General features: G+C 43.6%; 5 protein-coding genes across 5 annotated transcripts; 3 read left to right on the top strand and 2 right to left on the bottom strand.

The window, feature by feature from the left end:
- Positions 1-219: 219 nt before the first annotated feature.
- Positions 220-4,755, top strand: cbr1l (carbonyl reductase 1-like). The gene is made up of 4 exons (XM_063011071.1): positions 220-579; positions 1,772-1,952; positions 2,958-3,081; positions 4,366-4,755. Exons 1-4 carry the CDS (start codon positions 291-293, stop codon positions 4,603-4,605), a joined length of 834 nt encoding a protein of 277 aa, XP_062867141.1. The 5' UTR covers positions 220-290; the 3' UTR covers positions 4,606-4,755.
- A 4,291-nt stretch (positions 4,756-9,046) lies between these two features.
- Positions 9,047-16,522, bottom strand: tgfb1b (transforming growth factor, beta 1b). The gene is made up of 7 exons (XM_063011180.1): positions 16,192-16,522; positions 12,540-12,806; positions 12,347-12,421; positions 11,452-11,599; positions 10,544-10,694; positions 9,212-9,322; positions 9,047-9,094 (listed from the first exon to the last, which is right to left on the bottom strand). Exons 1-7 carry the CDS (start codon positions 16,520-16,522, stop codon positions 9,047-9,049), a joined length of 1,131 nt encoding a protein of 376 aa, XP_062867250.1.
- A 6,613-nt stretch (positions 16,523-23,135) lies between these two features.
- b9d2 (B9 domain containing 2) lies at positions 23,136-28,475 on the bottom strand. The gene is made up of 4 exons (XM_063011181.1): positions 28,399-28,475; positions 25,086-25,183; positions 24,876-25,001; positions 23,136-24,788 (listed from the first exon to the last, which is right to left on the bottom strand). The coding sequence occupies exons 2-4, from the start codon at positions 25,171-25,173 to the stop codon at positions 24,475-24,477; spliced, it is 528 nt and encodes a 175-aa protein (XP_062867251.1). The 5' UTR covers positions 25,174-25,183; positions 28,399-28,475; the 3' UTR covers positions 23,136-24,474.
- A 528-nt stretch (positions 28,476-29,003) lies between these two features.
- Positions 29,004-35,366, top strand: diablob (diablo, IAP-binding mitochondrial protein b). The gene is made up of 6 exons (XM_063011182.1): positions 29,004-29,044; positions 30,364-30,493; positions 30,877-30,996; positions 31,426-31,536; positions 33,615-33,711; positions 34,972-35,366. Exons 1-6 carry the CDS (start codon positions 29,007-29,009, stop codon positions 35,172-35,174), a joined length of 699 nt encoding a protein of 232 aa, XP_062867252.1. The 5' UTR covers positions 29,004-29,006; the 3' UTR covers positions 35,175-35,366.
- Positions 35,367-49,891: 14,525 nt separating this feature from the next.
- Positions 49,892-112,322, top strand: nectin3b (nectin cell adhesion molecule 3b). Its single transcript, XM_063011768.1, has 6 exons — positions 49,892-49,974; positions 85,316-85,663; positions 91,955-92,254; positions 99,121-99,238; positions 103,192-103,343; positions 111,510-112,322. Exons 1-6 carry the CDS (start codon positions 49,896-49,898, stop codon positions 112,256-112,258), a joined length of 1,746 nt encoding a protein of 581 aa, XP_062867838.1. The 5' UTR covers positions 49,892-49,895; the 3' UTR covers positions 112,259-112,322.
- The last annotated feature ends 31,857 nt before the right edge of the window (positions 112,323-144,179 follow it).

A 144,179-nucleotide genomic window follows, 5' to 3' on the forward strand; every position in this document is an offset into this window, starting at 1 on the left:
ATGGAACAGCAGTTTCTAAAAGAGTTTAGTTGTCATGACTTGCAGATTTTCTCCTGGAGGAGGAGCTGGAGAACAAAACACTCCAGCCTACATGTTGCTGCTGATCCAGGATCAGCCAGTCTCAGTTCAGTCATTATTGAATTAAACTGTGTGTCTGATCTCAGATCGGTGAACATTTTTTGATATTCCAACCCCATATGAACTCACGCACAGTGCAGAGAAAGTCTGATTGCATTGATAGTGAAACTGTTGATCTTGTGTTGGTTCATTATACTTGTGCAGAAGGAAACATGGTAAAGAAGGTCGCGGTGGTTACTGGAGCGAACAAAGGTATCGGGTTCGCTATAGTGAAGGGTTTGTGTAAAGCTGGGTACGGTGGAGATGTTCTCCTCACCGCGAGAAATGACAAACTGGGTGCCGAGGCGGTGGAGCTGCTCAAATCTGAGGGCTTCCAAAATGTCGTGTACCATCGACTGGATATCTGCGACCAGAACAGCAGCTTGGAACTGAAGAAGTTTCTGCAGCAGAAGTATGGAGGTCTGGATGTTCTCATCAACAACGCTGGAATCGCCTTCAAAAGTAGGTTTTGTTCATCTACACTGGTCCAATATGAAGTCCACACACACACACACACACACACACACACACACACACACCTTGGCAACTATAACAGCATTCACTCCTCTGGTCCAATATGAAGTCTTTAACACACACACACACACACACACACACACACACACACACACACACACACCTTGGCAACTATAACAACATTCACTCCTCTGGTCCAATATGAAGTCTTTAACACACACACACACACACACACACACACACCTTGGCAACTATAACAGCATTCACTCCTCTGGTCCAATATGAAGTCTTTAACACACACACACACACACACACACACACACCTTGGCAACTATAACAGCATTCACTCCTCTGGTCCAATATGAAGTCTTTAACACACACACACACACCTTGGCAACTATAACAACATTCACTCCTCAGGGAATGCTTTCCACTAGATTGTGGAGCGTTTCTGTGGGAATTTGTTCCCCATACTATCAAAAGAGCATTTGTACTGATGTTTTGCACTGATGCTCCATAAGAAGGTCAGGCTTAGGACAATCTACCTCACAATGTACAGAATTTGAAGGACCTACTGGTTATGTCCCTTGTTCTGGTACTACAGAAATTTTTTTTTCCAAAGTGACTTACTCAAAGGTTGCTCAAGGGCCCATCAGTGTGACGGGCAGTGGTGGGGCTTGAACCAGCAACCAGACGTTTTTTATCCAAAGCGACTTACAGTACTGTGACAGCATACTGCCTAAGCAATTAAGGGTTAAGGGCCTTGCTCAAGGGCCCATCAGAGACATCCTGGCAGTGGTGGGCCTTGAACCAGCAACCTTTTGATTACTAGTACAGTACCACTGCTAGATATCACAGGACTCCTTTAAGTCTTGTGGACCCCATGTCTTGATGGGTCAGAGCTTTTTTGACAGCTTAATGTTTTGGCTTATCACTGCATATTATATACAAAATACACTTACATAAGCCAGATGTTAAGAAATCCAGAGCTAATGCCTCAATGTTTTAAAAAAAAAAAGATGTTTTTATCTTATGTTCATGCCCATGTGGTACACATAAGCAAACTGTACAGTATGTCTGCTTTTTTGCCACATATCACTTTTCATTTGTAATTATGTCCGTGATTATTGTTTATATGTTTGAATTAAATGTGAATCTATGTCTGTTTTGTCTCTGGTAGATAACGCCACTGAACCTTTTGGAGAACAGGCTGAAGTCACCATGCATACCAACTTCTGGGGAACACTGTGGGCGTGCCGTGCTCTCCTGCCCATTCTGAGACCCAATGCTCGTGTGGTTAATGTTTCCAGCTTTGTCAGTAAGCGGTCTCTGGATAAATGCAGCCCGGAATTACAGGCCAAGTATGAACTTAGTAATATTTTAAGGTCACTTGAGTTTACCTTTATAATATAAAAAACTGAGTATATTCATTGGTTACATGGTTGGTTATTGTTCTAAATACATACAGCAGCTAGCAACAGCAATCTAGTGCAATACCAAGTATGAGAATTACCTACCTTTCCCGCTGTGAATGTAACTAGTTCGTAAACACGACGTATAATTTTAATAAATAATGAATAATAAATAAATAATCATGGTTGGTTATAAAAAGAGAATCCAAAAAAGCTCACCACTTTGTGACAATGTCAATCATTTAAAAAAGAACATTTGTGAAAGTAAGACTGCAAATAAATTAGGTATTTCACCATCTACCGTGCAATATATTGTAAAAGGATTCAGGGAAACCAGAGAAATCTCAGGTTCAGGGCAAGTCCAGAAATCATTGTTGAATGTGCATGACCTGTGAGCCTTTAGATGGCGTTTCTTGAGACTAATGTTTGCCATAAATATCGTCACACCTTGACAATTGTGAAGCCTTCACCCTCTGGGAATGCTTTCCACTAGATTGTGGAGTGTTTCTGTGGGAATTTGTTCCTGAGCAGGCCTGGCGTAGGACACATGTCTTGTGTCCTGGTACTACTCTTAGTACAGGGAAACCTGGCAGTGGTGGGGTCTTTGGTATTTTACCGTCTACTGTGCATAATATTGTAAAAGGATTCAGGGAAAACAGAGAAATCTCAGGTTCAGGGCAAGTCCAGAGATCATTGTTGAATGTGCGTGACCTGTGAGCCTTTAGATGGCATTTCTTGAGAAACCATAATGTTTGCCATAAATATAGTCACATGGGCTGGGAGGACTTCAAACAAACGTTGTCACTTAACACAGTCCACCACTGCATTAAGAAATAAACCTGAAACTGTTCAATTTTTTTTTACTGTGAACATTGCTTATTCGGTTTTTTTTTTTAATGTGAGTACCACTTTTACATCTGATGATGTGTTTTATTGTGTGTGTTTGCACATTAGGTTCAGAAACCCAGACATTACAGAGGACGAACTGTGTTTACTGATGAAAGGATTTGTAACTGCTGCTCAGAAAGGAGACCATGAGGCTCAGGGTTGGCCAAACTCTGCATACGGCACCACCAAGGTACAGTCCACACGTTTAGAGGACAAGCTGATTCTAAACAGAACATAAGAACAAAAGGATATAGGTTTCTTTACCAAAACATTGATTTGGAAGTGTGCTGTATGAAGTTACGTATGTGCAGCGGCAGTAAGACGACTTGAATTGGTTAAATACCAAAAATATATAAAATAATCATATATTTTGAACCTTTATTTCTTAATCTCTGATGCAAACTTTTCTGCCAGGTTTTGTATCACTGCCCTCACAACATCACTGCCAGGTACCAGGTAACAGGAATCTTTGTGCACAAGGACACAGTCGTGCTAGAACAGAAAAAGAACCTTCCACAACTATTACCACAAATTTGAAAGCACATAATTTGTCATCTCATTTATTTTATTTACCTTAACTGATAACTCAAACTGTCAGTAATGAAAATAAAGACTAAAGAACTGGACCTGAAACCGTTAATGTTAAAACAGGATACTGTGGGACCAGAACTGGAACTATTGGTACTGAAACTGGAACTTTTGTCACTGAACATTAAAACCACTTTGAGAGAAATTGCTCTCAGATGTCCAGCTTAATTACCAATGGTTCCAATGTCCAAATACCAAAACCTTCCGTTGTGCTACCAACAGTCCCAGTTCCATTACCACTTATTGCAATTTTAGTAGCAACATTTTTAGTTTTAGTACCACTGGTTCCAATTTCCGTCTCCAGTTGCAGTACAAAGTTGATTTAAGTATCAATGCTTGCTAAATGTTTGTTTATTAGGATTGTAACGTCATGTTTACAGCCTGTGGTTACATCCATGACAGGAACGGTAGTTACTCATTACACAAGATTCTTCAGTTCACAAGTTTATATTGAACACAGTCATGGACAATTTAGTATCTCCAATTCACCTCACTTGCACGTCTTTGGACTGTGGGAGGAAACCGGAGTTCCCGGAGGAAACCCACGCAGCCAAGGGGAGAACACACAGAAAGGACCTGGGCCATCCCACTTGGGGATTGAACCCAGGACCTTCAAATGCTTGCTAAATGTTGTTACTAAAATTGCAAGTGGTAATGGAACTGGGACTCTTGGTAGCACAACGGAAGGTTTTGGTCACTGGAACCATTGGTAATTAAACTGGAAATTTGGGAGCAATTTCTTTGAAACTGGAGATGAAAAGAGGCTTTCAGGGTTTAGAAATCTACAGTACCCCTGTATAGGTGTGTTTTGTAACAGTCAGAAAGGTCTAAAGGAAGTTCATGTAAATAATATATAACACGTTTGTTGTCTGCTTTAAATTGTTAGATTGGCGTGACGGTGCTTTCGAGAATCCAGGCCCGGGTCCTCAAAGAAACCAGAGCCAGTGATGGTATCCTCCTGAATGCCTGTTGCCCGGGCTGGGTCAGAACAGACATGGCTGGTTCAAATGCCCCCAAGAGCCCTGAAGAAGGAGCCGAAACGCCGGTGTACCTGGCTCTCCTGCCAGAGGGAGCCAAAGAGCCTCACGGACAGCTGGTTTGGGACAAAACGGTGCAGGAATGGTGAAGGGACGATAAACGATTTGTCAGTTCTTCTTCTAAAAATACATTTTAATCAATGTAACAGATTAAACCATCTTACAGAATTAAAATGTTATGGTACTACTTACTGACATTTTCTACTAAAATGAAATAAAACTGTTCATATAATCAGCAACGTTGTCTCTACTTTCATAATAAAGAAATAACGTAAATTACTTATACTGATGAGCCATAACATTAAAACCACCTCCTTGTTTCTACACTCACTGTCCATTTTATCAGCTCCACTTACCATATAGAAGCACTTTGTAGTTCTACAATTACTGACTGTAGTCCATCTGTTTCTCTGCATACTTTGTTAGACTGCTTTCACCCTGTTCATCAATGGTCAGGACCCCCACAAATGTGTGTAAATGACACGTTTTAAATAGACTGATTGATTTTTTTTATTTTTTTTGTACACACATTTTTGGGAATGTACACGGACACCAGTGGCGGCTGCTGGTCTTTCAAAGAGGGGAAGCTCATTGTCGGCTTACATCATAACATTTGTCAATTTATTTACACATAAATTCTGCCCTCCGTTCCTTTTACAAGAAAATGGCCTGAAATGGGTTGCAGTTTGTCTTTCGACTTCACTCGCAAAATCCGCGATGGGACTGAAGCTCCCAGTGATTAAGTGACAAATGAAGTGTATTGCTTTGGCAATACGAATGTCCCTATTTGTCATGCCAATAAAGCTTCTTTTGAGTTTGAGTTTGAGAAGTGACGGTGTAGCGCTCAAACGAGCTGTCAATCAAAACGGGATTCAGCCTTTCCACTGATCCTCCAATCATCTTGCAGAAGCTCAGCGTCCAGACCCGCCCACAGCTCCATTCACCCCCAGAGACGCTCAGCGTCCGGGGGCGGGACAAAATCGAGGAATTTATCCAATGACCGGCGAGTTTCAGAGCATTAAAAAAAAAACCTCAACGCAGTCCCATAGAAGTGAAGAGACGCTCAGCTTCTGCGGGCAAATGCATTGACGCTACGGGAATGTATGAGTTAAGTTAAGAAAATCGAGTCTATTTGTGATAAGTAGCTGATTCTGATTGAACTCGTCTTCGAGATGAACGTGTTCTAACGCATTTGTAGTCAATGAAATGTTAACACAACTGTACATATTTGACCATTTAATTTTGGACATTTTAGGGGAAGCTGAGCTTCCCTTGCAGTCTTAGAGAAATCGCCACTGACGGATACATACGGATGTATACAGTGTCCCCAGTTTCATATCATGAATAAAAAGCTAAAGCTATTTTTATCAAATCCATTTTAATATTAGATCCGGGATGTAGATGATATTCCTGCAGGTGAATGATGTATCAACAGTCTCCTGCTGTCCTGTGTGTTTGCTATCACAACAAAACAATGTTGACAGGATATTTTGTTTCCTGAACACCTTGAACAGATGCAGAGCCGGTAAAACATCAATGTTATTATTGTTCATTATTAAGCAGCAATAAATCGATCTGATTCCATACAAATGTCATCATTCCAACACAAAGTACTGAATCATTTGGGGACAAATACCAAAACCTTATATTGTTTATTAATAAACAAGTGAGGGATGTGAGTGAGGGATGTTTGCACATGAAGCTAAACTGTTTATGTCTCAATAAACCTGAAGCAAAATTCTAGCTGTGCTAATTAAGGCAAATTGCATCCGTCAGTCTCTGGATTCATTGTTTATAGACAACAGTGCCATATGAAATAATTAGGTACTGAATAATCAGGTCAGTATTAACACTGACTAGCGCTCAAGTCGCACAGTGGGATATTTCCGCTAGCACACCAGTGCCGAGATTCTGAACACCTCGGTTCGAAACTCGCCGTTGCCACCCGTCGGCTGGGCAACATCTTGCAGGCATAATTGGCAGTGCCTGCAGCAGACACGTTTCTGCTAGGGCGGGTTGACCGGACTATGTGGGTGGGGTCTTCAGACGCTGTGTAAGGACCCTGATTAGCAGATAGAGAGGCGCCTGTGCAGAGTGCATGGGTGAAAAAGGGTTCCATTAAGGGCTGCACGCGGGTCGGAGGAGGCGTGAGCAGCAATATACCCACCTTGACTGCAATCTGGAATCCCTCAGCAGTGGAAGACAGATTGACTGCTAAATTGGGAAAAAATTTGAGAAAACACATATATAAAATAGAAAACAAACACTGACTGTAGTATATGCATGCTGGCTGAAGCATTTGCCAATAAAGTTTGCTTTTTTAAATCTATGGAGCTAATATGAGGGTTCTTCAAAAAGTCTCCGCACTTTATTTTAACTCTTATTTATTAAGAATTTCAGAAACAAACATCACTTTTTCACATCGTCACCTTCCGATGCATTTTTCCAGCATCGTACCAACTTTTTAATGACATCAGCAAAACATGCGTATTGTCAAACTGACAATGTTTTTAAGAAACTCATCCCAATAAACCGGTTCTGAAAAACATGTCAAAGCAAATCGCCTGCTCTGGATTTCTCTATGACCGTATAAAGTCGGTAAGCTCTGTACAGATCTCAGAAAGCAGTTCACACACTTTCAGCATGTCACTTAAAACCGTTTATAAGCAATAACACGTCCAATGTTATCTAAACAACCAGTTACATGTCAAAGCAAATCGTCTACAATGTTTTCTGCTTTGCACAAATCTAATCATCTTAGATTCACTTAACATTCAGATACAATCACAAACACCAAAAATGTACATGTGTCAAGTTTCATGCAATATTATTACAGTATTAATATTATAACTGAAACGATTCGCAGAGAGACAGGAAGGTCATCGTGCTTAGCAGTTTCTGTAAACCTGGTGAATAGGGATGTAACGATGCACCAAAAGATTCAAATCAGTTTACATGTACAATGAATCGATATTCATTTTAAACAGCAGAGGGCGCTGGCGCTATTCACCTCGCATGGTTGACGTCACTACAGGGTTGCCAGGTTCGGAGTTTTCCAGCCAAATTTATTCATGTGAGGATACTTTCTTTATTTGTATTATTCATTTATTTATTTAATGTGGGATTTGTTTTTAAATTTCATTTCAGTTTTTTTTTTACACAGAAAGGGAAATGTGCAGCATTGTTTTGCATAGTTTGTACCTCAGAAATAAAAGGGCTTTCATTATTTAGATAAATAAAAAATAAGCACAAATACAGTATCTTATTTTATCTTTTAAAGAGAAATAATAAAAGGAAACTTTGTCATAATTTGTCTTCAATTTCATTTTGTTTAAAAAATCAGGAAAAAATCGTATCGTGAACCCAGTATCGTGAATCGCATCGCATCGTGGGTAGAGTGTATCGTTACATCCCTACTGGTGAACATTTGCAATGTGTGTTTAACAATGAACCGCCGTTATGTACCGACAACACGCTCACTTCACACTAAGAACAGAGGTTAGTCCGAACTGAAATCGCAGACTAAAACAGAGCCGGCTACTGAACGATTAACGTAGGCAACTGTTTAGGGCCCTGCAGAAACCAGGGGCCCAATAACCACTACACTATTAGATTCTCTATTTCTGTTTGACCATTTTTGGCACATTTACATTCAGTTACATACATCACTATGCATCAATTAAGAATTAAGGGCCTTGCTCAAGGGTCCAACAAAGGCAACCTGGCAGTTGAGGTGCTTGCACCAGCAACTTTCAGAATACTAGTCCTGTACCTAAACCTCTGAGGTACTACTGCTCCTACCGAGATCTGAGTTTGAATTTCAGCTGTGCTAACGACCAGTCAGGCAACAACACAGACACACGATTGGCTGTGCGTTCATAAGAGGGAGGGACAATGGTGGAGCAGGGACTTCTCATCACTGCTGCAAGTACTGCCTCTGTAGGAGGTAGGAGGTGTGTGTTTTAATCACTGAGGGCAAAAAAATTCCCTCTTTGCACCCAATTTTGTCATGTTCAGACTGTCCCCACCCCCTACAGACACACAGCCAATAGTATGTCTGTGTACATTTTCATTTACATTTTCAGCATTTAGCAGATGCTTTTATTCAAAGCGACTTACACAATGAGCAATTGAGGGTTAAGGGCCTTGCTCAGGGACCCAACAGTGGCAACTTGGTGGTGGCGGGGCTTGAACCGGCAACCTTCTGTTTACTAGTCCAGTACCTTAACCACTGAGCTATCACGGTAGGTAGGCGCCCAGCCGGCTGATAGCAGAGCTGAGATTCAAACGCAGCTTGAGAAATGATTAAAATAGTAAGACCAACAATTAATTATATGTACTTTATACTTTAACCATTTGCTATGTTTGTTATGTGATCATATAGAGGAAGTCATATCATCAGTGTGTTGATTGAGGGCATGGTAGCCACAAAAAGCTACTTAGGGCCCCAAAAATGTCCGAGAACAGTTCCCAATTCATGTTCTTCTTCTCAGTCTGGCTTCACACATAACTAAAGATCAAGGTTTTAATTCAGCTACATTTGCAGGTCTTCACAATCATATTTGAGAGCTGTTCTACCTGTGAAAAAACAGCAGCAACAGTAAAAAAAGACTAAATTATCTCCTCCAGATGTGTATTTTTGTTACCAGTAGTTAAAACGTTCATTGTTGCAGAACACAGTATTATAATACATGCCTTATGTTGTCTCCCCACATAGTAGAGGATGGGTAACGGGTCGAGGACCTGTGGTACACAGCAGGGCTGTGCTGATGCTCCCGGGTTGTGATGTTTATACAGCGCCAACACCTGGAAGGAACATATAAAGACCCTCATTTTTGTGGACGTAGGCATGTTTTGTGACCATCAATGTTGTCACTAACTTAACTGCTCATGGCACATTTGTTAAAAAGGGTTTGGTTTATTTATTCTGGTCAGGATAGCAGTAGGTCCCATGTCAGCCACAGGGTGTAAAGTAGGAATACATCCAAAACAGGGCTTCAAGAGCATACTGTTGACTGATGTTTTTGGGAAGAACCCCAATTAATTAGATACAAGGAACAAACCCATGTGTTCAGGACCCATACTCACTGTGCTGCACCCATTCCATCAGCCGCACCACCATGCAGTAAGAGGTTGATCCATTATTAAAAGAGCGCACCCAAAAACACAGCTTGAAGGACAGAAATACACCCTGGACTGGGGGCTAATCAGCCACAGGGCAACACACATACACATTTAGAAATTAGTGATTTGTACCAAGGGAAAGGAACAAGGTAGGGTAAACTGGAGTACCCAAAGAAAACACAAAAACTCTTTTTTCAGACAGTGACCCAAAAGAAATTAACTGGTTGGCTTCTTTTATGGGTGCAGTGCAAAATATCATCTAAAGATTTAGGAATCTCACCTGGTTTTTAACCAACCTAAATGCTGCCACATCACCCCACTGCTGCCACATCATCACCCCACTGCTGCGTTCTCTTCACTGGCTTCCTGTAGCTGCACGCATTCAGTTTAAAACACTGATGCTCGCTTACAAAGCCAAAAATGGACCAGCCGCAAGCTACCTTTATGGTCTAATCAAACCCCGCTGTGTACCACGCAACCTCTGAGCCACTAGTCTCACTCGACTTGATCCTCCACCCAGGACTCGAGGAAGACAAGCATCAAGGCTCTTCTCTGTACCAGCACCCAAGTGGTGGAACGAGCTTCCTCTGTCTGTCTGAACATCCGAGTCTCTCGCTGTCTTCAAAAGACGATTAAAAACCTTCATCACCGCTTTACTAAACACTTAAGCTGACATGTACTTACTTACTAATGATCTGATTAAAAATAACACTTTGGTTCTAACAGAGTTTTAGCAGATTTGTGTTCTTGGACTGTTGTTTACTAGAGTAAGGTAATGTTTACTATGGAAGCACTTCTGTAAGTCGCTCTGGATAAAAACGTCTGCTAATGTAAATGTAAATGTAGTAAATTTGGGGTTAAATACTATTTCAGGGTACTTTATAGAACTAAATAGCAGTTTACCTGTGAGTACTTATTTTCTGCGTTCCAGACAAAGGAACAAGAGCCGATGCAGTAGTTGGCGTAGTAGCCAGCGGGCTCGTGTATCCATTTCCAGCCCAAGTCCTTCCGGAAGTCTATATAAAGTCTTCTGACGCAACAATTCTCCGAGTGCCTGCATAACGCAGAAAGATGCTGCATGTTAAAGTCAATCTACACACCAAAATGATTTAAATAAACATACAGTATTAAATAAATATAAATCTCGAGCGGTGCAGCAGTGAAAAACACGCTAGCACATTAGCGCTGAGATCTTGAGCTCTCAAGTTCGAATCTCAGCTCTGCTATTAGCCAATTGGGCGCCTACACAGACACCTGATTGGCTGTGTCTGTAGGGGGATGGACAATGGTTGAGCAGGGTTCATTGTCAGCCTGCATGGGGGCGACTGATCACTGATGGTAGTGTTTGGCTCCCTGGACACGATACTTCATTCTGTGAGACTCCGCCCCTGGCCGGTGAGAAGAAGCGGTCAGCTGTGTGCGTGACAGTGAATTGGGTACAAAAAGGGGAAATAAATAAATAAAGTAAATAAATATTAAGCACTAAATCAAAACAGGGCACCTCGGTGGGGAGCACTGTCGCCTCACAGCAAGAAGGACCTGGCTTTGATCCCCAGGTGGGATGGTCCGGGTCCCTTCTGTGTGGAGTTTGCATGTTCTCCCTGTGTCTGAGTGGGTTTCCTCCGAGAGCTCCGGTTTCCTCCCACAGTCCAAAAACATGCAGTCAGGTTAACTGGAGACACTGAATTGCCCTATAGGTTGAAAAGCTGGGATAGGCTCCAGCATAAGCGGTTAAGAAAGTGAGTGAGTGAATCAAAACACTGGACCCAATAAGCACCAGAAATAATCGATAATTTGATCGACAACTCAACTCAGAGCAAACTTCATCTTCTGCTGTCTGCCGCTTCCGCCGCGAACTGAGGTGACTGTAGCGATCTGCAGGAAGTGACATCACCAGAATGTATGGCTTGGTAATTTTGTTTTGGAATATCATGTTGTCTCCTCTCGGACTGAACAAACCTGTTATATTATAATAGCACCAGTTAGGACAGCGGTACAAACACTGGATCAAAAAACACATTAAGAGAAATCGTTTACAAAAAAATCAGATTTACACGTTTTTAACACTTAATGAAAATGGTGTCGATCAGCCATGACGTGTCCAGTGTCTGTAGTGGCCTCCGGGAACCGAAACAATAATATCCTGAAGATTTGTTTCATGTTTCAAGTCATGATTTGATAAAAAAAATTCTACAATAGTTTAATGTACTGGTTTAAAAAAAATTATGTGCTATTGTAAAAGCTGTCTTGAGATTTTATTTTCTGCAAATGATCTTTTTTCTGTGACTGTAATATACACTGATCAGTTATATATCCTCTGCACAGGCGCCTCTATCTGCTAATCAGTGTCATTACACAGCATTAGAAGACCTCACCCACATAGTCCGGTCATCCCGCCCTAGCAGACACGGTAGACAATTAGTGTCTGCTGCAGGCACTGCCAATTATGCCCTCTACATGGCGACCAGAATCTCGGAGCTGGTGTACTAGCGGAATATCCCGCTGCGCCACCTGGGTGCGGTAGAAGTATTATTATTAATAATACTATTATTATGACAATTTAAGAATTTTGAGAAATAAAAAAAACAAACGCTGGATGCCAAATGTCATTTGCTGATCTAAAACATTTGCATTAAGTGTAAAATTGTGTAGTTTTCTTTATTGTACGACTCGTATTAATCTCACTTTAATGACTTTATTACAGACCTGTGATTTTAAAGACCATATTGTTTGTTTCTCCACAGCCACAGTGAGGCTTCACCTGGAACGCTTGTTCTGTGTCTGATTAATCATACAGATTATAACAAGGTATAAATAATAACATACACTGTAATAATAATAATAATAATAATGCACATTGTGGTGCTTTATAATCTTTTTCAAATATATATTAACTCACCAGAACTTTGCAGCCAGTTCTTCAGAGTTTGTGTTACATCGAATGAAATCCAGGTTCCATTCTGCTTGTTGGTGATGAAATGTGAACTCAAGTATTGAGAATGATTTCCAGTACCGTGGTACAGCTCTAACCTCTGTTCTGTGGTATTCGCATTCAGGGAAACTTCTTTGATGAGGAGACGCAGCTCAGCTTGAGAGATCAGACGGTCCAAACCCAGAGCGCTTTTTATCAAAGTGATGTCAAACTTCATCACCATGTCCGGTTCACCTGAAAGCCGACAAAATCAAAAAGTTGCTGGAATAACTGTGTCTAAAAAGGCATTACTCTCAAGGCATTAGAACTCCATCGAACCACAGCGAGAGTCATTCCATTAAATGGAAAATACTGTTAAAGGTGAATTCTGAATCTACTCAGAATTTGTCGGCCTCAGTGACAACAGAAAGGCATGAAATACTTAAAAACAATTTAAGTTTACAGCATTTAGCAGACGCTGTTATACAAAGCGACTTATGCCAAGTTCACACTACACGACTAGATCTCTTGTAATCGGGAGTCTTTCAAGTCGGTGTGGCTTTCACACTACACGACTGATCGGTGATAGGTGGTCACACACTACACCATCTATCACAGACTGGAATCGCAGGCGAGCTTCTCTGGTCTCCCAAACTACGTTTTGTCACGAAAACACATGTGAGAAGTGATGAGGGGTTTAGTGATACCACGTCCAAAAATGCACGTTAACAAGACGCGAGCGATCAAAGTTTGTGCGCTGATGTGCAGCGTAAAAGCAAGTAGGACAAATAGGAACAGCATGGATTGTTCTGTAGTGAGTTGGAGGTTAATAAATATATTGTGTTAGAAATACTGTAGAAAACGTGTGTGTGTGTGTGTGTGCGTGCTGATGTATTCTGATATAAACTATATTACACCCCTGTCCCACCTTTTTTACAACTCCTCCCCCTCACACCGTATCTTGCGTTCTCATTGGCTGTTCAACACCGCACTCATTGCCAGTCATGCAACTCAGATCCAGATATTCGCCAAGCTGGATATCTTTTACTCAGATTGAGTTGTTGAGTAGTTCACACAGCGATTGAGAGCCGAGTTTCGATTGCAGAGCAAACCCCGAGTTGCTCCCGAGCCGGTAAATCTAGCGCTGACTGGTTGGCGAGTGAAAATCAGGGCAAAAATCGTGTAGTGTGAACTAGGCATTACAGTACTGTGACAGTATATTATCCAAGCAATTGAAGGTTAAGGGCCTTGCATAAGGTCCCAACAGTGGCAACCTGGCAGTGGTGGGGCTTGAACCCATGGCCTTTCGATTACTAATCCAGTTCCTTAACCACTAGGCTACAACTGCCCAAAGGACTACTAGATCCAAGAAGTTAGATTATTAAAAGTAAGCCAGGATAAAGGCAGCACCCACTATTGGAAATGTCATTGCTCACCCAGAAAGACCCAAAACTATTCGAAATGAGTTCAATTCAACTATTAAGTAATTCAAATCAATGTTCAATTAAACGGCTGCTCAGGTGGTGCAGCAGTAAAAACACACACTGGAACACGTGCCTGCCCACGTGTCGGAGGGGGTCAGCTTCGTTCTCCTCAATCAGAGCGGGAATCGGCATTGGTGGAGAGGAAGCATGACGCAATCGGGCAATTGGACGCATGTTCAATTGAACAACTAATCAGAATTGTAACTTTTTGACCCATTCATCATGTTTGGTATGAACATAGGCTTAGGAGGCGCAGTGTTTTGTTACACCAGCCTACCACCAAGGTTCGAATCTCAGCCGTGCCATCGGCTGGTCGGGCATCTGCATGGGCATGATTGCCTAATGTCTGAGGGGGGTGGGACGGCCAAAACAGCTTAGGCATTAGTAGATGCACTTGTCAGTGCGCTCTCAGTGCTGGTCCTAAGCCCACATATAAATAGGAAGGTTAAAACTGAGCCAAGTTTGGTATGAGGACCAGATCGCTGGATCCCTAAATACAAGTTGGTACAACCATGAAGATCGTGATGGTGTAGGGGTGTGTAACTGAATCAGGACCTGGGGAACTGTTTTTTACAAGGGTGATTGAGTCCCTGCAGCCCGAACTGTCTGTGCACAAGCTCACGTTCAGCTTTATGGTATTTGATGGTTCTAACGAATAAATGGATCAAGTTTTGATTCTGTATCTTTCCACCAGTCATATTTCTGATCAAGAATAAAACATAAAGAATCGAAACGGCAGCACAGTGCGGCTGCTGGTAGGTGGGTGCCGCACAACAACATGGGTCCTTAGAACCTGGGTTTTATCACCCAGTTCTCAGGGTCCTTACACAGCATATGAAGATCCCACCCCACACATAGTCAGGCCCCCACCCTGCAGATATGGTGAAGAATGGGTATCTGCTGCAGGCACTGCCAATTGTGCCCGCCAGATGGCGCCCAGCCTACCGGTGGCAACGGCAAGTTTCAAACCGAGGAGTTCAGAATCTCAGCGTTGGTGTGCTAGCAGAAACAAGAAGTTCACTGATGGTTCAGGTTCCGGTTATTTGCAGCCATAAATGATAAAGACAGATAGAGAACCGCATGGGAATAAAAAATAGCAGTCTGGTCGCGACCATGTGCTCAGACGAGAGTTCAAGGTGCCCAGACTTCTCTTGAAACAGGAACTGAGTCAGTCAGTATAGCACCCTCTCTGGGTCCTGCCTTCCTGTTTTGCTTAAAGTGTAAAACCTCAAGATCACACCACCAAACATCGTAAAGTCTGAGTGAATAGTTGCAAGGAATTTAGGAATTTCATCATTTACAGTCCACAACATCATTAAAAGACCCAGAGAAGTCTAAAGGGCGTATAGGGCACTCGCCTTTCATTCCACACACTGCACTGAATTCAAAAGTGAAGAAATACGTACAGGCTCTGGAATATTCTAGAAACCATCATCAGTAAAGACAGTCAGTGGATTTATCTACGTAGAAATGCAAAGTAAAACTGTACTATGCAAAATATAAGCCGTATATCAACAACATCCAGGAAAGCCACTGACTTTCGAGCTCAAGCTTATCTGAGATATACTGATGCAAGTGTGTGCCAATGTTAGGTAACTTCACATACACTGTATAACCAAAAGTATTTGGACACCTGACCATGAGTTTGTCGGACGTCCCATTTCAAAAACAAATAGTATTAAAACTGAGTGACCTATGTGACCTTCTCAGCTAGAACAACAGCCGGTCTACTGAGAAGCAATAGATGAGCGATCGTACCTGACTTTACATCTACAAGGTAGACCAGCTAGGTAGGAGTGTCTAATAGAGTGGACAGTGAGTGGACACGGTATTTAAAAACTCCAGCAGTGCTGCTGTGTCTTATCCACTCATACCAGCACAACACACACTAACACACCACCACCATGTCAGTGTCAATGCAGTGCTGAGAATGATCCACCACCTAAATAATACCTGCTCTGTGGTGGTCCTGTGGGGGATGGACTACAGTCAGTAATTGTAGAACTACAAAGTGCTTCTATATGGTAAGTGGAGCTGATAGAATGGACACAAGAAGGTGGTTTTAATGTTATGACTGATCAGTATATATACTGTATATATATATATTTATATATATATATATATATATATACACACACAGAGAGAGAGATACTCACTACTGCTCATGTTAAACTTGTGAACCTCCTTGGCGTAGTACGCCTCCTCTGTGTCCACTTGCTGCTCTGTGTTCACCGTCAGCTGCTCACTCAGCTCCACCGTGTTGTTGTAGACTGACAGCACCTCCGTTGGCACCTCTTCTCCTTCTTCCTCCTCGTCCTCCGGCTCCTTGGCCAGCCGCAGTTTGCTCAGAATCTGTCCCCGAATAGCCTCGATGCGCTTCCTTCTTACCAGTTCCAGGTTTAACGGCTTGCAGGTTGACAGGGAACCGCAGTAACGTGCACATCCCACGAGGCACAGCAGTGCCAGGAGCAAACCCGGTACCCTCATCGTCCCGGACGGCGGTGCAGCGGCGTGCTATTTATGTTCTGAAAGGATCTCAGGAAGTTCAAGAGTGAAAATGCGGCGCTGGGTTGTTGAATGCTCATTCCATGTTAGGATTCCAGGAAATTTTCCATTGGCTGGTTGCTTGATTTGGGGTTCAGAGTTACTACACCACTGAGAATTTTCTGCCTGTAGCTGTGAGCATTGCTGGCAAACGCACCACGACTGGATATCGTCTCTCAGAGATCCAGCTTCTGTGCTGAGGAAGTTCTGTTACCATTTTATTCACAATGAATAGTCGCTGTTAAGGTCTCTCACATCCTTCTGAGCCCATGACAAATATTCGAGGCTTTTATGAGGCTGCTTCCTTTTTTTTAAAGTCTCGCTATGTCTTGGCCTGTGGGGTGAAAGAGGAAAAGGAAACAGCACTGCTTGACAAGACAGCTAAACTCAGAACACTTCCTTTACTACAGTTACGGCATTTAGCAGCCGCTCGGGAGTCCAACAGTGGCGATTTGAGTCACTGATTACTAGTTCATTACCTTAACCCCTGAGTTACCACTCTTTACTGCTTAGCAATTTCCCCATTGTGCAAACAGTGTTTATGAATTGTGAATTAAATATATTTCACGCAACCAAACTAGAAGAATTTTCAGCACACGCTCAAAACGACTCTCAAACATTGCACCAAATGCCAATCAACTCTTCAATCAATTCTAATAATAGTAAATTCTGCTTTCCAAAGCTCAGACACCATAGTCTGGATCTAAATGCCAACTTTAAAATAGCAAAGCAAACTACTGGACACCCAAACACTTCGACAGCTTACAGTCTAAAGTACAAACCCCGTTCATAGAAAAGTTGAAACTTTTTGTAAAATTCAATAAAAAACACAGAGATGTATTTTTATTCTCTTGAACCTTGAACGTAACTGTCACAAGTACAAAGAAAGTTTACAGTGGAATGTTTAAAAGTGGTGTAACTTCAATATTCTATAAATCTAAAACTCTATCCCAACTTTTTTGAGTGTGTTACAAAAAATAAAGTAAAAAATGTTTCATATATTTACATAATACAATTGTGGTTGGCCAGTCAAAACAATAAAAGTAATTTTTTCTTCTTTTGTCAGTTAAAGATTCGAGACAATAAACACATTACAGGGTTTTATTGCATTTGTCCCAACTTCTCTTGAAACTGAGTTTGTACAATACAAAAACAACAGCTTAAAGACCTAAAAGGTAACTGTAACCCCCTAGGAGACCCAAACACTACACCAGTTTGACTTGACCAGCTCAGATCAACAACCATTGACTTTTAATCACTGAGATGTAAAGAAAAACACTTTATCCCTCAAAACAGTCGTGCACATTTTGCAAAAAAAGTATTGAATGTAAACATTACTACAGTAAACAATGCACTACAAATAAATACACCTGCATCACCTTGTTTTTTAATTTGTCGTCCAAAATATACAGCAGCTTCTTACCCCATAAAGAGCATCAGAAAGTGTGTAAAACCATCCAAACACCCCCCTGACTGCACAGTCACCAACTCGGCCTTTCTCCCCTCCACCCTCCTTTTTCTGACTATTTAATGCCTGTCAGTGATTGGTTCAGAACAGACAGGAACTGAAATGGAAACAGGATGCTACAAAACACAACTAAGCACACAGAACATCTAAAAATATTCAGCCACAGATCACCATATAATATATATATATATATACCATATAATCATTAAAAACAGCATTAATACAAAGACGTACCTGTTAATGTGGATCTGCAAGCTTCATAAAGGGGGTAAAACTTCCAAAAAACAAAAAGCACAGCAAACTGGAACACAGTGAACACCACATTGGCTCACATTTGACAATACAGCTCAACCCTCCCTCCTTCTTACACTGTTTGATATTCATCAGCTATTGGTTCAGAGCTGTCAGGTAGCCAAGACCTAAAGGCCAAACCACAAACCCTAACCAAGCACCATCTAAAATAGTTCTACTATTGTGTACAGCACAACAGGACACACTACACATTTACATGCATGAGAAGCAGTGTAACTGTCTTTTACAGCTTTTCATTAAAAGCATCATAAAGATTCAAGAAATTGAACTTTTTTCTTGATTAACTTTATTGATGTTTGTAAAAAAAAAAAAAAAAAAAAAAAAAAACACTAGTTTAATGCCTGCAGTACATTTCAAAATCCAATTTGGAGAAAAAGCACGGAAGGTCACAGACTGCACTAATACATGCATATCATCACCAAACATACACTATATGGCCAAAAATATGTGGACACCTGACCATGAGTTTGATTGACATCCTGTTCCAAAACCATTGGCATTAGTCGCTACATCTCTGGGAAGACCTTTGATAAGATTTTGAAGTGTGTCTGTGGGATTATGTACCATTCAGTACATAATGGGTAAAAAAGCATTTGTGAGGTAGCACACTGACAGTAAACAAGAAGGTCCGGCTCACAATCCTCATTCCGGTTCATCCCAAAAGTGTTCAGTAGGGTGGTGTTCAGGGCTCGGGGCTCCTCACAACTAACTTGTCTGAGAAGAACTGACATCCTTTCCGTATGTATGATGTCCCAACATCCGGCCACAAAGCACGTCGGCCTTGTATTAGAGAGTTAAGAGATGAATTGTGGAGCCAAACTGTTTCCGATATATTGTCCACCACCTATATATAGTTATTCAATACACACAGCACATTTATTTGCATGTGATTGCCAGTCTGGGGCGAGTTAATGCATTAAGCCCAGTGATTCCAAGTCCAGTCAAGCCAGACACACCACGACCCTGGCCAGGATAAAGCGGTGGTAAAACACAACAATAAAAATCGGCATCATATTAACTTTATGGAATCTGTATTGAGCATCCAAATACCAGAATGATCAGGGTTAAAAAATGCAAATAAATAGACCAAAAAGATCAGTGCTGATACCGATGCAGCCGAAACTGCAGTTCCTGTGTAAAACACAGCTCAGTGTCAAACCCAGACATGCCCCACATCCATCATCAGTCTGACTTTGTTCCATCCCGTTGTCACGGCTCGCTCACGATGATTTGTGAGAGCATAACGTTCCACGCAGGATGGCTCGGTAAACCACGACTGCTCTTCAGCTTTTATTTATTAGAGCGAGAATGTTTCCATGAAGGAAATGAGTGTGTTAGAGCATCAGCGACAGATCGAAGGGCTGACCTTCATTTCTAGCTCAAATGATCTATCATCAAGCGGAACAGAGTTTGACGAGAACTAAAAGTGCTTACGGAATATACAGTCACTCATGATTAGAATAATGATGAAACAAAAATCATTTCCTAATACTTGAGGACGTTTTCAGGGGTCAGGCCCATTTCAAACCATGAATTTATAAATGAGCCTGTAGAACAGTTTTCTAAACATGAAGGGGCCTTCCCTAATATAATTTACTTTACATCTGTAAGCAGTAGTTGTCTGAGACACATTAATTAAATAATCAGAAAGGATCTGCCAATACTTTAGTGTACATGGCAAAGTACTTATTTACCTGAATTCACCCCCCTGTGTATTTGGGTAAAAATGTTAATTAAACACTGCCTGGCCAAAAAAAAAGGTCACACACTCTAATATTTGGTTGGACCGCCTTTAGCTTTGATTATGGCACACTGTGACATCGTTTCCACAAGCTTCTGCAATGTCACAACATTTATTTTTGTCCAGAGTTGCATTCATTTCTCCCCAAGATCTTGTATTGATGATGGGAGATTTGGACCACTGCGCAAAGTCTTCTCTAGCACATCCCAAAGATTCTCAATGGGGTTCAGGTCTGGACTCTGTGGTGGCCAATCCATGTGTGAAAATGATGTCACAATTTGAGCCCAATGAATCCTGGCGTTGTCATCTTGGAATATGCCCGTGCCATCAGGGAAGAAAAAATTCATTGATGGAATAACCTGGTGGTTCAGTATAATCAGGTAGTCAGCTGACCTCATTCTTTGGGCACATAACGTTGCTGAACCTAGACCCTGACCGACTGCAGCGACCCCAGATCATAGCACCGCCCCCACAGGCTTGTACGGTAGGCACTAGGCATGATGGGTGCATCACTTCAGCTGTCTCTCTTCTTACCCTGATGCACCCATCACTCTGGAACAGGGTAAATCTGGACACATCAGACCACATGACCTTCTTCCATTGCTCCAGAGTCCAATCTTTATGCTCCCTAGCCAATTGAAGCCGTTTTTGCCGGTTAGCCTTACTGACAAGTGGTTTTCTTAAGGCTGCACAGCTGTTTAGTCCCAATCCCTTGAGTTCCCTTCGCATTGTGCGTGTGGAAATGCTCTTACTGTCACTATTAAACATCCCTGAGTTCTACTGGAGTTTTTCTACCATTTGATTTCACCAAATGTTTAAGTGATCGCCGATCACCATCATTCAAGATTTTTTTCCGACCACATTCCTTCCTCGAAGATGATGTTTCCCCACTGTCCTTCCACTTTTTAATAATGCGTTGGACAGTTCTTAACCCGATTTGAGTAGTTTCAGCTTCTCCTTATGCTTAGTTCACACTACACAATTTTTGCCCTGATTTTCGCTCGGCGACTGGTCGGCGATTGGTTTTCCGGGTCGGGAGCAACTCAGCGTTTGCTCGGCGATCAAAACTCGGCTCTCAGTCGCTAAGTGTGAACTATCCAACAACTCGACCCGACCGGCTCCCCGAGCGCACGGCGAGTCGGCGACTGGATTAAGTTTTCTAGCACGTCAGATATCTGATCTCAGACGGGCAACTGGGAATGAGTGACATGTCGAACAGCCAATGAGAACACAGGATACGGCGTGAGGGGAAATGCAGGAGAGGACAGGGGACAGGGGCTTAATTAATATAGTTTATATCAGGATACACCGACACACACACGTTTTACAGTATTTCTGATTTGATCGTCCTCTACAAAACATAATACCCACGCTGCATTGCAAAACTTACTACAGAACAAGCCATATACTGTTCGTGTTGCCAAATCCACTCAGATTCATTTATTTTTCCTCCTTGATATTACGCTGCACATCAGCGCACAAACCCTTTGATTTTTTGCTACTTGCTGACGTTTTTTTTGGACGTGGTATCATTAAACTTCTCGTCACTTCTCACGTGTGTTTTTGTAAAAAAAAAAAAAGGAGAAAGAAAGAAAAAAAGGGAGACCAGAGAAGCTCGTCTGCGATTCCAGTTGGTGATGGATGGTGTAGTGTGAAACCCCCTATCGCCGATCAGTCGTGTAGTGTGAAATATACAACGACTGAAAGACTCCCGAGTGCAGGAGATTCAGTCGTATAGTGTGAACTGTACAGCGACCTGACCACTTGGAAAGTCGTGTAGTGTGAACTTGGCATTAGATGTTTTCTCTGCTTGATGCATGCCAATAATTTGACCCTTCTGAAACAGATTAACATTTTTTCCACGACCACAGGATGTCTTTCTACATGGTTGTTTAACAAATGAGAAGCTACTCACTGCATCAGTTAGGGTTAAATAACTTGTTGCCAGCTGAAGCATAATCACCCATGCAGTAATTATCCAATGGGAGGCTCTTACCTATTTGCTTTTTTTTGGCCAGGCAGTGTATAATGTACAAATCTGCACAAGTAACTTAATACACTTTTATTTATAATCCTTTTATTGCAAAAGATCAAAAATGGTATTTCTGCTTGTTTATTGACCATCAGAGGAACATGGTGCGGTACTACAGGTGAAACAAATGGGCTATATGACATAAATCATACCATGATATTTACATTTTCACCATTTAACAGACGATTTTATTCAAAGCGACTTACAGCAGTGTGACAGTTTATTATCTAAGCATATGAGGGTTAAGGACCTTGCATAAGGGCCCAACATTGGCAATCTGGCAGTGGTGGGGCTTAAACCAGCAACCTTTCCATTACTAGTCCAGTGATTTTACCACTAGGCAATATTTGTACACATGTAAACAAACCCCTTCCACATGAACCCCAGCTCCATCCCTAACCAGTCCCTGCATCCCCAAACCGGTCCCTCAGCATGCAATCCAACCTGTCCTGTATATCTCAGTCACATCCGTGTCCCTGGCCTCGCCAGCCCAACCCAACTACGAGGGTTCTTCAAAAAGTTTCTGCACTTATTTCTTTCTCTTCTATTTATTAAGAATTTCAAAACAAACGACATCACTTTTCTACGCAGTCACCAACTTCTTAATGCCGTCAGCAAAAAATGATTTTGGTTGAGCTCAAAGCCACTGATGCGCCGCTGCTTTCACATCATTACATGAAAATCTTCTTCCCCTTAAAGCTTCTTTGAACGTCCAAAAAGGTGGAAACCAGATGGAGCTAAATCCGGACTATAAGCATCTCTCAGACATGACCGATTACTCCTCCTCCCACCCTCCTCCTCCTGTCTCAGCCTATCCGTGCAAACACCAACCCTTCCCATAATCCTGTTCCCAAACACTCCATCCCTGTATCCACCCCGACCCCATGTCTATCCCTGCCACACACCTCACAATGCACAGATAACTGTGGTATTAGTGTATTAGTGTTGCCGTTATTATTCTGGCAGCTCTTTAGTTGCTATAAAGGACAAATCCAAAAATAGATAAGCAGTAAGAACCTTTAATCAATTCTAAACAACTCAAAACATTATAAAATGTGTATAAAACGATATAAAAATGATAAAAACACTCAGGTCATTATAAAAGTTCGTTTCTGATGTGAATATCATCACTGCATTTCTTGTTATGTGATCCAACTGACCAGAATTACATATTTAATATGGACAAAAGTATTGGGACACCTCTTCTTATTATTATTGAATTCATGTGTTTTCTCAATTGCTAACCGGTGTAATGAATCAATTACATAAAAGAAAATGACATGCTTCCAACTTTGCAGCAACAGTTTAGGGAAGGCCTTTCCTGTTCCAGCATGGATGTGCCCCTGTGCACAAAGCAAAGCTCGGTTTAAAGAGACTCCAGTCTTTGGAATAACTTTGAATATTCACCGAGGCTTTCTTGACCGACATCAGTGCCCAGACATACAAACGCTGTTTTGACTGAATGGGCACAAATTCCCACAGATGTGATACTTCAAAAACAGTGGCTTTTAGTTATTTATTTAAATTTTTTTTTTAATTTTCTAATCTTCACCCTTTTTCCCCCCAATTTTCTCCCCTAATCTAGTCGTGTCCAGTTACCCTGATTGCGTCCTCTATACTGATTCGACCCTTCACCGCTGACTGAGGACGCCTCTCCGGCACGTACAGTCAGTACAGACTGCATTTTTCACCTGCACAAGTCGAGTTCATACACTTGACGGGCACTGTGTACGGAGGGCCACACCCCCATCAGCATTATTCCTCAGCCCTGTGCAGGCGCCATCAGTCAGCCAGCAGGGGCCGCAGTCGCACCAGTTATGATGGTCCGACTTTTTACCCCTAAACCTGGACAACAGCCAATCGTTGTTCATGCAGCCGTCCAGCCCAGTCGGAAGGCAGAGCTGAGATTCGATACGATGTATTCGAAACCCCAACTCTGGTGTGCTAGCGTACTTTTTACCGCTGCGCCACCTGAGCGGCCCTAGTGGCTGTCATTTTAGCTGATAAGATCACACAGAGGTCACTTTATTTTTGATTTGGATGTTCAACAAGCTCATGGTCTGGTGTCCGAATACTTTTGTTCATATAGTGCATGTGCTCTAATCATAAGAAGAGATCCTAATATTGCCATGACGTTCCTCAGAATGAATTTCTGCATACAAACTTTTTAGGTCTATTGTAAACGACCTAAATGATCTCATGATGTCAAGGTTTAGCTTTTTATATACCAGTACAAACACTGGCCGATTTCCAGGTTCCACCGGATCCCTGAAAGAGCTTCAGCACCGTGATGAAAGTGTAGAGGCGTAATAAAAATACTATTTTATATAAAACAGCCTTCATCAGCTCTCTACGCCGTATCGGTCGAAATGGCGCAGGATAACACAGAGCTCCAGCTCCACCGTACCCATGGTCTCAGTGTGCAGTCTGTACCGGTCCGCTCCGCTGTAGATCAGATCAGGGGAGCGAAGCTGAGGACCTCCGCCCACAAACATCTGGGCCAGCTGGTCCTGCCAGCTACCCACCGGCCTCCAGGTCACGCACTGCAGGCGATGCTGCCCGGGGCTGGAGGGCACGTGGCAGTACCCGTAACCGTACAGCTCACACCTGCCGAAAGAGTCCTGATGCCAGACCTGAAGGTGCAGCTTGGGCCAACCTGGAACACAAACCACAGTAAAATGCTGCTAGTGTTTTTATCTAACGCACCACATGACTGGATTCTGATCAGGCTGTGAATACAAACCTTGCAGACCCTTGGTGGTGTAATGCAGGTCGATAGGGTGACTCCAGTAGGCCGTTTCTCCTATCTGAGGCGTGTCCACTTGGGTCTGCCCCTCCTTTAGACCGGACAGGAGCCTCCATGCTCCACCTGTAATGAACAGTGTGAGATTTGAGCACAGAGGAAAGTTTGCAAGCTTGAAAGCGTGAATGGATGTGCTGTGAAATGAGGCACCTGTGTGGACGCCCCACTTGCAGAACAGGCTGCTCTGAGGGAAACCGCTGGCCCCGATGATCTGGCCGATGATGTGCAGCTCTGCCATAGGACGTGCTCTGTAAAATCAACAAATCATGACTGAACAGGATCATATACTGAGACATACTTGTTTCTACACTCACTGTCCATTTTATCAGCTCCACTCACCATATAGAAACACTTTGTAGTTGTACAATTACTGACTGTAGTCCATCTGTTTCCCTGCATGCTTTCTTCAATGGTCAGGACCCCCACAGAGCAGGTATTATTTAGGTGGTGGATGATTCTCAGCACTGCAGTGACGCTGACATGGTGGTGGTGTGTTAGTGTGTGTTGTGCTGTTATGAGTGGATCAGACACAGCAGCGCTGCTGGAGTTTTTAGATACCGTGTCCACTCACTGTCCACTCTATTAGACACTCCTACCTAGTCGGTCCACCTTGTAGATGTAAAGTCAGAGACGATCGCTCATCTATTGCTGCTGTTTGAGTCGGTCATCTTCTAGACCTTCATCGGTGGTCACAGGACGCTGCCCACGGGGCGCTGTTGGCTGGATATTTTTGGTTGGTGGACTATTCTCAGTCCAGCAGTGACAGTGAGGTGTTTAAAAACTCCAGCAGCGCTGCTGTGTCTGATCCACTCATACCAGCACAACACACACTAACACACCACCACCATGTCAGTGTCACTGCAGTGCTGAGAATGATCCACCACCTAAATAATACCTGCTCTGTGCTGGTCCTGTGGGGGTCCTGACCATTAAAGAACAGGGTGAAAGGGGGCTAACAAGGCATGCAGAGAAACAGATGGACTACGGTCAGTAAGCTGTATGAGCTGCACTGGTAGCCACCTCAGTGCCACCACCTCCGAACCATAAAACAGACACCCTTCACAAATCATTCCCGACTCTCTACACCACCCACTCCAAAATCTGCCGGGTTAAAAATATACACAGAGCAACTTGGTTCCTCTTTGTGATTATGAGGAACTAGATTTACTGCATCCACCAGACCGAGTCACAAACATTACAACAGAAACGTCTTAAAAGCTTTGTACAGAGCTCGGAAAGCATACAGATGAGAGTTTAGAGCAAATAGCAATTTTTAGTCCAAAATCATCTGTATAAACAATTGTCCATAAGTACAGAGGACAGGGAACAGACTGTCACCCAAACTGGTCAGATAAGCAGGTCTGTCATGAATCTGAAGCCACAGGTAATACAGCACAGTACATTTTACATGGTTCTGTGCTTAGAGCCACTTTGTAATTCATTGTAGAGCGACACTGTTAAAAAGTTTCTGATCCTTCAGTCACAAAATACACAGTTGCAGAAGCCACACTGAATCTGAATCCACCTCAATATCAGAAGAACACTGTCCACATATCAAGTATAACTGTTTATCTATCTAATGCTCTGATCTGATACTGGTCTGATACTGGTCTAATAGTTCTGATTCTCACCTGATACTGGTCTAATACTGCTATAATAGTTCTGATTCTCACCTGATACTGTTCTGACACTTTTCTGATTCTAACACTGATCTGATGCAGTTCTGATACTGATACCAATCTGATACAGATCTGATGCAGTTCTGATACTGATACCAATCTGATACAGATCTGATGCAGTTCTGATACTGATACCAATCTGATACAGTTCTGATACTGATTCCAATCTGATACCAATCTGATGCAGTTCTGATACTGATACAGATCTGATGCAGTTCTGATACTGATACCCATCTGATAAAGTTCTGATTCTGATTCCAATCTGATACCGATCTGATACCAATCTGATGCAGTTCTAACACTGATCTGATACAGATACCAATCTGATACCGATCTAATACCAATCTGATACTGATCTGATGCAATTCTGCTACTGATTCCAATCTGATAAAGTTCTGATTCTAATTCCAATCTGATACCAATCTGATGCAGTTCTGATACTGATACCAATCTGATAAAGTTATGTTTCTGAATCCAATCTGATACCGATCTGATACTAATCTGATGCAGTTCTGATACTGATACCAATCTGATACTGATCTGATGCAGTTCTGAGATCTGATGCAGTTCTGATACTGATACCAATCTGATAAGTTCTGATACCGATCTGATACCAATCTGATGCAGTTCTAACGCTGATGATCTGATACAGATACCAATTTGATACCAATCTAATACCAATCTGATGCAGATCTAACACTTATCTGATACCGATCTGATACAGTTCTGATAAGATCTGTTGCAAATCTGATACTGATAAAGTTCTGATTCTGATACAGATCTGATACTGATCAGATGCAGTTCTTATACCGATCTGATATGGATCTAATGCAGTTCTAACACTGATCTGATACAGATACCAATTTGATACCAATCTAATACCAATCTAATGCAGTTCTAACACTGATCTGATGCAGTTTTGATAATCTGATACCGATCTGATGCAGTTCAGATAATCTGATAATGATCTGATACCAATCTGATGCAGTTCTAACACTGATCTGATACAGATACCAATCTGATACCGATCTAATACCAATCTGATGCAGATCTAACACTTATCTGATACTGATCTGATACAGTTCTGATAAGATCTGTTGCAAATCTGATACTGATAAAGTTCTGATACTGATTCTGATACAGATCTGATACCAATGTGATGCAGTTCTGATACCGATCTGATAAAATTCTGATACTGATAAAGTTCTGATACTGATTCTGATACAGATCTGATACCGATCTGATGCAGGTCTGATAATCCGATACCAATCTGATGCAGGTCTGATAATCTGATACCGATCTGATACAGTTCTGATAAGATCTGTTGCAAATCTGATACTAATACCGATCTGATAAAATTCTGATACTGATAAAGTTCTGATACTGATTTTGATACCAATCTGATGCAGTTTTGATAATCTGATACCGATCTGATGCAGGTCTGATGCTGAGATCAACGCAATTTCTCAAACTCTCAGTGTTCCGTACAATTGACCCTAATTATGACATTTTATATATATATTTTTTGGTCCATATAATAAATAAATTAATTAATTAATAACAGTGCAAATTGCAGTTGCTTCTGTTGTTTTCTAAAACAGGATGTAAACCAGGTTCAGCTGTAATTAGTAAAAGAAAGTGAGCTACTATAAAGCTCGTCTGTGTGGAACACCGTTAATTAGTTAGCTAACGTTAGCTCGTGTACAGTTTGTAACTCATTCTGTCTCGTTTCAGTATCTATCACACATTCACACGGTTAGAACAATATTATTAATCTCGCCTACCAGATTCTGATCATTAATCACTGACTGGACTTCTGTTAATAAAATATCTTTATTAAAAAGGAACCGATGTTTTATCCTGTAGCTTATAGCGGCTCAGTGTTTACACTGGTGTCGTCAGGGTTCTCACTTCCTTAGCAACCGCTCTCTCTCTGTGTAAGAACCCAGGAGTGAATGATGAGTCTGCAGCTCAGTGGAGCCGCCTGCTGTTAAAGCGGCTCCAGCACTGAAGTGTGTTGCTCCACTGGCGATGTAAAGCTTGTATGGTTGTGGACAGTGTCACCCACGTTCCATTTCTCTCTAATTTAGAATTATTAGACGGTCTGTGAACTATGAGGATCTACTATCAGCTCAACATTTCATATATCTCTGACACTCATACACAAACGTTATGAAATATGTTCTATTTATCTAACACAGTCTATATGTATATCTATCTATCTATCTGTCTGTCTGTCTGTCTGTCTGTCTGTCTGTCTGTCTGTCTGTCTGTCTGTCTGTCTGTCTGTCTGTCTGTCTGTCTGATAGCGGTTTAATGTAAATAGCGCTTGCAGTTCTGTGTGTGACCGCTGGGTGGCGCATCACTGCTCTTTCGTCACTCTATATCTAACATGGCGCTGTACAGAAGGAAGTTGTTTGCTATAGGAAGGTGTGTATCTGTTATTCTGCTTTATTTATTAAATAAATTTACTGTTTTCCGTCGTAAAATATTTTTTAAGATGATTTTTGAAGTCAGAAATAGATCCACATTGATTGTAAGTTTGGACCAGGCGGTCAGGTGAATGTAAACATGCTGAGTGTTGTACAAGCTGTGAGCTGCCAGCTTAACCTTTATTATTTAATATTATAATAATATAAATACATCATTTACTTATTATTACTGTATGTTTGTGTGTATGTTTAACTATTTTGGTTGGTCTGTTTATACCGTCCATACGTTCCTGGTATCTGTGTGTTTCCAGGATCAAAATGTCCACATATTTCTATTATTATTTTAATATATATTTTTACTGACCATTCACTATATTTTGAATCTGAACTAATAAGAAACATCATGTATGAATCATTTAGTTACAGTCAATAAATCTATCATAAAGTGTTCATATACTTGTTGGTCATGACAGTCTTGTGATTTGAATGACATTCACTTGGGTTTCACTATTGTTGTGTTTAAGGCTCAGTATATTAAATTCTTATATAAGCACATCATTCACCAACTGTAATCATGAGGAACTATTAATGATAAATCTAGACCATGGGACGAAGGTACATGACATTCTAGAACTTTGTACTTAACCGTATGTGTTACTGTGTATATTTTTGACTCAGATTGTCTCATATTGTCGGAAAACCTATGATACAGTGCACCTAACAAAAATGTGAACCCCTGGGTTAACCAGTTCATAAATTGGCATTGATAAAGAAGCTGTTGATGTGGTGGACAGCTTTTACCTTCTTGGATCAATTATTAACAACAAAGGTTGCAGTGGTCAGGTAATATGATACAGACCGGCCCTCAGTAGACCAAGAATGAAGGAACTGGAGGTTTGTCTCTCCAGACAAAGATCAGAATTCGGCTCTGGTGAAGATTTTTGAGCAAACTCGGACGGCACAGAAGGCAAACAAGTCAATGAAAACTGAAGCTCTTTTATTTCTGACAGAACCAGTTCATTGGAAAAGACAGTTATGCTTGGAGGAGTTGAAGGTTAAAAAAACGAAGAGGATGGCCAGCAACAAGATGGATGGATGCAATTAGAGAAACACTGTATGGTCACCGGAAATCAGAATCGACTTAATGGTGTTAATAATAATAATAATAATAATAATAATAATAATAATAAGACTGTCTGTATTATATTTGACCCAGAAGATATGCTCATGTTTTCAGAATTAAGTTCAGCTTACAAAAAAAGTTGGGAACCCCTGGTCTAATAGTTCAGGCATTTACAAAAACGTTTTGTTTTGCAGTTGTGCAGCTAGCTTGCTCAGCACCACCAACAGAACACGTCAGGTTCTTACACGGCTGCCATCGCTGATAAAGAGGAACTGGATTTCCCTCGGGATTTCCGGGGGGTTGTGTGCGGTTCCTTTTGTGCAGGTTTGATGGATTATTATCATCACTGTTTTCAAATTCGCATATTCTGTTTTCAGGGTGGCACGGTGGTCGCCTCACAGCAAGAGGGGCCTGGGTTTGATTCCACAGGGTTTTTTTATTTGTGTGGAGTTTGTATGTAGACGTGCAGTCAGGACAATTGGAGCTACTAAGTTGCTCTAGGTATGTGTGTGTGTGTGTGTGCCCTGTGATACACTGGTGACCTCTCTGGGGTGCTTCCTACCCTTCGCCCAATGAATCAGACCCATCATGACCCTGACCCGAATAAAGCGATCATAAAACAGACAATGAATAAATGAATTCTGCTTGTAGGGAGGTTTCACCATCACCACCCTAAAACCTTTCATCTTTTTTGTGTGTGTGAGCAGGATCAGTTAACCCATGAAGATCTGATTCGTAGAGCTTCATCTCTGGTGACAGACAGTGCCAACACCTATCTGTCTCAAACCACACTGGCACTAGTGGACTCCTTCACGTTATACACTAAGGTAAGTACGTCCATGCCACCTTAAACTGTCTCTACTAAATGTAGCCGCACACACTTTTCTCCCCTGATTTAGTCATATCCAGTCTCTCTGAGTGCAACCTTCTCAACCGCGCGTCAAGTGGGTGTGTTGACCAGCAGCCGAGCCTAGTAGTCTGGCTCAACTATCAAAATCATCAGATTTCAACGAACATCGTCCAAGATTTATAGGAGAATTATACCTTCAACTGTTGTTACATACCTTTTTTGGACAAAACTATTGGGACACCCCTTCTACTGGCTTTTGATCAGTTTCTGTTTTTTTGTCCACCTGCTGTGTATTAAGGTTTTAGATTCAAGTTGCATCATTTATAATGCAAAACATAAATAGTTTTAAGTTTTTGGCAGAATTACAGTTAAATAAACATGTTTTGTTCATGTTGGTTTATTCCAGGCAGTACAGAATCTCATAACTCTACACAAAAGCTACGTGGAAAATATCAACAGGCTGAACCCGGCGGACGAGGACGCGGTGTGGCAGGCCATCCTTCGCCAGCGCCAGGAGGTAACACTTCCCAAAATATCCTGGCGAAGGTCAGCGGCTGTGTGACTTGTGTAAACTGTGCAGCGTCTGTTCAGGGGGATGAAAGTCTGATACCAGACAGACGATCTGTATTAGAACTTTATTTTATCAGTGTTAGATTATGTATGAGGTCCAGAGTGAGGAAGAGTGAAGCTTAAATAATTGCTGAGATGATTTAACATAAATCTGTGGGACGGTTGGTTTAATTTCTGACATTTTGATTGACTTCCTTGCCGCATGAGGCATCACATAAATTAATTTCTGAATGTCATTTATCAAAATTGAATTGCTTTTTCAGAACTAAATGCATGTCAGGCCAATCGGAGCGGCTAAAGTTGCACCGTGTGTGCGTGCTTGTGTGCTCTGTTATGGACTGGTGACCTGTTTAGGGTGTTTCCTACCTACCGTTCACCCGATGAACCAGACCCACCACGACCCTGACCAGTATAAAGAGGTGGTAAAGCAAATGAGTTAATGAACGAATTAATTAATGAATTAATTAACTAACTAATTAGGCTTGTTTGATTAAGCCCATTAGACCGAGCCACAAGCATTACAATAAAAAGTCTCCAAACTGATCTCGGAAAGCTGATCAGATATGTTTACGAAGGAGGCATTTTGAATAACCTTAACGTCCCCAAAACATGTAAACAAAGCACATGGAACAGTAGTTTCTTTGTCAAGGTCATAAAGAAAATCAAACATTTACTGTATTTAGTGGACGCTTATATCCAAAGCGACTTACAATTATGACTGAACACAGTCCGAGCACTTGAGGGTTAAGGGCTTTGCTCAGGGTCCCAACAGTGGCTACTTGGTTTGAACCGGCAACCTTTCGATTGCTAGTCCAGTACCTTAACCACTGAGCTACCACTGCCCTAACAGTCTGCTTATGCTGAGAAGGATTTGCTGGTTCAAGCCCCACCCGCCACTGTTGGGCCCTTGAGCAAAACGCTTAACCCTCACTTACTTTGGATAAACGTGTTTACAGGCTGGTGTGTTTTGCATTAACATTTACATTTCTGGCTCATTTCTAGAATTAGAAGCTGCTAGAACGGGGTGACACGCAGTCTTCCTTACGATTGTTATTTTACTGTGGCCTGTGGAAGCCTAAAAGCCAAAGGTCCAAACTTAGTCAGGTCAGAAGTTTGGTGATGGCTGGGTGCTCAGGTGGGTGGTGCTGGATGGGATTCCTCTACTACAACTAGTACCATTGGGCAGCACGGTGGCTTGGTGGGTAGCACTGTCGCCTCACAGCAAAAAGGTCCTGGGTTCGATCCCCTGGTGGAGCGGTTTGGGTCTTTTCTGTGTGGAGTTTGCATGTTCTCCCCATGTCTGCGTGCCTAAAGATCTGCAGTCAGGTGATACAAAATTCAGGGTGTTTCTGCCCTGCAGTCGTGTGGCACGGTGGCTTGGTGGGTAGCACTGTCGCCTCACAGCAACAGGGTCCTGGGTTTGATTTCCAGGTGGGGCGGCACGGTGGCTCAGTGGGAAGCATTGTCGCCTCACAGCGAGAAGGTCCTGGGATCGATTCCCAGGTGTCCAAAAGGTCTCCCACAGTCCAAAGACGTGCAAGTGAGGTGAATTAGAGATACAAAATTGTCCATGACTGTGTTTGATTTTAAAACTTGAACTGATGAATCTTGTGTAAGCAGTAACTACCGTTCCTGTCATGAATGCAACCTATGTGTGTAAAACAAGATGTTAAAATCCTAATAAATAAATAAATAACTGCTGCAATTACGACCTCTGCTGGCTGATCGATAGCGGGGAATAATGGAGATCAATGAGTGACTCTTCTTGCAGGATATGGATCAGCAGTTAAACAGCATGTAATAGTCACAGGACTTAGGTCAGGAGTGAAGATCTGCAGCAGTAGAGGAAGCGAAATGCAATCGTGGGATTGGATACGACTCGATTGGGAGGAAAATTGGGGAAAATGAATTAAAATGAAAGCAAGATGAAAAAAATAGAATTCTGAGAGTTACCGCAAGCTTCTGTGTCTGTAAGTGCGTCTGATATTTTCATTTCAGCAGAATTGATGTTTTTTATTTCATCAGGTCGTTAAACGAAGAGAGAACTGTGATCTGTTCGAATCCTGCTGGAAAGCCGCCATCAATCTGTCAAAACTGGCAGCTGACGCAGCTTTTAGTGCAGGTACGAGGTTTCTCCTGCATCACGTTAACTCCTACACTAACTAAAAATGCTTTGATTTGAAGTACGACTGAATGATAATGGTTCCGGTGATTGTCTTTTTGTTTAAAAATTACATTTTAAAATCAGAACCACATTGATTTTGCTCTGTGATAGATTGGCACCCTGTCCGGCACATTCATGCCCTGTGCCCAGTGTTTCCTAGTGCAACCTGGGCCTTCCGCGACCCTGACCAGGAAGGCAAATGAAAAATACCTCTGTGTAAAAAGTTTTTGGCCATATTAATAATATTACATTTACATTTTCGGCATTTAGCAGACGCTTTTATCCAAAGCGATTTACAGTATACAGTTTTTAAGCAATTGAGGGCTAAGGGCCTTGCTCAATGCCCAACAGTGGCAACCTGGTAGTGGTGGGGTTTGAACCGGCGACCTTCTGATTACTAGTCCAGTACCTTAACCACTAGGCTACAACTGCCCTAATATAAATTATTTTAAGATATCAGCATCACAAGGCATCATACATTTACACAGGAACAATTTAGGGTTGCCAATCCACCTCCTACATATGTTGGGAGGTGAGAGGACGACCTAGTAACCACAAAACAAAAGAAAGCCATGGGATGATCAAGCCAAACACATCATAGGTGTGGCACCGTGGCTTGGTGGGTAGCACTGCCGCCTCACAGCAAGAAGGTCCTGGGTTTGATTCCCAGGTGGAGCGGTCCAGATTCTTTTCTGTGTGGAGTTTGCATGTTCTCCCCGTGCCTGTGTGGAGTTTTCTCCTAAAAAAAAAAGAATTCAATAAGAAATCAGAACTGTACTGATTTTGGCCTGCGGTGGGTTGGCGCTTTGTCCAGGGTGTTCCTGCCCTGCTCCCAGTGTTTCCAGTGGAACAGAATCAACAGAATGGTTTCTTTCTCTGTTATTAGCATCACAAGGCATCACTCATTTACTAACACAGATGAACAATTTAGGGTTGCCAACCCACCTTCTGCATATGTTGGGAGGTGAGAGGACGACCTAGTAAACACAAAACTAAAGAAAGCCATGGGATGATCATGGTGGCTCGGTGGGTAGCACTGTTGCCTTACAGCAAGAAGGTCCTGGGTTTGATCCCCAGGTGGAGCGATCCGGGTCCTTTCTGTGTGGAGTTTGCATGTTCTCCCCGTGTCTGTGGGGTTTCCTCTGGGAGCTCCGGTCTCCTCCCACAGTCCAAAGATGCTGATTGCTGATAATTGAATGTTTATTTTGTTGATATCAGGTGCAGACCAGGCCTCGGCCACAGCGCAGACCAACCTGCAGATAGCTCAGGCTCATGTGGAGCAGGTCCGACAGCGCTCCCTGCAGGCAGAGCAGGAACTGAAGGACAGTAAAGCGGAGAACAGCCAGAGATTACACAGCTCTCAGCCTGCAGCAGAGGAGGAGGAAGTGGAAATACCTGAAGCTTATCTCCGAGAGGACTAGGAACTACATTTCAGGGTGACACAGGTGGCTTCTTCAATCCGGCTGCTTTAGTGTCTGTAATGAGCATTTTTTGCACAATAGTTTTTACTAACAGGCAAAATTAAATAAAGTTTTGCCAAATCCTTAGAAGGATAAACAAAAAATGTGCAAAAAAACTACTAAGGACTAATAAACATTTTCTTACGACTTTAATGCAGTGGCTTCATTTCTGTAGCAAGTCACAGCTTCAGGTTCAGAATCTCAGGTCTTGTTTGAATGCAGAAATAAACACACCAGTGATTTCAGTTATACCACAGTCGATCATTTCCTTGTATTAAAAAGTATTTAAAATAAAACCCCAAATCAGAAAAAGTTGGTACAGTATGTAAAATGCAAATAAAATATTCCTTACATTTACTTTGACTTTTATTTGATGGCAGACAGGATGAACCTGATTGTGAAATGCAGGAATGGATGTTTATTAATAAATAAAATGAAAACAAACAAAGAAATATCTCAGGTTCATCCTGTCTGCCATCACATAAAAAATCAAAGTATGTATTTGCATTTTCCATACTGTCCCAACTTTTTCTGATTTAGGATTGTAGATGTGAGTGCATTCAACAAATCGCTTTTTTGGGAGCTCTTCTCTACACCAGGTACACTCACTAACATTTGAAACACTTATTATTAAATGTTGTGCTTTCCTAAATCTGAATGATTTGAAAATAAAACTTGTTCGTTGTACCTTCTACTCTCTCACCTTCATCTTTTTTAGGGCTTGCTATGATTTTTTATGAGGCTGCATTCAGGTGCATTCAGTTTGGTTAAAAAGGTTCTATTTCAGATTTTTTGGACAATAAAGTGTGTCAGTGTTTCAATGATTGTCACTTTTCTGAACTTAATAATTGATGCTTTTCATACTAAAGTGCACATATTGTTTATTAATGAACGTACACTTTTGACTTTTTGAATTGTGCAGTAAGTCAGTATCAGAAAACACTATAAAATTCTATCCTCAGTATAATGTAGATTAGAAAAGTACTCAAAAGTACTACTTAATTATTTTGCACATTTTGTGTTTGTGTTGAGGATTTGATTATAAATTAATATAATAACAATTTTACCATCAAAGTACACTCAATCACCCAGAATTAAGTAAAAAAAAAAAGTTAGAAAGAAGTGAAAATGTTTTTTGGGGCAGCACTGTCGCCTCACAGCAAGAAGGTCCTGGGTTCGATCTCCAGGTGGTGCGGTCCGGGTCCTTTTCTGTGGAGTTTGCATGTTCTCTCTGTGTCCGCGTGGGTTTCCTCCGGGAGCTCCGGTTTCCTCCCACAGTCCAAAGACCTGCAAGTGAGGTGAACTGGTATGAGTGGATCAGACACAGCAGCGCTGATGGAGTTGTTAAATACCGTGTCCACTCACTGTCCACTCTATTAGACACTCCTACCTAGTTGGTCCACCTTGTAGATGTAAAGTCAGAGATGATCGCTCATCTATTGCTGCTGTTTGAGTCGGTCATCTTCTAGACCTTCATCAGTGGTCACAGGATGCTGCCCACGGGGCGCTGTTGGTTGGATATTTTTTTTGGTTGGTGGACTGTTCTCAGTCTAGCAGTGACAGTGAGGTGTTTAAAAACTCCAGCAGCGCTGCTGTGTCTGATCCACTCATACCAGCACAACACACACTAACACACCACCACCATGTCAGTGTCACTGCAGTGCTGAGAATCATCCACCACCTAAATAATACCTGCTCTGTGGTGGTCCTGTGGGGGTCCTGACCATTGAAGAACAGGGTGAACGCAGGCTAAAACAGTATGTAGAGAAACAGATGGACTACAGTCAGTAATTGTAGAACTACAAAGTGCTTCTATATGGTAAGTGGAGCTGATAAAATGGACAGTGAGTGTAGAAACGAGGTGGTAAATAAATGAGCGAATGAATGAATGAGTACGTTAACAATATATATGTACATATCCCAACCGCTAGAGGGAGCCAGAACTCCAACAATAACTAATGGCCGCCATGTACTTCACAAACTTCGGCTTCAGTTTGATTAGCATCCTAGTTTGATTAAATAAAGTTTCCTCAACCATAAATCAGACGAGTTTAAATCTTCAACATTAATGTATAGTTTGCACCCTTATTAAACATTAGAAACGTCTGAAATTGCCTTAGTGGATAATTAGTTGAATAATTTAATAAACATTACATATCTGCTAACTGCTCACATCTGATTAGGTTTGATTAGCTGAATTCCACAAAGAAATCTAACCTTTAAATAAAGTGTATGATTAATTTATCATTTCATTTGATGTTTTACTACTGCTTTAGCTGGTCAGGGTCACAGTGGGTCCGACTTTCCCTGGATTCACTGGTGGACAGACGCCAATCCATCGTGGGCCCTTGATCCCCACCACAACCTCATATCATATCATTTCAATCATAGCTGCTTGAAATCCACACTAGGCGTTAATAAGTGACTTTCCAGGGTGTTTTCCTTTCTTGCTTCCTTGTGGTTCCAGGTGCCTCTGGACTCAGACCGCAAGCCTGGCTAACATAAAGTGGTTAGAAGAGAAAAATATAAAAGAATGAATGAATGAATGTTTTATGACTGTTTTGTAAAAGCCATGACGTTGATGTGCTACTCCTACCCTTGTTCATTACTCTAACACTTAGAGAGTTACACTGTATGCAGACCATTACATTTACATTTTCAGCATTTAGCAGACGCTTTTATCCAAAGCGACTTACACAATGAGCTGAACACGATGAGCAATTGAGGGTTAAGGGCCTTGCTCAGGGACCCAACAGTGGCAACTTGGTGGTGGTGGGGCTTGAACCGGCAACCTTCTGTCTACTAGTCCAGTACCTTAACCACTGAGCTATCACTGGCCCATTACACAAATACAATGATGTTTTCATGACTGGTTTAATGCACAGGTTCCGAAAGCCTCGTGCATTTCATCAGCTCTATAAATCATTCCATCTTCTGTTAGAAGGAAACAGACTATAGAACCAGCATTTCAGGACACGATTTCTGTCAGTGCTGCACATTTGCTACTTCTTTTGTTCACACTCATCTGTCCACACGTAATTCCTCTTCTTTTCTCTGTCAGGTTTTTGTCGGTGTTTCCGAAAGCTGGACGTCACATTATCAGCTCGTTTATCATGTGAGCAGACGTGTGCATGTCTGTGTAGGTTTGTGTGGTCCTCGGTTATCACATTCCCTAAAGTTTTCCACCCACACTAAAGAAACACACTCACCCCTTCATCCTGTAACTAAATATGCAATACGGGTTTTGTGTGAAATTATATTCATGCATCATTCAGGCATCATCTATGTGTGCAGGCTAAAATGGAAACGTTACAATTAAATATTAATGTGTGCATATCTTGGGTACAGATTTAGAAAGGGGTGGCACGGTGGCTCGATGGGTAGCACTGTCGCCTCACAGCAAGAGGGTCCTTGGTTCGATCCCCAGCCGGGGTAGTCCGGGTCCTTTCTGTGTGGAGTTTGCATGCTCTCCCTGTGTCTGCGTGGGTTTCCTCCTGGAGCTTCGGTTTCCTCCCACAGTCCAAAGACGTGCAAGTGAGGTGAATTGGAGACACTGAATTGCCCTATAGGTGAATGGGTGTGTGTATGTGTGTGTCTGCCCTGCGATGGACTGGCGCCCCGTCCAGGGTGTTACTGTATGCCTTGCGCCCACTGAAAAGCTGGGATAGGCTGCAACACCCCCCACAACCCTAATTGGATAAGTGGTTAAGAAAGTGAGTGAGTGAGTGAGATTTGGAAAGAACAAATACCCATCAGGCCACTGCTGGATCAGATGAGGCGCAGCATGGTGGCACAGCTGGTACAGTGGCCGTCACATTACAGCACTAGGGCATTGGTAGCTTTGGGGTTAAGATACTCAACTGGTAATCTGAGGGTTACCAGTTCAAGCTCCACCAAGCTGCAACTGTTGGGCTCCTGAGCAAGGCCCTTAACCTTCAATTGCTTAAATTATATTCATATTATATTATATTCTTTAACAGGCTGAGAGCCCCAAATATGAACCTAAATGTACTTCAATCACCCCCACAAACATGCAGGGGTGACCTATGGTCCTCTGGTGCCACCGGCTTGCCCACCTCATAAACAGCATCATTTTCTTTATTTACAATTATTTTGCCTCAAATACAAAAAAAAGAATGATTTATATATAAAAAAAAAATAAAAAAAATAATGTGACACAATTTCCTGGTGCCAAAAGATCACACTGTATGTTTGAGCATCTAACTAGATCATCTAACAAATCTCTCCTTTATGATCCTTATTGTAGGATTAGACCGTAGCACTGATGCACCTCTGGATCAAACGTAAACCTTTGCTGGTCCAGAGCCTGATCTCTCAGACGCAGATCTTTAACTGCGATGTTTAAAAGGCAGGTAAACTTACACTGATCCTGATGCTAAAAGACATTCATGCACCATTGGCGTCCTTTTGTTCTCACTGTTGACGGGTCTTCATGAAGGACGTATGGGCTGGTAACAGAGCCTCAACCAAAACACACCATACATCAGCGGAGAAAGTGATCCGAGTACATGTGAGCACTATTTCTTATAAGTAAACGTTTCCTTTTCATTTAATTATTATCTTTTACTGTTATCTTTCTGCTGTTCTGGTCAGGGTTGCAGTGGGTCCAGTTTCCCCGAATCACTGGACCCCCACATAACCCCCTTTTGAGCAATTAGAACAATTCAACACGTATTATATATACTATATTTAATATATACTCTATATAAACACTCTCTGTATGTACTAAATTTCATTATTCATATTTTACATATTTTACATTATTTATATTTTAAATTTTTGCACCTTTCTCTCTGCAGAATGATTTAACAGACACACTGCTGGGTTCTTGCTCATTGTAGGTCCTACCACAGCATCTCTATTGGGTTTGATTAAGTTTAGCTTTTTTATGCATGAAGTGAATGAAAAATAAAAAACTTCCAGTGTATTCAGATGTGATCCTGCTTTTGTATTTTGGACTATTGTCCTCCTGCGTAACCCAGTTAACACATCACGTTCAGCTCACTAACAGATGACCTTATATGCCTCCAAAGCAGGGGTGCCCAATACGTGGATCACGATCTACCAGTCGACCAAACAGGTTGACGTGTTTGACACAAAATGTGGCCACTGTTTCTTCCACTGTTTCATAGCTACTTCTCAGCCCGCCTGATGCACTGCAAATCTACAGTAGAAAGTTTTTGTTCATCAGTAGCCAGTTGGCGCAATTTTTGCATTTTTCCTTTTGTAACCTACAGTGTTTGGGAAGATGAGTGCAAAACCAAGCACAAATGAATCAAAAACTGTTCGATTCGGACAAGAACGCTGCAAAGACGCTGTTTCATTCATACATGGAAGAAGCTGATGGAGAATATTCAGATATTTTAACCTACAATCTGACATTCATAAGAAGTCCAGGTCATCTGCTGGACAATTTTGGAACTTGCTGGCTGAGGAAAAATATCCGAATATAAGAAAATGTGCCACATATTTAACAGCATTTTTGGATTAACCTACTTGTGTGAATCAGCCTTTTACATTATGAAAATAATTAAGTCTATATATCGGTCGACCCCTACTGATAAACACTTGGAAGCTGCTTGAGAATCAGTATCAGCAGCTACAGTCCAGACTACATAAACCTGGCTGACATCACTCAGTGTAAATCATCAGAATAATGTTAGTGTTAATTTTGGCGGCACGGTGGCTTAGTGAGTAGCACTGTCGCCTCACAGCAAGAAGGTCCTGGGTTCGATTCCCAGGTGCGGCGGTCCGGGTCCTTTCTGTGCGGAGTTTGCATGTTCTCCCCGTGTCCGCGTGAGTTTCATCTGGGTGCTCCGGTTTCCTCCCACAGTCCAAAAACTTGCCACCAGGCTGATTGGAAACACTGAATTGTCCTCTAGCTACCTAGCCGCTAGATGCACAAACCAGTGCATTGTAGTGCCGGTCCAAAGCCTGGATAAAATAGGGAGGGTTGTGTCAGGAAGGGCATCCGGCATAAAAAATTGTGCCAAATCAATGAGGATCATGATCCGCCGAGAGCCGACCCCGCAACCGAACGGGACAAAGGCAGAGGAAGAAGAAGAATGTTAGTGTGATTTTTCAATCGCTTGCCCTGTGAAGCTGAATATCAATATAGGAACTGAAGCGAGAAATGATGAGGGGAACCTATTTAAAAAGTAGATTGTGATGACCTGTCGACTGAAATAGTAGATCTTAAGCATTTACATTTTCGGCATTTAGCAGACTCTCTTATCCAAAGTGACTTACAGAAGTGCTTCCATAGTAAACATTTCACTCTAGTTTAAGTAGACCATGAAAGCCATGAAAGTATGGGTACCCCTGCTCTAAAGAAGGATCTGATACATAGTTGAATTCATTATTCTCTCAATAAAGGCAAGCCAAGCAGTTCCTGATCCAGCACCATCATGTTTCCACAACCAACATTTAAGCATATTTGTTTTTTCTCACAGACACAGAGAGAGTCACGTTGTTTCAAACAGTATCACATTTCCATGGTCCGTCCCTACAACGTTATCCCAAAATGTTTGGGGATCTTCCAAGAGTGAATTGCAAATGTCAGACCAGCGCTGATGTTTCTCTTGGTTAGCAGCGGTTTCCTTTTTGCTCTCCGGCCAGGGTGGAGATCTGTGGAGGAAGTTACAACAGGAAAAATAGAATACGACCAAAAGTGAAAAAAATGGCTAAAATAGAAATAAAACATACAGGAGGATGATTGGCAAACATTAACTACCTATAGATGCACCAGGCTTTGACCAGAATCAATGATTATGAATTATTATAAAGCAATAATTTAAAATGTGGATCCTGAACAATATAAACACATTTTATTGTGTCATGTGTTGCTGTCTCAGCTGTAGATCTCATGTCACGTCATGCACTCTGGTTTTTTTTGGGGGTTTTGGGGTTCATGCATGTGAAATGGATTGCGCAATAAATCACTGTGGTTTTACAGTCCTTGCACGCTCATCACTTGAATCATCACATGATTATATAACAATAAATCAGCAATAAATCAGTTTTTTTGACTGTCTTGTCATGTGTTCCTGGACATACTGCATTAAAACAGGATCAAAACGAAACCACCGGCACATCGTCAGTGATTGTATCACCAGTGCTTCACAAGTGGCTTTTCATCACTAACTGCTGTATCACTGTCCTGAAGATGCAGCACAAATACCCGTAGTTACTGTTATTGACTCTTTAATGTCTATTTCACCAGATCACAGCTATCACGGCCCAATACCAGTAATTATAGGTCGTGATAGCTCAGTGGTTATGGTACTGGCTTAGTGATCAGGAGGTTGCTGGTTCAAGCCCTACACAGTTGCCACTGTTGGGTTCCTGTGGGATGCCCTGAACTCTTTTGGTTTTAACTGAATTTAACTGCATATCTTGGCTGATCAGCTACTTTGTGTATAAGAGGAGAGTCTGTGATCAGATTTGTGAGGTTTGATTCTCAGGACTTGCAGATGGAAGAGATCAAGGCTCTAAACCACAAAGGTTCCAGAAGAACCCAAAGGCCGACTCTGTACTCCACGTGTGAGACGAGGTGTCAGGATATATAGTGTAAAAACACAGTCTTGTACAATAACTCAGTAGCCAGTAAAAAAATTCTATTCCAATAATAAAATACGGCCCGGTCACAGATTATAGTGCAGCAGTTAATTATTCCAACATTTTAACAGGTCGTGTCCTGCACTGATGAGGTTAAGTCTCTGACACAAAATGAGTCTGTGTCTCCGATTTTAAGGGTCCTCGAGGACTCATGCAGCATTCCTGGAGCAGACGACACCCTCAATGAGCTTCACCATGGAAAAAGATTGAAAAGAAAAAGCGTTTGGGAGAGAAGAAGCCTCACGGAAAACATTTAGTCAACAGAAAAGAATGCTGCGTTTTATAGTGAGTCGAATTCACTTGAGGAAGGTCAGGAAAGCGATATAGACCTAGTCAAGATTCACAACTATGAACAGAAGCAGCAACTTCAACACTTTTAAAAATAATAAACTATTCTTTTATTTTTAAAATAAACATTTAATTTATTGTTGGAGGTAAAGAAGCTGGATCAGTGACACCACTGTGTTAGCTAAGGTGCATGATTTGTTAATAAAAAAGGCACATGGGGAATAAAAAATTTAATAATTTTCTTTTTATGCATTATTACTCCAGTTTTCCTCCCAATCTAGTCGTATCCAATACACTTGAAGTTCCGATTCATTCCAGAACTGTTTAGTTTGGCTGAGGTCAGGACTCTGAAGCAGGTAAAGGCTGGTTATTATGTCCCAATGGTTTAGGTCCACTGACTAGCAGTATACTGATCAGCCATAACATTAAAACCGCCTCCTAGTTTCTACACTCACTGTCCATTGTATCAGCTCCACTTACCATATAGATGCACTTTGGAGTTCTACAATTACTGACTGTGACCATCTGTTTCTCTACATACTGTTTTAGCCTGCGTTCACCCTGTTCTTCAATGGTCAGGACCACCACAGAGCAGGTATTATTTAGGTGGTGGATGATTCTCAGCACTGCAGTGACACTGACATGGTGGTGGTGTGTTAGTGTGTGTTGTGCTGGTATGAGTGGATCAGACACAGCAGCGCTGCTGGAGTTTTTAAATACCGTGTCCACTCACTGTCCACTCTGTTAGACACTCCTACCTAGTTGGGTCACCCTGTAAATATAAAGTCAGAGACAATCGCGCATCTTTTGCTGCTGTTTGAGTCGGTCATCTTATAGACCTTCATCAGTGGTCACAGGACGCTGCCCACGGGGCGCTGTTGGCTGGATATTTTTGGTTGGTAGACGATTCTCAGTCCAGCAGTGACAGTGAGGTGTTTAAAAACTCCAGCAGCGCTGCTGTGTCTGATCCACTCATACCAGCACAACACACAATAACACACCACCACCATGTCAGTGTCACTGCAGTGCTGAGAATGATCCACCACCCAAATAATACCTGCTCTGTGGGGGTCCTGACCATTAAAGAACAGCATGAAAAAGGGCTAACAAAGCATGCAGAGAAACAGATGGACTACAGTCAGTAATTGTAGAACTACAAAGTGCTTCTATATGGTAAGTGGAGCTAATGTGTGTAGTAACAAGGAGGTGGTTTTAATGTTATGACTGATCTGTGTATGTAGGAGTTGAATAATTGTGACATGACAGTTTTAACAAATCTCCTGTATCTGCTGCATCATTTAATTGCTAATGATTTAATTTAAAGCAAAATCTAGCTCAGCAGAAATTTTTTAAGTTGGAGGGGTTGAATATTTCTGATTGCAAATGTGTCTATATAAGAAAGAAAGAAAGAAAGAAAGAAAGAAAGAAAGAAAGAAAGAAAGAAAGAAAGAAAGAAAGAAAGAAAGAAAGAAAGAAAGAAAGAAAGAAAGAAAGAAAGAAACAAGGAAAGGAAACATACTCTTAAACAGCAACATAGATCAGAGATGTAAAAGAACACAAAACTTACACTGACTGGACTATAGGGTTTCGGCAGGTGTATTACTGTGGGTAAGAGCTGGTCTAAGTGGCTCTGTGTTGACGAGGATATCTTTGCTCCATTTAGGCTGCTGAAAGAAACAGATCATTGAAAGGGGATCAGAGCTCCACCCTGGGGGATTGTGGGAACACCGGGAGGATCTTTGTTATTTCGTATAGAAGAGGCTTGAGCGTTAATGATACAGACAAGTCAAACCCATGTTTCTAAAACCCTGGTGCTGCACATCACCCCCTTTACAGGCTGTTCCACCTTGCTGTCAGGCACAAACATTATTACAAACAATATTTGTAGTATAGGAGGATGATTGCTGTCCAGCAGCAACAGTCCCAGTGACCTGGGTTTGGTCCTTTTGCGGCACGGTGGCACTGTCGCCTCAACGCAAGAAGGTCCAGGGTTCGATCCTCAGGTGGGGCAGTTCGGGTCCTTTCTGTGTGGAGTTTGCATGTTCTCCTCATGTTCACGTGGGCTTCCTCCGGGAGCTCCGGTTTCCTCCGACAGTCAGGTTAATTGGAGACACTAAATTGTCCACGTCTGTGTTCAATATGACCTTATGAACTGATGAATCTTGTGTAATGAGTAACTACTGGTTCTGTTATGAATGTAACCAAAGTGTAAAACATGACATTAAAATCCTAATAAATAAATAAATATTTGCTCTCCGCATGTTCTCCCAAAGTCTGTATGACGTATCTCTAGGCACTCTGGTGTCCTCCTCCCTCCCAAAAACATGCAGAAGATGCTCTGACCTGCCACTAGATGCTAGAAAGCGAGAGAATGCGTGAGTGTGTAATTCCCTGTGATGGATTAGTGCCCTCTCCAAGGAGTATTCCTGCCAGATACCATGTGAGCCGCCATGATTAAGTGGAGACTTTTTGTTGTGGGATTCTACAAAGATGCTCTACGTGGGACAGACTGAAGAAGCCTTTATGGCAGGGGCTTTTTCAACCACGGGGCCGCAAGAGATCTGAAGAAAACGTTTTCCCCTTGTCCGGACCTGGGAGGCCATGCAGATTTCCAAACAAGAGGAAACAACCACGCTCGCGCTGACCTTAATTATTTAAGAACGGGCTTTCCTTCACCTCCTGCCTTAGTGCCTGCCAGGATAAGACAGGTGAAATGGGTGCACGCCAATTAGAAGTCTGCTGTGGGGTGTAATCGGGGTTAATTTAAACTTCTATTGAGGGCTAGAAAGGGAGCAAAGGGTCTTTTGAGTAGAAAAAGCAGAATAAAGGGTGAATGGACTCCTGAGAACTGAATTTTAAAAGGATTAACAAAGAAGTACAAGATACTATGAAGATAAAATATTATTATGTCTTGAATTGGCTGACCGTAAACTAATGGTCTAGTTCCATTATGCAACCATGGATAGCAGGTTTCTCACATGCAGAATCTAAAAGGAAATGCTGAAACTGTCCCCCAATAAATCTTATGGCACCTTTTTAGCATTCCTGCACCCTTTAAAGTTCAAGGCCCACCACAAGCTAGCCTAAACCTCTGCAGGAAAACATCAAGGTTTAATATGCAAGGTTTGCATGTCAAAACTAAGAGGTACAAGGCAACCCATTGTTCCTGGTCCTTTTCCATGAGAACGCAGCTAATTGCATTCTCAAGGACACTTATCCATGGATGCCTACAAACACCGCCGATGGGAAACGCTATCACACTGCTGATTAAATGTGAGGTGAAGAGAAACCATCATGGAATAATTTAGAATAATAATTTAAATCCGATTCTAACGGTTTTAACTATTTTATATTATCATTTGTGGACCTAATTTAGCTTTTAAAAGTCTGTTAATTGGCTTGGTATCATTACAAAGTAGGACCTGTGTTGATACTTGTAGGGCTGTTAATTTGGAAATGGTGGGGGTCGTAACAAGGGTGAACAAAGTACCTTTTGAGTAGGAAAGGCAGAATAGAGAGTGAATGAACTCCTAAAAACTGAGTTTTCAAAGGATAAGCAAAGGGGTAAAAGATACTATAAAGATATTATATTATTATGTCTTGAACTGGCTATGAAATAACACAGAACTGACTCTAAACTGGTGGCCTAATTCTATTACGAGGGCTGAATAGACATATAGTCGCCCAAGGGGACAAGAAAATAAAAAAATTTAGGTATGTATTAAGCTTACAGTACATTAATCCTGTACAGTATGTCAAGGGGCCCAATATTTGTATTTGTGCCCCTAAATATAATATAGATATTGTAATATGCGGGGCAGGGTTTGGGTTCTGCTAAAAGCCAGGTAACGTAGCATGTTTTAAATCAGCAGAACCATCCCTGTATTGTCAGTAATTGTTTTTTCACTGAAATCCTTGGTCATGTGGTGCCATCAGCTTTAAGTGTTTGAGCCATGTGACATATACAAACAGGAAATACGTGTCTATGATCCAGAAAGTCAACAAGGCAACAGCATCTAGGGCAGTGTAGCTTAGTGGTGGAGGTACTGGGCTAGTAATCAGAAAGTTGCCGGTTCAAGCCCCACCACTGCCAGGTTGCCACTGTTGGGTCCTTGAGCAAGACCCTTAACCCTCAATTGCTTAGATTGTATACTGTCACAATTGTAAGTCGCATTGGATAAAAGCGTCTGCTAAATGCTGAAAATATAATATAAATATATCTCAACATCAACAAATCTGGTGTTTCCCTGAGACATTGATCAACCTCTTTTAAAACAGACAGATGCTAATGCTAACAACTCATTCTACTTCTAATCATACCACTATAGGGTCAGTAATCAGATGACCCTTGCCTCTCTGTTTTGCAAAAATATCTGTATGGGTTTCATCTAAGGATCCTGTTTCCAGTCACCTCCCAAAACATACAAAAGTGAATTAGCTGTTTTATACTGGCCCATGGAATGAATGAGTAAGTGAATGAGTGTGCATTGTTGTACGATGGAGACTGGAGTTGCACAATTCCTGCCTTGTGCCCAGTGTTTCCAGGTGGCACTGGACCACTGTGAGCGTGACTAGGATCAAGCACTTAATAAAAAAAATAAGAAATAGAGTTTAGGGTGGCACATCCTAAAATTTCGTAAATCTAGTGAGTGAAATTGTTTATAAATTTGGCATCATATTGGGGGGGGGGGGGCATCTTGAGTATATCTGAATACTGAGGACCACCAATATTTGATCCTTAGTTTTATCCTCATGCTTCGGTTTTTTACCACCTGCCTATAAAGGTGGACTGGCTGCTTTAAATTTACCCGGGTATTAATGAATGAATGAATGAATGAATGAATGTTGAAGTGTGATTCACTGTAATGACTGGTACTGGACCCACTGTGACCCAGACCAGGGTAAATTTAAATAAACAATGAAAACAACCGAATGGCTAAATAAATTGACAGATAAATGAATGAGGAGTAGTGGGTGGCTCTGTCGTCTTACAGCAAGAAGGGCCTGGGTTCCTTTCTATGTGGAGTTTGCATGTTCTCCCAATATCTGCATGGGTTTCCTCCGGATGCTCCGGTTTTCTTTCACAGTCCAAAGACTTTACTAATCTGTTGGTAGAGTTTTGCTAACTTGTGGGTACTGTTTACAAATCTGTGGGTACAGTTTACAAATCCGTGGGTACAGTTTTGCGAAATCTTTGGGTACAGTTTACAAATCTTTGGGTACAGTTTACACATCCGTGGGTACAGTTTACAAATCCGTGGGTACAGTTTTGCGAAATCTTTGGGTACAGTTTACAAATCCGTGGGTACAGTTTACAAATCCGTGGGTACAGTTTATAAATCCGTGGGTACAGTTTACAAATCCGTGGGTACAGTTTACAAATCCGTGGGTACAGTTTACAAATCTGTGGGTACAGTTTACAAATCCGTGGGTACAGTTTACAAATCTGAGGGTGCAGTTTACAAATCCGTGAGTACAGTTTACACATCTGAGGGTGCAGTTTACAAATCCGTGGGTACAGTTTACAAATCCGTGGGTACAGTTTACACATCTGAGGGTGCAGTTTACAAATCCGTGAGTACAGTTTACACATCTGAGGGTGCAGTTTACAAATCCGTGGGTACAGTTTACAAATCTGTGGGTACAGTTTACACATCTGTGGGTACAGTTTACACATCTGTGGGTACAGTTTTGCGAAATCTTTGGGTACAGTTTACAAATCCGTGGGTACAGTTTACACATCCGTGGGTACAGTTTACAAATCCGTGGGTACAGTTTTGCGAAATCTTTGGGTACAGTTTACAAATCCGTGGGTACAGTTTACACATCTGTGGGTACAGTTTACAAATCCGTGGGTACAGTTTACAAATCCGTGGGTACAGTTTATAAATCTGTGGGTACAGTTTACAAATCCGTGGGTACAGTTTACAAATCTGTGGGTACAGTTTACAAATCCGTGAGTACAGTTTACACATCTGAGGGTGCAGTTTACAAATCCGTGGGTACAGTTTACAAATCCGTGGGTACAGTTTACACATCTGAGGGTGCAGTTTACAAATCCGTGGGTACAGTTTACAAATCTGTGGGTACAGTTTACAAATCTGTGGGTACAGTTTACAAATCCGTGGGTACAGTTTACAAATCCGTGGGTACAGTTTACAAATCCGTGGGTACAGTTTACACATCTGAGGGTGCAGTTTACAAATCCGTGGGTACAGTTTACAAATCTGTGGGTACAGTTTACAAATCCGTGGGTACAGTTTACAAATCCGTGGGTACAGTTTACAAATCCGTGGGTACAGTTTACACATCTGAGGGTGCAGTTTACAAATCCGTGAGTACAGTTTACACATCTGAGGGTGCAGTTTACAAATCCGTGGGTACAGTTTATAAATCTGTGGGTACAGTTTAGAAGTCAGTGGGTACAGTTTAGAAGTCAGTGGGTACAGTTTATAAACTGAGAGTACGGATTACTGAACCGTGGGTAGAGATTTTGCTCCTCACATATCCTTTACTCGTTTGTTAGATCTCCTGGACGGGATTTTGTGCTCCACCGTGTTGGTGTGAGGATTTAATCCTCCATACGCAGCGCTGTTGTTCGCTGATCCAGCCACAGGACCGCTGTACGCATGATGGTTGATCCCGGTCCACCCCTATGTTTTGAGAGTGAGTGGTTTAGTCCGGTCTCAGTCTGGTCTCTATGGAGTTGTTGCTGAGGAGCAGATCAGAGTAGAAGAGACCGCTGTGTAGGTAATAATGGAGAACTATCTCAGGAATAACCTGCTCCAACCTGGCGTCCATCTCCCACTCCTCATCCTGCTGACCACCGCACTTGGTAGGGCATTGTCTTCTCTTTCTAATGCATGTCACCTTCAGTGAGATTTGGAGTTGCTTTAGACGCAGAGTCAGAACGCATCACATTGGCGTGCACATCGAGCTTCCAGAAGCGAGTGCATTGAAGAGTTGGTTTGCTATGCGGAGCTATTTTTAAGCCCTTAATGCATCTCGATGCATCAGTTTCTAGTTGCATGGTGAGTAAGTGGATATGTGTGTGCGGATGCATTCCAGCCCTGCGTCCGAAACTACTCCAAAAACTGCGCAACGTCGGGAAAAAGTTTGCAAAACAGATTTGCGCGGCGTGTTTCCCCTGGATAAGTTGTGCACATGGTCAGGATCAGCAGGACAACCCGAGGTTTTGCATTTCTGTACAATTTAAACACGTGTTTTTGTGCTCAGTCATCATATAAAGGAGTTTTTGTGCTGAGTAATCTTGTGCTTGGATTGTGCGGGGGTCACCGTTACTATAGAAACGGGCCATAACATTTACATTCATGGTATATATTTATATATATTTATTTATTTATTATTAGGATTCTAACGTCATGTTTTACAGGCTTTGGTTACATTCATGACCACACAGGTAGTTACTGGTTACACAAGGTTAATCAGTTCACACGTATCTCCTCCAGTTCACCTCACTTGCATGTCTTTGGACTGTGGGAGGAAACCCATGCAGACACGTGAAGAACATGCAAACTCAACACGGAAAGGACCCAAACATTTACATTAAATTTTCAGCATTTAGCAGACGCTTTTATCCAAGTATACTGTCCGAACAATTGAGGGTTAAGGGCCTTGCTCAAGGGCCCAACAGTGGCAGCCTGGCAGTGGTGAGGTTTGAACCTGCGACGCTCTGATTACTTGCGATTACTAGTCCAGTACCTTAACCACTAGGCTACAACTGCCCTACATGGGAATCGAACCCAGGACCTTCTCGCTGTGAGGGGACAGTGCTACCCACCGAGCCACCATGCCGCCCCATTTATGTCATTTAACAGACTCTTGTATCCGAATGCCCGAATGCCATGCAAGCAATCGAGGGTTAAGGGTCTTGCCTAGGGTGGCAACTTAGCTCTAGTGTTGATCAAACCAACAACCTTTTGATTACTAGTCCAGTATCTTGACCACTGAGCTACCACTGCACACTGGGTGTCACTTAACGCCTGATTGGTGGACAAAACAAAAGGACATCAGTTTGTCAAGTCAAGTCAAATTTATTTGTATAGCGATTTTCACAATAAACATCGTCTCAAAGCAAATTTACAGAATCCAGGACCAACAGACCAAAAACCCCTACTGAGCAAGCCGAGGGCGACTGTGGCAAGGAAAAACTCCCTTAAAATTACAGGAAGAAACCTTGAGAGGAACCAGACTCAGCAGGGACCTTCGTCCTTCTTGGGTGGCCTGGAGGATACTTCAAATAAATAGGATTTACACAAATCATACAAACACAGAATTAAATTGAACTGAAAGTTATAAATAGCTAATGATGATAATAATTATAATAATAATAAAGGGAAGTTTGTGATTGATTAGCAATGGCTGCAGTGTTTTTTCTGAGTTGTGTTGCACCTGATTAGACATAGTTTGGCTTGTTGTGCCTAAATGAGCAGAATCAGACATGATTGTTGGTTATTTGGTAGTAGGGCTACCAAAAAGGACACCTTAAAGCTAGACTAGAGAGGTTTCTTTCTTGCACAGCAGGGTAAAGCTTGCTTGACTTGTGGACAGTTCCATCTTTGATACAGATTGTATTTTCTTTTTCTCCCCCTTTAGCTTGTCCAATTGCCCCCAATTGCGTCATGACAGAGGAGATCGAAGCTCCGACACCTCCGACACTTGGGCAGCATGCCGTATGCATCTCATCACCCACACATTGACGAGTGTTGTGCCACCTAGCGTTGTGTACGGAGAGACACACCCTAAGAGCACTCCTTCCTCATCTCTGTGCAGGCGCCTCTAATCAGCCAGCGGAGGTCGTAATTGCACCATTCTGACAGAGAGAGACCCCATCCGGTTTAATCCCGCTCATATGAACAACAGGCCAATCGTTGTTCATGTGACCGCTCAGCCTCAGCCGGCAAGGCAGAGCTGAGATTCGATACGATACGATGTATTCGAGATCCCAGCTCTGGTTGCAGCGTGTGTTTGTACCGCTGCGCCACCTGAGCGGCCCTCAGATTGTATGTTCATGACCGGATCTGTTGTTTGTTGGTCTGTCAGGAATTAAAAGCTGCTGGGATATGTGTGGCACAGTTCAGGTACTTTAAACTAGATCATCTTGGATATTGTCTTGGTGTTACTGTTTATAATGGAAAAGCTGTTTGTACTGATTCCTTGATTATTTTTCCCAACAAAACTGTATATTGTGTAAATAAAAATGCCATCATGCGTCTTAACTGATTAGTAACAGTTTTTATTGTAGCCTCACTTAAAGGGGAACATCAGTGATTTTATTGATGCGAAGTGTTTTTAGCTACAGCTGATGATTCTGACATTGCACCTCTAGAAATTCCATTTAGAAAAACGCCCCAAACTTGGAGACTGAGTTTCTTTTGTATCTTAAGTTATTTTATTGTAATCTTCGTAATTTTCTGGATCAATTTACTGCCGCCCCGACCTTTAGTGTCATATTTGATGCCATAGCTGGCTGTGAATTCCTATGATGAAATCTGCAGACTTTAAAGACTAAAGCTAATTGTGAAACAGATTAACCTTGTAATAAATTCCTAATAAACGATTTTGGAAGGGAGTTTGGCTTGCTTAAGTAAACCGGCTTGCAAAAGTCATCGTTCCATAATCGTCTTCCATTTATAGCAGACCGACCGCCACAGAGCGTGTCAATACGTAACCCAAACGGTCGCTCATTAACTTCTCATTCTGCGGTCTGAAGTGACTCTTTCTTTCTTTCCACCGTAATAACCGGCGACGCGGCGTTTACTCCAGTGTGGCCTTGTGGTTCTTACTCGAAACACGATCTGTAAAGTAATTCTCGTCTAAAAATAAGAGCCGAAAAGTGAAGTCACCCCGTGTGATTTTTCTACCCACATGCACACGATGCCCACCTGTCAGCACCAGAATTCAGCTGCTGGAAAAACTAACCCGCTCCGGGTTTGTGCCCGGCTGCAGGCAGGGTCAGTGTAAATAAGAAAAACATCACCTTGTGTCGATCCTTTTGTCGCGTTTAGAGAGAGTGGACGGTTTGCTCGAGGTGTCCTTGTGTCTCGATCGATATCTCCTCAGCAGGACTGAATTCCACCGTTGTTAAATTTGTGTGCCGTGCTTTATTAGATGGAAACAGTGCCGCCTCTGTGTGAGAGTGCCACGCTGTTTAAGTAAACATTCAGTCTGCAGTAGTGGGACACTTGCAAATCATGCCTGTTTGTTCAATTTATCAGTGCAAAAGTGACTTAAATCCAACACAGATTGATTTGTTTAGGTGTGTTTTCACATTTGCAATAATCTGATAACCACCATGTCAGTGTCACTGCAGTGCTGAGAATGATCCACCACCTAAATAATACCTGCTCTGTAGTGGTCCTGATCATTGACGAACAGGGTAGGAGGTAAAAAAGCATGCAGAGAAACAGATGGACTACAGTCAGTAATTGTAGAACTACAAAGTGCTTCTATATGGTAAGTGGAGCTGATAAAATGGACAGTGAGTGTAGAAACAAGGAGGTGGTTTTAATGTTATGGCTGATCAATGTATGGCTACTGGAATAATTAAGGAACTGTTAAAACCCGGTGTGATTTTTCTACCCACATGCACATGATGCCCACCTGTCAGCACCAGAATTCAGCTGCTGGAAAAACTAACCGACTCCGGGTTTGTGCCCGGCTGCAGGCGGGGTCAGTGTAAATAAGAAAAACATCACCTTGTGTCGATCCTTTTGTCGTGTTTAGAGAGAGTGTATAGAATAATCTGATAACTGTGTACAAGCACCTTGGTCAAATCTGGGTCTACATGAGCCAGGCAGTGATTAGATTTCTTTTTTCAATGTTTCTACAGGTAGTGATTGTGTTGGTTTAAATCATTGATGTTTTATAAGAACTGGAGTGAGTGGATAGATTAATTAACATTAATTCATAATAATAGAGTTACTTAGTGGCTCAGTGAAGCTGGATGTTTAATTTCAATCTTGATTCTTGCCACGTATCCTGATTAAACAAGCCAATAAGCCAATGTCCACTGTAAGATAGCCTGTCTTCTGTCCACTGTAAGAAAGCCTGCACCTATTGTTCAAATGTATTTTCCAGTGAGGATGATTTAGGATTTGGTTGTATGATGTTATACACCGATCAGCCATAACATTAAAACCACCTCCTTGTTATCAGTTCCACTTACCATATAGAAGCACTTTGTAGTTCTACAATTACTGACTGTAGTCCGTCTGTTTCTCTGCATGCTTTGTTACCACCTTTCACCCTGTTCTTCAATGGTCAGGACCACCACAGAGCAGGTATTATTTAGGTGGTGGATCATTCTCAGCACTGCAGTGACACTGACATGGTGGTGGTGTGTTAGTGTGTGTTGTGCTGGTATGAGTAGATCAGACACAGCAGCGCTGCTGGAGTTTTTAAACACCTCACTGTCACTGCTGGACTGAGAATAGTCCACCAACCAAATATATCCAGCCAACAGCGCCCCGTGGGCAGCGTCCTGTGACCACTGATGAAGGTCTAGAAGATGACCGACTCAAACAGCAGCAATAGATGAGCGATCGTCTCTGACTTTACATCTACAAGGTGGACCGACTAGGTAGGAGTGTCTAATAGAGTGGACAGTGAGTGGACACGGGATTTAAAAACTCCAGCAGTGCTGCTGTGTCTGATCCACTCATACCAGCACAACACACACTAACACACCATCACCATGTCAGTGTCACTGCAGTGCTGAGAATGATCCACCACCTAAATAATACCTGCTCTGTGGTGGATGTGGAGTATGTAGAGAAACAGATGGACTACAGTCAGTACTTGTAGAACTACAAAGTGCTTCTATATGGTAAGTGGAGCTGTATATGTTGAAGCAGACCAAGGTGAGGAATCATAGATTCACAGAATTTCCACTGAGCAAGAACACAAAACCTTCCATCCTTGCTATAAGTGTAATAATAATATCATAACTCGTATCAAGGGGGTCTCAAAACCTTTTTGAACATGGAAGAGAAAAAAGGTTGAGAACCGATGCTGTAGGGATTCTGTAGGGATGCTAGATGGAAGGATGTTACTGTAGTCTAATCACAATGTCACCAATGCATGCAAGTTTTTCTACATCTGTTATGCTGATGGATGACCGGAGACGAGCAATATTGCTTAAAAAAAATACGTCGTAACTACAGAATTGATCTGAAAGGAGAGTGTTGACCACCCAGACGCCATTGTGAGCGCTTATTTACACTTTAATTACCCTTTTCAAGTCTTCCACGGCTTTCGTCCTGCTCTAGTGCACGGTGAAAAGTGTTAAATGAAGAGACCAGGAGACCAGAGGTCAGGACAGTCCTCGTATGCATTCCTCCGCTGGGGTGACCCTGTGTCCGGCAGGGTCGGCTGCGGTGGCTCCCTCCTGCGCTCCTCCTGTTGGTATCTTTAGGCTGAATTACGGCAGCGGGAGAAGAAAAACAGCAGGGTGGGGGGAAGAAGAAACCACAAGTTCCAGAGTCTGCCAGGCATCAGACTGTTTCCTTCCAATACCTCTTCTCGTCAGTGTCTTAAGTACTATAGAGACAGGATAAGTTTTCCGGATATATCTCTGCTAAGTAATGTTACCGGAAGACGTCTATAATGATTAAGCCCCGTGTATACAGTCACAGTGTTCAGCAGGCGCCTTTATTCAGAGCCGTGTACAGGGACTGAATAGCATTCGAGCATTTAAGGTGTTAAGAGTAAGAACATGTTGTACTGGTTGTACTGGTCAATCCATTCTTTTTATCCACCGATCATCCAAAAGATCTTCTCAATAGATGTTCTGATGAATGTTTAGGAGATATTTGTCCACCATGTCAGAACCGTGACTGCAAAAGTCACATCATGTGCACACTATATGCGGATAAAGAAATTGTCATCCAGGTAAGAACCACTCCCATCAGCATAGAAACGATTTATTATATTAATCAGCCAATAAGTCAGAATGATTATTGATTCGCAGTCAGCATTGGATCTGTACAATGCCGGCGAAAGAATAACACCAACCCCTTTACTGTCAGAGTCGAGCATTAAGCCTGCACTGTTCTCTTAGTGTATGCCGGTTAGAATTCCTGCAAAATGTCCCCAAGTACCCGAAAACAGAGTCGAGCATTAAGCCTGCACTGTTCTCTTAGTGTATGCCGGTTAGAATTCCTGCAAAATGTCCCCAAGTACCCGAAAACAGAGTCGAGCATTAAGCCTGCACTGTTCTCTTAGTGTATGCCGGTTAGAATTCCTGCAAAATGTCCCCAAGTACCCAAAAACAGAGTCGAGCATTAAGCCTGCACTGTTCTCTTAGTGTATGCCGGTTAGAATTCCTGCAAAATGCCCCCAAGTACCCAAAAACTGAGTCGAGCATTAAGCCTGCACTGTTCTCTTAGTGTATGCCGGTTAAAATTCCTGCAAAATGTCCCCAAGTACCCAAAAACAGAGTCGAGCATTAAGCCTGCACTGTTCTCTTAGTGTATGCCGGTTAGAATTCCTGCAAAATGTCCCCAAGTACCCAAAAACTGAGTCGAGCATTAAGCCTGCACTGTTCTCTTAGTGTATGCCGGTTAGAATTCCTGCAAAATGTCCCCAAGTACCCAAAAACTGAGTCGAGCATTAAGCCTGCACTGTTCTCTTAGTGTATGCCAGTTAGAATTCCTGCAAAATGCCCCCAAGTACCCAAAAACTGAGTCGAGCATTAAGCCTGCACTGTTCTCTTAGTGTATGCCGGTTAGAATTCCTGCAAAATGTCCCCAAGTACCCAAAAACTGAGTCGAGCATTAAGCCTGCACTGTTCTCTTAGTGTATGCCGGTTAGAATTCCTGCAAAATGTCCCCAAGTACCCAAAAATAGAGTCGAGCATTAAGCCTGCACTGTTCTCTTAGTGTATGCCGGTTAGAATTCCTGCAAAATGTCCCCAAGTACCCAAAAACTGAGTCGAGCATTAAGCCTGCACTGTTCTCTTAGTGTATGCCAGTTAGAATTCCTGCAAAATGCCCCCAAGTACCCAAAAACTGAGTCGAGCATTAAGCCTGCACTGTTCTCTTAGTGTATGCCGGTTAGAATTCCTGCAAAATGTCCCCAAGTACCCAAAAACTGAGTCGAGCATTAAGCCTGCACTGTTCTCTTAGTGTATGCCAGTTAGAATTTCTGCAAAATGCCCCCAAGTACCCAAAAACAAAGTCGAGCATTAAGCTTGCACTGTTCTCTTAGTGTATGCCGGTTAGAATTCCTGCAAAATGTCCCCAAGTACCCAAAAACTGAGTCGAGCATTAAGCCTGCACTGTTCTCTTAGTGTATGCCAGTTAGAATTTCTGCAAAATGCCCCCAAGTACCCAAAAACAAAGTCGAGCATTAAGCTTGCACTGTTCTCTTAGTGTATGCCGGTTAGAATTTCTGCAAAATGTCCCCAAGTACCCAAAAACAGAGTCGAGCATTAAGCTTGCACTGTTCTCTTAGTGTATGCCGGTTAGAATTTCTGCAAAATGTCCCCAAGTACCCAAAAACAGAGTCGAGCATTAAGCCTGCACTGTTCTCTTAGTGTATGCCGGTTAGAATTCCTGCAAAATGTCCCCAATTACCCAAAAACTATGAGTCCTAGCAATCCTACGGCAATTCAGTTAGCAATCGGTCAGTCAAAATGTCTAAAGTAAGTGTAAAACCGTTAAAAACACAACTCGGGTAACCAAGTTTGGAAAACAACCAATTCTGTGGACGCAGGGAGGAGGGGAATTATTGTATTTGAGACAGAACATGAAGCCCTGCACAGTTGGTGGATGTTCTAGGTTTACATTCAACTATTAAGGAAGCTGTACTGTTGTTCTATCATTTAATTTATGAGTGTCATTTAATGACCGCTGTGAAATGTGGCTCTTTTCTTTAAAAATCTGTGAAATCTGTGATTTTTGAAAAACAAGGGCCTGACTTATAATAGTCTAATTCATTTCGGTGCCTCTCTGATAAGATTTTAAGCAAAAGTCCTTTAATTTTTTCCCAGACATTGTTATCTAGTCCTGCCTCACGAGCACAGTTTGTTTATTAGTGCTTATTAGCGTGTCCAGAATCGCTCCAAGTGAAATGTAGAACATGCCGTATGTGACCGTTAAAAAGGTCACGCCTGAATCCTCACAGAGCTGCTAATGGAGAACCGGGGCGACAAAAGGAAACCGAGAACGGCAGCGCGGCGAACGGTCCTCACTTCCTCCTCAGATTCACTCTCTTCCTTCTCATCTTCATCTCCTTCTCCTCCTCTTCGATCGATAAAAGCACTAAAAGGTTACATGGGATTGAGACATTAGCGTCGTTTGCTAACTCAATCCCTCAGCACTTTGCTTCCTCCTGAGTTCGAGTTCGAGTAAGTTCGGCTCGGCCTGATGAACCTGTTCCCATTAAGAGCACTTAGGTGAACTTTTCACGTTATTAGCGCTGCGTTCATTAGTGTGTTAGATTCTGGTACAAAACCGTTATTAGTCGATGGATTTTACTGCAGTACCAGAGAAACACAAACTCGACTGTTTGATGCGCTGTTTGTAAACACGCGAAAATAAAACCAGTTATATAACAGCCATTATTTAATAATTAATGTAATGTTTGTTTAAATAATTAATATAATGCTTTAATATTATAGCTTTCAGTCTTCTGAAAATTATTTTGTAGTTGAGTACTCCAAAACTTACAGTGGTACAGCGCTACTTACAGCGGTACCTTGTAACTCAACGTCCCCTAAACTCAACTTCATTGAGAAATTTGTACACTTAAACTCGACCAATTGACGCTGAGTTTCAAGGTACAGTCGACCCTTGACTTACGAATTTAATTGGTTCTAAAGTTCTGTTCTTAAGTCAAAATGTTCGTTAGTTAAACCTATTTTTCCCATAAGAAATAATGTAAATAGAATTAATCTGTGCCAGACCTCCCAAACCCCCCCTTACCTAACCTTTCTAATGTCCTAAATTGTCTTTTTTGTTATAAATACAAGTATATTTCCTTTAAATCTTAAATTATAGAATAGATAATACTGTAATAAACAATAATAAACAACAATACACAGTAGTACTGTACATAAACACACACCACATTTCAGTACAGTACGTGTGCTGTACCATACACCATAATACATTTCCTTCTTTTTATATAAAATGTATCTACCAGAAACAACAGTAACTCTCATATTTCTCTATTATTTCCTTCTTTATTTTAGTAGTGTTGTATTTTGTAGGTGTAATTTCACGAAAGAAAGAATACTTTACTCAGCCGAATTCCTTCTTCTCTCTCACTCACTGTCCCCTCTGTCTGATACACAGTGACGGCTACTGGCAGGAGTAATTATACAACAACAAATGTAATAGATCTGTTCATTTTCTCAGCACTACGCTTTCTCTGCACCTTGTTTGGGGCCATTTTAATATTGAATTTTACAAATTATAAAGAAAACACTGAAAAAAACACAGTCCGCTGTCTGAATGTTCGCTCATTGTAAATATCTCCATATCTCTCTCTCTCTCTCTCTCTCTCTCTCTCTCTCTCAGAGAGAGAGAGAGAGAGAGAGTCAACTTGTTCGTGACGTCACGTATTTCACGAATTTCAGTTCGTAATCCGAAATTTGTTCATACGTTAAGTTGAAAAAGATCGCTCGTAACCCGAAATGTTCGTATGGTAAATTATTCGTAACTTAAGGGTCTACTGTACTACTGTATACTGATTTAAACTTGACTTGTCTCGGGTCACTGTCTTGCTTCATAAGCCAGTAAAGCCAATCCAGCCCCAGAAATGCTTTATTTACCAGTCACAACATCCCTCGCTGTTCAGATTTATTTCTTCAGGCTGTAGAATTTGATCGCAGAAGGTTTGAGGATCTCAGCCAGGCGCTGATGTCACTCTTGGTTTGCGGTGGTTTCTTTCTTGCTTCAGTTCCGTTCCTTCGCTGCTTCTAGGATCTGCTGCGACTTCCTGAATAAGCGGCCACGAAGCCCTTGGAGGAATCTTTGCAGGCCAGGCACTACTGGATGTACTGGTTATTGGATATATTCACTACCCACTACTGTTAAAGGCTCTTAATGTGGTTGGTGTTGTGGTCGGTGCAGCTTTAGAAATGGCTCTTGTGTTTCTCTTCTCTTGGATTTTCCTTAGATCAGGGTATAGTGTTCCTGCAGAAGCTTTAAGGCATCAGAAGTAGGGCTGCCACTAATGACTATTTTTCTATCGATTAATCTATAGACTGTTTTATCGATTAGTCGATTAATCTAAACGCTTAATTTTCCTTCAAAAATGTGATTCAGAATCTCATTTAAGCTTCTTTTATTTTTACAACGAACTGTATGCCATAATAATATAACACAAAACTAAATGTAAACAGGGTTTATGTCCATATTATCAAATTCTCATATAAATGCTCCATATTAAACAGAGTGCAGCACGTGTTTATAGCGTCCGTACACAAAGCAAAGTGCTTAAACTTATAGCAGAAATAAAATAGTTAGATGTAGCCACGTCTCATTAAGTCCAACGTACAGTAATGACAGAATGAGCCCAGATTCCAACCTCCACGTTCACTCAACACTTACTTCACATTATAAGCCATGTAAACAAAGTGGTGAGTGTTTGCGCGCATTTACATGAAAAGCTTTTTATGCTTTGAGCACGGCGGCAACCGCAGAAATCGTGAACCCAACGCGGCAAAGTGCGCGGGGGTCTAACTGAACTCGCTAAGGAATACGGTATTCCAAGATCTCCGCAGTTAAGAAGCTTAATGAAACAATATAGACGTACAACATGGCGCTAGTGTGGTACCTAATTTATTCTCTCGGCTGTCGCTGTCGAAAGCTGAAACTGGTCATTCGTTCACTTATCTGCCAATTATACAACAACAATGAAGAGAGAGATTCCGCCCAAAATGTAAATTCGGAAGCTCTGATTGGTTTATACATCTGAATCTCTTGAACCAGAGTTGTTTTGTCCACTGCGTATAACCAAAATATAAAAGTGAGGAAACTTTTTGAAGATCTCTCGTATATGTACACATTGTGCAGCTCTAATTCAAACCAAATACAGCACATAGATGCTCGAGGAAACATTATTACGTTATTTGTGAGCAAGCCAAAAGAGTCATTATTAAATTGTTTTTGATTAAAGTCAGATGAAAAGCAGAGTTGTGTTTTTGTGGTCACTTTAAAAGAATGAATTACAGCGTTTTATTTGGTTTTGTGACCGATCGTCCCACCATCACCAAATTCTTACAGAGTTCAGATTCAACTATATTTTATATGAACTTTGACTCCATTAACATCTCACAGCTTGATTATGCTGCTAAATGTGGATCAGGTTCAGATTCATGCCTGGTAAAAAATAAATAGTACCTTCATTTAAAGTTGCTCTGTGGTTGTGAGGAAGTCACTGTACCGTAGTCGGGCTATAATTAAAACCATCTGGGCAGCGTCCAATAATTTTAGCCCTAGTGCAGATCCTGAGTACAGGGACTTGTTTGGTTAATAATATATTTCTGTAACTTCGGACCTGTATTAATAATGTAGATATGATTAATCATCAACTACTTCTGTAGTTCACACATGAAAGAAAATATGATGGTTTCTTTATAATTTGGTTGTTGTGTTTCTTGTCCAGTCTGTCACCGAGGTTTTTCCCTGGCGCGTCCCCGTCCCCGTCCCCTCGCACTCCACTCAAAGCAAAACAACCTTCAGAGTCGTCACGCTGTAAACAGGCCGCGAACACAATGGCTCTCAGTCTGCTCTCGTCTCTGAGGTTTGCCATAGGTGTTTAGGGAAGGAACGCGTCCGTCTCCAGTCCAGACACTTAACCGTTTCAACTCTGTCCCTCACCACAGAGGGAACTTGTGCTCTAATGAGTTTCTGTCCACAATCTGGGGGATTTGACTGAGTGTTTAGCTCAGCACACAAAAGCCTCTGTGATGAACAAAAGCGGCCGAGTTTCTCCAAAACAATCTCTGCAGATCAAGGGATTTTAGAGTTGTGACATTTCAGCTCGGTCCAAAATGAGAATTTAGTGTTTGGCACATCTGTAGGGTCACAGTAACCTGGGTTCTAATCTCCCTGAATATTTCGGAAATCCATTTCTGTAGGACTGGGCGGTATTAAGATTCTGACAATTTCACAGTATGACTGGGACGTTTTATATGTCTGTGGCTGATTGTACTGTCATAAGTACATAGAATATAAAAAGTTATAATTTCACCATACACTATATTGTCAAAAGTATTCACACACCCGTCTAAATCATCTTCCATGGCCACAGGTGTATAAAACCAAGCACCTCGGCATGCAGACTGCTTCTACACACATTAGTGAAAGAATGGGTCGCTCTCAGGAGCTCAGTGAATTCCAGCGTGGTACCGTGATAAGATGCCACCTGTGCAACAAGTCCAGTCGTGAAATTTCCTCTCTACTAAATATTCCACAGTCGACTGTCAGTGCTGTTATAACAAAGTGGAAGCGATTGGGAATGACAGCAACTCAGCCACGAACTGGTAGCCATGTAAAATGACAGAGCGGGTCAGCGGATGCTGAGGAACATAGTGCGCAGAGGTCACCAACTTTCGATGGTCACCAAGAGTCGATCACTACAGACCTCCAAACTTCATGTGGCCTTCAGATGAGCTCAGGAACAGTGTGTAGAGCTTCATGGAATGGGTTTCCATGGCCGAGCAGCTGCATCCAAGCCTCACATCACCGGATGCAGTGGTGTAAAGCACGCCGCCACTGGACTCTAGAGCGGTGGAGACGTGTTCTCTGGATCGACGAATCACGCTTCTCCGTCTGGCGATCCGATGGACGAGTCTGGGTTTAGCGGTCGCCAGGAGAACGGTACCTGTCTGACTGTATTGTGCCGAGTGTAAAGTGTGGTGGAGGGGGGATTATGGTGTGGGGGAGTTTTTCAGGAGTCGGGCTCGGCCCCTTAGTTCCAGTGAAAGGAACTCTTAATGCTTCAGCATACCAAGAGATTTTGGACAATTTCATGCTCCCAACTTTGTGGGAACAGTTTGGGGATGGCCCCTTCCTGTTCCAACATGACGCACCAGTGCACAAAGCACAAGGTCCATAAAGACGTGGATGAGCCAGTTTGGTGTGGAAGAACTTGACTGGCCTGCACAGAGTCCTGACCTCGACCCGATAGATAAAACACCTTTGGGATGAATTAGAGTGGAGACTGTGAGCCAGGCCTTCTCGTCCAACATCAGTGTCTGACCTCACAAATGCGCTTCTGGAAGAATGGTCAAAAATTCCCATAAACACACTCCTAAACCTTGTGGAAAGCCTTCCCAGGAGAGTTGAAGCTGTTATAGCTACAAAGGGTGGCGACATCATATTAAACTCTATGGATTATTATTCATGTGCGTGTGAAGGCAGACGAGCGAATACTTTAGGCAATATAATGTATGTAAAATTAATTGTTTACGAAATAATTTTGGTGCATTTTAGTAAAGAATTTAGTAAAATTTGCATCTCCGGGACCTCCGACAACCTCAAGTCCCAGAGTCCACATACTTTTGACCCTACAGTGTATACTGCAATAAATCCGCTAATCTGACGCTGATTATGTATCGTCAGCAGCTCGATCTCGATGAAAGGCTCCGTATTCAGATTGATTATCCTCGAGTCGTGACATGACGTAAGTCCCGTATGGATGTAATACTCGGCGTAATCCAATTTTTGGCCCAGTTGCCATGGTGTCTCATTTAGGCCTCGTTTTGTTCAGCTTTTTGTCCCAATTACGTCCCTGTCACTAGTGTCACACTGTCCAGATCAGTACAGTTTAGCCCTATTTATTATTATTATTATTATTTTCAGTATTATTCCAGTTAGAGGGTTGTTGGGAGCTTTGTTTGGAGGTTCAGACGGTTCCTCAGCGCGCTCTGGTTAGGACCAGGCTGCTGATTATCTGTGACATGTTCTCTGTTCAGAGTTTCGATGAGACGTTTATGTTTCTGACATAATGAAAAAGTGGAAACGTTATTCTTAGTCAGTGAATAAAATTAAAAGTCATTTAAATTGACTGAATCTCAGCCGGAAGTGTGTGGCGATAGTGATATAAAATCAATATACACCGATCAGCCATAACATTAAAACCACCTCCTTTTGATCAGCTCCACTTACCATATAGAAGCACTTTGTGGTTCTACAATTACTGACTGTAGTCCATCTGTTTCTCTGCATGCTTTGTTACCCCCCTTTCACCCTGTTCTTCAATGCTCAGGACCACCACAGGACCATCATAGATGAGCGATCGTTTCTGACTTTACATCTACAAGATGGACCAACTAGGTAGGAGTGTCTAATAGAGTGAACAGTGACTGAGAATGATCCACCACCTAAATAATACCTGCTCTGTGGTGGTCCTGTGGGGGTCCTGACCATTGAAGAACAGGGTGAAGCAGGTTAAAAAGGCATGCAGAGAAACAGATGGACTACAGTCAGTAATTGTAGATCTACAAAGTGCTCCTATATGGTAAGTGGAGCTGATAAAATGGACAGTGAGTGTATAAAAAAAGGAGGTGGTTTTAATGTTATGGCTTCTAGAAAACAGGATACTTCAGGCCAGTCTTTCAAAGTCCAGTTCCAATGTCTTTATAGGTGTTCTGGACAGTGGACAGGAGTCTGAACGTTAAATGATGTGGATATTTTGACTCTGAGCTTCTGTCAGCTCAGAACTGATACCTGAGGCCACAGTGGGCACAGGTTCACCCAAACTGCAGTGATGTAAAGCACATGACCTAGGTTTGGTATGCTTTAATGGCCTTGCTTTAAAATGTTTCCAACACCTTTTACAACCCATACAAATAATCAGAATAAAGAAGATCCCACCCAGTATCAGCATGGTGTTCCTAATAAAGTGGCCTGCGAGTCAGTCAGAAACGTAGCTAGATGCTGCAGAGTAATCTCTCAGTGCAGGACCGAGCCCTAAATATAACGCTAGCTACGTTTTAATATTAGTTTTACCCTCTCAGTGTGGGAACCGTCGATCTATTCAGCTTTTTTCTTTCCATCTTTCCTCTCGGAGGAAAAGTGAAGTCTCTCAGACGTAAAGCCCACACAGCGTGCAGCCATCTTTCACTCTTTAATTAGTCAGTCCCCTCGGAGCTGCTAATTTGGGACTCCTAAAAGCAGGTCCTTCTGGCAGCGCTACAGCGGCGTGTTTACACGGCGTCTGAGCCGTCTCTCTCCTCCCTGACCGCTTGCTTATTTTCTGTTTGTGCTTGTAAACTGTGTCGTCTACGCTCTCCTCGCCCGCGTGCCTCCCGACGGCTCTGCTGCGTGTAAGTCATTTAGATTCTGACCGCGGCTGTTTGATAATCGTCCGTCGGAGTCGTCGCCCGTCCTCGTCGGCTCGGCTCGTGCCGGACTTTATTTTTTGGTTCCCGAGATCAAACCCTGGAGGACGTTCCTGTGTGGCCCGTCTCCTGACTGCACGGATCATGGAAATGTGGTGGAACAAAGCGCGGAGGCTTCGGAGTTGTGCAACACATTACAACAGCGCCGTGTCTTGTTGTACCAACCCTTCAGTTCCTTTTTGATTTGTGGACTTTGAAGGGAAGTTTGGACGAAGGAAAAAAGCCCGGGCACATTTCCTAGACGCTACAAAGCTGTCCAAACTTCTGTAGGTTGAAGCCTGTGTTTTTACAGGACTGTGTTTTGGAGTCGTGCTGCACCTACCGCAGTGAGAGACGTGTACCGATCCCCTTCAGAGTCCTCGCTTTAAAATGTAGATTTCTCACTTTCTTCCAGACAGGGTTTTTATCGATGGTCAGATCTGAGGGACTGGGGGGCTAAAACGGTGCCAATTTGTAGGAAATGGATTAAAGATGTGGAGCTCTGTATGGGGTACGAGATTTACATTTCTTGAGGTCCAGTTTGGTCATTGGGTTGTTTTTTGGACCCCCTGTACATGTCACAGAATGGACAAAACAAGCATCCAATGTTCTTGTCTCAGGCAAAAAGAGATGTTTATATATTTTAATATCATTCAAATTCCTGTAAGATTGTTTAAAATGACAGTTTAAATACAGATCCAGGGTTCAAATCTCAGCCGTGCTAGCAACCAGTTGGGCGTCTGCACACCAACGGTGTGTCTGCTCAAGGCACTGCCAATTATTCCCACTAGATGGCGCCCCGAGAGATTCGAACCAGAGAGTTCAGAATCTCAGCACTGGTGTGCTAGTGGAATATCCTGCTGTGCCACCTGGGTGCCAACGCCTAACCATTGGAAAGAGCATCCAGCGTTGGCGCCCAGGTGGCACAGCAGGATATTCCACAAGCGCACCAGTGCTGAGATTCTGAACTCTCTGGTTCGAATCTCTCTGGGCTCCATCTAGAGGGCACAATTGGCAGTGCCTTGAGCAGACACACTGAGTCTGATGGGTGGGAAAAGACCAGACTAAGTGAGTGGGGTCTTCAAACGCTGTGCAAGGACCCTGATTAACAGACTGAGGCGTTCGAGAAAAGTATATTTGCCTGCTTCATGCCCCTTTCAATGCGGGCAAATATACCCCCTCGAATGCAATTGGGATCCCCAGGAGCGGAGGACTAATTGGCTTTGCTAAATCAGGAAAAAATGGGACGAAATGCATAAATAAATAAATGGAAAAAATATATACTGTGCCGTGTCTGGTACACAGACCAGATCCACTGTGGCGACGCCGAAATACTGAAGCAGCTTAAACGACAAAAAAAAAATCATGAAAAATCATTAAATCTATAGCAGACGCAGACACAGTTTGATATCTCAATGAATTTGCGCTTTATCACGATCGCGCTCGGCTGAAGACGCCGTGTTTAAACAGCTCCGGCGCCCCGCTGGTGTCAGCGTGCGGTGTAGTTTTAAAGAAATGAGCTGAGCTTAGCAAGCCATGAATTCATCCATCTATTTAATCATCTTCTTCTGATTATCTGAGCCGAGTGTTCCGATATTTCCAGGCTGAATCGGGGTTTATTGCAGGGGAGGTTCAGTTCCGTGGTGCTTGGTAGATTTCTAAAATACGCCGCGCCGTCCAATAAACACTGAGCGGCTTGAGCGGAAGATCTATCCAATTATTAGTGGATTTCTAAACCCTACGACGGATTCTCCCAGCACCACGCCCTCGCTCTGTATTCTTTCTCCAACAAACAGTAAGAAAGCGATCTGTCCTTTTCTACCTCAGGCGTGGCCTGGTATATCTGTTAAGTGCCCGACTACACCAATGGCATTGCCAGTACTCAAACTCGAACCTCAAAAGACTCTGGACTCGCTGGCTGGTGGTCGGTCAAACCTTACAAGCTTAACATATTTAACATAATTGACAACTGATCTGGGGAAGAATATTGAAGCTGTAGCATCCGGTCAGCCTGTCATCCACCACTGAATACATTTGTTATGGTAACTGAGCCTTTCCCCTCCCAATTTTCCTCCCAATCTAGTCATATGCATTTACCTAACAGCATTTCTCCACCTCTGTCCTGCTGCTGACCTCCACTCCTGACCGAGGAGAGCCGTGACTAACACACGCCCCCTCCGACACGTCTGCAGTAGCCGACTGCATCTTTTCACCTGCACGAGGCGAGTTCATACGCGGATCAGCTTTGCACACAGAGAGTCACACCCAGATCACATTACCCCTCGTCTCTGTGCAGCGCCATCGATTATAGATCATCCAGCAGGCGTCCAACCCCACGGACGAGCCAATCATTGTTCGGGTAGGCGCACAGCCTGCTGGTAGCAGAGCTGAGATTTTAACCGATGAGTTTGAGATGTCAGCTGTGGTGTATTTGACCCTAAGCACCTGCTCACTGCTTTTAATATAAAACAGGGGAGAGTCTATGAATAGAAATAATTACAGGCTTTGATAATTAACTGTAAAGCTTTTCCAGCGGACTGACTGATGCCTTCCGGCTGCTCCTGCTAGGTGTCACGACAGTGGATCCATCCTACGTGTATTCCATTTGGCCCTCAAATATTCAGATCCTTCTGGCACTAATAACAACAAGCGACAGAAAATATTCACACTTGCTTATCAGTTAATATAGTATATGTATTAAAGCAGACTAATGCACAACCAGCATGGCAAAGCACTCGGCAAACGCACACAAAAAGCTGTGTCTGAAGGAGAGAGGGTCAGATGGGTTGCGGTCTGATCAAGGCACTTGAAGTGGAAGAACACGTAGAGTATAGTGTGTCTCTGTAAAAACTTGTCGCTGACTGGTGTAAAGACATGACCTGTTTCTCACAGGGGGGGTTAGAAACGTCTAACTAGTCCACATCACACTGCTTAGATTTGATCAGCCAGTTCTGGTGTTTTTGGCTCGTATCACATTTCTCCTGTCCAGCTTATTTCATTCCACTGCTGTGAGTTTGGTGTTTTCCGAACCGTTTCCATCTCCGCTCCTCCTCTGGGACTCTTCCTCTGCCTATTTTATATCCAACTGCACTTCCAGAGAAGGTTTGTGAGGTGCAGGAAGTTAAGAGTTGTAGAAGGAGTCGTCCGGAACACAGCCGGGACTTTCCCACAAGAAAATCTTGTTTTTTCTTCCCTAAAATGCAGCACATTATAGCGCCGTTACATTAATCAGAGCCGAGCTGCTGCTGCTGGTGCTGCTGTACAGGAAGCAGTTTCAATCAGAGCTGGGTGATGGGGGTGTTAAACAGGAAGAGACTCATTCGATCATTAGATCGCTATCATGGAGGAGTAAGTGGTGTTTACTGGGAGTGGTGGGAGAATGCCTGTGGGTCTCCTGACTCTTGCTATTAATGTCAATTATATACAGTAATAATGGTAATAAAAAAAGGACCTCTGTACCTTTGCTTATAATTTTGGCAAATTTTAATTTCAATCCATTTTCTGACATCTGGGTCCAGTTTCCCTAGAAATTGAACATGTTGACCGTTGGGTCTGAGGTTTGTCCTCTTGGCTAAGCACCAGTTCTTGAATTTGCACTGTGCTGTCATAGGTACTGTGGTGGAAAAAACCCTTAATAAAATACCTCACAGACTGGGTTATGAGTAGAAAAGAGTTTTATTCTTGTCTGTAGAGAAGGATCACTGACAAAGTCACACATGGAGACTCGGGGAATGTGATGAGAAGGAAAGAAAATAACCATCCTTTATACTCACATCAGTGAGCTGGTAGGACTGTAGAAGATTAGCTAGAACAAGAACTGATCTAAATCAGCTAGAACTGGGTTTTGGACGTCATAAAATTTAATTGATGCACTTTGCAATCACATTCGCCACTTTCCAGTAACATTCCATTTTAGCAGTATTCTAGGAATATTAGAATATGACTACTGGTAATCAAACCCTAAGTATATCTACACGTTCTAAGTAGTAATTGATTATGTATTAATACTTTTAGTGTAAGTTGACATTTGTCTCTCACAGTACACACCCATTTCAGTCCTCAAACCTCTTTGCTTTTGTCTTTTGTAGCTCCCAGTGTTATGAATCTTGTTTAACTGGAAATTCAGCAAGTAAATTCATCTCATACAGTTAATAACCTTCAATCAGATACAACTTCTTCATTAACATTCTGAACTCTGTGGTAAAAGTTTAATTTTGTGGTATAAAATTGTCAACTGATGCTGTTGAGCAGAAACCTGAATGGCCGTCATAGTAACCAATATTTTAAACATAGTAAAAAAGTAAAATGACCTGGTCATTGTGTCCATCAATACACAAGATGCCGTGTTGCACAATATGAAGCAGCTTCACCTTTTATCAGTCCAACATGCCAAACTCGGCTCACAATAAAACACTTGATACTAGAATGCGACACCAGGGAAAGACAGCAAGTACACATGTTTGAAACCTTAAAAGGTACAGTTTTAACCCACCTCCCACCCATAAAAATAAAATATAAAATGGCCCAAAATATAAAGACAAGATAAAATAAGCAGACTGAAACGTAATACCTGTTTTGCCAATAATAATATTAATAATAATACACAGCACTTTTCAGAATACTCAGACACTTTACAAAAGATACAGTGTCAGAAGCACAACACTAACTAAACTAGCAAAAAAATACACTTAAATAAATAAATCAAACAATTACAAATCACAGACTAAAAGCAGTTTTAAACAAGTGAGTCTTAATCAATGATTTAGATTCACAATATCAGAACAATCTCTGGTATTTTTGGGAGAATTCCAAAGGGCAGGAGCAGCAATAGAGAAACCGCCGTCACCCCAGGTCCGATATCTCGTCCTTAAAGGTGGGCACAAATGGTTGGCATCATTGGAACGAACGGCAGACCTGAACATTAAGTGACACATATGTGATATACATGGCATTAAATCCCAAATAAATAAATACTGGAATGTGTCATTTATGACCGCGAGAGACGACAGACCTGAACAGCACAGACCATGAAGGAAGTATTTAATAACATAAAAGCAGAGACATTCCTAACATTCCTGTCAATAACAAACCTCAGTAAGGGACTCATATAATGGACATACACCGAGAACAGAATAACGACTCCATTTCCTGTCAACTTGGCATTAAAATCTAAACACTAACTAAATAACTGTGTCCAGCAGTGAAAGAATTATGGCCAAAGTTATAATGGTCTCCTTTTTGGCTCACAGTGTCGCTTTCATTCTTGGCCAGTCGTCTGGATAAAACATCGGAAACGTTTCTTACGTCGACTCGAGCCCGCAGACGTCAAGTAACAACACAGATACTAATCAAATAAACATAAACCATGACATTGTGTTGTTCAGCAAAAGAGTGGATATATAATTTTGCCATCAAAAATTGCCCGGTCACCTGACAACCAGCAATTCTGTTCTTTAGAAGTAATTTAACATGCTTGTATTCTGACTTTGCTTTGACATCTGCATGCTGCTCTTCATTCAGTATATTTGGGACAGTGTCTAAAGTTTAACCATTAGCTGTAACGCTAAAGGACCTAGTATTGATGGGACTAAACTGTATAAGCCAGATGTTGGACATACAAAGCTGACGCAGTTCAGCCTCACGTTCAGTCCGGCATATATGAGACGTCACAAAGCGACCGGCTGTTATTCATTTACAGTGAAGGTTGGCGACGTGAAGTGGGTGGACATGAAAAACTTAAAGTTTAACTTATGCAAATTAGGAGCAAAGCGATGTGACGATTGCCAGTTATACACGCTTTAAATACTAAGCTTTGTTTTTGGTTCCTAGATGAAAGCACCTACTGGAGATGGTAGAGGAACACATGTCACACGTAAAACGAATGCAAATAGACACAGAGATCACAAAGAACTCAGTTTCTTGTCATGTCGACTGCACAGACAGTGATGGACTACACAGGGATGAAGATTATAGACAAGTGTTCTTTATTTTTAGTGGAAACACGTCTGATCTGTAAGACACAGAACTGCCATGGGATTAGTTCTTGTTTTGGCATCAGTTAAACCATGGCAACCATACAGTGATGATGCCGCTTCCGGTATAAACACAGGGCGATGAGCGATCGACGATTTGGGCGACAAAGAATGAAAAATCACTGCCGAACAAGAATGAAAAACAGTGCCAAACACCCTGCCAAACTCCCCCTACAGTCAAACACTTGTACAGTAGTACCTTGTAACGCAACGTCCCCTAAACTCAAAATCTTTAAAACTCAGCATGCTTCGTCAAGAAATTCGTACCCTTAAACTCAAAGTTTCCCTTAAACTCGACGTGTTTGCGACAGCCGCTTTGTACAGCGCTCGGCTTGAGCGGCACAGCAAAACGTCGTCAAAGTGTGAATATGAGCTGAATCTGCATTAGTGTGGAATAAGCGTCAGATCCAGGGTTACAGCTCCACATGTATCTGTGTTTATCTGAATTTTCCTCCCTGTTTCACTTTTAAACTTGTGTTACAGCTCCAGCTTCTGAGAAATTGTGAGAATCAGAATCAGCTTCTCTCAGAGTCTAAAACGCTTCTGGTTCAAAATAAAGCTTAACGTGGTTTAATGTACTGCAAGGACGACATTGAAACACTAAACCTCTCTTAATTATTACTGCTAATAAGTTCCTCCACTAATTAAGAAGCATAAGGAAACAATAAAGAAGTAAAGCTAAAGTTCAGCTTTTATTATATTTATTTCAGTGTTTTTATATTATATTTGTGTAATTTTCAGTGTATAAGTGCCAATAAAATATATGCGGTGTCACGGAACCATGGACGCATTAACAGGTTTCCCAAACATCCTTGGGAAAAAATACTTTTAAACTCAACGTCTTTTAAACTCAACGCCACTCCCAGAACCAACTGACGTCGAGTACTCACTTAACAGAGTATACGATATATCAACATAAAAAGGCGCCGACTTCTCATAGCACCAACTATAAATGACGTTTTTGCTCAAACCAAAGCGTTACTCAACTTCTTATCAGTAAAAGGATTAAACCCTTGACCCTTCATGCAAGTATTTATTAAAACCGGACAATCTGGAGTCATACCAACATTAAAAATGTACACCGGCGCCCAGGTGGCGCAGCGGGATATTCCGCTTGCACACCAGTGCTGAGATTCTGAACTCCTCGGTTCGGCCACCGGTCGGCTGGGCGCCTTCTAGCGGGCATAATTGGCAGTGCTTGCAGGAAGGGATGACCGGACTATGTGAGCGGGGTCTTCAAACGCTGATTGGCGGATAGAGACGCGCCTGTGCAGAGTGCATGGATGGAAAAGGGTTCCATTAAAGGCTGTGGAGGAGGCGCGAGCAGCAAAACCCACCTCGACTGCAAAAAACTGGGATCCCCCAGCAGCGGAAGACAAACTGACTACGATAAATTGAGAGAAAAACGCATAATATATATATTTATATAAAAAGAATCTACACTAGCTAAAGTAGAAGAAACTTTTCTTCTGCCAATCGTTTCTTCACCGGAGGTTTTACGATAAATTTGGTTTCGCTTCTGGAAGACATTTCGTGGACAAAATCCTGGCACGTTAAATCCGGGATTATTTATTTCATCCGCGATCTGCCTCGACTTTTACGTGAAGCGTCCATTATTCCTCTTTTCCTCATCCAGACGGAACCCTTCCTCTCACTCCCGACTGATTTACAGACGCCGAGGAACGACCGAATATAAAACGACCGGGTTTGTTTCGTAACGGTGGTGCGGGAGGGAGCTGGTTACGTTTCAGACGCCGGGAGATTTCAAACCGACTGCAGTTTCGCTTTCGGATCTGTTCTGATCATTAACGTGTTGTGGGTTGTAAGTTCTGACGCTGTGAGGTTGAGCGGGTGGTTATTACAGTTTGGACGGGATTTCTCTGTAGGTTTTTTTGAGTCGTGGCGTCGTGTGCGCGGTTCTGAATTCGCCACGTGAGTCGGGCTCGGTCTGATCCTGGTTATCTGGAAATACCGCGTGACTCATTATTCGCCCGGCTTCAGTCCGGCTGAGGTTCCAGTAGCCGTGTTTAATCTGTTATTATCTGCGCAGTGTGACGCTTTGCTGTTCTGGCTTTCACATTATACAGCGCTCGTTAAAGCACGATCCTGACACCGACTTCTCTGCGTACGCGAGTGCCAGTGGCGGGTGAAACCTGGCAGACTGCAGTCTCCGCTGCGGTCGGGACCGACGGAGCTCCATGAGTCAGTCTATCCGACCACCACCTCCGTCTGAAGGAAGCTCGGCTCGGGGCGGCCGCCACACACGAGCAGATACTCGCCCTCTCGCCCGGCTGACCTCTGAGCTCTGCGCCGTTATTTTTGGCCTGTTTTTCGTCGTCGGATGTTTGTCGGTCCCAGAGAAACTAACAAGCTGACAGCTGGAGGGCGGCCTGACCTTTAAATCTGCTCGTGATTCGATCCGGTCGCAGTTCCGCCATCTTTAACTCGCCCCCGGTTTAAGTAGCTCAGAATATAAAAGGGGGGGGGTTGGTGGCCAATTAGTATCTGCTGCAGGCACCGCCAATTATGCCTGCTAGATGGCGCCCAGCCGACCGGAGGCAACACCGAGTTTTGAACCGAGGAGTTCAGAATCTCGGTGCTGGTGTGCAAGCGGAATATCCCGCTGCGCCACCTGGGCACTTTATTTATTTTTATTTTTTTAAAGTGAAATAATAAAAGGAACTTTGTTATTATTTGTCTTCAACTTTATTTTGTTTAAAAAATCAGGAAAAAAAATCGTATTGTGAACCCAGTATCAGTGTTTCGTTACATCCCTTGTCATAAACGTAACAGGTTTTGGGACAGTGGAAGCCTAGTGGATACAGCAAGGCCTTTAACCCTCTCGGCTCCAGGGACGGCGTACAGTGTCTGACCCTGAGCTCTGACCCCGAATTCCAAACAAACAGAAGAACTGTACGTGTGTGGATGTATATATGACACATAAAGACGTCCCATCTGTCCTGGATTATCTCTGTTATCTACCAGGCCTTTGTGACTTGGGGATGGGGATTAGTTGGATTTCTGGGGAAGTATTATTAGGCTGGCCATATCTGGGACTGTTTACTAGAGATGTAACGATACACTTTTCCCACGATGCGATACGATTCACGATACTGGGTTCACGATACGATATTTTCCCAAAGTTTTCTTGTATTATTTCTCTTATAAAATAAAGTAGTGTATTTGTTCTTTTATTCATCTAAATAATGAATGCCCTTTTATTTCTGAGGTAGGTACAAACTATGCAGAACAATGCTGCACATTTCCCTTATTGTGTAAAAAAAAAACCTGAAATGAAATAAATCCCACATTAAATAAATAAGTATAAGTATCCTCACGTAAATAAATTTGGCTGGAAAACTCCGAACCTGGCAACCCTGCAGTGACGTCAACCAGGCGAGGTGAATAGCGCCAGCGCCCTCTGCTGTTTAAAGTGAATATCGATTCATTATACTGTACATGTAAACCGATTTGAATCGTTACACGTGTGAATCGATGTGTAACTGTCTTGTGGTGCATCGTTACATCCCTACTATTTACCACTGTGTCAAGTTTCTACATTGAATGATAGCTTTCGCTGTGGTTCACTGGAGTCTGAAAGCCTTATATAGCTCTGTAACCCTTTTTAAGCTATTTTTAGTAAATTAATTTGATTGCAGCTCAGCATCTAGCTAATCATTTAATTGACTTCACATCACTGGAAAGGTTTTATTTATTTAAGTGCTGATTAAGATTCAAACATTTTCATGTCTGGTTTAGTTAAACCCAATTATTTATTACATTTGATTAAATGGTTTAAGTAAGCACAGCTTGTTGGTATAAAATCTATGACAAATAAAGGCTGTAGCACTGTCGTCTCACAGCAAGAAGGTCCTGGGTTTGATTCCCAGGTGGATCTTTCTGGGTCCTTTCTGTGTGGAGTTTGCATGTAGCCTAGTGGTTAAGGTACTGGACTTTGTAAGTAGAAGGTCGCTGGTTCAAACCCCACCACTGCCAGGTTGCCACTGTTGGGCTCTTGAGCAAGGCCCCTGACCCTCAGTTGCTTAGACTGTATACTGTCACAGTACTGTAAGTCGCTTTGGATAAAAGCGTCCGCTAAATGCAGAAAATGTAAATGTGTCCATGTGGATTTCCTCTGGATGCTTTGTTTTCCTCCTACAGTCCAAAGACGTGCAGTCAAGTTAACTGGAAATACACAGTTATCCTGGGTGTGTATGTGTGTGTGTGTGTGTGTGCACCTTATGATGGACTGTTGACCTGCCCTGGGTGTTTTCACCTTTCGCTTGCTGAATTGTACCTATCACGACCCCGTATATAATATAGCGGTGGTAAACCAGACAGTGATGAATGAGTGAATTTGGATATAGTGAATTTCCTTGGGTCCTGGGTTCGATTCCCAGGCAAGGTGGTCCGGATCCTTTCTGTGTGGAGTTTGCATGTTCTCCCCGTGTCTATGTGGGTTTCCTCCGGGTGCTCCGGTTTCCTCTTACAGTCCAAAGACATGCAGTCAGGTTAACTGTAGAAACTGAATTACCCTATAGGTGAATGGGTGTGTGTATGTGTGTGTGTGTGTGTGTCTGCCCTGCGATGGACTGGCGTTTCGCCCACGGTGTTACTGTGTGCCTTGCGCCCACTGAAAAGTTGGGATAGGCTCCAGCACCCCCCTCGACCCTGATTGGATAAGCGGTTAAGAAAGTGAGTGAGTGTATTTCCTTGTGTGCTCTAGTGACCTGGGCGATTTTCACGATTAATTTGGTTAATTCAAATGAACGTTTTCACCCGATGTTAGAATGTGACAATCGCGATTGTTTACATACTTTATATTTTAATTAAAATACCAACATGTCACGAGGCAGAAACTGACCAGACGCTCGCGGAATATAAATCAGGGAAAGTTTAATATTAAAAAGGCAAAATCAGTGTACAAAATCAGGTAGAGTCCAAAACCAGGGGATAAACTAAAACAGTAACCGGAAGACAACAAGGATCATACACGGTAACGGCTAGATTCAGACATTAGCGCAAACCCGATCGGCAAAACTTCACAACGAAGTTGTACTACTTTTTGTAGTTTTGCACTTTTCTTAATGTAAGGAGGTTCTGCTGCACATTATTTAAAGTGAGTTGTTTGTGAGTTATTCTTATAAAGGACGTAGCTGATTCAGATTTCTATTTTGTTTTCATTATTGTTATATAGTTATTGTTTTAAAGTTTGAGTTCCTTGAAAGGATCATTATCGGTGGTGCTGTTACTATTTTTCATTTCTGCAGTCTTTTAAATTAAAATGCAAAAAAGAAAAAAAAAAAGGAATGTGAGTCTTTTTTCAATTGCATTATACAAGAACAAAAAAAATCGAAATCGTAATCGACAATCGGTGAAAATTGTAAAATAATCGAGATTTTTTTTTTTTGGGCAAAATCGCCCAGCCCTACTGCTGGTTGCACACGACACCCTTGCTGGTCAAGAAGGCTGAGCGCACACAGTTTAGTTAACTAAAGGCTCTGTTAATGCACACACAGGCTGTCTTTAGGTTTCCCAGACAGAATGAAAGAACAAAAACCTTCCACCCGTCTGATAAATGATAAAATTCGGGGGATTTCCAACATTCGTCTCCTGATGAACCTCATCACAGACGTACTAGTGGCCAGAAGTGAGTCCTGTAGTCTGGGAAATGCGGTAGCTTCTCGCTGGAGCACAAACACCGGCTCACTGAATAAACACTGGAGTTTTATCCGGCAGTAATGTGGTCTCAGCCGTTTCTGGTGTGGAGCCAGGCACGACCATTTGTCTCCACGGGGGGTGGAGGGAGGACTTTTTATAACGGGCACCGAGCATTCCTGCACCGAGACTCCAGCAGCTGAAGGTCTGTGAGCTCAGTGGCAGCGCCGTCGCCCTCTCAGGTTACACTAATGATCCCACCTCTCACCTCTGTGCCCGTATATCAGGACCTGTATATTTCGGTACGTGAGCCATCAATTAGCTATAAGTTCCCCCCCTCGAAGGCCAGACAGCTTTTAGATCTTACGCAGCTGTACTCATGACCTTGTTTCCCTCGCCCGCCGTGGCACCAGTCGTCCTCCCTCAGGCTCCCGCAGGTCTGTGACGGGCGTGAACGGAGCCGGGTTCCGTCTGCTCTTTCTCCTACGTTCCTGTCCGCTTCACAGATCACGCTATACAGACGCGATTCTTCTGGACGTCCAGTTTGCCCAGCGAAATAGCAGCGGGCAGACCGGCGCGGGCAGTGCCGTATTTTGATTAGACCATGTGACCGGATGGTAGAATCAGACTCCATTGTATTCTTGCGGCCGAAGGAAGGGTCGACCTCGGGTCATGTAGAGCAAGGGTTCGTGTAGCTATGGATTATTTTGGAGAAGTGAACAACAGGGCGCACAGTGGTGCCAACAGTTATTGTTGTTCCCAGTGTTTTCCTTCCTGTCTGGCCAGCTTACAATGGGAGCGTGTGATTGGACGTTGATATGGCTTGGGAAATGATTACAAAGGCTAACTCTTGTTTATGGTTGCAGGTCCATAGTGTGTGGGTATGTGTAGGGGTGGAGTGGTGGGCAGCGGGTATCCTTTATAAAAGGAGGGTATCAGACCCCAAAAAGGAAAACGTCAGACCCCAAACAGGAGGGTATCAGACCCCAAAAAGGAAAACGTCAGACCCCAAACAGGAGGGTATCAGACCCCAAAAAGGAAAACGTCAGACCCCAAACAGGAGGACGTCAGACCCCATAAAGAAGGACATCAGACCCCCAAAAAAGGAGGACGTCAGACCTCCAAAAGGAGAACATCAGACTCCCAAACAGGAGGGCATCAGACCCCAAAAAGGAAAACGTCAGACCCCAAACAGGAGGACGTCAGACCCTCAAAAAGGAAAACATCAGACTCCCAAACAGGAGGGCATCAGACCCCAAAAAGGAAAACGTCAGACGCCAAACAGGAGGGCATCAGACCCCATAAAGAAGGACATCAGACCCCCAAAAAAGGAGGACGTCAGACCTCCAAAAGGAGAACATCAGACTCCCAAACAGGAGGGCATCAGACCCCAAAAAGGAGGGCATCAGACCCCAAAATGAAGGACATCAGACCCCAAAAAGGAGGGCATCAGACCCCCCAAAAGGAAAAAATCAGACCCCAAGAAGGAAGATGTCAGACCCCCAAAAGGAGGACATCAGACCCCCAAAAGGAGGACATCAGACCCCAAAAAGGAGGTTGTCAGACCCCAAAAGGAGGACGTCAGACCCCCAAAAAGAAAAAATCAGACCCCAAGAAAGAGGGCGTCAGACACCCAAAAAAAGAAGGGCATCAGACCCCCTAAAGGAGAACACCAGACCCCAAAAAAGTAGGACATCAGACCCCCCAAAAAGTAGGACATCAGACCCCAAAAAAGGAGGGCATCAGAACCCAAAAGGAGGGCATCAACCCAAGAAGATATCAGACCCCCCAAAAGAAGATATCAGACTCCCAAAAAGAGGGATGTCAGACCCCCAAAAAGTAAAACATCAGACTTCAAGAAGGAGAACATCAGACCCCATAAAGGAGGACGTCAGACCCCCAAAAAAGGAGGACGTCAGACCTCCAAAAGGAGAACATCAGACCCCCAAAAAGGAAAACATCAGACCCCAAACAGGAGGGCATCAGACCCCAAAAAGGAGGACATCAGGACATCAGTTCCTATACAGTATTTGTGCTCTTGCTTTTTTGTGGCAGCAACACTAGAACCAGGGTGGCAGGAGATGGCAGAAGAACGTGGGGTGTGTTTGATTGGGTGAGGTAGCTGCTCCGTACACAGGGACTGGAAGGTGACCGAGTACGCTGTGTGAATCTAAAGTGTGTTTAACCCCGCGGCCCCCTGCACGCGGTGGCGCGCTCCCTCCACCCTCACACCTCGCAGGTGGGTAATGTGAGTGAAAGGACCGCTGACTGAAGCAGAATGGAGAATAGATGCTCTCCACTGGGACTCGCTGTCCTTGCTGTCAGCATCAGCGACGCCCTGAATCGTCCTCACCTTCATACCGGTAGTTATTTATGCGTCACGCATGTGTGCACGCGTGTCCTTTATCCCACATAGGGTGGCCATCGCCATAACCTCATAAAGGACGATGTCAGACACCCAACAGGAGATCAGACCCGAAAGGAGAACATCAGACCCCAAAAAGGAGGATGTCAAATCACTAAAGAAGAACATCAGACCCCCAAAAATCAAGGACGTCAGACCCCAAAATCAAGGATGTCAGACCCCCAAAAATGAAGGACATCGGACCTCCAAAAAGGAAAACATCAGACCTCAAAAAATGGGAAGTCAGACCCCCAAAAAGGAGGACACAGACTCCCCAAAAGGAGGATGTCAGACACCAATAAAGAGGGCATCAGACCCCCCAAAAAAGGACATCAGACCTCCAAAAAGAGGGCGTCGAACCCCAAAAAGGAGAACATCAGACATCAAGAAGGAGAGCATCAGACTCCTCCATCAGACACCCAAAAGGAGGACGTCAGACACCCAAAAATCAAGGACATCAGACCTTCAAAAATCAAAGATGTCAGACCCCAAAAAAGGAGGGTCAGACCCCTAAACAAGAGAACACCAGACCACAAAAAAGTAAACATCAGACCCCCCAAAAAGTGGGACATCAGACCCCCAAACAGGAGGATGTCAGAACCCAAGAAGGAGAAAATCAGACTGTAAAAAGGAGGGCATATCAGACCCCCAAATAGGTAAACATCAGACCTCAAAAAGGAGGGCATCAGACCCCAAAAAATAGGACATCAGACCCCCAAACAGGAGAACGCCAGACCCCCAAAAAGGACTCTAGTTTGATACTCTTTCGTAATACTTTATTAAACCGAGTGTTTTGGATGAGATATAAAAGTTCATGTGGTATTTTGGTATTTAGATATTTGATATCTGGGTGTCCACATACTTTCGGCCACACTTTAGGATTCTGAATCTCACCCCGTGAGGCGAGGACAGGGACCCGGTGTGCAGTGGATTAAAGGGATGCTCTGTGAGGGTGGGGTCTGAGGGGACTCCGTTTGGGGCCCTCGGTGTGGAACCCTGTATGAGATTGTAGCTGTAGGGGGTCGAGGTGGATCACAGACCAGCGGCAGGTTTTCCTCTCTTACAGCTACATTAGCATGTTTAGCGATGTAGAAAAGCAGAGCGTGTGTGTGTGTGTGTGTGTGTGTGTGTGTGTGTGTGTGTGTGTGTGTGTGTGTGTGTGTGTGTGTGTGTGTGTGTGTGTGTGACCATGTTTTACCGTTTTCTTCTTTTGTTTACTCGTCTCTCCAACAACGCTGTTCTGCAGTAACGTCTGAGATACACACTGCTGAAGCGTGGACGCCCCATCATTCCTTCCATCATGTTTTTTTTCCTTCTGTTGCTTTGCTGACTCATTCTTTCATCATTTAAGATGCTGGCTAATGCTGTATGCTGGCTGTGGCTAAAACACTTTTAAAAACCTGTTTTATTTTCCTCATTTTTAAATGTTGTGTTGTGGAAAAATAAGGTCAAACAAAGATTACAGTTGACTGGATTGGAGAATTTTTTGGCATGATCGTGGGTTCCTACAGCAGTGTATCTGAAGAAGAACATGGAACAGAACTGTGGGCCTCCCTTTATACTGCTTTAGCCACATCACATTGGGTGTTGGACTCTGGAACCTCCATTCTGTGCTAACTGTTGTTTCTTATCTGCTTACAACAGACAGGTTGCTTTTCTCTGTATTTTAGACACCCAGCCTGAAAGCTATCGCTGTAAACGTTCATTTATTATATTACATTTACGGCATTTAAGCGACTTACAGTACTGTTACAGTATACAGTCTAAGCAATTGGACTTTAAGGGCCTTGCTCAGGGGCCTAACGGCAGCAACCTGACATTGGTGGGGCTTGAACCAGTGGCTTTCTAAAATTACTAGTCCAGTACCTTAACCACTAGGCTACAACTGCCTACACCAAAGCGATTTACATTACGGTTACAGTATACAGTCTGAGCAAGTGAGGGTTAAGGGCCTTGCTCAGGGGCCCAACAGTGGCAGTCTTGCAGTGGTGGGGCTTAAACCAGTGGCTTTCTAAAATTACTAGTCCAGTACCTTAACCACTAGGCCAAAGCACCAAACACCAAAGTGACTTACATTACAGTTACAGTATACAGTCTGTGTAACTGAGGGTTAAGGGCCTTGCTCAGGGGCCCAACAGTGGCAGTCTCGCACTTTTTGTTTACTGGACCAGTACCTTAACCAGTAGTCTACAGCTTCCTTATTTTAGTTCTAGTTAATTTGATGTTACAACCTCCGGCCCTTGTTGAGGTCGAGATTGGACACCCCTGACGTCAGAATGCAGAATGATGTTCCCGAGCAACACGACGGGATCCGATCCGATCCCCCCCTCGCGTCCTCCAGCCCGGCAGCTTGTTGCGATTAGTGCTGTAGCGCAGCTCCTGATCCTGCATCCGATTATTTATCCTGCTTCATTCCAGGCGTCCTTCAGTTGCTTCCCGATTTCTCTCATAAATCCGATCCCTCTCTCACTGCCCCCCCGTTCTGCTCGGAGGGCGTGCTGATCGGAACACGACACGGATAATCCCGCCGCGGACTGGAAAGTACACATCCAGTCCAGATACTTTGAAGTGTTGCACCGAGTGAACCGCGGCGCACCGAGGACTGCTTCCAATTCTCAGCTCGAGGTCAGCCGCCGGCTATCCTGTTGGACGCGAGTATCCTGACGTAAAGTAAACACACGCGGGTGAGGATGGGTACTTCGGGGATGTGGGTTTAGACGCAGATCAAAGTCGTCTCCGTGGTGAAGAACAACACGCCTTTATACGACCTACGCTAATAAATATGGAAGCGATGAGTTTGGAAGAACGGCTCTGTGGGAAAATCAGGTTTACGCACTTTCAGCGTGAGTGGATTCGACGCAGCGGGGCGTGTTGCTCTTGTTGTTTTGTAGTGATGCTTCGGGCTTCTGTAATCTCGCCCCGTATCACCCAAAAAATCACAATTAGTGGTGCTTGGGTGGCGCAGTGGTAAAGTACGCTAGCCCTCTATTACTGAGACCTGGAAATCCAGGGTTCGAAACCTAGCTGTGCTATCAACTGGTCAGGGTAGCACCGTGGCTCGGTGGGTAGCACTGTCGCCTCACAGCAAGACAGTCCAGGGTTCGATTCCCAAGTGGGGCGGTCCGGGTCCTTTCTGTGCGGAGTTTGCATGTTCTCCCCGTGTCTGTGTGGGTTTCCTCCGGGCGCTCCGGTTTCCTCTCCCAGTCCAAAGACTTGCAAGTAAGGTGAATTGGAGATACGAAATTGTCCATGACTTATTAATTCTACTAAATAAATAAATCAGTCGGTCGGGCATCCGCACAGACATGATTGGCTAACATCTGAGGGGGGTGGTGGGGGGTGGCTAAAACAGCCAAGCCCCTGGTAGGAACACTTGTTGGTGCGCTCCGAGTGCAGGTCCCCTGCCCGGAGAGAAAGAGGAGTGTTGTGTTAAGAAGGGTCTGGTATGCAGACCCAAATCCAAGACCCAAATAAGAGAATACTATACAAGAAGTCGAGGGTCAAGAACTTTGCTCAGGGGTCCAACAGTGGTAGGACTTAAACCCGCAGGACTGGTTCCAATTCTCAGCTCGAGGTCAGCCGTCGGCTATCCTGTTGGACGCGGGTATCCTGACGTAAAGTAAACACACGGGGGGTGAGGATGGGTACTTTGGGGATGTGGGTTTAGTAGTGGTGAAGTACGTTAGCCCACTGCTGCTACCTGGGGATCCAGGGTTCGAATCTTAGTGGCGCTATCTGTTGGTTGGGCATATGCATGGACATGATGTTCGAGGGGGGTGGTGGGGGGTGGCTGGAACAGCCAAGCCATTGGGAGGGACACTAGTCAGTGCGCTCCGAGTGCAGGTCCCATGCCCGGATAGATATAGGAGTGTTATGTTTGATGGACCCAACTAGCAGAATACTATACAAACCATCAAGAGTCAAGGACTTTGCTCTGGGGTCCAACAGTGGTAGGACTTAAACCCGCAACCTTGGCTTTTAGGATCAGAAATTCATCTGTAAAAGTACCTTAAAAGGCAAAACAATTGTCTCTTATTGGTTTTCAGTAGCTGCTCCATCCTGATCACAGTTGCAGTGGGTCAGGGGTCTTTTCAGAAACACTAGGTGCTGGGCAGGATGGCAGTAGATTAGACGGCATCACACACTCACCCATTCTCTCACATCGAGGGACGATATACAGCAGCCAATCTGCAGCCTGAGTGAGGAAACCCCCCCCCCAGACACACAGGAGAACATGCAAAACACCTCACAGATGGTGACAAATGCCTAGGATTACAAGCAGGTCCCCCTGATCTACCCGCTGCACTTCAGTGTCAGCACCAGATAAACTTGTGTTGCTTTTTTGATGCCTCCAAACCAAACCCGGCGACTTCAGACTCGTAGTTCAGCTGCAGAACAAACTTCAGACCCCGAACCCGGCCCGTCTGGTCGAGGACATTTGGGGTGAGGGGGGGGGACGGGGGACGGTCTAAATGTGATTTCTGCTGAAGCGCTTGTTTAATAACAATAGCCTGGAGCGGCTGGTTCCTCGGAGAGCTCGGCGATTGTGCGTGCACGTTCGTGTCTGAGCGGAACCTCCTGCGAACGACTGATCCAAAAAAGATGTGGGAATGAAATTCAGACCGAAAACACACATTTGAACTGCGTCCATTTTCCTGCAGAGCTGATTCCTGCCCCCCCCCCCCCCCCCCCCCCCCCCCCGCTACCACATGAAGAGAATGCCTGCGTGAGTGCGTCTGTGTGTGTGTGAGTGTGTCTGTGTGTGTGTGTCTGTATGTGAGTGTGCATCTGTTTGTGTGAGTGTGTCTGTATGTGAGTGCGTCTATGTGAGTGTGTGTGTAGGTGTTAAAGGGCGTCTGCGTTTGAAGGCGTCTGCACATCCGTGTACAGGGGTCTCTGCATTAGAAGCTGTTTGCGTGCAAAGGCGTCTGCATACGAGTAGCGTGTCCACGTACACGTGTGTCTGCGTCTGCGTGTGAGAGCGTCTGTGTATGAGGACTTCCGCATACAAGGGCGTCTGCGTCTGGATGCAAAGGCATCTGTGTGGGAGACGCCACTCTCTTGTGATGCAGTTTTTGATTCTGTAATGAAAACCCGTGGAATCCTAAAGTGTGTGTGTGTGTGTGTGTGTGTGTGTGTGTGTGTGTGTGTGTGTGTGTGTGTGTGTTGATGCGTAAGTGAAGTATCATGGTGTGATAAAACAGCTTCACGTTGCTGCGTCTCTCTCTCTCTGACCTCTCTGTAGTTTCTCGTTCTCTCCTCCCGTCCTCTCACACAGACAGTTAGACTTTTGTTTGGTGAAGGAGAGGAGACTGTGGTGGAGGGGAGCCTGTAGTTGATGGTAGCAGATGGAGAGGAAGCTGGTGGTTGAAGGGGGAGGAAGTGAGGGACGGTGTGAATAGGGAGCGCTGTGTGCTAATATTCCCATGCTAGTATTTATCTATCATTAGCATGTGCACGCTACTGTAAATACAGGAGGAGAACACCGTACACGTCACATGACTTATTCATGTTTTTGCCTTCTGGTTCTTTGTTTATCTTCACACTGCGGTTTAAAAAGCGCTGATATTAGTGTTTGTCAGGATGTTTTAGGTGACCACTTATTTTAGGCTCTCAAACGTCTTACTTGACCAGATTGCTGTTGGTTCTGGATTCAGAACATTGAGCGCCTCCACACCGACCCATTAAAACTGCCCTAAAACCTCTTTATTTCTCTGTATTTCAGGTGTGTGTGGTGGTCAGGTGGTGGTCCCTCCCAAGGTGAGCGGTGTTTTGGGGAAGAACGTGACTCTGGGCTGCAGCTTCCAGATGGACTCTAATCTCAGTCTGACTCAGATCTCCTGGGAGAAACGATCCGGTTCCAGCTGGAGCACGATAGCCGTCTTCAACCCCGTGTTCGGCAAAGTCATCACGCCCGAGTACAGGGAGCGCCTGTCGTTCCACTCGTCCTCCGCCCACGACGCCACCGTGGTGCTGAGGGACGTGGGATTCGCGGATGCTGCCGTCTACACCTGCAAGGTCGCCACCTTTCCTCTGGGTAACGCGCAGGCCTCCACCACGCTCAGTGTGCTCGGTGAGTGTTCACGACAACAGGTGAATAACATGATAATATCCAAAGCGACTTACAGTACTGTGACAGTATACTGTCTAAGCAATTTGGGGTTAAGGGCCTTGCTCAAGGGCCCAACAGTACAAACCGACAGTGGTGGGACTTAAACCAGCGATCTTCTGATTACTAGTCCAGTATCTTAACCTCTAGTCTACAACTGCCTTGATACCGGTCTAGTGGCGGACTGAGAGATCACTATACACCTTTCTTTAGAATTCATCAACCAGACAGCAAGAAACAAGGGCAAACACAAAGAGCGGTGGTAGCCTAGTATTAATCAGAAGGTTGCTGGTTTAATCACCAACCCCTGCCAAGTTGCTGCTGTTGAACCACGTTGTATTCACTCACAGTTGTAAGTCATTTTGGATAAAATCGTTCACTAATCTTGGGGGGCGCGGAGCTGAATCCTGATCTGATACAGCAAATTCTGTTGAGTTGCGAACCAGGCCAGTGAGCCAGAACCCATAAAACAATATATATATAAAATATACTTAAAATATACCTTATACCTGAAATATACATAACAATAAACATATACATAGAACAAACAGATACATGAGAAGTAACTATACATAACAATATACATAACAATATACACCGATCAGCCATAACATTAAAACTACCTCCTTGTTTCTACACTCACTGTCCATTTTATCAGCTCCACTTACCATATAGGAGCACTTTGTAGTTCTACAATTACTGACTGTAGTCCATCTGTTTCTCTACATACTTTGTTAACCCCCTTTCATGGTGTTCTTCAATGGTCAGGACCACCACAGAGCAGGTATTATTTAGGTGGTGGATGATTCTCAGCACTGCAGTGACACTGACATGGTGGTGGTGTGTTAGTGTGTGTCGTGCTGGTATGAGTGGATCAGACACAGCAGCGCTGCTGGAGTTTTAAAATACCGTGTCCACTCACTGTGCACTCTATTAGACACTCCTACCTAGTCGGTCCACCTTGTAGATGTAAAGTCAGAGACGATCGCTCATCTATTGCTGCTGTTTGAGTCGCTCATCTTCTAGACCTTCATCAGTGGTCACAGGACGCTGCCCACGGGGCGCTGTTGGCTGGATATTTTTGGTTGGTGGATGATTCTCAGTCCAGCAGTGACAGTGAGGTGTTTAAAAAGTCCAGCAGCGCTGCTGTGTCTGATCCACTCATACCAGCACAACACACACTAACACACCACCACCATGTCAGTGTCACTGCAGTGCCGAGAATCATCCACCACCTAAATAATACCTGCTCTGTGGTGGTCCTGTGGGGGTCCTGACCATTAAAGAACAGGGTGAAAGGGGGCTAACAAAGCATGTAGAGAAACAGATGGACTACAGTCAGTAATTGTAGAACTACAAAGTGCTTCTATATGGTAAGTGGAGCTGATAAAATGGACAGTGTGTAGAAACAAGGAGGTGGTTTTAATGTTATCGCTGATTGGTGTATATATATATATATATATATATATATATATATATATATATACAATATATATAACAATATACATATAATATACATAAAATGTACTGTACATTATAAATGGAATATACATAACAGTAAACATATACATAGAACAAACAGATACATGAAATGTAACTATACATAACAATATCCATATATTTAACAATATACATAAATGAAATGTATATATACAGTACATAACAATATAAATAAAATATACATAACAATATACATATACTTAATACTTAATATGTAAAAATATACAAACACAACACGTAACAGTATACGTGTACATAATACTATACATATACATTTAATATATGTATCCATAACAGTAAACATATACATGTAACTATACTTAACAATAAATAAGTAAAATACACATATACATAACAGTATACATAACAATGTACATATACATACAAATGTACATACACAACTATACGTAAAAATATACAAACACAACACGTAACAGTATACGTGTACATAATACTATACATAACACTACATAAAATCATGTCATGCATGTGCTTTACAAGCGTATGTAAACTTTTGACTCTGACTATAAACACGTGTTCATGTCCTGGCCTCAGTGCAGCAGGTGCTGATCATAAATCATAAATCAGGCACGCGTTGACTCTCAGGGCCGCCGCGCTGCCATCCGCACGCGTCCCTCATTCATCCCTCATCCGTCCGTCTGGACCCACGTCTGGACCCACGTCTACCTCGTTCAGCCCCTGCTCTGTTAGTCTGGATGAGAAACGATCACATGCTCCGGCTCTCTGAGCGTGACTCGCTACTATTAGAGCTCGAGTGTCGTGACGAGTTCCACGTGTGTTCACACTGAACGCAGAAGGATGCTGGTGTGTGTGTGTGTGTGTGTGCGCCTGTGTGTGTGTGTGTGTGTGTGTGTGTGTGTGTGTGTGTGCGCGTGTGTTTGTGCGTGTGTGTGTGTGCGTGATGAGCGAGCACTTCCCTGGAATAACATGACGTCATTTTTTTCTTCTGCGTCCCATCTGCTCGGCTGCACCTCGGCGCACAGAGCTAAACTGAGCCCCGAGCGTGTGGGCACAGAGACGGCACAGCACAGAGGGTTCAGTTTATTAATAATGCATCATAACGTGCAGGAATTTGGCACGGAAAAACAGAAACGGGGGCTACAAAAAGAGACGCGGGGATGCGTCACTGACCGATGACAGTTTAATAAAAGTGATCCTTGAATACAGCAGCTGATGGAAAGATGATAAAGATCAGACGATAAAAGAAACGGGAGTGCGTAGCCCTGGTGAACAGGGACCAGGGGAGGGGGAGCTATTATTAGAGCCCGAGGAATGTCTGTGCCCGTGTGTGTGTGTGTGTGTGTGTGTTGTGCATAAAGATGCTTTTCTATTTTTACAGCACCATTATGATCCAGGGTCAAGGGAGTTGGTGTAACACCAGCCGTGCCTGGTACATGCTTGTGTATGTACGCCAGGCACGTGTGTATGTCATTACACACACACACACACACACACACACACACACACGTATACATTCAGTCCTGCAAGGTTAACACATGGACTGAAGGTCAGGCAGGAATGCGAGGGGTGCATCAGGGAGGCGGAGGTGGTGAGTGGGGCAAGGCGGTGAAGAACGAGAAACAAAGCTGACTCAATGAGGCAAGGTAAAGTCTGCAGCAAAGGAGTGTGTGTGTGTGTGTGTGTGTGTGTGTGTGTGTGTGTGTGTGTGTGTGTGTGTGTGTGTGTGTGTGTGTGTGTGTGTATATCCCAGCCCCCTGATATTTAGGTAAGACAGAATACTGCAGGATGCGCTCCACACCCCATTCTTCACCAGTACGAGTCCAGGGCTGAAGTCTGGGCAGTTCGGTGATTTTCCCTTCCTAACGAGACCCAGATTAATGATCTGTGTGTGTAGGTGTGTGCGTGTGTAGGTGTGTGTTACTGTCCAGTACAATCCCAATAAGGACGTTTATAATGAGCAGGTTAGAGGTCCCTACCGGGTTCTAAACATCCCACACAGTTCTGATATATGTAATAAGCAACAAGTCACAGAAGCGATTGAGGTTGTCGCAGATCTGAAATGAAATGAGCTTGGATGCTCTTATGATGCTCTTATGAATAGGAGACAAAAGGAAACCAGTGTATATACACAGACGAGGCATAACATTATGACCACTGACAGGTAATAACACTGATTATCTCTTCATCACGGCACCTGTTAGTGGGGGGGATATATTAGGCAGCAAGTGAACATTTTATCCTCAGAGTTGATGTTAGAAGCAGAAAAATGGGCGAGCGTGAGGATCTGAGTGAGTTTGACGAGGGCCAGATTGTGATGGCTAGACGACTGGGTCACAGCATCTCCAAAACCCGGTCTGCAGTGGTCAGTATCTATCAAAAGTGGTCCAAGGAAGGAACAGCGGTAAACCGGCGACAGGATCATGGGCGGCCAAGGCTCAGTGAGGCCCGTGTGGTCTGATCCAACAGACGAGCAGATGGCACATCTTGGTGCCAGATACCACAGCACACCTTCAGTCAGGGCTGTTTTTGCAGCAAAAGGGGGGCCAACACAACATTAGAAAGGTGGTCATAATGTGTATTGGTGTATTATTCTGCTGGCAACTGGAAGTATTGGTGTCAAAAGTTTTGGTAAGTCCCAATTGTGATCAAAATGTGCACCAAAGGCCCAAATGTACATGAATTGACTTCTGTAGTTGACTTTGTTTTAAGTTTCTGTGCATGAAGCCTTAGGTTAGAGCAGTGGTAGCTCAGTGGTTAGGGCACTGGACTAGTATTCAGAAGGTTGCCAGTAGGGCTGCAACTATCGATTATTTTTGTAATCGCGTATTCTACCGATTATTCCAGCGATTAATCGAGTAATCGGATAAGAAATACTTTAATAAAGAGCAAAAATAAATACGTATAAGATTAAATAAGAAGCATCTCGGAACAAACTGCACATTTTTATTCCTTGAATACAGGACAGTTTAAAGAGAACATTTTTAAAATGCAAAAACAAAAATAAATCAGATTACTTTTAAAATGTATACAGGCAACCTAAAACTAAGGCATAAATAACAATAAACAATAATACATAAACATAAGCTTCAGCTACAGCTCACGCAGAACATAAAGCTTTAATATTTAGTTGGGAGGCTGTGGCGTTTGTAGGAGGTTCTGTCAGGATTGTATCTCCTAGATGAGGTAGATTTGGTGTGTGTGTGTGCGTGTACGTGTGTGTTTGCCTAAGTTTTCAAAAATGCATGTGGATGTTCTGAGTTTTTGTTTTTTTCCAGCTTAAAATGATCGCAACCTTTCTGTGGTTTCCTCTGTTCGCCCTTCGCTATTTTCTCTCTTTCTCTATCTTGCAGTCTGCGCTGTCATATCTTGGCTGTGTTTCAAATCACACTTCTATACTGAACAGTACGCAGGAGCGGCGAGCGTGTAGAAATACGTAGTATTCATTGAACTGTACGTGAAAAGTACCCGGATTAAGTCCTGTTTAAGTATGAGATTTGGGATGCAGCCCTCAGCTTCTTCATGTCACCTGCACACAGCGTAAACGCGTTGTGCAAAAGTGCGAAACACTGAGCTGTACATAGTCGTATGGATTAAACGATGCCTCAATGCGTGATTTTTAGTAATCGAATTACTCGAGTTTCTCGAGGAATCGTTTTAGTCCTAGTTGCCAGTTAAGTCTCCTCTAATCCCTATCAAGTTGCCACTGTTGGGCCCTTGGGCAAGGCCCTTAACCCTCAATTACTTGCACTGTATCAGTCACAATTGTAATTGCTTTGGATAAAAGTGCAGACTAAATGCCATGAATGTAATAATGTTTATGTTAATTAACAAACTGGCTACGTCTGGGGTCCGGGATGTGTTCCTGCATTGCACCAGGGACACCGGGCCCACTGCGACCCTGACAAGAGTAATGCAGCAGTAGAAATAAAAGGAAATAAAATTCAGAATAACCTGTTGTTTAAAGAAGTGCAGTAAAATCAGAGGTGGAAAGTAACGTTACATTTACTCGCGTTACTGTAATTGAGTAGTTTTTTTGTGTACTTGTATTTTTTAAAGTACATTTTACAGCCTGTAATTTTACTTTTACTTAAGTATGTTTTGTATTAAGGATTGTAATTCACTACATTTTAAATAACATCCGTTACTAAGTAAAAAAAAACGCTAAAAGAAATTGCGTCTGTGAAACTGCTGCAGTGAATTCTGCGATGGGGAGTCGGATCTTTTTGCTCGGTTCCTTTTAAAGAGCCGTATATATATAAAACGACTCCCAGAAGCGCGACTCGGTTTCTTTGTTTCATTTTAAAGGGCCGTTCAATAGAATCGAATCATTCTACGACACATCACTAGTGGTTATACAGTTTGAAAAAGTTTTATGGGACTACAATTACACATTACACATCCCTAAATGTTTTAAATGTTGTATCAACATGTTTTTTTTTCTATTATATTTTAATAAAAAACAACTATTGTGAGATTTATATCCAATTGTCCTGTTTGCATTACACAGGAGAGACACGCCCACCTGCTAAAAAAGTAACTAAGTAATGTTTACTCTGAGTACATTTTAAACGAGTTACTTTTTACTGGAGTAGATTTTTAGACTAGTAACTTTACTCGTACTTAAGTAAAAATTCATTAAAGTAATAGTACTTTTACTTGAGTACAATATTTTAGTACTCTTTCCACCTCTGAGTAAAATTAATATCAGTCTTTAATTTCTCTCTCTCTCTCTCTCTCTCTCTCTCTCTCTCTCTCTCTCTCTCTCTCTCTCAGTGGAACCGAAGGTGTACGTATCGGCCGGCTCCACGCCCCTGTTAGACGGAGGAAACCTCACCACAGTGGCCACCTGCATCGCCGAACGTGCCCGTCCTCCGGCCGAGGTCTCCTGGCAGACGGATCTCTACGGCAAGCCGGAGACGCACATGCAGGAGGAGGCCAACGGCACCACCACCACGCAGGTGCATTACACCTGGCAACCCGTACGCCACGCCCAGGGCCACATCCTCACCTGTGTGGTGAAGCACCCCGCCCTGCAGAGCGAATTCAGGATCCCGTACACCATCAACGTACAATGTGAGTGTTACTGTGAAATACGATGGAGGTCGGGCTTTTCCTCCTCTTTCTGGAGGTAGTATATAAGGGGAATATGTTGAATAGCAACAGTTTGGGGAAGTCCCCTCTTTCTTTTAGCATGATTACGCCCCTGAGCACAGCCATGGTGAACCCAATGCTTTTGGGATGAATTGAACATCAGTACCTGACCTCACTGATTCTATTGACTAAATGGGCACAAATTCCCACAGACACACTCCTAACTATTATAGAAAGGTTTCCCAGTGGAGTGCACGCTATTAAAGCTACAAAGTTTATTTGTAAACCTAGCTGGCACATGCCCACTGAGGGTCTCAAATCAGCAGTCTGAACTCTTACATTAGCTCCGCTTACAGTACTCGGGTGTGTTTGAAAAGCTAGTGAGCTGCCTTGCTGTCTTACTGTCTACATAGGCAGCCGCCTTAGTAGAGAGGATTCTAATAAGTTAGTGACTTAAAAGGCAGGTTATTCGAACGCACTACTTAGATAGCGATTCCATCGGGTTTAGCATTTCGCGCTTAGCATTTAGCATCTTGCAATTAAAACCAATAAACTGAGGTAGCACAGCACGCTAACGTCAATATAACACCTTCCTTCATGTACCGATAACGGTTACATTTCCTGACAAGCCCGAACTTGCAAATAAAAACACTCGGTACAAGTTTATACAAGTTAAAAATCAGTAATGTTTTATTTACGTTTGATAATAACTCCATTCGTTTCTCCGCCCCGTCAGCCATGTTTATTTTTCTGTGAGAGAAGAGCACCCGACCCGCAATGAATTCTGGGATTGCCTTGATCACTAAGGCAGCGTCGGATGCTCACTCGTTCTTGAGCCAAAATAACATAAAATAATAAGATGCCTCAGAAGTGAGGATTTTAAGGCATCTAGGATTTGGAACAGCCTCCTTCTCGGGAGCGCAGCACAGGACGACGTAAAATGCGTCTATGTAGAGAGAGCTAGCTTTCCGAACACACCCCCAGTTCTGTGCCTGTTCTGTGCCTTATCTGTGCCCATTCTATGCCCAGTCTGTGCCCTTCCTTTGCCCATTCTATGCTTTTTCTTTGCCCGTTCTATGCCCATTCTGTGCTCTTTCTTTGCCCGGTCTGTGCCCATTCTTTGCCCGGTCTGTGCCCATTCTTTGCCCGGTCTGTGCCCTTTCTTTGCCCGGTCTGTGCCCATTCTTTGCCCGGTCTGTGCCCTTTCTTTGCCCGGTCTGTGCCCATTCTTTGCCTGGTCTGTGCCCATTCTTTGCCCGGTCTGTGCCCATTCTTTGCCCGGTCTGTGCCCTTTCTTTGCCCGGTCTGTGCCCTTTCTGTGCCTGTTCTGTGCCCTTTCTTTGCCCGTTCTATGCCCAGTCTATGCCCTTTCTTTGCCCATTCTGTGCTCTTTCTTTGCCCGGTCTGTGCCCTTTCTTTGCCCGGTCTGTGCCCTTTCTTTGCCCGGTCTGTGCCCTTTCTTTGCCCGGTCTGTGCCCTTTCTGTGCCTGTTCTATGCCCAGTCTATGCCCTTTCTTTGCCCATTCTGTGCTCTTTCTATGCTCGGTCTGTGCCCTTTTTTTGCCCGGTCTGTGCCCATTCTTTGCCCGGTCTGTGCTCTTTCTATGCCCAGTCTATGCCCTTTCTTTGCCCATTCTGTACCCTTTCTTTGCCCGGTCTGTGCTCTTTTTTTGCCCGTTCTATGCCCATTCTGTGCTCTTTCTGTGCCTGTTCTGTCTTTTTCTGTGGCTGTTCTGTGTCTGTTCTGTGTCTGTTCTATCCCTTTCTGCCCCCCCAGTGCTCATTAAATTCATGGCTATGGTCTTGCCACAGTCGAGTAAGCTTTATGTGGGATTCAGATAATTAACATGAGTGTTCCTATTCCTGGTCTATCACATGCAGTCCTGTGCTTAAGAGAGAGAGAGAGAGAGAGAACGCTTATAAAATATACATATAATAAGAGGAAGCAGAGACAGAGGGGAGGTTGGGAGTGATGTAAGGTTCAGTCATTCACTCCCTCTCCCCGAGCACACTTCAGCAATCAAGAGGCTCTTACTGTCGCCCCACCCTTCCCTCTCTCCGGGGTTCTGAGAGGAGCCCAAATCTAACTTCTGAGAGTCTGGAGAGGAGCTCTGCATTACTGCAGGACCCAAGTCCCGACGCAGCGGCGGGAACGTTCCAACAGCCAGAGGTCAAACACCAGGTACTGCTGGGAACGAGCAGCAAAATAACCTGTCCATAACGATTCATTATGTTCCTGAAATCAGCACGTTTTGCATCTTTCCCACAATTTTCCTTCCAGTTTAGTCATATCCAATTACCTGATCACAATTCGCTTCCTCTGCTGCGGCTGACCTGTACTCCTGATCGAGGAGAGCCGTGACTAACACGCCCCCTCCGACACGTGTGCATTACCGAGCGCTTCTTTTCACCTGCATAAGCTGGGTTCATTTGGAGATCCGTATCGTGCACGGAGATTCACGCATCGATCTCCGTTATTCCCCGTCTATGTGCAGGCAATCGATCAGCCAGCAAAGGTGGTAATTACAGCAGTTATGAGGAATCCCCTCTGGCATTCTGGAAGCTACAACACACAGCACAGCTACCTTAATAGTTGAATGTAAACCTAGAACATCCAGCGACGGTTTTAAATACGAAAATTGGACTCAGTTACTCGAGTGTTTTTAGCTGCTTTACATGTGGACATTTTGACTAAGCAATTGCTAACTGAATTGCTGTAGGATTGCTGGGATGCCTCGAATAAAAGCACTCGAGTAAAAGTCAAAATATTCTGAACTTGAGCTTCTCTTACACTGATCAGCCATAACATTAAAACCACCTCCTTGTTTCTACACTCACTGTCCATTTTATCAGCTCCACTTACCATATAGAAGCACTTTGTAGTTCTACAATTACTGACTGTAGTCCATCTGTTTCTCTACATGCTTTGTTAGCCCCCTTTCTTGCTGTTCTTCAATGGTCAGGACCCCCACAGGACCACCACAGAGCAGGTATTATTTAGGTGGTGGATCATTCTCAGCACTGCAGTGACACTGACACGGTGCTGGTGTGTTAGTGTGTGTTGTGCTGGTATGAGTGGATCAGACACAGCAGCGCTGCTGGAGTATTTAAACACCGTGTCCACTCACTGTCCACTCTATTAGACACTCCTACCTAGTCGATCCACCTTGTAGATGTAAAGTCAGAGACGATCGCTCATCTATTGCTGCTGGTTGAGTCGGTCATCTTCTAGACCTTCATCAGTGGTCACAGGACGCTGCCCACGGGGCGCTGTTGGCTGGATATATTTGGTTGGTGGACGATTCTCAGTCCAGTTTAAAAACTCCAGCAGCGCTGCTGTGTCTGATCCACTCATACCAGCACAACACACACTAACACACCACCAACATGTCAGTGTCACTGCAGTGCTGAGAATCATCCACCACCTAAATAATACCTGCTCTGTGGTGGTCCTGTGGGGGTCCTGACCATTGAAGAACAGCATGAAAGGGGGCTAACTAAGCACGTAACAGAAGGACTACAGTCAGTAATTGTAGAACTACAAAGTGCTCCTATATGGTAAGTGGAGCTGATAAAATGGACAGTGAGTGTAGAAACAAGGAGGTGGTTTTAATGTTATGGCTGATCAGTGTACAGTATATTCGATGTTTTAGGAAACAGCTTCACCTCCTTATAAGTGTTTCCCCACACAGAGGCTGATATTTAGAACGTAGCCTTTAATACCGCTGCAGCAGTCGCGCTGCTATTTCTGGGAACGTCATTTTGAACCGCCGCTGCAGAATTTGTCCTGGCTAAGTTCCTGTAGCGCCTCTCGCTCTAGCACGACACGGCGACTTTAATTATAGCCTAAAGTTTTAAGAGAGGCTCTGTGTTACTCAAGCGCATTACACGTTTTAACATGTTTAACTAATCTACACTGTGTGGACAAAAGTATTGGGACACCTTCTAATTTTTAAATTCAATTCATGTGTTTCAGCCACAACAGTTGCAAACAGGTATAATACACCAACTAGGCATAACATTATGACCACTGACCGGTAATAACACTGATTATCTCTTCATCACAGCACCTGTTAGTGGGGGGGATATATTAGACAGCAAGTGAACATTTTATCCTCAGAGTTGATGTTAGAAGCAGGAAAAATGGGCGAGCGTGAGGATCTGAGCGAGTTTGACGAGGGCCAGATTGTGATGGCTAGACGACTGGGTCAGAGCATCTCCAAAACTGCAGCTCTTGTGGGGTGTGTCCCGGTCTGCAGTGGTCAGTATCTATCAAAAGTGGTCCAGGGAAGGAACAGTGGTAAACTGGCGACAGGGTCATGGACGGCCAAGTCTCACTGAGGCTTGTGTGGTCTGCATGATGCCAAAATATTGGTGCCAGATACCACAGCACACCTTCAGGGGTCTAGTGGAGTCTATGCCTTGATGGGTCAGGGATGTTTTGGCAGCAAAAGGGGGACCAACACAACATTATTATAACATTATGACCACTTTCCTAATGTATAAATACCCCATCTCCCCCCCCCCACACACACAACAACAATATCATTTGGCAGTTGTAGCCTAGCGGTTAAGGTACTGGACTAGTAAGCAAGAAGGTTGCTGGTTCAAACCCCACCACTGCCAGGTTGCCACTTTTGGGCCCTTAAGCAAGGTCCTCAACACTGAATTGCTTAGACTGTATAACGTAAGTCGCTTTGGACAAAAGCGTCCACTAAATGCCGAAAATGTAAATGTAAAGGAAATTACATGCTTCCAACTTTGCAGCAACAGTTTAGGGAAGGTCCTTCCCTGTTCCAGTATGACTGTACCCCCGTGCACAAAGCGAGCTCAAAAAAAGACATGAAGAAAAGCTCGATTTAAAGGAATTCGAAATGAACTGGGCCATCCAAATCAGTGCCCGGCAATACAAAGGTCAGGTCAAGTCAAATTTATTTATATAGCGTTTTTTACAATAGACATTGTCTCAAAGCAACTTTACAAAATCCAGGACCGACAGATACAAAAGCCCCTGTTGAGCAAGCCGAGGGCGACTGTGGCAAGGAAAAACTCCCTTAAAATTACAGGAAGAAACCTTGAGAGGAACCAGACTCAGCAGGGACCTTCGTCCTTCTTGGGTGGCCTGAAGGATACTTCAAATAAATAGGATTTACACAAATCATACAAACACAGAATTAAAATGAACTAAAAGTTATAACTAGCAATAATAAATAAATAAATAAATAAATAAATAATAATAGAGTTATTATTCAGCCCATTCTGTAATAAAGTCTGTAGTGAGTTCTTGACATTCTTGGTGCAAACACGCCAGGGATCCGTCACATCCGGCAGGAGCAGCATCGTTGGCACGGCAGTCTCGACTTCAGTCCTTAACCTCGGGTGGGTAAACAGGTTTCCATCAGAAGGACCTCGGGGTAAAACAACAGAAACTGTAGTTACAAATGTACAATGCGAGTTGAGTAAAATAGTTTCAGTTTTACAGAAAGTTTTAGACTCCGGCAGCCCTAATTATTACAGCAGGGCTGTTATTTTTTAAATAAATAGGCACAAATTCCAAAGCCTTGTGAGTAGGCTTCTCAGAAGACCGGCTGTTGTTCTAACTAGAAAGATCACACCGATGGTCACTCTGTTTTAATACCATCTGTTTTTTTAATAGGACGACCGAAAAGCTCTTGATCAGGTGTCCAAATACTTTTGGTCCTGTCCTATATTAAGTTCTAAACTTGTTTTTAAATCATTTTATAGTTGGCGCAAAGCAGTCAAACTGACATTTTTGTCTAAGAGGAAACTGTACATTTCTCTCCTGCTCATTAAAAGCGAGAAGCTCCTGGAACTTCCCGACAGGCGGATCAAAAGTTTTGGACAGCAAGTAAAAAAAATCAGCTTCTTAAAACGCAGGCAGTTGATTTTGTCAGCACCAAACAACAGGATACAGAACCGAACTTCTTCACATGCTGAAACACAGATTATTATTTTGGCACAGCTTGATGGGACAGCACTAGCTTAGCGGTTCAAGCCCCATCACTGCCAGTTTGCCACTGTTGGACCCCTGAGCAAGGCCCTTAACCCCTGATTTCTCAAACTGGGATATTCCGCTAGCACACCAACACCGAGATTCTGAACTCCTCGATTCGAAACTCAGCCTTGCCACCGGTCTGCTAATTGGCAGTGCCTGCAGCAGACACGGTTCTGCTAGGGCGGGATGACCGGACTATGTGGGTGGGGTCTTCAAACGCTGTGTAAGGACCCTGATTGGCAGATAGAGAGGCGCCTGTGCAGAATGCATGGGTGAAAAAGAGTTCCGCTAAGGGCTGCACGCGGGTCGGAGGAGGCGTGAGCAGCAATACACCCACCTCGACTGCAACCAGGGATCCACCAGCAGTGGAAGATAAATTGACTACACTAAAATTGGGAGAAAATGCATAATTAAATAGAAAAAAATTATTTTAACAGTGTAAACATGACGATGTGTGAAGGTTCTGCACAGAGCTGCTGGATCTCACAGTTTTGTGTCCAATTTCCAACACTTATGTATCATTTGACTCCTGAATTTCTCTAAATGTTGAAGTTCTGCAGCATCATTTACCATCCTGCTCTCTGGTGTCAGTAATAAATGACGTTAAACCGCTTGTAGCACTTTGGAAAATGTAACTCACGTGTGAGATTTTTCACTCCCGCTTTCTTAAAAATAACCATCATCGCTTCATTTATGTGTGGCCGTCCTGCCTTCCTGTACCTGTACTGAATGGACTCTTTGTGTGTGTCTGTGTGTCTGTGTGTGTGTCTGTGTGTGTGTGTGTGTGTGTGTGTGTGTGTGTGTGTGTGTGTGTGTGTGCGCGCCCGCGCAGTCGCTCCAGACATCCAGCTGCTGGGCTACGATGGAGACTGGTATGTAGGGAGAGAGAACGTCCAGCTAAAATGCCAAGCCAGATCGAACCCGCCCGCTCACCACTTCAGATGGATAAGGTGAACACACACACAAACACACACACACACGCACACACACAATCACCATGGTGCTTTCAAAAATGTTCAATAATAAAATCCCATGGTTCATCAGTGTAGCTTTATTAGTAATCAGCAAAACAAAGTAAGAAAGACCGACAGAGAGACCGACAGAAAGAAAGAAAGAAAGAAAGAAAGAAAGACAGACAGACAGGGAGACAGAGAGACAAAAAGATCGAAAGAAAGAAAGAAAGAAAGAAAGAAAGAAAGAAAGAAAGAAAGAAAGAAAGAAAGAAAGAAAGAAAGAAAGAAAGAAAGAAAGAAAGAAAGACAGGCAGAGGGACAGACAGAATGAAAGTAAGACAGGCAGACAGAAAGCAAGACAGACAAAGCGACAGACCGAAAGAAAGAAAGACAGACAGGGAGACAGAGAGACAAAAAGAACGAAAGAAAGACAGAGAGACAGAAATACAGACATAGAGACAGACAGAAAGACAGACAGGCAGAATGAATGTAAAACAGACAGAAAGAAAGACAGAGGGACAGACAGAATGAAAGAAAGAGACAAAAAGAACGAAAGAGAGACAGAAAGACAGACATATAGACAGACAGAAAGCAAGACAGGCAGAGGGATAGACAGAATAAATGTAAGACAGGCAGACAGAAAGCAAGACAGACAAAGCAACAGACCAAAAGAAAGACAGACGGAGACGGAGAGACAAAAAGAACGAAAGAAAGACAGAGAGACAGAAATACAGACAGAGACAGACAGGCAGACAGACAGACAGAATGAAAGTAAAACAGACAGAAAGAAAGACAGAGGGACAGACAGAAAGCAAGACAGACAGAATGAAAGAAAGACAGAGAGACAGAATGAAAGACAGAAAGCAAGAGGAGACAGACAGACAGAGAGAGACAAACAAAAAAGGAAAGACAGACAGACAGACAGACGGACAGAAAGAACGAAAGAAAGCAAGACAGACAGAGAGATAGACAAAAAGAAAGACGGACAGACAAAAAGGAAGTAAGACAGACAGAGATAGACAGAAAGAAAGAAAGACAGACAGACAGAGAGACAGAGAAACGGACAGAAAGAAAAACAGAATGAAAGAAAGACAGACAGACAGACAGACAGAATGAAGGAAAGGAAGAAAGACAGACAGAGAGACAGACAAATATCAGTACTCAGCAGGGAGGTGAAGCACCGTTTCTCTGCTCTGGTGTCTCCACACTGAGATCTGAACCTCGGATGCCTGGATGTTTAAAATCCTGGCACGTCTAAATCATCTCAGTCGGCCTGCGCGGTCCTGAACCTCCTGCATCACGTTAACCAATTTAAATAAAGACTCACAAGTACTGAATGTTGGAGTTAAATTGTTTGTTATGAAGCAGATTTCTGTCTCTCGCTTTGAAGATTTTCTCCTGATTCTCCGAATGAACACTGACAAACTCTAACATGGTTTTAAACACGCTTTATTACATTTATTAGTGCTGCGCCGGCTCTGTCCATCCTCATGTGCCGTGGATGTTTATTTAATGCTGATTAAAGGCATTATGGTCAGCCGTGAGATAAACCAGCCTGTTGATTTAATGCCAGGTACTGATTCCTCTCACATGAGGAATTGTTTTTTTGCCCGGCCATAAACCATCGTGATTTAAAATGACAAAAACATCTCGCAGTGAGTCGTGCTGGAAATGAAAAATGGTTTTAATGGAAATAAAAAATGATGCATTCATAGGAAGGCAGTGTATTCGAATTATCACTCTGGGCCCTTTTAGGGAAGTTTCAGGTTCCAAGATAGTCTGTACAAACAGTTGTCTATTAGTACAGTCCACATGGAACTTTCTTTGTCAAGGTTGAGAGAAGGAGTCTGCAAGAAGAATGAGATAAACTGCCTAAATACAGCTTATAGAGACGTATCCAAGTGGTTTTACTTCCTCGAATAACTCTAAAACATGGTTTCACTTCATTATTTTGGGTGCTTAAGTGTAGATTAAAAGTAGAAATGGTAATTCTGTCCATTCCCAATCAGATCCACAACACAAAACAGGGTCTGTCTGAAAACCTAGTGAGCTGCCTTGCTGCCTACTACCTACCTGATGAGCTGCCTCAGTAGAGAGGAATCTAATAAGACATCGAACTCATGAGGCAGATTATTTAGACGCTCTAGTTATACAGAGATTACGCCGATTACATCACCGCAGTTTTAGTTTACTAAGCTAACACAGTTAGCCTCAGGACGTTCAAGTCGACAGGATGTGTCTCCCTCCGTGTACCGAAAACGGTTAACCTGTCCCTGACGAGCCTGAATTTACAAATAAACGACACTGTATAATTACACCTTATACAGATTAAACATCAGTTAGAATTTATGCAGATTTGAAGAGAACTCTGTTGGTTGCTCCGCATTATATTCGTCCGCCATGTTTGTAGTTTTTTGTGAGAGAAGTCGTGCCGCACTGAATGCTGGGATTGCCTTCAGCACTGAGGAGGAGTCGGACGCTCCCTCGTCATTCAGTCAGATCATCACTCAGAATTAAGGCGCCTCAGTAGGAGCATTTTAAGGGATGTAAGAATTTAGACACGCCCTCTTCTCAGGAGTGTAGGATGACCTAAAATGTTTCTATGTATTTTCAGACAGATCCATAATGTGCAAGAAAGTAAGAAAGGCAGACAGAGAGATAGACAGAAAAGGAAAGACAGACCGACAAAAAGGAAGGAAGAAAAACAGAATGAAAGAAAGACAGACAGAATGAAGGAAAGGAAGAAAGACAGACAGAGAGATAGACAGAAAAGAAAGACAGACTGACAAAAAGGAAGGAAGAAAGACAGACAGACACAGACAGACAGACAAAAAGAAAGGAAGAAGGACAGACAGGGAGACAGAGAGACAGACAGAAAGAAAGACAGACAGACAAAAAGAAAGGAAGAAAGACAGACAGACAGACAGACAGAAAAAGAAAGGAAGAAGGACAGACAGGGAGACAGACAGAAAGAAAGACAGAGGGACAGACAAACGGACAGAAAGAAAAACAGAATGAAAGAAAGACAGACCGACACAGACAGAATGAAGGAAAGGAAGGAAGACAGACAGAGAGACAGACAGACAGAAAAAAAGACAGACAGAAATATCAGTACTCAGCAGGGAGGTGAAGCACCGTTACTCTGCCCTGTTATTTAGGCGTCTCCACACTGGATCCGGTCCTTGTACCAGACTTGGGATCGGCACTGTGAGCGCACTGACCAGTGCACCCCCGATGGCTGGGTTGTTTGGTCACTCCCCTTCTTCAGATATCGGCCAATCAGGTTCGTGCAGGTGCCCAAAGGGTCGATAGCACCTCTGAGATTTGAACCCTGGATCCCAAGCACTATGTTTAAAATCCTGATCGCCTAATATATCCCCCCCCACTAACAGGTGCCGTGATGAAGAGATGATCAGTGTTATTCACTTCACCTGTCAGTGGTCATAATGTTATGCATGGTCGGTGTATATAAGTGTTGTTAAAATGAATAAAATCAATTTATAGGAACAAAACAGTTTATAGGTGCAATACGTCTATTGAAAAAATCTATCAGTCCCAGTACAGGAGGTGTGGCCTCTCAGGGCCTTGCTCAGGGGCCCAGCAGTAACAACGTGGGGCTTGAACTGGCAACCCTTTGATTAATAGTCCAGTACCTTAGCTGCTTAGTTACCATGTAAACACAGCCTTGATCATTTTTTAAATTAAGGATGTTGAACCCCACGTGAGTTCTGCACGAATGGCATTTTGGCAGAACCTTGAGAGTCCGTGAGAACATAATCTTACACTCAAGGATGATTTGATTTTTAAAGAACACGATATGGAAAATTTCCTGCGACGGCATTAGACAAACAGCCACCTGCGCAGCCGTGCAGCCAAGTCTCCTGTCATCTCCTCACGCGTCATCTTCAGGTCTGTGAGAACGAACCGTCTGCTGTGTGTTTGTGTGTCAGGTTGGACGGAGAAATGCCGAGCGGAGTGCAGGCGCTGAACAACACCCTGACCTTCCTGAGGCCTCTGCAGAGGAACGACTCGGGCGTCTACAGGTGCGAAGTGGGGAACGACATGGGCGTGCGCACTCGAGACCTTCAGATCCGCATCCAAGGTGAGAGTGAGCTGATGAAACGCGCATCTGTGGCGTCCGTCTCGGCGTCCTGCGATCACACACATTTGGTTACAATCAGAAGGCTATCGCGAGCGCACATGAGGTATCGATTAGCATCAGGACGCGGACCGTACATACTTTTGCATGGATGCAATCGCGCTCGCTCTCGCACACGCACTCGCGCTGCACGCACTGACCTGATGCATGATGGGGGGAGGGGGGGGGAGTCCGAGCAGAATGTGGCTCCACTGGGGCAGGAGTGTGTGTGATTGGCTTGCTGATTAATCACTATTAACCCAGATGTTCATCAGGGGAGAATCGTTTCCTTTTTACTAATGCGAGTCTCTCTCACAGCATCTTGCACGCATGCCACGCCGTTCTGAAGGTCACTGCTGGGTTAGTGTGGGGTGGCACTAGCTGGGCATCGTGCATAACTACGCTGGCTGCAGTTCTATGTTAAGTCATAACAGCAATTACTACAGATAAAGTGTCTCTGTATCTATTAGTCCCAGTTAAAGTAGGTGTGGCATCTGTATCTATTAGTCCCAGTTAAAGTAGGTGTGGCCTCTGTATCTATTAGTCCCAGTTAAAGTAGGTGTGGCATCTGTATCTATTAGTCCCAGTTAAAGTAGGTGTGGCCTCTGTATCTATTAGTCCCAGTTAAAGTAGGTGTGGCCTCTGTATCTATTAGTCCCAGTTAAAGTAGGTGTGGCCTCTGTATCTATTAGTCCCAGTTAAAGTAGGTGTGGCATCTGTATCTATTAGTCCCAGTTAAAGTAGGTGTGGCCTCTGTATCTATTAGTCCCAGTTAAAGTAGGTGTGGCATCTGTATCTATTAGTCCCAGTTAAAGTAGGTGTGGCATCTGTATCTATTAGTCCCAGTTAAAGTAGGTGTGGCATCTGTATCTATTAGTCCCAGTTAAAGTAGGTGTGGCCTCTGTATCTATTAGTCCCAGTTAAAGTAGGTGTGGCCTCTGTATCTATTAGTCCCAGTTAAAGTAGGTGTGGCCTCTGTATCTATTAGTCCCAGTTAAAGTAGGTGTGGCATCTGTATCTATTAGTCCCAGTTAAAGTAGGTGTGGCCTCTGTATCTGTTAGTCCCAGTTAAAGTAGGTGTGGCATCTGTATCTATTAGTCCCAGTTAAAGTAGGTGTGGCATCTGTATCTATTAGTCCCAGTTAAAGTAGGTGTGGCATCTGTATCTATTAGTCCCAGTTAAAGTAGGTGTGGCCTCTGTATCTATTAGTCCCAGTTAAAGTAGGTGTGGCCTCTGTATCTATTAGTCCCAGTTAAAGTAGGTGTGGCATCTGTATCTATTAGTCCCAGTTAAAGTAGGTGTGGCATCTGTATCTATTAGTCCCAGTTAAAGTAGGTGTGGCATCTGTATCTATTAGTCCCAGTTAAAGTAGGTGTGGCATCTTTACCTTTTAGTCCCAGTAAAGGAGGTGTGGCTTCTATACTCATTAGTCCCAGTAAAGTAGGTGTGGCTTCTATACCCATTAGTCCCAGTAAATGAGGTGTGACCTCTGTACCCATTTTTTACCAGAACTCAGAATATGATTGGTGGATAGAGAACCAGAACCAGAACTCAGAATATGATTGGTGGATGAAGAACCAGAACTCAGAATATGATTGGTGGATAGAGAACCAGAACCAGAACTCAGAATATGATTGGTGGATGAAGAACCAGAACTCAGAATATGATTGGTGGATACAGAACCAGAACTCAGAATATGATTGGTGGATACAGAACCAGAACTCAGAATATGATTGGTGGATACAGAACCAGAACTCAGAATATGATTGGTGGATAAAGAACCAGAACTCAGAATATGATTGGTGGATAAAGAACCAGAACTCAGAATATGATTGGTGGATAAAGAAGCAGAACACGGCAGAACTCGTCCCTCGTCCCCAGCTCGTCCCGGCCGCTCTGCTCCTCGATCCTCGATCTTATTGTGTGAGGGTGAGAGAGATCTGGCACGGGCGTCGGTGTGCATGAGCTTCTTCCTGTGCGTGGTGGGTGTGGCATGCTCTCATCAGCTCGTGTTTGATGTGGTTCTGTACTGGATCACATCGCGCTCTGGCTGGTATGAATCAGTTTTCCTCCGCAGCCGTTTGTGTGTTAGCGATCTGGCACGGCGGCCAAATTCCTGTACGAGATGCACGTGATGCAGTAATTAATCAGGGCTTCTGAGGGATTAATAATACACAGATATAGTGTTTCAAACAAAATAATTCAACCCCGGATCTTTTTTGTCACGTTTACAGCATTTAGCAGGTGACCTTATAACTCAGCATCTCACCAGTGACCTTATAATTGCTAGTGCAGGACCTTAACTGGTGAGCTAGTGCTGCGCATAAATGATTCAGTCACAAACAAGGATTCATATCAATCTGGCTGGAGATTGTAATATTTCAAAAAGACGCTCAATATCTTGAAAAAAAAAAAACAACCTTTAAAATCCTTGGGGGGTCACTCGATCCTGTTTTTTGGAACCCAGTTGAGCCAGTGTTGGCGTTCCTTGTATAGGCTCAATACCTGGTATAACATGACCCCTCTCTTGATGAGATTTGATGTCTGGGGAACAACCCACTGTGCCACCTCATTATTTTACATTAAACCTGAAATATATGCAGGTCCACGGGACCATGGAACACATTGACAGGTTTCCCAAACATCCCTATGGGCAAAAATACCTTGCAACTCAACGTCTTTTAAACTCAATGCCACTCCCAGAACCAACTGACGTTGAGTTTCAAGGTACCGCTGTATTATATTTATATAAATGGAGGATAAAAAAGTTGAATAAAAGATGGTAGAATTAAAATCTATGTGACCTGTAACTCTCCAAATATGCTGTTATCTAAAAATTATCTTTCGTGGCGCCCAGGTGGCGCAGCGGGATATTCCGCTAGCACACCAGCGCAGAGATTCTGAACTCCTATGCGTTGCGACCGGTCGGCTGGGCGCCATGTAGCGGGCATAATCGGCAGTGTCTGCAGCAGACACGTTTCTGCTACAACGGGATGGCCGGACTATGTGGGTGGGGTCTTCAAACGCTGTGTAAGGACCCTGATTATCAGATAGAGAGGCGCCTGTGCCGAATGCATGGGTGAAAAAGGGTTCCATTAAGGGCTGCACGTGGTTCGGAGGAGGCGTGAGCAGCGATTATACCCACCTCGACTGCAATCAGGGACCCCCAGCAGTGGAAGACAAATTGGCTATGCTAAATTGGGAGAAAATGTGAGGACATGCATAAATAAATAGGAAAAAAATCGCTTTCGTTTTGGGTCTGTGTGAATTTTAAGACGTTAAACACGCTTCAGTACGTAAGACGAGCCGAATTTCTGATGTGGTTTGGTAAATTGCTTGTGAATAAAGACGAAAGGAACTGCTTATCTAGCTGTGTTACCTCATCCAAAAATATTTAGAACAGAGTAAGAAGCATCAGATGGAATTAATCACAGGAATCACATGCTCTCTCTCTTTTTCTTCATTTGGACTTTCATAGCTGGAACGCTGTCGGACCTTTGATAACCAACGTTGCCGCCCGAGACCGAGTGAATAAATAAGTCTCTGTAAGAATAGAGATTGTGTTCTGACCTTCAGCGGCTTGTCCCTTCTACATTCTCTCTCTCTCTCTCTCTCTCGTGTCGTGGCTGTAGGGCTCTACCGTCTATCGATCGGGACGAATCGTTCACAGGGCTGAACGGAATGCATGAAAATAAATTGGCGTTTTTCTGCCCTCGTGCTGAGCGCCGCTCATCTTTTGACCAGGTTATCTGAGCGGCTGTTTAATCGCACCGCGTTGAGCTTTCAGAGCCGAGTAGAAGAAGTAAGGAATGTTAATGGAAGGGTATCGTTTTCATTAAGTTCCGGACGCCGGGCCTCGACTCGCATGCATGAGCGCTGTTGCATTCTGTCTGATTGTCCTTGCTGTTCGGATTCGGCTGTATGGGAGGCAGTGCATGCTGGGTGCTACATTATACCTCATGTCTGATAAAAACACGGACGCGCTGATCAACGAGCAGCTTTAAACTCTGACTGTAACCATTGTTTCACTCTTACAGTGGAAAACATCCTCACACACACACACACACACACACACACACCCACACACTCACACACACACACACACACACACACACACACACACACACACACAGAGAGAGACAGAAAGCCAGTGACTCAGTACTGTAGGAACAGGATATTCCGTAATGTGACTGATAGACTCCCACTTCCAGCTTTCTGTTGGCGAAGCTCGCTGCTCACATACTGCACAAGCATGACCCACAATGCACCACAGCACAGCACACCACACCAGGGCTGCAACAAATGTTCTATACATTAAAAAATGACATTACAAAAAGAATGAAGCGAAAACTATTTTAATAATAGATAGTTTTAATTTTCACTTTGGAAAAGTACAAACTGTTGCACATAAACACGGACCTGCCAGGATTTGTAAATATTTGCCCACTGAAATCGGCAGCAGGGGCTTTTTGCGGGGCAGTCTCTGCATCGGATGCTCAGAGGATTGCAGGAGAGGAAAGCCACCAAAAACATCACTGATGCAGCTGAAATGGCATCAAGGTGTCTGGATGAAAAGGGGTGATCCATGGTGTAGCTCACTACTCGGACACAAGTCGGGGACTGATCAAGCCTAACTGGGTCGTCCAGGTTAGGGGGTCTGATGATCTAAGACCCGAAACACCCTATGACCCTGGGTTCATTACTGAACATGTGTTCAAGTTGCACCATACGGTGTTTTCAGAACACGGACCTGCCAGGAATTGTAAATATGTGAGACTTTATAAATTCTATAACAGCAGTTTGTCCGTAATAGTTCGGACATGCATGATTAAAATAATAAATACATCAAGTCATTCTGCTGTAATTGCAATCTGACGCATGCACACTGAGGATGAGCCCAAACTCGGTGGTCTGAGCTCTCTCGTGTGCCTGGGTTTGATCCCCTGGATGGGCTAGAGTTTGCATGTTCTCCTTGTGTCCATGTGGGTTTCCTTCAGGTGCTCTGGTTTCCTTACTAGTCCCGTCCCTAACCACTGAGCTACCACTGCCCCCATACTGAGAGGAATAAGCAGGTTATTATTAAAGTTTACATTGGTATTTAGTGGGTTTCCTCCTGGAGCTCCAGTTTCCTCCCACAAGTCCAAACACCTACAGTCAGGTTAATTGGAGATACTCGAGTCTGCCCCGTGATGGACTGGTGACCTGTTCGGGGTGTTTCCTGCCGCTCGTCCAATGAATCAGACCCACCGTGACCCTGACCAGGATAAAGCGGTGGCAAAACCTTTTTGAACCCACTCTCTTTAAAACTGATTAATCTAACAATGAAGAAAACTGGAGCATTTTAAAAATGCAAGAAGGTCCTGGGTTCGATTTCCAGGTGGGCCGGTCCATTCTGTGTGGAGTTTGCATGTTCTCCCCGTGTCTGTGTGGGTTTCCTCCGGGAGCTCCGGTTTCCTCCCACAGTCCAAAGACGTGCAAGTGAGGTGAACTGGAGATACAAAATTGTCCATGACTGTGTTTGACCTTAAAAACTTAAACTGATGAACCTTGTGTAACCAGTTACTATCGTTCCTGTCATTAATGTAACCACAGTGTAAAACATGATGTTAAATCCTAATAAATAAATACAAATAAAACATTAGCTCCCAAATCCATGACAACAACATATTACATTAAATTAAAACCTCTTGAGCTTATTTTAATAACAGTTTGAAGGTTGCAGCCCTGCTACACACCAACACACTAACCCACCAACACGTTCTCACACACACATCTGTACCCACGTCGTGTTCGGTACCCGAGTTTGTTGCACTTGTGTTCACTGTGATGAAATGTTGTGTTCTGTAACCTGTCCCCCCCCTCCCCTCAATCTCCCTACCCCCGTTCCCATCACCAAACCCCACACGGTTCTCCCTCATCCACCATCACCTCTCTCTCTCTCTCAGCTAACGCTGCTCTGCACTGTTTCATCGTAGCACCAAACTCCTCACGGTGCCGCCGTGGTTAGCAGCGAGAGACGCTAGGACGTACAACCACATGATATTCTCTCATAACGCCGCTCCTGACAGCACACGTCCACTCGCACCACTGATTTCACCAGCGGTGCTTCCGCTCAGACAGACAGGGGGACGGTGACCTGCAAGTGGACGTGTACTGTCAGAGGCACTCGTCTATGGAAGTCCAAAGAGGCCATGAATGATTATTAAAATCTGGACACTATTTTCTCTCATAATTGGAAAGTTAGAGTTGAGAAAAGAACCAGCAGCGCCAGTTGTACTCGGGATTCAGTTGGATTCACAGTGAAAAGTTCACATCCAGCTATTTTTAAAAGCAAAAAACCTCAAAATCTGCTTTATTTAGTCTTAGACCACTTATAAAGAAAAGCTCAGAGAAACCTGGAGCAGGTACATCGCTGTATCTGTATCGTGCAGGGCGAGAACTCCCTGGTTCAATATGGCTGCATAGACTAGAAGTAACCATTAGCTTTAATGTAGTGGATTGATTCCCTTCGGCTCCTCCTTTTTAGGGGTCACCACAGTGGTTTATTCAACCATGCATTGGAACTGGCACAGTTTGTACACCAGAAGCTCCTCCTGACCCAAACCTCCTATTATTCCGGGCTTGGGACTGGCACTAAAGGTGCACTGATGAGATAAATTGCATACACTGGTTGCCCCTTTTAGACGTAACCCTCATGTCTTTATCTGGGCTTGGGACTGGCACCAAATGTGCACTGATATGATAATGCCCCCCCCCCCCCCCTTATCATTGGCAATCCTTATAAATTTGAACCCCCGGAGCTCAGGCAGCTCACGTCAGCTTTAATGTAGTTACATCGTCAGGTCATTAGATGCCCTGTTGTTACTAATATGGTGAATCGTGGTTGAGGGTCACATGGGGGTCATTTCACCACAGGTACTATAATCCTCCTCATAACAGCATCACACTGGGGCTTCTAACTACCTAAATGTTCTAATTATGGTCTTATATAATTAGAGCAGCAGTGTGGGGACACTGGGAGAACGTCTATAGTACTGATGGTAGTAATCAAGACATTTATGTGGGTACCCGAGGTAAAAATACCTACATCTAATGTAAGGAATAAATATCTGCCCACTACTGCAGAAACTCAGCGGTCAGGTCTCATTGGTGCTCATGGCCGATTGGCTGTGTCTTAGTGGGCCAGTGTCTTAGTCTCCTCATCCTTATCAATAGCCTGGTTCTGTATTGGTAACCCCAGATTGGGATTCGAACCCCTGGAACTCGGGCAGCGTGGCTCTTACCATTAAGCCACACCAGCTCACATCAGCTTTGATGTAGTTACATTGTGAACAGCCCAGCCTTTAGGAGGTGCACTTGTCAGTAATCTCTCAGTGCAGGTCCCAAGCCCGGATGAAGATAGGAGGGTTATGTCAGGAAGGGGCAACCAGTGTATGCAATTTATCATATCAGTGCACCTTTAGCGCCAGTCCCATGCCCGGATGAAGATAGGAGGGTTATGTCAGGAAGGGGCAACCAGTGTATGCAATTTATCATATCAGTGCACCTTTAGCGCCAGTCCCAAGCCCGGATGAAGATAGGAGGGTTATGTCAGGAAAGGGCATTAAGTGTTTACAAATTATCTATCTGATTTCAGCCCAGCTAGTCTGGGACCATCCGAATACAGGTGTAAAAGCATGTTGTATCAGGACACAGCCCAGATAAAAGACACAGAAGTGTCTAAAAGAAGCTGGAAAATAATGAGACGATAAATTATGTACAAAAAAGGTACAAAAAAAACAATTATGACCCCTCTGGACTTCCATACTTTTCCCACCTCCCATGTTTTATGTTGTTTTATTGTCTACACAGCAGTTTCAGGTTTTGCCTCTTTGTCTTAGTAAAATAAATAAAAATAAAGAAATAAAAATGACTTCATTAGTGATCTCTATAGCGGTTGAACCTGTGACTGCTGTATTCATGCTGTAGTAACAGCGTAGACGCTCTTCCTGCCAGCTTGGACGTAGTCTCATATGCTAAATGTTAATATCCGAATAAATAGTTGGCATTGACATTTTCTCCTTTTTCTTTCTTTCCATGCCCCCCCCCCCCCTCCTTTTATTTTCCTCCCTCCTTGCTTCCTCCATTAGATCCTCCTTCCACCACCATGCCTCCCACCACCCCTGTGCTCCTTCTAAACGCTGGCATCTCTGTCACAGCGGCCGGTAATAAACACCGGGCCTTGTTCACCTCCCCGACCCTGGCGCCGCTGCACGACAGCCACCTGGGCACCATTGTCGGTGGCGCGGTGGGCGGAGTCCTCTTCCTTTTGCTCCTACTGGTGCTGGTCGGGATTTTCTACCAGCGGAGGAAGCGCACCTTCCGCGGCGACTACTACACCAAGCAGTACGTCGGCCCCTCGGACATGCAGAAAGCGCCGCCGCCGCCGCACGAGCTGCAGCAGGTGTACGCCAACGAGGCAGACCGGGACAGTCTGGAGACCAAGCCGAAGACGCCCCACGAGCTCAACGGGAGCATCTTCGCCGATAAAGACCGGGAGGAATGGGGCGGATTCGAGCGCGAGAGATCCCAGAACGGTCGCAGCAGAGCCCTGCGAGAGGCCAACGCCCTGAATAACCAGCACCACCACCCCAGCTACTACGCAAACCACCACGCCAATCACCACCCTGACAACCAGCCCAACCAGCCGCACCACCCCCAGAACTCCAGCGGCACCCAGAACAAGCAGAGGAGCTCGCTAAAGCCGGAGACCCGCCGGTACCCTGGTCCTCAGGTCATGGGAAACGGCTCCCCCTGTCTGCCGGAGGACTGCTACGACAGTGACTATGTCTCACACACGGATGGTTCCATGATCTCCCGGCGGGAGTGGTACGTCTGAGTGGTGCGAGACAGCAGAACTGGACTGTTGATGCTCCACACAATACGTCAAACTCACAAGAGAACAGGATGATAAATAGAATAAGTAATGAAAGTATCCAGCACCTCTTGCACCTTCTCACTCTCACTGGTTTTGCTGTGACCGGATCGTTTTGTTCTTGTTCATTTAAAAGACTTTTGGGTGCTGAGATCAGTTACAAATACGTTTGCTACTCGCAGTGATTCAAATCAGAAATCTTTTACTGATAAAGACTAATACATGTGGAAATAGAAATTGCTTATATTTATAATCAGACCCTGATCCGATACTGATACGATGCTTACCCGATACCATTCGATTCTGATTCGATTCTGATCTGATTCTGATTTGATTCTGATTCAACACGGATTAGATACTGATTCGATTCTAATTCGATTTTGATCCGATACTGATTTGATTCTGATTCGCTAATGATTCGATTCTGATTCGGTTCTGATCCGATACTGATTTGATTCTGATCCGATTGTGATTCGATACTGATTCAACTCTGATCCAATACTGATTGAATACTGATTCGATTCTGATTTGATACTGATCCGATTCTGATTCTATATTGATTCGATACTGATCCGATTCTGATCCAATACTGATTCGATTCTGATTCTATACTGATCCGATACTGATTCGATTTGTGATCTGATACTGATCCTATACTGATTCAATTCTGATCTGATACTGATTCCATTTTGATACAATTCTGATTGAATACTGATTCGATTCTGATCCGATTCCGATTCGATACTGATCCAATTCTGATCCGATACTGATTCGATTCTGATCTGATTTTGATCAGATTCTGGTCCTATTCTGATTCAGTCCTGATTAGATACTGATCCGATTCTGATCTGATACTAATTTGATTCTGAACCGGTTCTGATCCGATTCTGATTTAATACTGATCTGATTGTGATCCGATTGTGATTCGATTCTGATCTGATACTGATTTGATTCTGATTCGATACTGATTTGATTCTGACCCGATTCTGATTCGATACTGATTTGATTCTGATCTAATACTGATATATTTAATAAGATACTATGAGACTGTTCATTGCGAGCAGCTTATGCCAAACATTAATGGTGTGATGGTGGACATGTTGACACTTTCTGGCTATTATTGGTATTATTTTGAAACGCCACCCACACACACACTGCTTAATATAACCTGCTGTGTTTGTGCTTCAGTTAGTGGAGGATAAAAACCTGAATATAGGTGCTTGCTATATTTTTAGATAAAGAAATACAAGTAATATATTTAGTTGTATAGTTTTCTAGTCCTTTTGTCAGTGTAATGCTCTGTTCAGCCAGACAGAGTCCAAACTGATTTTCCTTCAGATTTTTATAGACGCAAGCTTAGACCTAGTGCCATAAAAATAATATTAATATTAATAATAATGATCAGATATGTTGCTGAGGTTTCTTGTAGGGAATCTCCACATTTTTACATGTTGCGTTGCTGGTTACTGACCAGTATACTAGCCATGCGTGTCCATACTATATGAAAAGTGAAAAAAAAACTATATATTTGTTTACACTTAAGCCAAAAAATAGAGAAATCTGTGGTCATGCACATAATTTCCTCTGTCAATCACCATCACGCACATTCACGACCTGACTTGCTCTTTTTTATGTCCAAATTCGCTCTTCCTGCACAGCCATGAGATGGCAAACCATCAGGTCAAGCAAAAATACTCTAATATCACCCCCAACTCAGCAAGCTCAACATCAAATTTAATGCCATGATGCAACTGCTCTTATATTATTAATATACACCGATCAGCCATAACATTAAAACCACCTCCTTGTTTCTACACTCACTGTCCATTTTATCAGCTCCACTTACCATATAGAAGCACTTTGTAGTTCTACAATTACTGACTGTAGTCCTTCTGTTTCTCTGCATGCTTTGTTAGCTCCTTTCATGATGTTCTTCAATGGTCAGGACCCCCACAGGACCACCACAGAGCAGGTATTATTTAGGTGGTGGATCATTCTCAGCACTGCAGTGACACTGACATGGTGGTGGTGTGTTAGTGTGTGTTGTGCTGGTATTAGTGGATCAGACACAGCAGCGCTGCTGCAGTTTTTAAACACCGTGTCCACTCACTGTCCACTCTATTAGACACTCCTACCTAGTCGGTCCACCTTGTAGATGTAAAGTCAGAGACGATCGCTCATCTATTGCTGCTGTTTGAGTCGGTCATCTTCTAGACCTTCATCAGTGGACACAGGAAGCTGCCCATGGGGTGCTGTTGGCTGGATATATTTTTGGTTGGTGGACTGTTCTCAGTCCAGCAGTGACAGTGAGATGTTTATAAACTCCAGTAGCGCTGCTGTGTCTGATCCACTCATACCAGCACAACACACACTAACACACCACCACCATGTCAGCGTCACTGCAGTGCTGAGAATGATCCACCACCTAAATAATACCTGCTCTGTGGTGGTCCTGTGGGGGTCCTGACCATTAAAGAACAGCATAAAAGGGGGCTAAAAAAGTATGCAGAGAAACAGACGGACTACAGTCAGTAATTGTATAACTACAAAGTGCTCCTATATGGTAAGTGGAGCTCATAAAATGGACAGTCAATCAATAACCTACCGTAGATCGGTGGATCAGCCCTGATATTAAAGTTAAGTATCGGATCAGATATCAGAATCGTTCGGTCTGTAGCTTTTGGTAAGTAGGTGGATTGTACACACGCGGATGGATCGAGCGTTTAAAACAGAACCGACCTTTCTCCTTAGCTGTGAACTTTTCGCTAATCTCGTCGCTGTATCCGAGACGCAAATTAGCTCCCGCCAGCAGCCCGGCGGTTACCGTGGCAACCTCCCGCCGTCGTCTTTCTCTCCAAACACTCGGAGGAGGGAGCTGCAGGAACGCCGGCGCTAGACGCTAAAGCACACGAGCGGGGCCCGGCGAGAGAGAGGAACAGCCGCCGTTCGTTCGAGTGCGCCCACTTCTGTTCCGTCGGCCGACTGTATAAATACAGTATTCATACACGAGCGTTGATCAGGCTGCGCTGACGGGTGATAGATGTACACGGTGTAACCTGCAGCCCAAACAGAGTCCATCAGACGAGACCTATTCAGAGTGTGAAGTTTGTGTTTTTGGGTTTGCACGGCTCTCAGCTCGGCACTGAAGCTGATGTCTGTGTCATATACAATTATTCAGCAAATTTAGGGACGCAGGAGACGTCAAATTATACACACCTTTAGAAACACGTCATGGCTCTTTCATAATAATATTGTATGTTTCCAAAAATTTACCCACATTATCCATTCAGCGGTGTGTAAAGTTGCTGGCCTGGACCAAAATGTTGTTGGAACCTTTTCTGGCCTGTGCGGTGGTTACCCATAGGCCATTGCTGCTGGCCCATACGAATCAATAACGCAAATGACGTGTACAGAATTATGTCCTCCCTGTAGCTGTCTATAGACCGCCATTCGATAATTTATTGGGATGTCTGTAGGTAGGCGTAGAATTCCTATTGGCACTGGACGGCTGGGCACCATCTAGCAGGCATAATTGGCAGGGCCTGCAGCAGACTCTAACTGGCTACCGTGTCTGCTAGTCTGCTAGGGCGGGAGGACCGGACTATGTGGGCAAGGTCTTCAAACGCTGTGCAAAGACCTTATGTAGCAGATAGAGGCGCCTGTGGAGAATGCGTGGGTTCCGCTAACGACTGCACATGGGTCGGAGGAGGCGTGAGCAGGAAGTATACCCTCCTTAAATGCAATCGGGGATCGCCCAGCAGCGGGAGACAGATTGACTACACTAAACCGGGAGAAAAATTGGGAGAAAATGCATAAATAAATTAAAAAAAAATTTCTTATTGAATGGATGAAGGTTAACATCATTTAACAACCAAATTTCCTCTTAGTATAAGGTGATAGTTTGGGGATTCCTCCTGACCTTGGCAAGAGACCACTGTTTCATGAATATTTTGATGAGCGCAGTCAAACCAGCCCTATTTATATCAGCACAAATAATTGACTGACATTCGGTAATTTACTGGGATTTCTGTATGGGCATCAAACACTTATTCACTCACTCACTTTCTTAACTGCTTATCCAGTAAGGGTAGCGTGGGGGTCCTGGAGCCTATCCCAGCTTTTCAATGGACGCAAGGCACACAGTAACACCCTGGATGGGGTGCCAGTCCATTGCAGGGCAGACACACACATACATATACATACACACACACACATTCACCTCCAATTAACCTGACTGCATGTTTTCTGGACTGTGGGAGGAGAAAGGGGAGAACATGCAAACTCCACACAGAAAGGACCCGGAGAAAGGGGAAAGGGGAGAACATGCAAACTCCACACAGAAAGGACCCGGACCGCCCCGCCTGGGGATCGAACCCAGGACCTTCTTGCTGTGAGGCAACAGTGCTACCCACCCCAGTTTGGGGTTTCCTCCTGACCTTGGCAAGAAACCACTGGTTCATGAACGTGTTGATGAGCGCAGTCAAACCAGCCCTATTTATATCAGCGCAAATAATTCACTGGCGAATATTTATTAAGTCACTAACAAGAAATTAGTCAAAATTGGCTTTGAAATGGCAATTAAACCCTGAATTGGCCATCATGTGACCTGAAGTGGCATGAATTTATTTTTTCTGTATAATAGTTTTATTTAAAATATTTCCACATCACGATTACTCACTATCAGTGGAACTAAATGACTACTAACAAGACTAAAATGTGTTTGCACTAATTAAATACTTAAATATCTCTTTAAACACCAAAAAACCTTCTGATTCAATCTAAGTTAGAAATGAAATTTGGGACTTCCAGGTTTTACCAAAGAGAAGCATGATGCTAGGAGATTACATGTTGTCTAGATTGTCCATCATTGGATCTACTCTTAAAATAAATTGACTAGACCAGTAGAAATGAGCAACTAGAAAACCACTGGTAGAAGGATAGGATTTAAGATCAAGTAATGATATTAAACTTAAGTTCATCCTGTCTTTGTAGGACTTAAAATCCTAAAGCCTCTTCAGACGCTGAATCCGAAAATTCGGGATCATTTCAGTACGTGTCATGCACCTTTAAGTGCTATTTCTCCTGTGACTTAGAGGGCTTGGTGGGTAGCACTGTCTCCTCACAGCAAGAAGGTCCTGGGTTCGATCTCCAGGTGGAGTGGTCCAGATCCTTTCTCTGTGGAGTTTGCTTGTTCTCCCTGTGTCTGTGTGGGTTTCCTCCGGATGCTCCGGTTTCCTCCCACAGTCCAAAAACATGCAGTCAGGCCAACTGGAGATACAACATTGTTCGTGACTGTGTTTGATATTAAACTTGAACTGATGAATCTTGTGTAAGCAGTAACTACCTGGCACGTCCTACTGTGTCCAAAACTACGTCCTACCTTACGGCACGTCCTACTCTGTCCAGAACCACACTACAAGAAATGTGGACGTGCCAGCCCGTCACCGCTGGTATATCGACCTAGCCGTTACAATCAGGAAATTGGAAACGACTAGATTGGGAGGGTAAATAAAGTTTCTACATTACAGCACGTGTCTACAAAATAATTCAGTCATTTAGACCTTCGTAACTTGGTCAGCTGCAAAACCAAAGACACAAACCTCAAGATCTGAACACGTCCTGGTGACTTTAATTGTGGTTGTTTGGTAAATAAGATGGAAACGATTTAAATTTAGGCTTTCTTGAAGTTTACACAAAATCCTGGTAGTTTATTCAATCAATTTTAGTGCCTTTCTCACTGGGTGTGTGTGTGTGTGTATATATATTACAGTGTGTATATTAGCGTCCAGTCTGTCTGTGTCTGTGTGTGTGTGTGTGTGTGTGTGTGTGTGTGTGTGTGTGTGTGTGTGTGTGTGTGTGTGTAAATACAGTCATATTGTGGTGTTAAACCTCTACAGTATATCTGACGGGTCAGTTCTCGGTCTCACAGCGCAATAGTGTTTTATTACTGTTCATAACACAGTCACACGGTCACGTCTTCATCAGTTCATCTGAAATCAGGTTTACTGACGGGATTAAAGAAGAGTAATAATTATATTATTATATATTATTATATTATTATATGTGTTTTGGTCAGGGAGAAGACAGCAGTGCCTTATTGCTAAGACGTGCTATAAAAGTGGCATTTAAAGGCATCAGTGATGATGATAATCTATTTGAATGTATGTATGAATTATGAATATTAATGTGTTGAACTGATCGGTACAGGACAGATGATGGACGAGCGTCCTGTACCGTATTCGAATCCTCTGGCTCTTCCATACGCCTTCGCCACTCTGAAAGGTCGACGTCTTTGTGCCATGGCTCGTTTGATTTTTTTTTTTGATGGACGATATTTTCCCTGAGCATGTTTCGCTCACCATATCACGACATTTGTGACACTTGAGTTGCAATGCAAGAAAGTTGTACATTGAAGTTGCCGGGAGAATCTATTCTAATAAATAAAGTATGTATGTAGTTCTATAGGGTGAAAGTTGTGCAGATAACTGCGCCGATTATCGTGTATATATGTTTCTCCTTTGTATAAAGACATGAGCACTGCTACCACAGCACTGTTTGGAATAAAAAAAAAAAAAAGGTGTTCAGGAAGTTTCGGGTTCACACTCCTCTCGTTTCTCGTTCGCTGTGTTTTTCGTACAGGAGGAGCTACTGTATAAATCTAAACAAAAACAACATGTACTGTACAGATATTACTGAGGGTTATTTTGTAATTTGGGATAGGTTTCGTTTTGAAATAAAGCACCTTTTTTCTGTGACCGGTTGCATTCATTCATTTGTTGAATTGTAACGAGGAATATACACTGATCAGCCATAACATTAAAACCACCTCCTCGTTTCTACACTCACTGTCCATTTTATCAGCTCCACTTACCATGTAGAAGCACTTTGTAGTTCTACAATTACTGACTGACTGACTGTAGTCCATCTGTTCCTCTGCATGCTTTGTTACCCCCTTTAGACACAGCAGCTCTGCTGGAGTTTTTAAATACCGTGTCCACTCTATTAGACACTCCTACCTAGTTGGTCCACCTTGTAGATGTTAAGTAAAAGACGATCGCTCATCTATTGCTGCTGTTTGAGTTGCTCAACTTCTAGACCTTCATCGGTGGTCACAGGACGCTGCCCACGGGGCGCTGTTGGCTGGATATTTTTGGTTGGTGGATGATTCTCAGTCCAGCAGTGACAGTGAGGTGTTTAAAAACTCCAGCAGCGCTGCTGTGTCTGATCCACTCATACCAGCACAACACACACTAACACACCACCACCATGTCAGTGTCACTGCAGTGCTGAGTGATCCACCACCTAAATAATACCTGCTCTGTGGGGGTCCTGACCATTGAAGAACAGGGTGAAAGCAGGCTAAAAAAGCATGTAGAGAAATAGATGGACTACAGTCAGTAATTGTAGAACTACAAAGTGCTTCTATATGGTAAGTGGAGCTGATCAAATGGACAGTGAGTGTAGAAACAGGAGGTGGTTTTAATGTTATGGCTGATCAGTGTATAGTGTAGAACACATGAAGTATATTACACTATATTAATACAAGAGAGAACGATTTCAGCCGTTGTTCCTGTTCTCTGAATAATTGGACCTTACTGCTTCATCCAAACATCTTTCCTAAATACATACGTCAATTCTGGAGATGAATTTGGCAGTGCCAGGTTCTGTAATGTCATTTCACCAGGTGGTATGCCCTCCTAATTCCTCGTTAGTGATCATTATTGACTACAGAGCAATTATTCTTTGTCGTGTTAGTCAGAGCCACAAGCATTGCAGTGGGGAAGTACACCAATCAGGCATAACATTCTGACCACCTTCCTAATATTGTGTTGGTCCCCCTTATGCTGCCAAAACAGCCCTGGAACTGTGATGCTCTGTGTATTCTGACACCTTTCTATCAGAACCAGCATGAACTTCTTCATCAGTTTGAGCTACGGACCACACGGGCCAGCCTTCGCTCCCCACGTGCATCAATGAGCCTTGGCCGCCCATGACCCTGTGGACCACTTTTGGACCACTTTTGATAGATACTGACCACTGCAGATCGGGAACACCCCACAAGAGCCTTGTAAACTCACGCTCGCCCATTTTTCCTGCTTCAAGCATCAACTTTGAGGATAAAATGTTCACTTGCTGCCGAATATACCACCCCACTAACAGGTGCCGTGATGAAGAGATGATCAGTGTTATTCACTTCACCTGTCAGTGGTCATAATGTTATGCCTGGTCGGTGTATATGAAGCTCTGTACAGATCTCAATACTGACAAAAGTCCATAGATTTCAAATACCTGGAACAGTGGTTATTCTGAGCAGGGTTGAAGTGTCCCCTGCTCCAAGATCCGCACATCATCAACTAAAAACCCTGTGATGGAAAGTTCTCTGGTCAGATAAAACAACGGTCAACGTTTTTAGCTACGAGCAGTAAGCCTGTGTTTAGAATAGAAGCTTTCAGGCATTTAAACACTCTGCAAACACGGTGGTGGTTGTATTATTTATCACTCCGACTGTTTTGTTGTCGTCGCCTGCCGGTCGCTCTCTCTCCCAAACCCAAGGTCTCGAGACGGAGAAATGATTCCACTCAGACAACACTGGAACCACTCCATCTGGTCTTGGACCCTGGCTCACCAACATCCTCTTTGTAATGGGGTCTGACTGAGTTATAGGTTCATATAGGGACGATCTACTTTTGGAGGGGAAACGTTTGAAAATTCAGCACTTTGCTGTACCTACTGGAGGCAACGTTCTTCTTTCTCTGATACGTGCAGCCACAGCACCTGTGCGGATAGTGGAAGTGATTGAGCTGGCTGAAATTGGGGTCTAAGGGCTCTGCCCAGGGGCCCAGCCCTGGCAACTTGGTGGTAATTGTTGGAACCAGTGACCTTCCAATAGCCTGACCAGTACCTTAACCAGTGAGCTAACACTGCCCTGACTTATTAATGGTAAGGTTCAAGATGAGACTGCCAGGTGACTGGTACTGTACCTACACCGACAGGTGAAGTGAATAACAACTTATCTCTTCATCACCGCAGCTGGGGAACACATGGCACCAGGATGCACTATGGGAAGAAGGCAAGCCGGCGGAGAGAGTGCGATGCTTTGGGCGATGTTCTGCTGGGAAACCTTGGGTCCTGCCATCCATGTGGATGTTACTTTGACACGTACCACCTACCTAAGCATTGTTCAGACCATGTTCACCTCTTCATGGAATCGATATTCTCTGGATAATGCACCCTGCCACAAAGCTAAAATGCTTCAGGTGCACAACATGGTTTGAGGAGCACAACAACGAGTTTGAGGTGTTGACTTGGCCTCCAAATTCCCCAGATCTCAATCCAATCGAGCATCTGTGAGGCCCCACCTCACAACTCAAAGTCAAAGGGTCTGCTGCTAACATCTTGGTGCCAGATACCACAGCACACCTTCATGGGTCCAGTGGAGTCCATGCCTCAATGGGTCAGGGCACAATACAGTATTAGGAAGGTGGTTATAATGTTATACCTGATCTTTGTATGTACTCATGATAAATACTGTTCTCGACCACGGAGTGATAGTATCAAAGGGGGTCTTATGATTGGGCGAGACACCATTGATTGGTCAAGCAGAATCACCACTGGAGTGAGACGATATTCCAAAAGTGCTGTTTTGGAAGACTTTAGTTTAAACAAGGCTACAGATAATTTAACACCTCAACAATGGCAGTGGGGCAAACATAAAATTGTCCTGTTGTCGTTAATGCAAGTGCTCAGAGTATTTGGTCTCAGCGTCTGGTGGAGAACGCCATCACAGCCTCACAAATTCTTCCTATTTTCATGGGTAGCCTCATGCAATTGGAACCAGCATGGATAGTACTGAATTTGGATGTGCACTGGAGGCTACCATTCATTTAAAAAAACTGGCTTACCAGTTAAATTTAGTAAAACGAGGCAAATTACCACTTAAAAAAAGTGATATTCATGCTGGATAATGATGTTTAATTTATACATTTGATGTTTCTGTAGAAAAACCTCCAGTGATGGACATCTGTTTAGGTAATGAATGGAAACCAGTAGATCCAGATCAGCTGAAACAGTGGGTGATCCCTGCTCAGCTCTGAATCCTGTTAATCCTCCCCTGAGGCGAGGATGCTCCTCTCAATCTCTCGAATTCATCCAGGAATCATCCTGGCTTTTCTCTCACATTCTGTGGTGTTTATTTTACTGGATCTCCACTCCGTCGCTCAGCATCACTTTTACCACCTCTCGTAGGATTCGAGCCAGAGTCTACTGCAGCCTTTTGGGACGGGGGCTAAACGTCCTCTCTGAGCTGAGCACTCAGAAAGCTCATAAGCTCCGGGGATAAGGTGGACCTTCTCTCAGCTGTATTTGCACTACTGTTTCAGATTTTTTGGGGAAGGAAGGGAGGGGGGCAAAGTGTTTGAGCAGCTGTGACGAATCACTGAGTCCATCTTTGTGTTTGTGAGAAGGCAGCGTTATCAGGTTTCACTTCATACTAACTGTGGATCACAGAGTAGCATAGCTTTAGGGTCCTGATTACTTTCATTTGATCCTTACCTGGTTACCGTAGGTGTCAGGAGGTTGTTCTAAAAAATGCAGGTCTTCTATGAAATAGAAACTGCTAGAACAAGGTGTCACTGTTCAAAGTCAAGCAAGCTTCACACCCAAAGGGCAGGAGGACGACTCCCATGCAAAAAGAAGCTCCTGCTATAAAATCCAGGAGTTTTGCAGTCATAATGACTAGAAGTTTGTTTGGTGGAAATTGTGAAGCATTAAAAACCCAACAACAATGTACCTACTGTCAAACCTGGTAGTATTAAACTCTGGGACTGTTTTTCTCCCAGTGAAACTGCCGCAGTGCAGAAAGTGGACAGCGTAATGAAAAAGGAAGATGAAGATGAAGTTAGGAGGTAGATTAAGTCTTGGGTGTTTTAACAGGACAATCATCCAAAACACATCAGTACAAGTTAGGGAATGACTAAAGCTGCTAAAATCGAGCTCTTCAATGGTCTTTTCGAGTCCTAATCTCAAACATATTAAGAAAAAGTGGAGTGAACTGGAAAATCAAGTCTGTTACCTTAAAAAATCCAAAAAATTTAGTTGAAATTGACCAATTCTGAACGTTGCCAAGTCAGATTTTTGCTGATGCCACCAGAAGTGCCAACAATAAACTTAAGGAACTGATATTATAAAAAACTGTGTTCCAGTCATTCAGTCAATGAAAATGAACTGAAATGACACACACTATATGGGCAAACGAATGTGAAAACCACCTCATTATGGAATTCATATATTCCAGCCACACCAGTTGCCAACAGGTGTGAAAAATAATTCATTCATTCATTCATTGTCTGTTTTACCATGGCTCTATCCTGCTCAGTGTGGATACGGTGGGTACAAAAGTCAGGAAACACCCCGAACAGGTCGCCAGTCCATCACAGGCCAATCACACACACATTCACACTTAAGGGCAATTTCAGTATCTCCAAGTAACCTGAGTGCACGTCTTTGTACTGTGGGAGGAAACCAGAACATAAGGAGGAAACCCACACAGACACAGGGAGAACATACAAACTCCACGCACAGTGCTACCCACCGAGGCACCGTGCTGCCCTGTGAAAAGTCAGCTTTATAAAATGTGATAAGCCTCCAACTCTGTGGCGGCAGTTTCTGTTCCAGCATGAATGACTGTGCCCCTGTTCACCAAGCCATGATTATACAACATGAGTTCATGAGTTTGGTGTAGAGGAACTCTACATGTTCAGGTGGCCTGAACAGAGCCCAGTGCCTGACCTCACAAAATTCTTTATTGACAAAGTAGGTGTATAGTCCAACAGACACTCCAAAATCTTGTGCAAAGCCTTTACGCAAGACTTAAAGCTGGTAAAAAGGGCCAACACTATATAAATGTGAATGGGATGTTCGTCAAGCTTAGGGTCAGGTGTTTCTTAGTAAAGATTAAATGATGGAATCAAATAAAATGATTTTTCTTCTATGAGTATAAGTAATGAGTATAACCTGTATCAATATGTTTTTAAAGAAATTATGATCTGTAAGAAAACAATGGTAAATGCAGTAATGTGAATCATATATACTATCAGTATGTTAAAGGGTGTGGTCATTTTAAATACTGTTTAATGGTGTGATGATGAAAAACTGTAAGGGTAACTGAGGACTGTAAGGAACGATGGACGGTTGGCTGAGGAGAGAACAGTGTGATCTACATGTAACAAAACCAAGGACACTTAAAGAAACTTAGAATTTAATAAGAAACAAAAGTGTCTTTTGGAAATAATAAACTAGAAGACTTTCAGTTCACAGGAAAAATATACGTGATTAATAAACACTGGTGGTACTTTGCGATATTGTAACAGAAAAAGTTTACTGACTCTGTGGATTTTAAGGTTCTTCATGCCGCCGCTCGCTGGGACGTGACTCGGTTTGTTTGATTATTTTCTCTACAGCAGGTCCGAGTGTTACAGTAGTAAAGGAGTCCAGAAACGCCATGTGTTATTTATTTTTCTTATCTCGTGATCTCAGGATAACAAAAGTTGTTTTCTTGTGATCACACCTCTTCTGGTGATCAAATGTCCAGGCTGATTCTGTTCTGCACATCACATCATGGATCCACACGTTTGGTTTTACTTTAGGGACTAAAGGGACTGGCACAAAAGGAAATACTGGTATGTTTATCAGTGCTTGTGTTCCTCAATTAATCTGATTTCCAGATCTGGTGGAGTTATTGTGAGAACACAGGAGAAATAGTTCGTGATCTCAGGAAAACAACTTTTGGACTTCCATACTTATTTTCTCCTGTTCCAGCTTGAACATTGGCTGGTCAGCAAGCTTTCTGTATTTACCCTGTCTGAGGCCACTGACCGTTCCTCTTTCCACATAATTCTTGTCTTTAAAGTCACTCTGAAAAGGCCTCCCTTTGCCCCTTCAGCATATCAAATCTATATTGCCACATGCGCCGATCGCTGTCGATGCTTTTGGTACACGTGACCATCCCAGCACCACAAAGATTCTCAGCGTTGGCTCTGTTCAGCAGATCCTCACTGGATATGTGGGGTCTGTCCGAAAACCTCGTAATCTCTCTACATAGACGCATTTTACGTCATCCTACACTCCTGAGAAGAGGGCGTGTCTAAATTCTTAGATCCCTTAAAATGCTCTTACTGAGGCGCCTTAATTCTGAGTGATAATCTGACTGAATAACGAGGGAGCGTCTGACGCTTCCTCAGTGCTGAAGGCAATCCCAGCATTCAGTGTGGCACGACTTTTCTCACAAATAACTACAAACGTGGCGGACGAATATAATGTGGAGCAACCAATGGAGTTCTTTTCAAATGTGCATAAATTCTCATTGATGTTTTTTTTTTATTTTGTTTATGCATTTTCTCCTTTTTAGAGCGTGCGATTGCCTGATTGCATCATGCTTCCTCTCCACCAATGCCGATCCCGGCTCTGATTGAGGAGAGCGAAGCTAACCCACACCCCCTCTGACACGTGGGCAGCAGCCGTATGCATCTTATCACCTACACTTTGACGAGTTCAGTGCAGCTCAGCGTTGTGTACGGGGAGACACACCCTGAGAGCACTCTTTTCTCATCTCTGTGCAGGCGCCATCAATCAGCCAGCAGAGGTCGTAACTGCATAAGTTATGAGAGAGAGACCCCATCCGGCTTAGTCCCACCCATATCCGAACAACAGGCCAATCGTTGTTCATGTGGCTGTTCAGCCTTAGCCGGCAGGTAGAGCTGAGACTCGATACGATGTATTTGAGATCCCAGCTCTGGTTCCAGTGTGTGTTTTTACCGCTGCGCCACCTGAGCGGCCATTCTTATTGATGTTTAATGTGTATAAAGGTGCACGAGTGTCGTTAATTTGTAAATTCTGGCTCATCAGGGACAGTTTAACAGTTTTCGGGACACGGAGGGCGACGTTAGCTGGTGTGCTAGAGGGTTATGTTGCCTCAGCCTGTCGGTTTGTACCTGTGTTAGCTTAGTAAGCTAAAACTGCGGTGACGTAATCAGTGTAATCTCTGTATAAATAGTGCGTCTAAATAATCTGCATTATGAGCTCCATGTCTGATTAGAATTCTCTCTACTGAGGCAGCTGATCAGGTAGGCAGTAGGCAGCAAGGCAGCTCACTAGGTTTTCGAACAGATCCCCAGGTGGGGCGGTCCGGCTCCTTTCTGTGTGGAGTTTGCATGTTCTCCCCGTGTCTGTGTTGGTTTCCTCCTGGTGCTCCGGTTTCCTCCTACAGTACAAAGACGTGCAAGTGAGGTGAATTGGAGATAAAAAATTGTCCATGACTGTGTTTGATATAAACTTGTGTAACCTGCAACTATCTTTAGACAGTGTCCACAAACTTTTAGCATGCCCCTATTTAATGTGCATGATTTTAAGTGTACTAAGTATATTAAGTAACACTACTTTCACCTGAGTGAGGTGGTTTTGGGCTCATCCACCCACCTCTGTTTGCACCTCTCTTCTTAAATTGATCTTCATTCCAGTACAGTTCCTCTATTTGCTCTCCTTTTGACCCCTATTTGCACGGTTGTCGACCACGATGGGGGGAAATTAGCTCGGTACCAACACCGCCGACCCCCTGTGCCCCCGTCAGAACACGTTTACCCCGTCCCCATGGCAACTCGGTGGGTATAGATACCTGCACTCTCGGTCCTTCGCTCTCCATCAGAGAAGAACAAGAGGTGCGGTGAAAGGGCCGGGTCGATCAGAGCGACCGAATTCAGGGGGGAACAAAGAGACCAGAGGGAACGAGGCGGCATGTGAGCAGGAGATGGAGGCAGCGGGGCGAGAAGGTTAAAAGGATATTTGGAGAGGAAGAGATGAAAGCGGGATGTAAATTCCTGGATTCATTAATAAACTTGTTTACAGAGCTGTAATCATGGCTGCGATCATTTGAAAGGTCGCGATGTGCTTTTATAGCGACTGTTTATTCTCCCAGTGCGAGCTGCTGAGTTTATTCGTCTGTAAAGGAACATGTACTTTACTCAGTTACTGTACTGAACACCACACTACACCGTTAATACCACCAACACACTGGACCTGTTATTTATTATTTATCATTTAACATTAAAACCGCCTTCTTGTTTCTACACTCACTGTCCATTTTATCAGCTCCACTTACCATATAGAAGCACTTTGTAGTTCTACAATTACTGACTGTAGTCCATCTGTTTCTCTGCATGCTTTGTTAGCCCCCTTTCACCCTGTTCCTCAATGGTCAGGACCCCCACAGGACCACCACAGAGCAGGTATTATTTAGGTGGTGGATCATTCTCAGCACTGCAGTGACACTGACATGGTGGTGGTGTGTTAGTGTGTGTTGTGCTGGTATGAGTGGATCAGACACAGCAGTGCTGCTGGAGTTTTTAAACACCTCACTGTCACTGCTGAACTGAGAATCGTCCACCAACCAAAAATATCCAGCCAACAGCGCCCCGTGGGCAGCGTCCTGTGACCACCGATGAAGGTCTAGAACAGGGATGTCAAACTCACGGCCCGCGGGCCAGATCCGGCCCGCCACGTCATTTTATGTGGCCCGCGAGAGCTTAAACGACTATATGATTGTTGTGATGGTTCGAGTCGTTACAGAGACGCTCTTATAATTTAATTCGCTCCTGCGCCTTTAAGTGCAACTGGCGACATCGTAGTCATGGCAACTAACTTTGACCTCGCTGAGTAGCCATGTGACTTTTACTGCAAAAGAACGCGGGGTAGCGTAGTCAGTAATGTAAACAATAATAATAAATATAAATAATTATCTTGCAGTATAATACCAAAGCATTGTCCAATACGCCACTGAAAAGAAAAGTTAATGTTATTTTCGCCCTCATGTTGCCTAGCAACACTGTTAATCGAACTATTTTGCGTCGCGGAAGAATGCTTTATTGTAAGTTTATACACAATAAATACATTTATGAATTAAACATTGTTGTATTTATTATATTTTATGTTGACCGCTGTTTTATAAAAGCAATAAGCCACTCGAGACCGTGCATTACTGTTATGATTTTAGCACGGGGAAAGAAGATTTAGGCACTCCGCTTCGCGTCGTGCCAAAAACGTCATCCCCGTGCTAAAATCACAGTAATGCACGGCCTCTCGTGGCTTATTGCTTTAATAAACTGCATCTTTCAAAATGCATGCTGATTTTGTGACCTGCAAAGTGACACAGCCTGCCAGTAGATGATGTTAATAAATATTTACACATAATTCCAAAATGTACAAGAAGGTAAATAAGAAAATTAAGCATAAGGAGGAAATTTAATGAAAATGAAAACAAGTTTGTGCTTCAGGAAGAGAAACCGGTGCATCTCTTGTGTTATGAGGCCGCGTCTGTGGTAAAGTAGAACAATATAAATGCAGAATTCAGCCTCCAAGAAAAACAACAGACTGCAATCACAGCAGGATACGTTACAATCGGCCCTTTGAGGGCCACAATAATGCTGATGTGGCCCTCGGTGAAAATGAGTTTGACACCCCTGGTCTAGAAGATGACCGACTCAAACAGCAGCAATAGATGAGCGATCGTCTCTGACTTTACATCTACAAGGTGGACGAACTAGGTAGGAGTGTCTAACACAGTGGACAGTGAGTGGATACGGTGTTTAAAAACTCCACTCATACCAGCACAACACACACTAACACACCACCACCATGTCAGTTTCACTGCAGTGCTGAGAATGATCCACCACCTAAATAATACCTGCTCTGTGTGGGTCCTGACCATTGAAGAACAGGGTGAAAGCAGGCTAACAAAGCATGTAAAGAAAGATGAACTACAGTCAGTAATTGTAGAACTACAAAGTGCTTCTATATGGTAAGTGGAGCTGATAAAATGGACAGTGAGTGTAGAAACAAGGAGGTGTTTTTTTTGTGGCAATTTGTGGCCATTCAGTTTAGAGAGCATGTGTGTGGTTTCATGCTGATCTTGACTCCTACCAGCTTGGCTTTTTGGACCTCACAGTACTGTTGTCACAAAGTTGGCTGAAATGCCTGAACTTATTTAAAAGTGATGTCCACATACTTCTGGCAGGGATTTGTAAGTATTGGGACACCCCTTCTAATGATCGAATTCATCTGTTTTAGCCACTACAATTTCTAACAGGTAAAATAAATCAGTTATATAAAGGACATTACATGCTTCCAGTTTTGCAGCAACAGTTTAGGGAAGGTCCTTTGCTGTGCCAGCATTACTGTACCCCTGTGCACACAGAAACTCCAGTGTCCTGGTCAAGAGTCCTGACCTTAATCCCTCTCAACAGCTGGCATGAACCGGAACATCAACATCAGTGCCCAGCAATACAGATGATGTCTTCTTCTGACTGAATGGGCACAAATTTCCACACACATGCTCCAAAGTCTTCTCGTGAGAAGCCTTCTCAGAAGAGCGGCTGTTGTTCTAGCTGAAAGATCACATAGAGGGTCAGTCTGTTTTAATGTGAAAGGAAATAAAGCCAACAAGCTCATGGTTAGGTGTCCAGATACTTTTGGCTGTGTGGTGTATTATTGATAAGGTTCAAAAAGCTTTATTTGTACCTGACTTAAACATCTCTAACCCAGTTTAACCAGCGCTTTGGTCATTGTGAACATCCAGCCTCGTCCAAGATTGAACCTCAGGCTGGTCGGATACTGCTGTGCCACACCCGCTGTACCAACTGTGCCACCTGGCAACTCAAATGGTGGTTTTGCTGCGTTTGCTTGGTACCATTTCTTGTATCAGTTCCTACTTTAACGTTTAGTGAAAATGAATAAATGAGCACGAGGTGCAAATTGCTTGTAGGCTAGTTGCTAATCTCTAGAGAACGTGCGCTCTGATTAGCGCTGTTGCTAACCTCCCCGACATGTTCTGAATCTGCATTACACAAAATCAGACCGTTTTCTGTCCTCGCGGGACTGAAACAATGAAATAATGGTTTTAATCGTTTAGTTTCTGTTATTTTTGTGTTAGCGAGCGAGTGCATTAGCTAAGCGTGCTACAGCTGTTTAAAGAGCAGCAATGTAGTTCATAACGGCTCCCCGGTGACCGAGTGGATTTGTGTTTTATATTTACGAGACGGGCAGAGCCAGGTCGGTCGGACCGGCGTGGGAAACCATCGTGCTGCCCGCTAAACCGCAGTGAGAGTCAAAAGTTTACATACACCTGTAAAAGTACATGGACTTTACTCAATTACTGTACTGAGCACCACACTACACCGTTAATACCGTCTGTCTGTCTGTCTATCTATCTATCTATTGTTCTATCTATCTATCTATCTATCTATCTATCTATCTATCTATCTATCTATCTATCTATCTATCTATCTATCTATCTATCTGTCTATCTGTCTGTCCGTGTATCTGTCTGTCTATCTATCTGTCTGTCTGTCTATCTGTCTATCTATCTATCTATCTATTTATCTGTGTCTGTCTGTCTGTATATCTACTGTATCTATCTGTCTGTCTACCTATATATCTCTGTCTGTCTGTCTATCTATCACTGTCTGTCTGTCTTTCTATCTGTCTGTCTACCTATACAGTGTATCACAAAAGTGAGTACACCCCTCACATTTCTGCAAATATTTCATTATATCTTTTCATGGGACAACACTATAGACATGAAACTTGGATATAACTTAGAGTAGTCAGTGTACAGCTTGTATAGCGGTGTAGATTTACTGTCTTCTGAAAATAACTCAACACACAGCCATTAATGTCTAAATAGCTGGCAACATAAGTGAGTACACCCCACAGTGAACATGTCCAAATTGTGCCCAAATGTGTCGTTGTCCCTCCCTGGTGTCATGTGTCAAGGTCCCAGGTGTAAATGGGGAGCAGGGCTGTTAAATTTGGTGTTTTGGGTACAATTCTCTCATACTGGCCACTGGATATTCAACATGGCACCTCATGGCAAAGAACTCTCTGAGGATGTGAGAAATAGAATTGTTGCTCTCCACAAAGATGGCCTGGGCTATAAGAAGATTGCTAACACCCTGAAACTGAGCTACAGCATGGTGGCCAAGGTCATACAGCGGTTTTCCAGGACAGGTTCCACTCGGAACAGGCTTCGCCAGGGTCGACCAAAGAAGTTGAGTCCACGTGTTCGGCGTCATATCCAGAGGTTGGCTTTAAAAAATAGACACATGAGTGCTGCCAGCATTGCTGCAGAGGTTGAAGACGTGAGAGGTCAGCCTGTCAGTGCTCAGACCATACGCCGCACCCTGCATCAACTCGGTCTGCATGGTCGTCATCCCAGAAGGAAGCTGACGCACAAGAAAGCCCGCAAACAGTTTGCTGAAGACAAGCAGTCCAAGAACATGGATTACTGGAATGCCCTGTGGTCTGACGAGACCAAGATAAACTTGTTTGGCTCAGATGGTGTCCAGCATGTGTGGCGGCGCCCTGGTGAGAAGTACCAAGACAACTGTATCTTGCCTACAGTCAAGCATGGTGGTGGTAACATCATGGTCTTGGGCTGCATGAGTGTTGCTGGCACTGGGGAGCTGCAGTTCATTGAGGGAAACATGAATTCCAACATGTACTGTGACATTCTGAAACAGAGCATGATCCCCTCCCTTCGAAAACTGGGCCTCATGGCAGTTTTCCAACAGGATAACGACCCCAAACACAACCTCCAAGATGACAACTGCCTTGCTGAGGAAGCTGAAGGTAAAGGTGATGGACTAAACCCAATTGAGCACCTGTGGCGCATCCTCAAGTGGAAGGTGGAGGAGTTCAAGGTGTCTAACATCCACCAGCTCCGTGATGTCATCATGGAGGAGTGGAAGAGGATTCCAGTAGCAACCTGTGCAGCTCTGGTGAATTCCATGCCCAGTAGGGTTAAGGCAGTGCTGGATAATAATGGTGGTCACACAAAATATTGACACTTTGGGCACAATTTGGACATGTTCACTGTGGGGTGTACTCACTTATGTTGCCAGCCATTTAGACATTAATGGCTGTGTGTTGAGTTATTTTCAGAAGACAGTAAATCTACACTGCTATACAAGTTGTACACTGACTACTCTAAGTTATATCCAAGTTTTAGTTCTATAGTGTTGTTCCATGAAAAGATATAATAAAATATTTGCAGAAATGTGAGGGGTGTACTCACTTTTGTGATACACTGTATATCTCTGTCTGTCTGTCTGTCTATCTATCTATCTATCTATCTATCTATCTATCTATCTATCTATCTATCTATATGTTTATTTATCTGTTTGTCTGTCTGTCTGTCTATCTATTTATCTATCTGTCTGTCTGTCTGTATATCTATCTATCTGTCTGTTTACCTATATATCTCTGTCTGTCTGTCTGTCTATCTATCACTGTCTGTCTGTCTTTCTATCTGTCTGTCTACCTATATATCTCTGTCTGTCTGTCTGTCTATCTATCACTGTCTGTCTGTCTTTCTATCTGTCTGTCTACCTATATATCTCTGTCTGTCTGTCTATCTATCTCTGTTTGTCTATCTATCTATCTATCTATCTATCTATCTATCTATCTATCTATCTATCTATCTATCTATCTATCTATCTATCTATCTATCTATCTATATGTTTATTTATCTGTTTGTCTGTCTGTCTGTCTATCTATTTATATATCTGTCTGTCTGTCTGTATATCTATCTATCTGTCTGTTTACCTATATATCTCTGTCTGTCTGTCTATCTATCACTGTCTGTCTGTCTTTCTATCTGTCTGTCTACCTATATATCTCTGTCTGTCTGTCTATCTATCTATCTCTGTCTGTCTGTCTGTCTATTTATTTATTTATCTATCTGTCTGTCTGTTTGTCTATCTATCCATCTATCTATGAAGAAGTACGTGTTCTAATAGTTTAGCCACAGATTTGTAGCCAACTTCATGGCCAAAAATATGTGGACACTGAAAATGAGCTTGTTGGACATGATAGTTAAACCCATGGTCATTATTATAGAGTTCTCCTGAGTCGTCCTTCCATGGCAGCCAAGTCAAGTCAAATGTATTTGTATGGGAAATCCAGAACCAACAGACTATAAACCCCTGTTGAGCAAAACGAGGGTGAAAGTGGCAGGAAAATCTTCTTTAGAATGACAGGAAGAGACCTTGAGAGGAACCAGACCCAGCAAGGACCTCCGTCCTCCTTGGGTGAAAGTAGTGCTAAGATCTCACCTTTGACCTTGTCCGGTCATCTACGGAAGGGCGATAAACGTCTATTATGTTCCCCCGAGTGTGTCTGCTCGCCTCTTATCTGGATGACCCGGTTACACTGAGCAATTTAGAGTCTCGTTTTCCTCTCGGTTCCTGAGCGAACTGCACCACGCACGACCAAAAGCCTGAAGTAAAACGTCTGATTATTATTATTGTATGGTCCAGCTCATTTATAGAACCTCTAGACTAGTGGTCCCCATCACCGGGCCGCACAGAAAGAATAAATGATGTACACACTAAAAGATGTTTTATTTAAAAACAACTGGACATCCGTCTGTTCCTCTTGACACGTTTGACACGTACCTGACCACGTACGCCAGTCAGTGAAATTAAATCCTATATGAGGCCGGTCCGTCACATGGCTGTCAAATATCACAAAGCGCCAAGTCCTCTGCTTTATCCCCCCAGCTGACTCGGACGTGCGCTAACCATCCTCTCCATCGTGTATCTACCTGCAGAGACTTCAAACGGCTTTACGCTGGGCAACCCCCAGAACAGGCAGCGTAAGAGCGGCACCTGATCCTCGTAATCGCTCCTGAGAGGGGTTCCTAATCCCAAACCTGTTCTTATGTAACCACTGCGTTAGGCTTCCCTTAATCCAGCACTGCTCTGAACCCGAGCGGGCGTGCTGAGTCGGCGTTCTGGACTGACATTAAATCTGACGGGTAAACATCGCTCGGTGCTGGTGATGCTTCTTCAAAGTTCGCGTTACACCTCTGAGCTCTGGCGGTAAAGCTCCGGTTTTAAGTACTACAGGTCTTTAAGAGCCGTGAGCGCTGGTCAGTTATTCTGCTCTTACTCGCAAAGAGGGGAATTGTTTCTCAGGTTGTTTTTTCTCACTCTTGAAGAGCAAGTCTGACACAAATGACTAAAGACTGAACAAAAGGGATAACCTTACACTCTGGCAGTGAATTTTCACCACTTGTTGCCCAAATTGCTGATCTTTCCTCAATTTTATTTATTTATTAGACCGGTACCTCACCACTGCAAATTATGTGCAATATTTCTTACTTAATGTGTATATATTTTTTACTTTACTTAACGTGTATTTTATGTCTGTCTACAATGTCTGTGCAATATTTTTTTTTATTTTTTTTTTACTTAATGTATATCTTTTTTAAAAACTTAATGTATATTTTGTCTTGTATATGCTCTTTTTTCATATTCTGCACATTGGAGCTTAAGAAACGCGATCTCGTTCAGCTGTGCACTCCTAGCTGTATAGTCTGAATGACAATAAAGTTCACTTTGACTTTGTGTTCACACCAGCAGGGTCATCATCGCCTGGTTTGGTTCTCACGGTTTAATTAATGCCAAACACAAATCAGATTCCTTCCCACCCAGTTTTTACCACAAATAAATACATTTCAATAAATTAATTTCATCCCTGTGAAGTTCATCACTGCCTGTACAGTCAACAAGAAAACTGTCTTTATTCTTTATGATGTCTGCCGTCTATTTGCAGTATTGAAGTTTGATGCCATGACACGAAGTTTCTCTTCCATCTCTAGTAGGAACAATTATCTAGGAACCAAAATGGAGAGTGTGTATTCCATGTTGTGGTGAAGATAAAGTGCTGGATGGTTGATCTTCTGATCAGGTTCTCCCATCTCCACAAGGATACGCCGGAGCTCTGTCAGAGTGACACCTCCCTGGCCAAGGCCCGTCTTCCCCGATCGCTCAGTTTGGCCGGGTGGCTTCAGGTCTAGGAAGATTTTTGGTGGTTCCAAACTTCTTACATTTACGAACGATGGAGGCCACTGTGCTCTTCGGGACGTGTAAAGCTGCAGCAATGTTTCTGTACCCTTCTCCAGATCTATGCCTCGACACAATCCTGTTTCTGAGGTCTGCAGATAATTCATTTGACCCCACGGCTTGGAGTTTGCTCTGATATGCCCTGTCAACTGTGGGACCTTATAAAGGCAGGTGCTGGCAATCCCCAATCATGTCCAATCAATTGAATTGACCACAGATGGACTCCAATTCAATTGTAGAAACATCTAAAAATGCACCTCAGCTCACTTTTGGGTGTCATATCAAAGGGTGAGCACACTTGTGTACATATGATATTTTACATTTAGATTTTTAATACATTAGCACAAATGGCTAAAAACCTGCTTTCACTTTGTCATTGTGGCTATTTTGTGTAGAAGTTTGTGACAAAAAAGAACTCAATCTATTATAGAATGAGTCTGTAATGTCATAAAACGTAGAGAAGGTGAAAGGGGTGTGCAGACTTTCTGGCTTGACTGTAAAGTGTTTATTGTTATACAGTTAGTTGTGTCGCCAACTACACCCACTTTGCGATGCCAACTTTTGTGCTGCCTCCTGTCGCCGGAAATTGGCAGCTGTAATTAAAGAGGAATGACAGTCGGAATTATTCATTTTAAATACAATACCAAAAGTCTCTGAGCTCAGGTGAAAATGCTTCTCTTTTGCAGGGTGAATGATTAAGAGGGATGTCCACATACTTTTGGCTATGTTTTGTATTTATTGTCAATGTACATGTGCTAATATATAAGGAATAAATGTAGTAAACGCACCGCACACTGTCTCATGCGTGATGTGTGATCTGGTGTGAAGTGAACTGTAAAGCAGTCTTGTGACTCTCTGTTGGGGGCCCATCTGTGGTAGAAAAGCAGCCAAACGGCAGAAGGATGGTGAACCCACCCCACCCACCCCTCCAAATCCTGGCACCGTCCCGCCCTATTGTTCCCGCATCAAGTAAAACCTCCATCCAAATATTTTCGATCTGCTTTAAAAAATACAGAGAGGATCGTGTTTGAATATGAGAGACGATAAGGACAGCAGGATCGTGGAAGGTAGCAGAAGTTCGGATGTGCTTCACTGGTTCTGGTTCCTGAAATGTGTGGTCATCCGCCTGAGTCTGATTAGTGCTGTATACAATTCCAGTTATACAGTCACACAATGATTCAACCCACAGATTCATTTTACCAGAGGACCAAAAGTATTCGGACGCCTGACCATGATCTTGTTGGACGTCTCATTTCAAATGCAAATTGTATTAAAACAGACTGACTCTATGTGATCTTCTCAGCTATAACAGCAGCCGCTCTTTGAGAAGGCTTCTCACGAGACTATGAAGTATGTCTGTGGGAATTTGTGTCCATTCAGAGCCATTCAAAAGGACATTTGTATGGCTGGGCACTGATGTCACTCAAGAAAACCTCAGTTAATGTTCCGGTTCAGTGAAGCTGAGGCTCTTTAAATCGAGCTTTTCTTCATGTCTTTATACTTTGTAGTTCTACAATTACTGACTGTAGTCCATCTGTTTCTCTGGATGCTTTGTTAGCCCCCTTTCACCCTGTTCTTCAGCGGTCAGGACCCCCACAGGACCACCACAGAGCAGGTATTATTTAGGTGGTGGATCATTCTCAGCACTGCAGTGACACTGACATGGTGGTGGTGTGTTAGTGTGTGTTGTGCTGGTATGAGTGGATCAGACACAGCAGCGCTGCTGGAGTTTTTAAACACCTCACTGTCACTACTGGACTGAGAATAGTCCACCAACCAAAAATATATCCAGACAACAGCGCCCCGTGGGCAGCGTCCTGTGACCACTGATGAAGGTCTAGAAGATGACCGACTCAAACAGCAGCAATAGATGAGCGATCGTCTCTGATTTTACATCTACAAGGTGGACCAACTAGGTGTGGACAGTAAGTGGACACGGTATTTAAAAACTCCAGCAGTGCTGCTGTGTCTGATCCACTCATACCAGCACTTCAAATGGATAGCTCTTGTGCTGGTCCATACTGGACGCCATGGTCTTCTTTGTCCACTGTTTCACTATGTCAGTGTTTAGTCAATTTTTCTAAGGGGATTAATAAAGTCATCTTATCTTATCAATCTTATCTTATCTTATCATATCTTACAACACAATAATTCTGAGTACGAGGCTGAGAGCTCCTGTCCTCTGTAGAAGCACTTACAGTGGGCACACAAGTGGCACAACTTGACATGGAAGAAACCAATGCGAGAAGGTCGCCAAGTATAATGAATCCCATTTTCTTATAGTTCTTGTGGACACCCTGTCACGTGTGTGCCATTTATTTTACTCACTGTAGGACGATCCACTAGAGAACTCATAAGGTCCTGGTAGGTACCCCAGGACACCTTGAGGTGTGTTGTGGAGTCTCGGTGGGTGCGAGCTGTTTTGACAGCATATGTTTCGGTTTTTTAGTTTATTTTCCAACAAAATGCCCCGCCCGATTGAGCATGTTTGTATTGCGTAACCTGGGCTACGAGTGTAACCGTATCGCCTGTTGACCCGGCCAAAACATCTTTGAGTTTAATTCATCCTAATTACCGAATGTTAATCCGTGCCGGGGAGCCCCTGCTGTGGAGATAACGAGCGTGTGATCTAACGAACCCCACGGTTCCTCGCTGACCCGCTCTATCCCGACGCACGAGAGCGTAAAACTGTCAGATAGAAGCAAAGGGAAAGAAAGCAAACTTTAGGGAAGGGGTGCAGTAAAGCAGAAGGGGGGGTCAGGGCGGCAGGCTTTAAAGTCCGACAGCATGCAGCGCTAATTAAAGAACAGCCCTCCCCGGGCAAACCACAATACAGCCCTCCACCTGACCAAACACAGTGGTCCACTCACACGCTTCGTCAGGTACCTGACCGACAGGGCGTTTGTTTTTATGTGCAAGAATAATGCAGTGAATGTAATAATATGGAGTAACCTCGACATCAGAGCTGTTACAGGGTGACAATCAGAACATTGTAACAGTAGAACAGCTTTAACAGAACAACGCTTGTGATCGTAGGGTGGTAGTACAGGGTGATAGTGCTGGGTGATTGTACCGCATGATAGTGCAGGGTGATAGTACAGGGTGATAATACAGGGTGATATTATAGTACAGGGTGATAATACAGGGTGATAATACAGGGTGATAGTACAGGGTGATAATACAGGGTGATATTATAGTACAGGGTGATAATACAGTGTGATAGTACAGGGTGATAGTATGGGGTGATAGTACAGGGTGATAGTACAGGGTGATAATACAATGTGATAGTACAGTGTGATAGTACGGGGTGATAGTACAGGGTGATAGTACGAGGTGATAGTACAGGGTGATAGTACAGGGTGATAGTACAGGGTGATAGTACAGCGTGGTAGTACAGGGTGGTAGAACGGGGTGATAGTACGGGGTGATAGTACAGGGTGATAGTACAGGGTGATAGTACAGCGTGGTAGTACAGGGTGGTAGAACGGGGTGCTAGTATGGGGTGATAGCATGGGGTGATAGTACGGGGTGATAGTGCAGGGTGATATTATAGTACAGGGTGGTAGTACAGCATTGTAGTACAGGGTTGTAGTACAGTGTGATAGTACGAGGTGATAGTACAGGTTGATAGTACAGGGTGATAGTACAGGGTGATAGTACAGTGTGATAGTACAGTGTGATAGTACAGTGTGATAGTACAGGGTGATAGTACAGGGTGATAGTACAGGTTGATAGTACAGGGTGATAGTACATGGTAATGGTATAGGATGATAGTACAGGGTGATAGTGCAGGATGATAGTACAGAATTATAGTGCAGTGTGATAATACAGTGTGATATTATAGTACAGGCTGATAGTACAGGGTGATAGTGCAGGGTAATATTATAGTACAGGGTGATAGTGCAGGGTAATATTATAGTACAGGGTGATAGTACAGGGTGGTAGTACAGCTTGATAGTATAGGGTGATAGTACAGGATGGTATTAAAGGGTGGCAGTACACAGACCCGTCTGCTGACTATCTTGTTCCTCTTACAGAAATGTCACAAAAGCAGATGACCTCTACCATGGCTATAGCAGGAGCTGTTATGGGAGCTGTTCTGGCACTCTTCCTCATCATCATCTTCACCATCGTCCTCATCACTGCCCGCAAAGCCCCGACACCCACGCACACGGACAAGCCGTGAGTTTATCTTCACACTTATCAGTCAGCAGAACTGACACGCCAACCTTCACACAACGTTCTATTACGGTTGTGAATGTGCTGGTGCCGACATGTCGTAACCTCCACATATTTTAAAATACTCTAATATAATTTACATTATGACCAATGAAAATGCTTCATTCTAACGTTCTAGTTCCATTTATTGTGCTTGGAGGGATGAAAGTACAAAAAACTGACGATTTAAGGCGTTTTCTGAGGGCTGGTTTGTGCTTCCCTCCTCCAGATGTTGGTTAATACTCTCTCATAACGTGTGTGTGTGTGTGTGTGTGTGTGTCAGTAGCTGTTAGCATGAGTCAGCAGGTTCTCTGCACTCAGCAGGGTATTATGGGGCAGGTGGGCGTATATGGGCACTTACCTGCTAAATAATTGAGAGGACTCTACTTTCACGGCCATTTACTGACTGAACCTGCACTGAGGGATTAGAACTTCACCGGTGCTGCTGTGAGAGCAGCCATCAGACCCGCTGAACTTTCTCCTTAATGGTCGGAACGTACCATTCAGAACAGGGTGGTCACTTATTTATGACCTTCAAATCTGCATCTGTGGACTGGTCAGACATACCAGCGTGGAGTGTAGGGATGCAAATCTAGTGAAAAGCCTTATGAGAAGAGTAGAGGCTGTTATAACTGCAAGAAAGATGGTAAATAAATCATCGTTTTGGCCATATGGGGGGTGAATTTATAGTTTTGAAAGCTGTCCACAGCCTCGGCTCTCCACGATCAAGGGTGGCAGCAGCCAAAAGAGAGAGAGATAGGTTCCAACTGGCCACAACTGGACTGGGTGGATAAAGAGGGGGAATGCTCAGAAATAGATAGACTTAATTAGTAAGGTCAAGCAGATCTGACCTCTTTTGGAATCCTTAAGGAGGGTCTGGTAGTTTTCTGTGGCTCAGACATGCAGATCTGCACATCTAATATGGATGTTGTTTTATTTTGATCACGTAGCTGCTGGACCGAATGTCGACGAATGCCGAAACTCTCTCACCCGTGTGCAACATTTACCAGGTTAAAGTACCAGATTATAAATAGTCACGCACGACTGAAAAACATTCCACAGCTTCATGACGACTGATGCCGCTCTGATGCCACTCTGATGACGATAACATGCTACAGTTCATTCGGGCAGTTAGGGCTTTTCCACCGAAAGGACTGGTTCTTGAACCGGTTCTGTTCAGGTTCTTGGTGTTTTGTAGAGGACCGACCCGCGTTTCCACCAGTTTTTGGGAACCAAGCACGTCATCAACGGTGGGCGTTACACAACAAAAGTAAAGAGTAGAGAGGCAGAACGACAGCAACCCAACATCCCTGATCAGCACAAGTTTCTATGACCCAGAACCCCCGAGCTCTGCGTCTTTGTCTATAATCAGGGTGGGCAGCTCCGGTCCTAGGGGTCAGAGAAGCCAACACACAGCACCAGCCAATCTGACAAACATGAGAGCACCAGACTACCCGGACCCGCGATCCCCAGGACCGGAGCCACACACAACCCTAGTTTGGAAAGAGTAAATCATCGTATGTGCCGTACAGATCAGTCATGGAGTGAAATGAATCAGATGAAACACTCTGCCACATCTTCAACATCTGGAGAAGCTCTGGAGAGTCTCAGCATTACTGGGTCTGTCTGAAAACCCAGTGATCTCCCTACATAGATGCATTTTACGTCATCCTACACTCATGAGAAGAAGGCATGTCTAAGTTCTTAGATGCCTTAAAATGCTCCCACTGAGGAGCCTTAATTCTAAGAGTTGATTTTTATACACTAAGCCGCCGTCCAACATGATCATGACAAGAACTTCCTCTGATGAAACTTTTGTGCTTGGCGACCTGAGACGCCCTTCATCTCTCCGGTCTTACTGCAGATCCTTGCTCATCCTCTGTATTTCCGGGCTTATTGATGCCCTGGTTCGGAACCGTGTTGGTACAGCTGGCGCCAGACGGAGAGATGCTACACCCAGACAGCGGGGACTCCGGCAGGGAGATAAGCACCAGCAGTTCGGACACACCTGACAGATGATAGAAAATCCACACCGACTCCAGACGTTAAAGGGAAAACATTTATTCATTTAGTCATTGTCTGTTTTATTACCGCTTTATCCTGGTCAGAGTCGCGGTGGGGCTCAGTCCTTGGGTGACAAGCAAGGAACACCCTGACAGGTCAGTTTTAGTACCTCCAATTGGCCTTGTGAAAGGAAACCCACACAGACACAGAGAACATGCAGAACTACACACCGAAAGGACCCTGGCTGCCTGGCCGGGGACTCAAACCCAGGCCTTTCTTTACGTGAGGCGACTGCGCTACCCACTGCACCATCATACCTCCCTTGGGTAAAACAGTCCATTCTGTTTCACAACCATGCCACCCCAAGCCCTTGATGTCATTTTCATTTACATTTTCGGCATTGAGCAGACACTTTTATCCAAAGCGACTTACAGTCTGAGTAATTGAGGGTTAAAGGCCTTGTTACCTTGTTTAAGGGCCCAACAGTGGCAACCTGGCAGTGGTGGGGTTTGAACCAGCGACCTTCTGCTTACTAGTCCAGTACCTTAACCACTTGGCTACAACTGCCCTGATGTCATTGTTTACCATTTTGGTACCACTTTATATTTATTTATTTATTTATTAGGATTTGAATGTCATGTTTGGACATGGACCGTTCCACCTGAGGATCGAACCCAGGACCTTCTTGCTGTGAGGTGACAGTGCTACCCACCATGCCACCGGTACCACTTTTAGTTTAGGAACCAGCATGGGAACCAGCATGGGAACCAGCATAGAGCAGCTGTAGCCTAGTGGTTAGGGTACTGCACCAGTAATCAGAAGGTTGCCGGTTCAAGACCCACCACTGCCAGGTTGTCACTGTTGGGCCCTTGAGCAAGGCCCTTAACCCGTAATTGCTTAGATTGTATACTGTAAGTCGCTTTGGATAAAAGCGCCTGCTAATTGCCGAAAATGTAAATGTAAATGTAACTTGCTGGCGTAAAACAGGTTATTGATAAATGGGGCCCATAAAGGCAAAACATTTGCATTGTCAGGAAACAGGAAACAGGCCCACAGATACTGCACATCAGAAATTCATAAAGCGTCTTTGATTCCTCTCCTTCTTTGATGCTCGGCCCAAAATCCTGGTCCCTGCCCCGGACATGCAGGAGGATCCGGTGAGAAATCTCAGGCCTGTCTGCAAACACCCCCGCCGTCTTCACGGGTCTCTGTACATTATGGATCATCTCCAGCCTTCAGGCTTTATGCCTTTATGTGTCTCGTAACTTTTCATGGAAATTTCATAATGTGAATCCAGAGTGGTGTGATGATTCATGAAAAACCCTCCTCAGTGATGCGGCTGGATTTATTCAGTAGTTCTCATGTAGAAATCTGACTGAATAACGAGGGAGCGTATAATAACTTAGTTCAGGAGGAGTGAGGAGCTCCAAAGAATCTCTGCCAGGCTCTAAATGAATCACCTACACTGATCAGCCAGAACATTAAAACCACCTTCTTGTTTCTACACTCACTGTCCATTTTATCAGCTCCACTTACCATATAGAAGCACTTTGTAGTTCTACAATTACTGACTGTAGTCCATCTGTTTCTCTACATGCTTTGTTAACCTGCTTTCACCCTGTTCTTCAATGGTCAGGACCTCCACAGGACCACCACAGAGCAGGTATTATTTAGGTGGTGGATCATTCTCAGCACTGCAGTGACACTGACATGGTGGTGGTGTGTTAGTGTGTGTTGTGCTGGTATGAGTGAATCAGACACAGAAGTGCTGCTGGAGTTTTTAAATACCGTGTCCACTCACTGTCCACTCTATTAGACACTCCTACCTAGTTGGTTCACCTTGTAGATGTAAAGTCAGAGACGATCGCTCATCTATTGCTGCTGTTTGAGTCGGTCATCTTCTAGACCTTCATCAGTGGTCACAGGACGCTGCCCACGGGGCGCTGTTGGCTGGATGTTTTTGGTTGATGGATGATTCTCAGTCCAGCAGTGACAGTGAGGTGTGTCTGATCCTCATACCAGCACAACACACACTAACACACCACCACCATGTCAGTGTCACTGCAGTGCTGAGAATGATCCACCACCTAAATAATACCTGCTCTGTGGTGGTCCTGTGGGGGGCATGACCATTGAAGAACAAAAAAAAAGTATGTAGAGAAACAGATGGACTACAGTCAGTAATTGTAGAACTACAAAGTGCTTCTATATGGTAAGTGGAGCTGATCAAATGGACAGTGAGTGTAGAAACCAGGAGGTGGTTTTAATGTTATGGCTGATCGGTGTATTTTAACACTATAGAAAGAGTTCAATCGTTCACGTTCCTCTCCAGCACGGATCTGGGAAGCTTTCAGATCTATCACTGCACTAATTCCATGTTTGTCAAGCTGCACCTCGTTCCTGTCCTTAAATCTTTCTAAAAGCACCCGAACACCTCAGTATCTGGATTCAAAGGGCAAGTTGTGGCATCTCTCCGTCCATCAGGCATCTCGAGAATGTGAGGTCAGGACAGCGTGACCCTGAAACTGTCTGAAGCCTCAGAGGTCCTGAAAACGAAGCCCTCGTCCTCGTCTCAGAGCGCGTCCTTAAAAATTCATGCGGCAGGTCTGTAAATACGAGGGCGGAGACGCTGGAGACGTACAGCGAGACGGATTCGTGATGACAGACCGGCACGGTGGAGGTTCGAGTGAACAGAAGCGGAAGATTTTACT

This window comes from Trichomycterus rosablanca, chromosome 16, assembly GCF_030014385.1.
Source record: "Trichomycterus rosablanca isolate fTriRos1 chromosome 16, fTriRos1.hap1, whole genome shotgun sequence".
Lineage (NCBI taxonomy): Eukaryota > Metazoa > Chordata > Actinopteri > Siluriformes > Trichomycteridae > Trichomycterus > Trichomycterus rosablanca.

What these genes read in the sequence shown, in the direction of transcription:
- cbr1l (XM_063011071.1), top strand. Translation starts at nt 291, where the DNA reads ATGGTAAAGAAGGTCGCGGTGGTTACTGGAGCGAACAAAGGTATCGGG. An exon ending in CGCTGGAATCGCCTTCAAAA is followed by an intron (nt 580 to 1,771) that starts GTAGGTTTTGTT and finishes TGTCTCTGGTAG; the next exon opens with ATAACGCCACTGAACCTTTT. An exon ending in AGCCCGGAATTACAGGCCAA is followed by an intron (nt 1,953 to 2,957) that starts GTATGAACTTAG and finishes TTTGCACATTAG; the next exon opens with GTTCAGAAACCCAGACATTA.
- tgfb1b (XM_063011180.1), bottom strand. Translation starts at nt 16,522, where the DNA reads ATGAGGGTACCGGGTTTGCTCCTGGCACTGCTGTGCCTCGTGGGATGT. An exon ending in GAACTGGCTGCAAAGTTCTG is followed by an intron (nt 12,422 to 12,539) that starts GTGAGTTAATAT and finishes ATGATTAATCAG; the next exon opens with ACACAGAACAAGCGTTCCAG. An exon ending in CAGAAAATAAGTACTCACAG is followed by an intron (nt 9,323 to 10,543) that starts GTAAACTGCTAT and finishes TGTTCCTTCCAG; the next exon opens with GTGTTGGCGCTGTATAAACA.
- b9d2 (XM_063011181.1), bottom strand. Translation starts at nt 25,173, where the DNA reads ATGGCAGAGCTGCACATCATCGGCCAGATCATCGGGGCCAGCGGTTTC. An exon ending in CAAGTGGGGCGTCCACACAG is followed by an intron (nt 25,002 to 25,085) that starts GTGCCTCATTTC and finishes TGTTCATTACAG; the next exon opens with GTGGAGCATGGAGGCTCCTG. An exon ending in CACCACCAAGGGTCTGCAAG is followed by an intron (nt 24,789 to 24,875) that starts GTTTGTATTCAC and finishes TTTGTGTTCCAG; the next exon opens with GTTGGCCCAAGCTGCACCTT.
- diablob (XM_063011182.1), top strand. Translation starts at nt 29,007, where the DNA reads ATGGCGCTGTACAGAAGGAAGTTGTTTGCTATAGGAAG. An exon ending in GTGCGGTTCCTTTTGTGCAG is followed by an intron (nt 30,494 to 30,876) that starts GTTTGATGGATT and finishes GTGTGTGAGCAG; the next exon opens with GATCAGTTAACCCATGAAGA. An exon ending in CCTTCACGTTATACACTAAG is followed by an intron (nt 30,997 to 31,425) that starts GTAAGTACGTCC and finishes GGTTTATTCCAG; the next exon opens with GCAGTACAGAATCTCATAAC.
- nectin3b (XM_063011768.1), top strand. Translation starts at nt 49,896, where the DNA reads ATGGAGAACTATCTCAGGAATAACCTGCTCCAACCTGGCGTCCATCTC. An exon ending in CACCACGCTCAGTGTGCTCG is followed by an intron (nt 85,664 to 91,954) that starts GTGAGTGTTCAC and finishes TCTCTCTCTCAG; the next exon opens with TGGAACCGAAGGTGTACGTA. An exon ending in GTACACCATCAACGTACAAT is followed by an intron (nt 92,255 to 99,120) that starts GTGAGTGTTACT and finishes GCGCCCGCGCAG; the next exon opens with TCGCTCCAGACATCCAGCTG.